The following is a 142,653-nucleotide window of genomic DNA, read 5'->3' on the forward strand; positions in this document are numbered from 1 at the left end:
CTGTTTATTCTATTCTCCTTTGGGTTTGAACTTCAAGGTCCACACTAGATACTTTCCAAGGCTGCTTCCTCTGTTGGTCAGATCAGACGCTACTTTGTTAGCTGTGGTTTCTACAGAAGCTGTTTCAGTTCCACAGCTCTGCGCTAATGGGTACAATGGAATATGACGCAATGATCACCAGTGATTCTCAGTCTCTCCTGAGACACCAGAAGATAAGTCACAGTCTGAAGAGTCTCACTCAACCTTCTCAACACAATCTAGCTGAGAGACACGAGGACAGTTGGAAGCACAATATTCAGTAGAGGAAAAACAAGATCTTGTTCTCTGACAGGTTTATTAGCTTTCATGTTAATGTATGTTTTTAAACCCTGCAACCCTTTGTCAACTTCTTTCCACATCAAGAGGCCATGAGGTACAATAATGGCCTCTTAAGAGTCATGCCACATAAAGATGGTGACTGATGCCCTGGCCTGCCTCCTGTAACAATGTGAGGCTGTTTTGGGTACATGCTGTAATAACAACAGGACTATCACAGGAACAATGAAGCAGAGAAGCAGAAGGTGCCTACACAGTTTTACCTAAATGTCTTCTTTGTTAGGATGGAGATGATGCGCCCATACTGGCAGGAGCAATTAGCACAGAGTAGTTCTGAAAAGGAGGAAGAATTCACAAAGCATCAGTTATGGGTGCAGGGAAGTAGCCATCTGCCAACGGGCACCAGAGTGTCACTGCACTGGAAGGGGAAAAGGAGTGGGCTGGATGACATCCAGGGGCCTCTCTGCCCACGTTCAAAGTCAGTAGCTGCTCTGCCTGCTGGCATCAGTGTCAACACATTTTGTGTGTGTCTCGCTCAGTCTCACACCCAAGAAAGTAAAAACAATTGACATAGGAATAAGGGGAATGGATAAAGAACGGTACACGCTTATTCTAAAGCAGGAGAGCCTACAGACTGTTGTCAAAGCTCATGTCTATCTCTGTCCTTGAGGCCTCCACACCATCTCCCTCTCCCTCCCCCAGAATCCAAGGGATGAGCACATTTCCCTTTATGAGACGAGGTGGAGCAGTACCTCTAGTTTTTGGCTGCTCATGGCCTCAGAGTTGCTGTTTGGAAAGGAAAAAGAGCAGCAGGGGCAGCAAAGAAAAGTACTAGGGCAGCACCTTTAGGTTAGAAATAGATTCCACAGTTAAAAACACAAGTATAATATGCATTAAACAGAGAAGGGCCTCAAGAGAATACAGTCACAATATGCAAGTGTGTCCCACTCATTTACAATATTAGATTCCAGGAGCTGCCAGAAATAAGTCATCTCATTAACATACCTACCCACAGTTCTGTTGTCTGGCTATTAGTAAACAAGGCCTACATTTGTTTCTCTAAAATTTAGAATCTTAAACTAAATCCTTTATTTCAAAAACAAACATAAAATAATTTCCCAGGCAGAGAAAAGGTTTGAGATGGAAGCGTTCTTGTTAGCAATCCCTTCCTGCATAAATGGGGTTGGAGACAGAGGAGAGAGGGAATGGCCAAGGGTATGGAAAGCTTTCACAATGCATGCCGAGTGTGAAGTGACACCCCCAGCAGATGGGGTTTATCATCTTTACTTAGTCACACAACATCAAGGACTGGTTAGTTCCAGGGAAGGGCACCATTTCATCACCTGGGTCAGTTCTCTTCCCCCGCATGCTCCACAATGCAGTAGAACCAAACAACACATTCATCTACAATAGAATGTTTAAATAACACCTGTCCAATAACTGCCCTTACTTCTCTGTGCTGTCGGGAAAAGAAACAAACAGAAAGCAATAAAACCCAAACCCTTTGCAAGCCAGCCAGTGCCTAGTCTCCTAGGGCATTTTTAGTGGAACTTCGGCTGGGCCTTGCCCTCCTCCCAATATCAGTGAGGAAAGTGGCAGCAGGACAGGTTTGGTCATCTGCACTGGAGTAGAAAGAGAAACCAAACACGATTCGGGCCACAGGTGGATTCTGGCACATTTCTAGATTGGATTGGTTAAAAATGTCATGTTGTGCACAGGATGCAGGCAAAGGAGTTTTTTTGAGGGACATAATGCCTATAGGCAGCGTGAACGGTCCGATCTACCCTTGGGGAGGAGCTCCCTGTGTAGGGACAGAGAAACTAGGGGGCCTCGAGGAAGGTGTTGGTTCGGAAGATGGAGGAGACAATCTTTCCTGTGGCATTGATGGTGCCTTCGCTGTCTGAGCTGGACTCGGAGTCGCTGCTCCCAGAGTAGGCACCCAGGCCTGGGAGGATGCCGATACAGACTGCAGCAGAGGGGCAGTGGATAGAGGGGCCACTCAGGGAGGTGTTTCCGAGAGACTTGCAGGATGAGGGCTCTGCAATAAAAGGGGAAAGACTGTCACTTCATCATGCTTTTCCAAAGTTGGGGACTGACTTACCATGTGCCAGGCACTGTACCAAGGGATTTTCCCACAGAGGAGCCTTAGAACAACGCTATGCAGCCAATACTATCATCACCCTCGTTTTAAAGATGGGGAAACTGAAGGAGGAAGGGAGGCTCCAGGAGGTGAAAGGACTTCTGAAAGTAAAGGGGCAGAGCTTAGACTTGAATCAAGGTCTTTTTAACCCCAGAGCCTGACTACACTCTCTTGTTCCCCATCAAATCCGAGTTGGAGAACAAGCTACTCTGGAATGTAGCCTAGAGTGCTTTGATTTCCCTGTGCTCACACAGCCGTGAGAATCTGAAAACAGATTAAGAGAGACACTGTGAGCAATATTAACAATTCCATTAAGTTCTCAGCATATTACACCATTCCTTATTTACTGACCAATAAGCCAGCCAGCACAGATACAACTTCAAGGCCAAACATCAGCTACAAAACAACATTCTTTTCTTTTTAAACATTTTAAAAAATCGGGTAGCCCCCTGGACTAGAATAGGCCCAGAAGGACTCACCAGAATAACGTTCTTTATTAAGAAGGGCCGCTTTTCCCAGATGGGAGAGAGGAGCAATTCAGAAACCAATTTAACACAACCTTTGCTTTCCAGTTGTGTTCTTTTACAAATGAGAAAACTGAAGCCTGTCAGGTAACATTTTAAGGCCATGCAGAATGTCACCTAGGAGCTGGGACTCTTTTTCTTACAGGAAACCCACAGTTACTCTGCCACCTCAATGACAAAGACCTCAATCTAGACAATGCAGGGCTTGGCTGGGCATGGTGGCTTATGCCTACAATCCTGGCACTTTGGGAGGCTGAGATAGGAGGACCACTTGAGGTCAGGAGTTTAAGACCAGCCTGGGCAACATAGTGAGGCCCTATCTCTACGAAAAAATGTTTTGAAAAATTAGACAGCGCCAAGTGCAGTGGCTCATGCCTGTAATCCCACACTTTGGGAGGCCAAGGTGGGTGGATCACTTGAGGTCAGGAGTTCAAGACCAGCCTGGCCAACATAGTGAAATCCCATCTCTACTAAAAGTACAAAAAATTAGCTGGGTGTGGTGACGCGTGCCTGTAATCCCAGTTACTAGGGAGACTGAGGGAGAAGAATAGCTTGAATCCAACAGGAGGCAGTGGTTACAGTGAGTTGAGATCGCGCTACTGCACTCCAGCCTGGGCAACAGAGCAAGACTCTGCCTCAAAAACAAAAAAAAAACTAGTCGGGTATAGTGGTGCGTGCCTGTGGTCCCAGCTACTTGTGAGGCTAATATGAGGATTGCTTGAGCCCAGGAGTTCAAGGTTACGGTGAGCTATGATGGCACCACTGTACTCCAGCCTGGGCAACAGAGCAAGACCCTGTCTCAAAAAACAAACAAACAAACAAAACAAAGAAAGAAAGAAGAAGGAGGAAGAAAGAAAATGCAGGACTTGAAGACTAAAGGAAAAGTTAAGAACTCTACTCCAGCCCTTCCATTCTTCCCTGAAATGTTTCCGGCCTTATTTAATCACTACAACTTGATGTATAGGCATTATCCCCATTTTACTGATGAGGAAAGTCAAATGACTTGGCAAGGTTGTAGGTTGCTTAGGGCAGAAAATGTGAAACTAAACGTGAATCAAAAGAGAATATACTAAAATGATAACCTGAGCTCACTGCAGAGTAAGGGTTGGAGTTCATATTTTGTGGCCGCAGGCTGACAAGCATACTACCTTCTAAGGTTTTGCCTTAGATGCACTAACACCTCATTTACCCAGACACCTCAAGTAAATGTGAAAAGAATACACAGTTCCAAGTATAGGAAACCAGGAGTAAGCAAACAATACCACTGAGCAGTTAGAAGAGATATCAAACGGCCCACACACAAAGTTCAGGAGATCAATGTATTTGCTTGTTTGTGTAAGAAGCTCTAAGAAGGGAAAAGGAAGCTGCCAAAGATAAGCAATGTTAAAACACGGAGATGGAGAAAAGTAAAATGAAAGCCGACAATGGCTACAGAGATAGAGCAAGGCTACAAAAACAAGGCCGGAGCAAATACTCGCACTATCATAAAAGCAAATTTCCTTAAGATACTAAGTTCTTCCAAATCTGTTAAAAAAACAACCAACAACCAAATAGAAAAGTGAACGGAAAACATGAACAACTCAAAGAAAAAGAAACAGATAAATTTTAAACATAACGGGATAAACAATATATTAGGAGGGAACGTGTTGGGAACAGCAAACTTCATATGCTGTTCAGGGAGTACAGAGAAATTTGGCAATGTTCTTCGAACTTAAATGATGTTCATAAGAGAACATTCATTGCAGCACTGTTTATAGTAGCAAAAGAGTACTGACAACCAAAATGTCCATTAATAGATGACTAGTTAAGTAATGGACTACTATTCAACCATGAAGAAGAATAAAGTAGCTGAACATAACGGCTCATGCCTGTAATCCCAGCACTTTTGGAGGCCAAGGCAGGAGGATCACTTGAGCCCAGGAGTTTGAGAACAGCCTGGACAACACAGGGAGACTCTGTCTCTACGAAAAATTCAAAAAGTTAGCCAGGTGTGGTGGTGCACACTTGTAGTCCCAGCTACTCAGGAGGCTGAGGTAGGTAGGAGGATCACTTGAACTGGGGAAGCTGAGGCTGCAGTGAGCCATGATCGCACCACAGAACTCCAAACTGGGTGACAGAGTGGGAACCTATCTAAAAAAAAAAAAAAAAAAGAAGAAGAAGAAGACGAAAGCATCTCTGTGTGTACTGTTATTGAATGATCCCCAAGATATTGTGCTAAATGAAAAAGGCAAGGAGCAGGACAGTGTGTGAAAGTTACAATCTGGGGCAAAGTGGCCATGCCCATGTAGATGCATGTCAGTGTCTGAGAACAATAAATAAAAAACTGGTAGCAGAGGCTGCTCAGGGGAAAGGAAATGAGTGGCTGGAAAATGGGGGAGACTTACTTTTTACTCCATATTCTTTTGTCCCTTTTGAATTTTTCCTTTTCTTTTCTTTTCTTTTTTTTTTTTTTTTTTTTTTTTTTAAGAACATAAGGCTCACTATGCTGCCCAGGTTAAACTCCTGGGCTCAAGTGATGTTCCCGCCTCAGCCTCCCAGAGTGCTGGGATTACAGGCATGAGCCACCTAGCCTGGCCTAAATGTTTTATTATGTGCATATATTACCAATTCAGACAATTTTTTAAAATGCAGCTGTGCTTGGGTAGACAATTTTTTAAAAAAGCAAATACAAAAATTCAAAGAACATCCTGAGCCCTTAAACTAGGGAGGAATAGTCTCATTTATCTCTGTAACCCCAAGAGCATCCCAGTATTAAAGCTAAGAAGGCTGTAGAAGATGAGAGGAGTTGCTTGTGTGTATTCTCCACTAACTGTAAGCCCCTTGAAGGCAAGCATTCTTTTATCACCATTCCACCCCCAGGACATATAGCACAGGGCCTGGCTCAGAGCAGGCTTGCATTCACAAGGGTCAGAAATCAGAATGCAGGAAAATGTGTCAGACAGTTTACAGTTTCATTGCAAATGGCTAATTTGGGGGGAAGGGGTATAAAAATGTGATGCTCTTTTAACATTTGGAACATAACATCAAACTATACCATTCATGACTTAAACATACATTGTAGTACTTATGTATACCAGATAGAATGATACTTTCAGCATTCTGTTAGAAAAATTTGGTTGTTTAAAAAAAACAAACTGGCCAGGCGTGGTGGCTCACGCCTGTAATCCCAACACTTTGGGAGGCTGGGGCAGGTGGACCACCTGAAGTCAGGGGTTCGAGACCAGCCTGGCCAACACGGGGAAACCTTGTCTCTACTAAAAATACAAAAATTAGCTGGGCATGGTGGCACACGCCTGTAATCCCAGCTACTTGGGTGGCTGAGGCAGAAGAATCGCTTGAGCCTGGGAGGTGAAGGTTGCTGTGAGCCAGGATCGCGCCACCACACTCCAGCCTGGGTGACAGAGCTAGACTGTCTCAAAATAAAAAAACAAACCAACAAACAAAAAAACCTTAAAAGGATATATAGATCAGTTACCTAGAAAACTAATTTATGTGAAATTGTTGAATGAAGTATTTCATTTTATCAAGTACAGACACCCCTGCTTAATGATGGGAATATGACCTGAGAAATGCATCATTAGACAATTTCATTGTTGTGAACATCATAGAATACTTATACAACCTAGATGGTATAGCCTACTACACATGTAGGCCACATGGTATATAGCCTATTGCTCCTAGGCTACAAACCTGTACAGCATGTTACTGTATGAATACTGTAGGCAGCTGTAATACAATGGTCAGTATTTGTTTATCTAAACATAGCTAAGCATAGAAAAAGGCACAGTAAAAATACGATATTATGATCTTATGGGACCACCATCGTATATGCACCCATCATTGACCAAAATGTCGTTATGTGGCACATGACCATATTTCAAGGGAAAATGGAATTTAAAGTTCTATTTTACATAGAAAAGAAGGATGAAAGTTAGAGTGCCTGTGGGGGTAGAGAACTGGCTTAACAGAAGAATGGAAGTTAGCTACAGAAATATAATCAAGGAATCTGGACCACTGTGGCATCAGAAGAGTTTAAGTGAAAAGACCAAATACCCCAATTATCTAGGAGGTTTCAAGAAAGAAAAGAGATTGCAAATCTGACAAATTTCATTCCAAAAGCAGTTAACTGTCCAAAGAGAACAAAATGGTGCCCTCTGATCTCACCCATTTGGTGAAGTTTCCTGCCAACTTCTGCATTTGCAGGACCACATTGTCTACTAAATTAACACAGAAAATTACTAATAGAGAATGTTCTTAGTATTCAGACAGATGCGTGACTTGGGAGTAGATGGGGCCAACTTGTGCATTCACTGGCTCTGCTCAGTGCTTAAGTTCAAAGTCTTCGCTGGGGGAAGCCTGAATTTCTATCAGAGTCATAGGGGCCCAAGGAGGAAATCCTCCCACTGCTAAGGACAGGGCTGAAGCAAGCTTCAGGGAGCGTTCTTCTTGTGGAGCCTTAATTCCTAGCAAAGGAGGACACTTCCTGCCTAGTTTCTGTTGCAAGAATGCAGGAGTAGGAAGAAGGGATTTAGAATGACAAAAAGATGGCTCTGAAACACAACTGTCTGCCTGAGATAGTTTAAAAAATCCACGCAAGTTTTCCTTTCCACTGATTCATTTGTTCCTACCAGGAAATAAGTACCATATAGACAGCGACTAGTTTACTTGTAGAAATACATTTAAGATTCCTATGCCAAGCGCATTTAACCCCAGCTACTCAGGAGGCTCATGTGGGAGGATCACCTGAGCCTGGGAGTTTGTGGTTGTAGTGTGCCATGACTGCACCTGTGAATAGTCACTGCACTACAGCCTAAGCAACAAAGTGAGATCCTATCTCTAAAAAAATATTAATTAAAAGAAAAACATTCTTATGAAGCTTTATGTGTGTATGTGTATACACATATACAGTATACATTTATCCTATTTAAGCAAGTTTCCTATTTATTAAAAAGATGTCAGTGAAAAATTCCAAAATTGCTGATGGGAGTATAAATTGGGATAACTTATTTGAAGGGCAATTTGGCAATATTTACCTAAATTACAAATGTATATCCTCTCTGACCTATCAAGTCTACTTCAAAGCATTTAACCTGATAGATCTGTGCATGTGAAAAATTATGCACGTGCAGGATTATTACTGAAACACCAGAATAGGGAAAGAATGGAAACAATCTAAGTGTTCATCAATTAAAACGTGGGATAAATGATATACCCATGCAATATACAATACTACACAGCCTTAAAAAGGAACGAGGAAGTGCTCTATGTCCAATTATGCAATGATTCCCAAGGTGCAATAACTGCTAAATTAAGCAATGAATAGAGTAGGTTAGATTAAAATACTACTAACAATGAAAGTATAAAAACAGTATATAATGTATTCTTGCCGAAAAAACCTACTTGATCAAGCTTCCAGATCAAATTACCATTTTACAGGAAACACAAGGTAGCAGGAAACAGCATGGGGACGCAATCAGTAAAATCTAGAGCCAGAGAAATGCTAAAGAACAAAGACCCAGTTTCTCCACAAATAAAATACAAAGAAAACAAAATATAAATTTAGAAAGGAAGAACTTACAGATTAAATTCAAATTAAAAGGTATATTAGCCTACTGCTAAGATTGCAATATTGCCAAACTAATCTACAGATTCCAACAATTCCTGTATCAAAATCTTAGCTGTCTTTTCTGCAGAAACTGACAAGCTGATCCCAAAATTCATATGGAAATTCGAGACTCCAAATAGCCAAAACAATCTTGAAAAAGAGAAGCCAAGTTGGAAGACTCACACTTCCCAATTTTAAAACTTACTCCAAAGCTACAGTGATCAAGACTGTGTGCTAATGGCATACAGATAGACATATATAGCTCAGTGGAAGAAGAGAGTCCAGAAATAAACCCACACATTTATGGTCAACTGATTTTTTAAAAATATAAACCACTGAGTCGTATCCTTTTAAAGGGTGAATTTTATGGTATGTGAATTATACCTCAATACTTTTTTTTAAAAAGCCATGGTAGCCAAATATAATGTCTGGTCCTTGCTAAGATCATAATTTTTTTTTTTTTTTTGAGATGGAGTCTCACTCTGTTGCCCAGGCTGGAGTGCAGTGGCGCGATCTCTGCTCACTGCAAGCTCCACCTCCCGGGTTCACGCCATTCTCCTGCCTCAGCCTCCCGAGTGGCCGGGACTACAGGCGTCCACCACCATGCCCAGCTAATTTTTTGTATTTTTAGTAGAGACAGGGTTTCACTGTGTTAGCCACGATGGTCTTGATCTCCTGACCTCGTGATCCACCCGCCTCAGCCTCCCAAAGTGCTGGGATTACAGGTGGGAGCCACCGCGCCCGGCCAAGATCATAATTTTTAAAAAGAAAAAACTTTTTTGAGACAATTGGAGAAAATACTAACTTAATATTCGATAATATTTGGTAATTACTGTGATTATTATTATTATTTTTTTTTGAGACAGAGTCTTGCTCTTGTTGCCCAGGCTGTAGAGCAATGGCACAATCTCGGCTCACCGCAACCTCTGCCTCCCGGATTCAAATAATTCTCCCGCCTCAGCCTCCTGAGGAGCTGGGATTACAGGCATAGCCAGCAGCCCGACTAATTTTGTATTTTCAGTAGAGACAGGGTTTCTCCATATTGGTCAGGCTGGTCGCAAACTCCCGACCTCAGGTGATCTGCCCGCCTCAGCCTCCCAAAGTGCTGGGATTATAGGCATGAGCCACCGCGCCTGGCCTGTGATTATTAATATAATGGTATTGTAATTGTTAAAACAAAGAAACAAAATAAGAACTTGTATTTGCTAGAGACACATATTAAGAATTATGAATGAAATGATATGTCTGGAATTGTCACAAAATATTACAGTTGAGAGATATAAATGAAATAAAATTGGCTATGTATTAAAACTGCTGACTGGGTGTGGTGGCTCACACCTGTAATCAATCCCAGCACTTTGGGAGGCCGAGGCAGGTGGGTCACTTGAGGCCAGGAGTTCGAGACCAGCCTGGCCAACATGGCGAAACCCCGTCTCTACTAAAAATACAAAAATTAGCTGGGCGTGGTGGCACATGCCTGTAGTCCTAGCTACCTGGGTGGTTGAGGCATGAAAATTGCTTAAACCAGGAAGGCAGTGGCTGCAGTGAGCCAAGATAACCCCACTACACTCTATCCTGGGTGACAGAGCAAGAACCTATCTAAAAAAAAAAAAAAAAAAAATTGTTGACGGTCTTTCCTGTAGGAGATACCTTACAAAGAAAAAAAAAAATCAGTGAAGCTTGGTAATGGAGGTTTATTATACTTATCCCAACTTCTGAATATTGCTTAAATTATCCATAATAAAGCATTTAAAAGATACATATTTACAATTGCTTGCACATGCATATAATAGCTCTTGATGGCTACATAAGAAATGTGGCTGGGCTTGATGGCTCACTCCTGTAATCTCAGCACTTTGGGAGGCCGGGGCAGGCAGATTACTTGAGGTCAGGAGTGCAAGACCAGCCTGGCCAACATGGTGAAATCCTGTCTCTACTAAAAATACAAAAATTAGCCAGGTGTGGTGACGCACACCTATAATCCCAAATACTCGGGAGGCTGAGGCAGGAGAATTACTTGAGCCCAGGAGGCAGAGGTTGCAGTGAGCTGAGACTGAGCCACTGCACTCCAGCCTGGGCGACAGAGTGAGACTCCATCTCAAAAAAAAAAAAAAAAAGTATAATTCTGTTTCCCTCTAAGGAGAACTAGATGGAAGAGGATATGGGTAAAAGGCAGACTCTTTTTTTTTTTTTTACCCCCCAGACTCTTCTTTTTAAAAGTAGGTTCTAGAGCAAAAGGGTAACAGCAACAGACCACCACCACTGGTGCTTAGTAGATGCATATTAAAAAGCATCATCTTTTTTTTGAGAGAAATTAATGTAAGCCCTGTTGATCGATGGAATTTAGTTCAGAGTCTCAATCCCCACATGGAGTTAGAATAAAACTGAAAACACACTCGAATTTCTCATCCCTAATCCAGCCCCAGTAACATTCACCTTCACTTACAAGTTCTTGCCTCTTAATACAGAGGCAGATTTCATCACATAAAGGTAAAAACCAAAGACGTATACTCCTGGAGACTGTATTAAGCTTCTAGGCTCAATCCAATCCAACAATGAGCAGGAGCCAGGTATTTACCTCCCATTGGTAGCAAACCAGGTAAAACCAAGAAACCTGACATTTGGGGGAAACAGAAAAACACCTTTTGTGAGCAGAGGTGGTATGACCAGGGCCTGGTAAGCACTCCTGGGAGAGTACTATTTTCATTGATCAGTTTCACTGGTTTCTAATATAATAACTTTTGCAGGTATAAAATCCTGCCTGGTATAAACTCTTGCCTGGTATAAAATCCTGCCTGGCATAAAAAAGTTGGGTAAATTAAGTGTAGGTAGGCTTGCTTGAAGACAGAAATGTATTCATTTGCAGAAGCAATGCATTACAGCCCTTTACTGTGGTTCATGTGTATTCTGAGTACAAGGAAGTAATCAAGGCTGGCACCCACCTTGATTCTTGTCATCTGGCTCAGGGTCCGGTTTCAGTCTTTTCACACTGTTGCCACTCTCTGAGCTGTAACAAAACACATGGTAACTTGAGCCATGTCCAATCTTGCGGATCAAAGCTTAGGGAATCAGCAGCTCCAATAACTATTTATATGGGTCTTAGGCAGTCTCAAGAGGCTGGGATGATAAAAATGAATGAAAAGTATTCATTTCAGATTCTTAATCTCTTTCCAATTGCATCATTAGTCATAAAGACAATTTAAACTCCTGACAAATCCAGGAAATAAAGCACTGTATCTTCAAGCATCACTTCAACTTCAGATTCTTGGCCGTCTTTATCACTCAAATTGGTTAGAACCACAGATGGATTTCAAGAATATTTAGACATGTTCATAAATGACAAACATTTAGTAATTACAGATTGAAGAAAACATCTTTAGTGACATGCTAGAGATTCTGAGAGTCACCCAGAAGATTTTCACTAAAAGAATGTATAAGGAATATATTTCAATGAAGAAAGAAATGATCACAGAAGGAAGGGGTCCCAGAAGGAAGGGGTGGTGAATAAATAAACTGGCAAACACAAACATAAATCTAAACAAATACTGTATCAAAAAATAACGTCTAGTTTGTGGTGTTCAACAGACCATACTGAAGTCACCTCTAAGACTGGGGACATTACTGTGTGTATTTTCTTGCAGGGAGTGCACAGCAGGTTCCATTTAAGAGTTATGTGGGAGGCCCGGGTGCGGTGGCTCACGCCTGTAATCCCAGCACTTTGGGAGGCCAAGGCGGACGGATCACCTGAGGTCAGGTGTTTGACACCAGCCTGGCCAACATGGTGAAACCCTGTCTCTACAAAAAATACAAAATTAGCCAGGCAAGGTGATGCATGCCTGTAATCCCAGCTACTTGGGAGGCTGAGGCAGGAGAATTGCTTGAACCCGGGAGGCACAGGTGTGCCAAGATCGTGCCATTGCACTCCAGCCTGGGCGACAAGAGTGAAACTCCAGCTCAAAAAAAAAAAAAAAAAAAAAGAAAAAGAAAAAAGAATCAGAGTATACAAAACCACAATGCAATTAAGTTGGAAATCAATGACAAAAGAGAAACATATTTTGCAGCCTCTAAGACACTGTTTTATATATATATATATATATATATATATATATATATCTCATCATAAGGTGTTAAAACGTGTGGCGAGGGGGAAGGCTTATCTTCCCCCTCACTGAAATAGTTACCTCAATATGGAGATTTAAAAAATACATTTCTAAATAATTCCTGAGTCAAAGAAGAAATCATAACGGATATTTTAAAATACTTAGAAGCAAATATAAAACTTACATACAATGAAAGTTAAGGAAAATTTATAGCTTCAGATGCTTATAACTAAAAAGGCTGCACATTCATGAACTAGGTATCTGACAGTTTTTTCTAACAATAAATAAAAGAATAAACTAGAAGAGAGTAAAGAATATTCCTCTGAAGAAGGTAAGAAATTGCTGCTTGTTTTGTTCTTATGCTTCATGACATATACATGCCAATGGCTTCCAGACCTTCACCAGGCAGCAGAATCACTCATGGAACTTTGAAAACTACGACTCCCAGACTTCACTTCAAACTTACTGAACCAGAATTAGTGCGAGGCCTGTGAATATAAATTATTAACAAACTCCCAGGTGATTCCAATAAACTCAGGGTCGGACAGATTAGGAACTCCTGCCCCAGGAGACTACCTTACTACACAAAGAAACATTAAATGATGTTGTTTCAAAACCCAAAAGGGGTTATATGCAGGTCACCAAATACGCTACTACAGAGCCTTTTCTAAAGGTGATCTAAGAACTAAGGGAGACAGTTATAACACCCATTCTGCGACCACCAAGAGCAGTCTCAAGGGATAACAAATTGATCACCTGGAGAGCCCTCCCTTGGCATATTCCAGTAAAACTGACCCAGGTCCAAATCCTGCGAGTCCCTAGTCTTGCAGGAAAGCTTATGTGAGAACTTGACAGGAATAATTCATGGTTTGGGTAGCGAGCCCTTCTCAGGATAACTCCTCCCCTCTGTTGCTATACCAGCATGACATTTTTACATGTAGGCAGTGTTCCTAAGAACATCTGCAGCAGATGGGTGGTGTGCCAAACCACAAGACTGCATCAATACACTCCCTTCAAAACATATGGCTGGTTGCCAATATATCATATTGATTTTCCTAATAGACTGCACTTAAACTTATCATTTCGCCCACAGTCTGTTGGGTCAAATCGAAATGACCAGATTCAATCACTCTGATGCCATTTCAGAATTTGGAAAGGGAGGAGCAAACATAGCAAAGAACTTATCATAGCCTTGAGACAGTGCTATCACTTCCACATCAATCCAAACCTAGCCACAGCCAGATCTGTAACCCTGCCAGGGCTGCCATGTTCTTTCAGGACAGGATGCCTTTGCAGCAGCTATTCCCTCTGCTTAGACTGTTCTCTCCCTTGTTGCTTGTCAAAGCCCTAGTTGTCCTACTTAATCAGCATCTTTCCAGTGGTTTCCCCCAACCTCCCCAACATGAAGATGCACACAACACCCTCCAAGCAGCATTGTATGCTCCTCCTCCTTGCTCTCAGTACACCCTACACAGATCCTTTCACAAGACTAACTACCTCATTTGTCTAGACAGAAGCCCAAATAATGAACTCTAGCTCTCTATTTCTCTATGATCTTGCACAAAGAAGGGTCTCAACCTCTCAAACTCTTGGTCTTCTCATCTACAAAACAGGGATTATAATTGTACTTCATAGGATTGTTGAAGAATACATGAGATTATGCAGAGGAAGCACTTAACACAATGCCTGGTGTGGCAGATCTCCACTGAAGAGTGGCTATTATTTATATTTGTTGAATAAATGATCAGAGAGACGAGGGTCAAAGCCTATAGAAGGCCCCAAATCTGGAAAGGGAGAGAGAGATAGGTGAGCACACCAAGGGAACTTCACCCGGACTCACGCGAGGCAAGCGTTGGCTCTGGCTTCCATTACAAGTGGTGTTTCAAAGTACGCGGTCAGAGCGAAATTTAAGCTGTGTGAGTGCTGACTGACCTCTTATGCTTCACAGCTCCTGCCAACAGCTTCGCCTGGGAGAACTTGTTCTTAGTTTCTATAGGCTTCACAGTCAGTTTCTTTTCCACTTCCTTCTTGTTCTCTTGAGAAATTCCAACCTTCTTGAGGTTATTGTGAGTTACCAGTTAAGGGTCAAACTAAGCAAAAGGGAAGACAACAAATATAACCCACTAGCCCTTCGGCTGTGCTATGTAATGTCTGGCCTACTTATTTAAATAAATGCCCCACCCTTCTTTATTCTGCCAGTCAAATCCAGCCAATTCAAAGATAAATGAAAGAGATCATGAAGGTAGACAGCATATAAAGCCCAAAATAATACAGATAAGCAAACTTTTCTTCTGATTCTCAATGAAAATCTGCGCATAGCCACAAAACCCACTATTACCAAGGACATGGCCAATATCATGCTTGATGAGGAAAACAAAGATCTTAAGGAATATAAAGAAAACAGAGAAAAAAATGTGGCTTCCCTGAAAACATGCTTCCCCCTTCAAGGGTTAAATCAAATTTTGCAGAATGTTGTTATGACTATCAGTAGCAATTAATCTTAGACATCACGAAGACTAACTCCTGCTCCACTGCTGCAAGGAAACATCAGAATCACCCCAAGGCTCATTAAACATGTCAAGTCCCTCCCTGCCCCAAACCTACTGAATGAGACCTCTAGAGGCCCGGGAGTTTGTTTTAAACACTCTCTGAAGGTGATTTTACACTTGATCTTAGCCAAAAGGCCAAGAAACGATCAAAGGTGATTTTAATGAGAAATCCTGTGCATATTATACAAGAACTGAAAAGCTATTTTTAAAAGCATGACCAGTTTCGCTTGTAACATCAGTTTTTTGTTCTTGATGCCAATCTCTGGCTCTCAACTTTTTACTCTTTTGAAGTGAAGAAAGGCCCCATATTTTTGTCGGGGAGGTCACTTTCACTTGTTCCCTCCACCAGCCCTCCCTCCTCTCCCTCCACTTCTCCCTCCGTTTTATGCCCTCTCTTGAAACGTCTTAGACAACAGATAAGTATTCTGACACGATGCAAGTCCTTATTTAAGATGCAGTAGTGCCTGGAACAATAGTGACATCTAGTGCCCAGGAAATCTAAGAAGCATGAATTATCAGCCCAAAGAGGTGGGTGGAAGTAGAGGATGTATGGTTAAGGTTATTTGTCTACGCGTCTTTGAACAATGCAGAAAACTGAGTTCCAGAAATCCTAAGATTCTAATTCTAATCACTCTCCAGGCAAGTAACTCTGTTCTTACGGGCACAAGTTACCTTAAATATTTGCAGTATGCAATGGAAATTAGATATAATGCTTAGTACTATTTTGAGTTTAATGAATTTAATGTTTTTAGGGTCATCATGGAAACAGATAATGTTAATACTCATTTTTATTTAAAAAAAATAGATTGGCCAGGCACAGTGGCTCACGCCTGTAATCCTAGCACTTTGGGAGGCCGAGATGGGCAGGTCAACTGAGGTCAGGAGTTCAAGACCAGCCTGACCAGCATGGAGAAACCCTGTCTCTACTAAAAAGACAAAAAATTAGCTGGGTGTGGTGGCACATTCCTGTAATCCCAGCTACTCGGGAGGCTGAGCCAGGAGAATCGCTTAAACTCGGGAGGCAGAGGTTGTGGTGAGCTGAGATCGCACCACTGCACTCCAGCCTGGGTAACAAGAGCGAAACTCTGTCTCAAAAAAAAAGATTTCATCTTTCTAGGAGAGAATGCCAAAAAAAATTTAGCATGTTGTGATTTTTTTATCTGCAACTCCATCATTAGGAGACAGAAGTTCTCAAAACTCTCAATATTAAATATTAAAAGATAAAACAAAAATGGAAAAAAAACACAACAAAAGCATGTATATATTTATACATTATTTATACCAGGACATAGACAAAACTCAACATTTAACTTTTTATTCTTTTGAAATGAAGAAAAGTCCTAACTTTTTAGGGGTAGGGGGTGTTAATAATCTTATTTTTGATCCGCAAAGTACAAGCAATTTTTCCTTCTTAAGCCCCTCTTCTCCCAAAATGCTTTAAAAACACAAACACACCTCAAAAATCTCAAGAAATTCATTAGATCAGCATTCTCTTAAAATTGCACCATTTTTTAACATACACAATACTGCTAAATACTGGTTTAACCTGAGACAAGAGTTCTGTTATTTACATGGTTTAAACCACAGCTTATTTGTATTCAGAAGTATCCTATTACACAACATATCATATAGTAATTAAGCAAAGCCAAGAAACAGTTCCTAACTTAGAGCTTCAATAAACAAATGTCTAATCCTTCAATTCCTATCTCAACATGTCTCTGGCTACTTGCATGCTTGGGATTAGTGTATTAGATGTCAGTGAGTTGGAAGGCCTGCTTTTCTTCAGTTTTTCTAGACAGAACTTTCCAAGTTTCCAGTTAAAGCCCTTATCCCTGGAGCCTCATTGTACAATGAGGCTGCAATGTTACCAGGACACAAAGGTTTCTTTTGTCTCACTGCTGCCCTGTTCATTCTTTCCTTTTAATTGAAAACCAAAGGGCATCTCACACTCAACAGCATTTCTCCCTAGGTGCTGCTTTGGGGGACACTATATGTCTTATCTGCTAGTTTACCAACATAAAACAAAATATCATTCAAGTGAGAAGTGTAATGAATGTATTTCCTTAGAGGAAAATGCTTGGTGTCTGAAACAACACAATATGGGTATCTGCCTATCTCTACAAATGAACACATATTATTTTGGGATCATCAGGGTCAGGGAAGGGGGAGTTCAGAATAATCAGCCTCAATCCTACAGTTGAGATTGAGGTATAACTTCCCATGAGCTTCTATCTCCATGTTGCACCTGAATGCCAGTAACAGAACTGGGACTGGAAGCCAGGTCTTTTCCTACCAGTTCTGATGTAAATCAATTCCCAGGGAATCTGTCCACGTCTTCTCCCACATAACCCTTTTTTTTTTTTTTTTTTTTTTTTTAAGATGAAGTCTTGCTCTGTCCCCAGCCTGAAGTACAGTGGCGTGACCTCGGCGCACTGCAATCTCCACCTTCCGGGTTCAAGCGATTCTCCTGCCTCAGCCTCCTGAGTAGTTGGAACTACAGGCACAAGCCACCATGCCCGGCTAATTTTTGTATTTTTAGCAGAGACAGGGTTTCACCATTTTGGCCAGGCTGGTCTCAAACTCCTGACCTCAAGCGATCCTCCTGCCTCGGCCTCCCAAAGTGCTGGAATCAAAGGCGTGAGCCACTGTGTCCAGGCCTCCCACGTAACTCTTAAAATGGAATGTGCTGCACATTCTCTGCAAGAAAATACCAACTAGTACATACACACAGTAATGTCGTCCATCTTAGAGGTGAAGCCTGTTGGATTACACCAGTGATGTTACTCAACATATAAGCTTGAAATATCCAAATAAGCTTCCTCACATGAAGACAAATGGTCCTATTAATATCTCCTATGAATCATTTATTAATGTATTCACATATTTACTGAGAATCTACTATATGCCAGGCACTGGGGAAATCAGAAGTGACCAAGTCAGATAGTCTTTTTTCTTATGGAGCTCATTTACTTTACATTCTAGCAGGAAAGAGATAAACAAACCAGTAGGCAAATAAATAAAGACAACTTTCAGATAGTGACAAATCTATAAAAAATGATATTACTGGCTGGGTGCGGTGGCTTGTGCCTGTAATCCCAGCACTTTGGGATGCTGGAGTGGGTGGATCACCTGAGGTAACGAGTTCGAGATCAGCCTGACCAATATGATGAAACCCCGTCTCTACCAAAAATACAAAAATTAGCTGGGCATGGTGGCATGCACCTCTAATCCCAGCTACTTGGGAGGCTGAGACAGGAGAATCGCTTGAACCCGGGAGGCGGAGGTTGCAGTGAGACAAGATCGCGCCACTGCACTCCAGCCTGGGCAACAAGAGAGAAACTCCATCTCAAAAAAAAAATTGATATTACCGACAGCAATTTTAGGTGGGGTGCTTAGGGAAGGTCTCTAAAAGGGAGAGCTGAGCGTTAGGGAAGGTCTCTAAAAGGGAGAGCTGAGCAGAGGGCTGAGCTGTGAAATACGTCTTGCAAAATCTGAGGGCAAAACATTTTGGGCTGAGGAAACAGCAAGTCTGAGGCCCTGAGACTGACTCAGAAAGCATGGTGAAAGAGAACATAAAGAAGGCCAGCAGGCTGCAGTACAGTCAACATGAGAAAGAGTGGCTTCAAGATGCAAGAAGGAGGCGGGTTGGCCTAAATAATGTAGAGCCTTCTACGGCCTGATACAGAGTAAGACTTTAGTCTAAATGTAAGGGGAAGCCACTAGAGTGTTTCAAATAGAAAAGTGACATGATGCCATGTATGGTTTTTAAAGTTCCCTTTCTTGTCTAAGGAATAGATTATTGAGGATGAGAGCAGAAACAAACCAATTAGATGGTCACAGGAGTCCAGAAGAAAGTCTACTACTACTACAGTAGCAGTAGATACCAACAATTCAAGAGATTTGGAGTACATTTTGGAAGCAGTTCTTGGCCCAGGCACCAGGAGGCACAGGACTACCAGTTACTGGGACTGGGAGGACCAGAAAAAGAGAGACTTTGGGGAAGGGCAGTGTGATGAGAGAGGGGGTGATGTGGCACAGTATTGAGAATTTTGATTCAGCCAAGTTTCATTTGGGATGTCTATTAAGACATTCAAGTGGATGACCAAAAGGCAACATTGATCCAGAGCAAAGTCATCTTTGCTGCTTTCTCAGCCCTTCTATCGGGACAGGGCATACTATACCAGCAGAGAACATCTTACTAAGAATATAGGAAATTTGCTAAACATGTTCTTTTAAAACTCAGAGGCCAGTTTCTCCACTGGATGAAGCTGACTGCACTGCCCACCTGTGTCAGAGTCTAACCCCAGTACTAGTAGGATTGATGCCTTGAGTTAACCTAAGAAGGATGTGGACTTTTGACTATAACACTCTTGCACACAACACAAACTCCACAAACCACTACCAGCTTTTCAGAATCACAGGAATATCAGTGTTCAAAGTGACTTGAGAGATCACCAGGTAGAAAACCCTCTTTCTGTTGATGAGGAGACAACATCCATAGATGCTGATGAGAAAATGGACACCTTACAGGTTTTCCTCCAAGTACAAAGGATATTCTATATTCCTTCAGTTCTTTCAGTTCTTCTTCTCTTCGTTGCTTTTCTATTAGTTCCTGCTGTCGAGAAACCTCATCAAGGAAGTTGGTCTCATCTTCGTCTAAGCCTCTTACCATGTTTTCTGAGGAAATAATTAAACAAGGAACACTTAGCAGGCTAAAGGGAAAAATAAGATTTTTCCTTTCCCCTTTTTTAATAAACAGCAGATTCTTCAGGGGATTAAAAAAAAAAAAAGAACTGGTAAATACCATGGTGTTTGAATAGATAACAGGGCATAAAAAAAACAAGGCATTTTTTCCCATTACTAAATATTACCATAGAATTAAAATGGGTGTTTTGAGCTCTAAACAAAAATATTCAATGTGGTCTAGAAGGCTGAAGACTGTCTCTTTTCCACCAAATAAGCATCTGGAGACTCGAAAATCAAGACAATTCCATGGTTAGTTAGGAAAAGTGCTGCATGAGGCAAAAGTGCATCAAAAACACCCCACAGAGCCCCTTGAACTCTCTGTTTTCTGAAGCTTACTGAATTTGAACTGTTCCTCATACTCCTGCTGCTTCCTGTCCTTCTGTTCCTGTAGCCTTTCATACAGAGATCGAGGGTCATAAACCTCCTCTGGACATTCTGAAAGGAAAAGGAGAGGGGAGAGAGGTGGAGGGGGAGGAGATATATACTTCAGATTGTTTTCATATTATTTTGGAATCACAAAAGGTTTTAAAGACAAAGTCAAGTCTCTGCGTGATCTGAGGGTGTGGATAACACAAAAATTGTACAAAGTCCAGTTTCCCTTTGGACCTCAGAGAGGGGCCACCAGTTCTCAAAGCCAACTATCAATGTCAATAGCGCCCATGGCCTGAGACAGTTAACTGATTGAGGGGCCAGCCCAAACCCTCCACACCAGCAGTGTTCTCAGTTGTTCAGACCATGGATCCACCTGTATAGATGGAGGAGAGGAGCAGAATCTCTTGGAAGGAAGTGTGGTAGGCAGAAAAGGAGCAGGATGTGAGATCCTGGCTCTGCTCCCAGCTGTGCAGGATCTTACATAGACTTGCCCCTGAGTCTCAGTTCCTCAACTCTAAAGTAAGGACAATTGGCCAGGCATGGTGGCTCATGCCTGTAATCCCAGCACTTTGGGAGGCCGAGGCGGGAGGATGGCTTGAGCTCAGGAGTTTGGAACCAGCCTGGCCAACATGATGAAACTCCATCTCTACCAAAAATACAAAAATTAGCCAGGTGTGGTGGCTGGTGCCTGTAATCCCAACTACTTGGAAGGCTAAGGCAGGAGAATCTCTTGAGCCTGGGAGGCAGAGGTTGCAGTGAGCCAAGATCGTGCCACTGCACTCCAGCCTGGGCAACAGAGCGAGACTCCATCTCAAAAAAATAAATAAATAAAACCAAGTGAGGACAATTAATACCTACTCTGCAGGGTTGCTGTGTGGATTAAAGACCATTATACTGAATGTCACAGTATACCTTCTGGATCTTCAGGTTTTCGAACTTTCTCCCATTCTTCTTGCCTCCTTTTGCGCCGTTCATCTAGTTCTGCCTCAGACACAAACCTCTTTTTGATAACAAGGTTACCATCATCCCCTCCATCCATAATGAAACAACCAATCTACAAAACAAAAACAAAAACAAGAAAATCATTTCAAGTGAGAACTGCAATTAAAATTCTAAAGAGAAACAAGGAGATTTAGCTCTATCTGACCCAGCAACAAACTAAAAATTATCTTCCAACTTTGAATTGAAAAAATTCTTGGCCGGGTGCGGTGGCTCATATCTGTAATCCTGGCACTTTGGGAGGCCAAGGCGCATGGATCATGAAGTCAGGAGTTCAAGACCAGCCTGACTGACATGGTGAAACCCCGTTTCTACTAAAAATACAAAAATTAGCCAGGCATGGTGGCACGCACCTGTAATCCCAGCTACTCAGGAGGCTGAGGCAGGAGAATCGCTTGAACCTGGGAGGCGGAGGTTGCAGTGAGCCGAGATCACACCGCTGCACCCCAGCTTGAGCGACAGGGCAAGACTCTGTCTCACAAAAAAAAAAAAAAATTATCAAATAGTTTAATTTATAGGCCATTGATGAAAGCACATGAATACATTTTTCCTGACATATCAGAGAATTTTTATTAACATCGATGTTATCTACACAGTTGGCAAGAGGACCTGGGATAATTCTTATTACCTGGTGTTCCACAGTAAATCTCATATTGCAGCTATTTCTCTGTCCCTCTAATCTAGATAAATTGGCCTCCTGAGCATCCCATCCTTTTCCCAGCTCTCATCCTCCTTTATTTCTGTAACATCTGACATTGTTCTTCTTGAAATTCCTGTTTCTGAGACATTACACTATCTTGATTCACCTGCTCTTCCCTCCAAGTAGATTAAGATGGAGAATCTCAGCTATTGAAGACTTAGTGATCAAGTCCAGTCTGTATAGCAGGGAAGGTGCACAAACCATGAATGGAAAAAGTGAAACTGGAAGAACAGATCCCCCAACTTCAGTTCCACGTACTTTCCTGAATACTAATCTGACTCTTCATTTATATCTCTTCTGACCTTCCTCCCTGTAAACCCCTTGTCTGTGCCATTTAAGATTTGAGCTTCAATCCTTCTCTTTTCTGACTCCCACAATCACCTCAACCATTTTATGCATATTTTGACACAGAAGATTACCGAATCTGTTATTTCTACCTGAGCTTTTCTTCAAAGAGGAGAGAAGGAAATAAAGATAGCAGAGTGTATATTACTTATTACTCCTTTTTTTTTTTTTTTTGAGATGAAGTCTCGTTCTGTCACCCAAGCTGGAGTCCAGTGGTGCAATCTCAGCCCACTGCAACCTCCACCTCCCAGGTTCAAGCAATTCTCCTGACTCCACCTCCTGAGTAGCTGGGACTACAGGCGCGTGCCAACACGCTCAGCTAATTTTTGAATTTTTAGTAGAGATGGGGTTTCACTATGCTGGCCAGGCTTGTCTCGAACTCCTGACCTCGTGATCCGCCCGCCTAGGCCTCCCAAAGTGCTGGGATTACAGGCGTGAGCCACTGCACCTGGCCATATTACTCCTTTCAAACTAAATCTCTGTTTTTCTTTATTGGTTTCTTTCCTTTTGAGTAACTGTGGAATTAACCCCTACCCAGACATGTTATTCACAGCACTATGTGCTAACAAGGAGGCACATATTCAATCCAATGTCCATTCCAAGATGACCAATAACAACAAAAACAGTAAGTTTCCACACTACCACAAAAATAAAGCAGCTAACAGTTAATGAGCTCTTACCATGTACTATATACCTTTTACGGATATTATCTAATTTACATGACCATTGACCCTATGAGAAATATTATCTGTTTACAGATAAAGTTGAGGTCCAGAGGAGTTAGATTATTTGTCTAAGGTGATACAGGTGGTGAATGGTAGAGCTGAGAACCAAATCCAGGCCTGATATCAAAAATTCATACTCTTACCAACTTTACCATACTCCTCCCCAGAAAACACTAAATCTTGGTTGAAAACAAAGACATGTCGACTTCAGCTTTCTTCCTACTTCAAATTCCAGTGCTGAGAATATTCATGCAACATTTTTATTTAGTAAAGCTAGAAATGGAAGCTGAAAAAACCCAAACGTTCAGAACAAGAGAATAGTCTCAGCCTGAATACTACTATTGCTGAGGTTTAGTTTAATGTAACAATAAGAGAGAATTGTGAAAATCACTAGAAAGAAATGAAATCAACTGACAGACGCTGTTGCTCCCACCTAAAGCCCACAACCTGGACACTTCTGATTTAGCAGCACTCAATGACTCCAGCCAGAGGCTCATTACTGAAGCAGAACTGTTCAGTCTCTGTGAAAATGCCAAAAATTCCTCAAGTTCTACAGAACAACCTCTTATGAAACCGGAGCCAACAATTTCTTAAATGTCTCTGGCAGAGAAAACGTGAACTTTCTAGGGCTCTAATGGTTGGGAGAGACATTCCGAACCCTCAATTTCCCCCTTTCTTATCCCCTATTAACCGTTAAGTCTCCTTTCTCAGCCTGTATTAATCATTCGGTTTCTTTCCATCACCCATTTTTCCTAGTAAATAATTCAGAGTGGGATAGTCCTTATAGCCCACCTAATATGATAATCCACTCGACATCTGAATTTACCATACATACCCACGAGAAGGTCATCCAACTCATATATTAAAACTTCAAGAGGGACCACTGCATTCCCTTCCTAGGCAGCCAACTCCCTCTCTAAGCAGATTTGACTGTTAGGATAGTTCTTCCTTAAACTGAACTGAAATCTGTTTTACTATAAATTCAACACATAGGTTCAATCCACTGGGACTATACAAAAAGAATCAAATCTTTTCTAACATGACCATACTTCTTCAGTTGTTTGAAGACAATTCCCATGTTCCTCCTAATTTGTTGCTTTTCTGAGCCAAACATTCCTAGTTACTTTAATTTTATAAGATGGAGAAAAATAATCATGTCTCAAGGAAATGAATTTATCAGATTAGATATGATTTAAACCTGGGAAATAAATACTAGGATACGGCAATGCCATTGGTGTCCCAGTAAATGCCTCTCGTCATTCTTGTTTTATATATATATATTATTTATATATATATATATTTATATATATATATATATATAAATAAAATTTTTTTTTTTAAGACAGTCTCGCTCTGCTGCCCAGGCCAGAGTGCAGTGGCATGACCTTGGCTCACTGCAGCCTCCGCTTCCCAGGTTCAAGCGATTCTCCTGCCTCAGCCTCCTGAGTAGCTGGGATTACAGGTGTATGCCACCATGCCCGGCTAATTTTTGTATTTTTAGTAAAGATGGGCTTTCATTATGTTGGCCAGGCTGGTCTCAAACTCCTGACCTCAGGTGATCCACCGGTCTTGGCCTCCCGAAGCGTTGGGATTACAGGTGTGAGCCACTGCACCCGGCCTATATTTTTAAAAGAGAAAATTTAAAAATCTTCCAATATGCCAAAAACAACAACAACAACAACAACAAAAACCCTAGAATTTTACATTTCCATCTAAATAAGAATTCAGAGAGCCTCCTGGGCTCAAGCAGTTCTCATGCCTCAGCCTCCCGAATAGCTGGAACTACAGCCATGCACCACTACACCTGGCTAATTTTTTTTTTTTTTTTTTTCGTGAAACGGGGTTTCACCATGTTGCCCAGGCTGGTCTCAAACTCCTGGACTCAAGCAATACAATCTGTCCACCTCAGCCTGCCAAAGTGCTGGGGTTATAGGCATGAGCCACTGTGCCCGGCCTACAATCTTTTATACACAGGGACAAAACCAGAAATCAGTTGGTTAATGAAAATGAGAAATAAAGCAAATGCATATTTAAAAAAAAAAATTTTAAGACAAGCGTTGCAGGGGCGAGAAAAATACAAGAAATGTTATTTCTCATCAGCTCTCAGTGGGTTGGTATCCTGAAAACACAGTCACACTGTCAAAACTAATGCACACTTACAAAAGTCTGCTCTTTAAAACTAATATCTTAATTCAGGCTGGGCATGGTGGCTCATGCCTATAATCCCAACACTTTGGGAGGCCAAGGCAGACCCCCCCATCTCTACAAAAAATTTAAAAAACTAGCCAGGCATGGTGGTGTGTGCCTGTAGTCCCAACTACTCACAGGCTGAGGTGGGAGGATCCTTTACTCCAGGAGGCTAAGGCTGCAGTGACCCATGATCGTACTACTGCGCTCTAGCCTGGGCAACAGAGTGAGACCCTGTCTCAATAAATAAATAAATTAATTAATTAATAATAAAACTAATATCATAATTCTGGCATTCCCTTGATCCCCAAATAAAGAAAATAAGCCAAGTTAGATGGCCACACATAGTAATAAATTTCTGTAAGTTTAAAAGGACTAGACTAAAACATAGACTGCTTTATGCATCTTTTTTCAAATTAGCATTTTCTTCTGTAGGTCCTCATTCTCTGCATGGCTTTGCTCAGGCTGTTCCCTCTGCCAGGAATGCCCTTGCTTTCTTTTCACCCCATGCAAACCGCTGCTCCAACCGCCCAGAATCAGACTAAAGACCATCTCCTTTATGAAGCTTTCCAAGACCTCCTAGAGTAGTTAATATGTATTTCCTTCCTTTGTGTTCCTGCTACGATCATTCATAACTCTACTACAGCCCTTATTCTTTGTGTTTTATCATCTGTGACTGTTCCAACAGCTCTTTGTCTCCACAGTGCTTATTATTATTAGCACAGTGTCTGGCATATATTAGGTATTCAAATACTTACTGAATAAACCAACCACGAGTAGCTGAAGAATCTGAGCAGGGAGGAATGAACTCACATGAATATTCCTAGGTACTGTGCAATGTAAGTTATAGAGATTGGTAGCCATCAAGCAAGTATTTGCTGAAGTGTCAGTATCATGGGAATTCTATTCAAACACCATACAATTTGTGCAGTAAGAAACAAAGGACTAAAAATTAAATCTCTTTACTATATTATATAATTGATGTCATCTTTCAAAAATAACTGCTACTTTAATTTCAACTGATTAAAAATGGTCACTTTCCTGCGAAAGCAGTACTTGATGGAGACAGCGTTTTTCTTTGAAGAGTCCAATGGCTGTTTATTCTGCAAGAAAGAGGTGATAAGTACCTGTAACTTACTGACCTGCTGGAAGTAGACAAAGAAGCTAGAAAATTAGATTGTGTTGACTTCTAATTCCTATTGTCTAGGTAAATTTTCACAAGTCTCTTCTTTTTCCCTTTTGTTTGCTAGGATAATTAAAAACAAATCAAAAGACAAACAGCCCAAGGATATCAGGGATATGGGCTCTAACTGTGAAGATCCCTGTAGGAATGCAGAGGACTTACATTAGGAATGCTTATTTTGTCCTTACTGTGTTCCACTTTAGAAAGAGTAAACAAATGCTGTCAGCTTTCCTTTACTCACGTTTTCCAAAGTGACTCAAGTTTAATTATCAAACTAAACATTACATTATTTTTTAAAGGATTTATTCAATTTCTTCAAATAGGCAATTCATGGAAAACTAAAACCATTTCAAAATTCACTTTGTCCCCCAAACTTAGAGTCCAAATTGGCACAAATAAAGAACGTGGTTTTCAAATCTGCCTGACAGTCAAGAAAACAAAGTTCTTATATTTCAAGCCAAAGTAACTGGTAACACTGAACTACTGGGTTTACATTGGAGACCGTGGTATTTCATTTCCAGGGTGGTGGGACAAAATGGGCTCAGTTCTTACATAGCACACTACACGTTTTAAAATACAAAACTTGCATTGTTGCTCCCCAAATAATTGCTATTCCTAACTTGAAAAATGACTCCATTTAGCTAGTGCCATGACACAAAGTAATGAGATCTGGTTTCCTATGGAATTGAATTATGTGATGGCAAACTACTTAAGTGTTTACATCACTGGCCGCCATATCCTTCTAATTCTAAAATTAGACAGATTGTACATGTTAAAACACACCAGAATCAGGTTTCTGTGTTCTGTTGTTTTAAGGCTTCACTTTGAGTAGCAAAAGCAATAGGTCAATCCATTTCCTTTTGTCAGTAAATATAGATTACTGCTTTCCAATATTTTTTACTCTGATGTTCAAGTCACATTGTACTTCAAAATGCAGGACAGCAACTAAGAGGAATTTGCCATTTGGCTAACTCAACTATATTCCAAATAAAGACTTATTTCTGGCCAGAAGGCACTTCTACCAAGATACAGTTATTTAGATTTTTAAAAATTTAGCTGACTTTTCCTATATCATAAAATTTCTTTAGAGAATGACAACTACTAACAGAGAGCCCGCTGTTAGTATTTATTACTAGGCAAAGTGAAGTCAATCTTCTAACACCGAAGTTTAATTAACATATTCCGGTAGCAAAGGAGACTAAAAGAATCTAAAAACTAAACCACAGAAAAAGCAATTTAATCCATATTTTAAATGTTTATCATAAGGAGCAATTTGCAATAACCTTTCAGGCATCTATGAAACACATACAATAAAAAATTTGGCTTTGCAATAATCTTTCAGTCATCTATGAAACACATACAATAAAAAATTCGGCTTTGCAATAATATTTCAGGCATCTATGAAACACATACAAATAAGAAATTCAGCCAGGTGCAGTGGCTCACACCTGTAATCCTAGCACTTTGGGAGGCTGAAGCAGGAGGATCGCTTGATGTCAGGAGTTCAAGACCAGCCTGGCCAACAGGGTGAAACCCCATTTCTACTAAAAATACAAAAATTAGCTGGGTGTGGTGACATGCGCCTGTAATCCCAGCTACCTGGGAGGCTGAGGCAGGAGAATCGCTTGAACCCAGGAGGTGAAGGTTGCAGTGAACTGAGATTTCATGCCGCTGCACTCCAGCCTGGGCAATAGAGCAAGACTCCGTCTCAGAAAAAGAAAAAAAAAAAAGAAAAGAAATTAAGGCCTGGTGCACTAGCTCACACCTGCAATCTGAGCACTTTGGAAGGCCAAGGCAGGATTGTTTGAGCTCAGGAGTTCAAGACCTGCCTGGGCAAGATGGTGAGACCCCATCTCTATTAAAAACAAACAAACAAACAAACAGACAAACAGGCTGGGCACAGTGGCTCATGCCTGCAGTCCCAAAGCTGTGGGAGGCCAAGCTGGGAGCATCACTTGAGGCCAGGAGTTTAAGACCAACCCGGGCAACACAGTGAGACTCTGTCTCTACAAAAATATTTTAAAATTAGCCAGGTGTGATGGTGCACTACTTAGGAGGCTGAAGTGGGAGGATGGCTTCAGCCAAGGAGTTCCAGGCTACAGTGAGCTATGAGGGCCATTGCACTCCAGCCTGGGCAACAGCACAAGACCTTGCCTGGCGAGGGGGGAAAAAAAAGAAGTTAAAAAAAAAGTATTGATTTATTTATCTTTCCATAGCACAAGAGCAGGGTCTCAAATGTGCATTTATCTTGAATTCACCTATACGCACTAGAAGAAAGATAACTAATTTAAATATCGGTTCCCTTAGCTGATCCTCATTCACATGCACCTCTCCAAATATAAATACTTTCCTCACTATGCATGAATGATTGTATTCATTGTATTTTTTACATATTGTGACTCCTAAATACAAACCAACAACTTCATCTGGGGCTCACAGGAAGAAAAACAGCAGTTTTTTCCAAAGCCGAAATAAAACTTGCCTGAGGATATAGAGAAAAAAAAAAAAAACCCAAACCAAACCAAAGCGTTTTTCCTATTCTCTCACTCAACAATCAACACAGTATAATTCTGTGAGGGATATGTCCCCATACACCAAGCAATCAACCAATTCTGCAGCAGACACCAACGAGCTGGGTGTCCTCTAATTCAGTTCAATTCTGACACTACCTACCTGGATGGAGACTGCATCAGATCCCATAGGTTGAGGGGTGAGTCTCACAAGACTAGCCTCCATTTTAGAGACCAACCACAAGAACCAGGTTGTTTTACCTGTGGTTCTGACCAACTGGCTATTAATCGGGGTTCCCATGACCCCCTCCTTAGGTTCTATTAATTTGCTAGACCAGTTCATAGAACTTAGAGGAACACTTTACTTACATATAATGGTTTATTATAAAAGCATATTACAAAGGATACAGATGAAGCAATGCATACGGCGAGGCATGTGGGAACGGCACAAAGCTTCCATGCACTCTCTGGGGCACCATCATCCAGGAACCTCTCATGTCCACCTATCCAGAAGCTCCCCAAACCCAGTCTTTTGGGTTTTTATGGAAGCTTCATTACTTAGACATGATTAATTAAACCAGTGACCACTGGTGGTCATCAGCTCATCTGCCTTCTCCTCTCCCCATAGGTTGGACATTGGGGAGGGGTTGAAGGTCCCAACCCTCTAATCCTGCCTGGGTCTTTCAAGTGACCAGCCCCCCTGCTAAAGTTACTTAGGGGCTGCCAGCCATCAGTCAGCTCCTTAGCATATAAAAAGACACTAATCATTTTGGAGATTTCAAGGATTAGAGGAGTTGTATGCCACAGGAGACAGGGATGAAGGCCAAATATGTATTTTACAATATCACACTGGCCATGTCAGAGTTCTGCAACACTGGTATTCCTACAACTAACATGCTGCCTCCCTGAGATTTCAAGGGTAGCTTTGCTTGTAAGCTATTTTGTCATCTAGGCTCGCTTCAGAACCTAACCCACACGTCAAGTCATACTCCATCCTCCCTCCCCCCACCCTATATAACTCCACTTCAAGACCAAATTAAAAACAAAATAAAACAAAAAAACGCAGTCCCAGTTACTCAGGAGGCTGAGACTGGAGGATTGCTTGAGCCTAGGAGTTCAAGGCCAGCCTGGGCAACATAACGAGATACCCATTTCCCTTTAAAAAAAAAAAAAAAAAAAAGAGCTTTGCATTACAATAACCAGACAAGGCCAACTAAGATTTTTTTTTTTTTTTTTTTTTGGCACAGTGGGGCTCATGCCTGTAACCCTAGTACTCTGGGAGACTGAGGCAGGTGGCTCACCTGAGGTCAGGAGTTCAAGACCAGCCTGACCAACATGGTGAAACCCCATCTCTACTAAAAATATGAAAATTAGCCAGGCGTAGTAGCACATGCCTGTAATCCCAGCTACTCGGGAGGCTGAGGAAGGAGAGTCGCTTGAACCCGGGAGGCGGAGGTTGTAGTGAGCCCAGATCGTGCCACTGCACTCCAGCCTGCGCGAAGTGAGCGAGACTCCATCTCAAAGAAAAAAATTTTTTGAAGCAAATATTTACAGAGAACCTATTATGTGCAAGATACAATGCTATGTACTAAACAGGCAACTGAGGAACTTACACTCATTCAGTAAGACATAAGGTTGGTACACAGCAATTTAAGGAAAAGTAAAACTAGGTTACAGGCCGTAAGAGGCACTAAGCAGTTCAGAAAGAAAGACTAGAATAAGCATTGGGGAAGCTTAATTTTCATAATGCCTGTGACGATGCACAGTGAAAAGTGGTGGAAATTTTAGGTATATGAAGAATAACCATCTTTAACTTAAGGATGCTGGAAATCATACAAATTTCACATTCCAAAAATCAGAATACAGGGGTATTTTCATTTCTTGAAATAGTGGGCTAGGTAATTGAAACCAATTCTCCACCTCTGCACTAAATATGCTGGAAATTTGTCAAAAATAATTTTTTTTCTTTTTTGAGATAGGGTCTCGCTCTGTCACACAGGCTGGAGTGCAGTGGCATGATCTCAGCTCATTGCAACCTCCACCTCCCAGGTTCAAGCGATTCTCCTACCTCTGCCTCCCGAATAGCTGGGATTGCAGGCCCCTGCCATCATGACTGGCTGATTTTTGTATTTTTAGTAGAGACAGGGTTTCACCATGTTGGCCAGGCTGGTCTCAAACTCCTGACCTCAAGTGATCTGCCCACCTCGGCCTACCAAAGTGCTGGGATTACAAGTGTGAGCCACCGCGCCCAGCCAAAAATATTAATTCTTAAATAGAAAAGCTAACAAGATAGTAAAGAATTTGGACACAATCTAGAAGGTGAAAACCAGAAATTAAGCCCAATATTCAAAATGGATTTCATCCTGAGGATTTCTCTGACCTAAAAGCTAAAGTTTCAGTGCCTTTATGAGATAACAGAAACAAGTTCAAGCCAGAAGCCCATCCAGAGAGTGGAGTCTGACAACTACCTCCCTCTCCATCTTAATCTGGTACCCAAAAGAACTACAGCTTCAAAGTAAAGGTGAACTGGGAAGTAAAACAGCAGGAATAATGGACAACAGAAACAGACTCCCCCAAAGGGAATTCAGACAGTGGAATTAAACCTAGAGATTATAAAAACAACTATACTTTCCATGTTTAAAGAAATAAAATTAAGCCTCAAAATAGTAAGAAATAAAAAACTGTAGAAGTGTCACAAACCAAACAGAACTTCAGAAACTAAAAAATGCAATATATGATTTAAGATTTCAGAGGCCGAGTTTAATAACAATGGAAATAACTTGAGAATAAATTATCCAGAATTACTATGAAAGAACAGAGTAAAAGACATAGAGCAGAGTGAAAAGGTTTAGTTAAATCGATAAAAAAAGAGAGACAATGGGAAGAAGCAATATATGCATATAAAATGGCTGAGAATTTTACAGAATTAATGAAAGACACTAATCCATAGATTCGAGAAGTCTAATAAATACCAAACAAATTGAACAAAAACAAACCCATAGTTCCATAGAGCATAGTGGAAATACAGAAAATCAAACACAAAACAATCTTTTTTTAAAACCTGTCGATACTTGATTTTAGACAAAACAATTTTAACATATTCTATAGTAAAGAGTGAAACATAATATTTAAGAATGAAGACAAAGTATGTTCAAAAGGTGACTAATAGTGAACACGTTGAAAATGCTTAATTTAGCTGCCATAAAGGCATAATTACACTATGACTGACCCTGTACTTATATTGCACTTATTACTTGATTTACCACATACGTGGTTTTCAATAGCTAAAGCAGCAGCTTGATTCTAACCAAGAATCACGATTCTTGGAAGATGAAAGTGAAGACTGATAATCAACTAAACGGTTTTGACACAATTATTCCTTTCTTATATTATGAAGCACTTCCCCACAGGGTAAGGACATGAAGACTTCAGTTCAGAAAGATAATCGGGCAGCCTCTACTTTCAGACCCTTACAAATTGTTCGCAGGTCATCTAACTAAAAGACTGTAAAAGCTGCTGTCGGCTCAATACTTTGTATCAAAAAGGAGTCTACCCACTGATTCCCTTCAAATATTTCAGAAGGGTGCCTTCCATTTTACGGTGTCCCTGTAGACACATGAATACACCAAATAACTGAAGAATCAACAAATCTTATCTCACAGGTGGTAGGCAAGAGGTCATCGGGAATTCCGATCACCAGGCTCGCATCTGGCTTCTTGGGTTCCACTCCTGAACTAACCAGTCGGACTACCCGAGCGTGCGGGAGTCTGAGAAACTGCATTTTAAAAGGGCCCCAGGAGATCTTGTTTTCCACTAACATTTAAGAACCACGACTACGAACAAACAGGTCTCCCCCTTTCCTGTGTGGACTGACAGTCACAATGACCACTAACTCTCAAGCATGACGCTTCAACTCTCTGTCTTTGTTCCTTAAGTTTTCTGCAAAACGGGCCAGCTGGCTTGTTTTCCGTAATAGAAAATTCGCTTGGCACAGCAACTGGTACATGGCACACAATAAATGTGCTTCCCATCCTGCACTGCCATTCTGGGATTCAACCATTTCCAACCAGACGTCGCACATCGGAGTGAGTAACCTGGACCTGTTCCAAGACCTCTGGAATGGAGCCTGCTACTCACTTGAAGCCTGGGTGGCTCTACCTAGCAGAAAATCGGGGAAACCCCATTAAACGCCCGGCAGTGTTGGGCCCGCCTGAAAGGGTCCTCCTCGCGACCCAGATGCCTTCCCGCGGGCACCCTCAGCTCCCCTCAGGCTGGGCCCATAAGCCCCAGGCTTCGGCTATTCGGGACAAGCAGCGGGTGCGCGGACTGAGAACAGGCCTGGCCCTAACCCTAACAGCAGCCGCAGCTCAACTCTTCCGTAAGGAAGCTGGAACCCAGGTGTCGCCGCCAGGCCAGGACCTAGGCCGCACTCACCTACCAGCGCTCGGGAGGCGAGACGACCTCACCTCGGCGGCGCCCACCCCAAACCGCCACCGCAGAGCCGCTCGCTCTTAAAAAAGAAAAAAAAAAATGAAAGGAAGAAAGAAAGAAACAGAGGAAGGAAGGAATGAAAGATGAAAAAATAAAGAAAATAGCCTTTGCTTTTGTATTCCTTTTGACCCTTCAGGGCTTCCTGTTCCTCACCGCCACAATAGAGTCCCGCCCCACTTCCGGCGACGTAACCCAATCCGCGGAGCTCTTCCTCCCCGGGAGCCCGATGGAAATCCGGTACCCTGAAAACGAGCCGGAGAGACTTGATTGGTCCATTCACGCCTCAGGATGAGGAATGGCCAGTTTACGCCTAGGGGGCGGGCCGGTCCCTCTTATCACGTGACACGATTTTTGAAAGGTGATTGGCTGTCAAGCAGAGGGCTTGCCACCGAGGAAGGGGCGTTTCCTAGGGGACTGAGGGAGGGCTGGGGCGGTACGAAGCGGGGGTGGGCTCTGCGCGTAATGGCAGCGCCGTGGCCTCGCGTCCATCTTTACCGTTCTTTCGGACCTGTCACAAAGGAGTCGCGCCGCCGCCGCCGCCCCCTCCCTCCGGTGGGCCCGGGAGCTAGAGAAAGTCAGTGCCGCAGCCCGACCGCGCTGCTCTGAGAAGCCCCCTGGGCACGCGGAACGGGAGGGAGTCTGAGGGTTGGGGACGTCTGTGAGGGAGGGGAACAGCCGCTCGAGCCTGGGGCGGGCGGACCGGACTGGGGCCGGGGTAGGCTCTGGAAAGGGCTCGGGAGAGAGGTGGCGTTGGTCAGAACGTGAGAAACAGCCGAGAGGTTTTCCACCGAGGCCCGCGCTTGAGGGATCTGAAGAGGTTCCTGGAAGAGGGTGTTCCCTCTTTCGGGGGTCCTCACCAGAAGAGGTTCTTGGGGGTCGCCCTTCTGAGGAGGCTGCGGCTAACAGGGCCCAGGTGAGAGGCAGCTATCTATCTCCTGGGGTGGCTTCTGGTACTGAGGGGGTCCTGACCTACTCAGGGGTGCCCGGGATAGAAAGGGTAGATGAGGGGACCCTTTGGGAGGGTTCTTTTTGTGGAGTTTGCGGTCCAGGTGGCACAGGTGGGAGGCATACCTCCCCGGGGAGATTTAGAAACGCCTTGGGATAGAAAGAGAATGGGGCTAGGAGGTAGGAGCCAGAACTAGCGGAATCTCCTACTACGGAAGCCGGAGCTGAAAATTGGGTAAGGACCTTGGGGAGAGGGGGTTTCTGGACGGTGATGGGAAGAAGACACCTCCATCCATAGGAAAGCCAGAGTGGGGAGTAGTGAAAGGGAAACGGGAATTATTCCCTCTCTCTGTAGATCGACCAGGTGTCCCAGACACAGGATCCAACTGCTTCCGGGCTTATTGCCCGAGTGGGGTGGGGAGAGTCTATCCCACCAACACCTCTTGCGTGAGTCCAAATTAGGCATTTGTCTCTGCCTGCTGCCTCACTTTCCCCGTCTTTGGGGAGGGAAACCGACTGAGACCGAGACGGTCGGCTGAGACTCCGAGGTCCTGTCTTGTATAGTTCTCTGAGTGAGGTTGTACCCCCCCGGGGTGTTGTACTTTGAACTTTGAAGGGTTAGAAGTGTCTGTTATTGACTGAGTAGAATCCCGCAGTTTTCCAGGCCCTTCACCTACCATCTGTTTGTGCTTAGTGGAGTGACTTAACCTCCTTAAGTCTCTTCTGTAAAATAACCAGCGCAGTATGTGAAAGTACAAACTACAAGCTGCATGAACGTAAGTTACTGTGATTCTACCACCAAACGGGTTGCTGTTGAGGAATAAAAGCGAAGGCACTTTCTAAACTGTAAAATAGCATTTAGAGGTAAGGGGTGAGATTAATACAGTCGTTGTCTGTCACCTGCGGAGTGCTGGGAGCCATATTGTACTGAAAGCTTCAAGGTTCACAGCTTCTTAGGTCATGTTAAGATCTAAACCCATGGTTTCAAACCCTGCTTAGATGGGGATGGTGGGATTTCCAGCTTTTGCTCTGAGTTTTCATTTACTTTGAACTTCTTATGGTGCTGGCAGGAGTTACCACTGTAATATCTTTTCCTTCAGGAATCTTTTTCCCCTGACAGCTGAAATTTTCCTCTAAGTAATTTGATCTCAACATTGTAAACCTCCTCCCCCTTTTGCATATATATATATATATATATGCATATATATATACATGCATGGCTTTTGGATGTCTACAGGCAGTGAATATCATACTTTCTCCCTCATACTTTCTCCCTCAGCTGTGATTTGTAAAGACTGCCTTTTTTCCTCCACGAATACTATGCGTTGTTGTGGTAGCCCTAGACTATAGATTATGAGGCACGTTGGAAGTTGCTTTTAAATTTCTCTTGCACAGTGGTTCTCTTTATTTTTCCCCTTATGTGGAGTTTGCATTTCCTGGGATGGTATCTTGCTTTGTAGATCCCTCTATGAGATTATAAGAGACTTGTGTCCCTGTATGACATTTTACTAGTGTTTGGTTCGTGGTACTTGTTAGAGATGGTTTTCCAAATATCGGGCAATTTATATGGGATTTTTTCCGAAGTAATTTAGCTGTGTTTTTTGGGTTTTTTTGTTTGTTTTTTGAGACGGAGTTTCGTTCTTGTTGCCCAGGCTGGAGTGCAGTGGCGCTATCTCGGCTCACTGTAACCTCCGCCTCCCCGGGTTCAAGCGATTCTCCTGCCTCAGTCTCCGGAGTAGCTGGGATTACAGGCATGTACCACCACGCCCAGCTAATTTTGTATTTTTAGTAGAGACGAGGTTTCTCCGTGTTGGTCAGGCTGGTGTCGAACTCCCGACGTCCGGTAATCCACCTGCCTCGGCCTCCCAAAGTGCTAGGATTACAGGCGTGAGTCTGCGTCCGCCTTTCGAAGTAATTTTTGTACTGCTCTGAATTTTCTGTTTTTGTGATACTATATTCTGTGGATCTTTTTAAAAACTGTAACTGGTGATCGTGAGTTATTTGATCTCACAGGATGCATGTTGCCCTAACCTACTATTTAATGTCTTTCTATGTTATGCTTTTTTCTGTACTCAGTGACTTTTTTTTTTTTTGAGACCGAGTTTGCCTCTTGTTCCCCAGGCTGGAGTGCAGTGGCGCGATCTCGGCTCACTGCAACCTCCGCCTCCCGGGTTCAAGCTATTCTTCTGCCTCAGCCTCCCAGGTAGCTGGGATTACAGGGAAGCACCACCATGCCTGGCTAATTTTTGTATTTTTAGTAGAGAGGGAGTTTCACCGTGTTGGTCAGGCTGGTCTTGAACTCCTGAGCTCAAAGTGATCTGCCCACCTTGGCCTCCCAAAGTGCTGGGATTACAGGTATAAGCTACTGTGCCTGGCCCTCAGTGATTATTTTTAAGTTATTGATTATAGGAGGTATCCTAGCATACTCTATGTGGGCTTCTGCTTTTGTCAGCAAAATAACTTTTCATTTAGCAAGTATCAAAGGGAAATAAAAACTTAGCATTTTGTATAATAGTGTGTTAATCTGTAGTGAATCAGGTAAAAACAACAAATCTGAGTTATGTTGCACTGTGGGGCCTGGAGGCTAAAAAAAAAAAAAAAGTATGTTTTGGCAAGAGTTTAACAAACAATTATTCTGTATTTCTTTTTTTCTGTTTTTTTCTTTTTCTTTTTTTTTTTTTTTTGAGACAGGGTCTCATGCTGTCTCTCAGGCTAGAGTGCAGTGGTGCAATCACGGCTCACAGAAGTCTCTACCTCCCAGGATCAGGTGATCCTCCCACCTCAGTTTCCCAAGTAGCTGGGACTACAGGTGTGAGCCACCACACCTGGCCAATTTTTGCACTTTTTTTTAGACAGGGTTACGCCATGTTGCCCAGGCTGGTCTCAAACTCCTGGGCACAAGCCATCCACCCACCTTGGCCTCCCAAGGTGCTAGGATTACAGGTGTGAGCCACCATGCCTGGCCTCGTGAGCTTAATTTAGTCTATTGAGAATTGTATATGCTTTCCTTAACAATGAAGTAATTTGTTCTAATGAAGTGGGAAATCCCTTTGCATCTTTTTAAATACAGCTTTCTTTCACACTCTATATAGTTTGGAGAAAATGTTAGGAATTCTTGAGGGTAGTAATCACTATTACACTACTTAAGATTGGAAGTTATGGCTGGGCATGGTGGCTCACACCTATAATCCCAACACTTTGGGCGGCCAAGGCGGGAGGATCACTTGAGCCCAGGAGTTCAAGACCAGCCTGGGCAACATGGCAAAACCCCATCTCTACAAAAAAATACAAAAATTAGCCCAGTGTGGTGGCACATGCAGATAGTCCCAGCTACTTGGGAGGCTGAGGTGGTAGGATCTCTTGAGCCTGGGAGGTTGAAGCTGCAGTGAGCCACTGTACTCCATCCTGGGTGACAGAGCAACACCCTGTCTCAAATAAATAAATAGGAAATGTTCTGTATTTTTTAGTAGGATACTTGTAAAGTGGGGTGTGATAGTCTCAGGATTGCAAAGTAAGTGGAAAGTCAATAGTCACCACAAATGGGAAACACAGTGGAACCAGCAATCTATTTCAAAAGAATTATTTGGGGATAATAAACTATGGATTTAGCTTCTCTTCAAGCTTTTGGCATTTTCAAGGCAGTTATCATTGAATTTGGGTAGCTTTTTCCCTGATATTCAAATTAGAAAATTGAAAAGCAGAATAATCACGAAGTAATAAATGCTGTAACTTGGGCCTTTTGGAGGGGACTTTTACAACTTTTAGAAGTGCAAAGGAGTGAATATTTCTCTTTGGTTCATCATTCAGTAAGTCACCTTTTGAAATCCTTTTCTTGCCAGCCTTTGTGAGTAGAGAAAACATACAAATGTGTCCATTCCAAAAGGGAGTGATTGCTGATTAAATATGTAAAAGCAGTAACTTTAGATAAATGTGTGGTTAAATCAGGAAAAGTTATCTTATAAATAGTGGTGGCCTCTTAGAGATCATTCCACTTTGTTTCTGAGCTTTTGAAAACTGAGAATACATTTGAAATACTAAGGAATTTATGTACTCCTTAAATGTATTAAGGAATGAACTCTGCACATAGCTTTCTTATTGCTTGAAATTATAGTTTCCAGGCGTAATTTCATGGGTCCTATGTACCTCAAATAGAAGGTTTGAAATACCTTACTCAGCAAGTATATTACCTCATAGTTTAATGTTCAGTGTTAGTGTTTTCTTACCCCTCTACCTCCTGAAGAATTGCTTTCGCTCCTGTGTTCCCTTAATGCAGTGATTCTCAAGATGTGGTTCCTGCCCAATCCCTCCACATGGGAAATATAGCTCTGGTTTTTTTTGTTTTTTTTTTTAAGTTCTTATTGCTTCATAATTGTTCATATTTAGGTATGCCAAGGGCTACTTATTAATAACCTACCAAGTGAATTACTAAGGATTACTAAAACATGGTATTCATAATCTAAAACTAGAACAATATTGGAGTTTACTGTGGTCTCTTAATACTTTTTTCGCCCAGGAAGTCTGTCCTGGGAAACCTGGCACCAGTACAAGCTTCTCACATGTCATATGCAGAATGGGGATTCCTGCAGTATTCAGGAAGTGTGCTTAGTTTGGAGTGCATCATCTGTATTGTCTCAAAATGATCACAGTTTTCATCATGATTCCTCTTTTTTTATTAGAATTTTTATTTAGCTTCATCTTTATCAATTTAATTTATAGGTTTTTTGTTTACTTTTCATTGGGCGGGGATATTTATACCAACAATATTTTGGCTTATAATGTAAGACATAAATGTGTTACAATGCAAAGATAGATTCTGTAGTCCCCTTTTGCTATTGCTGATTTGTATAGTCACCTAAAAACTTGCTCACACAGAGGTACTTCAGTGTTACCAAAGTTCCTTTTCTACTGGAAAACTGATGGAACAAGAGGCCTCCTTCTTGTAGATGCTTTATCTGTAGTCTTTGGGTGGGGAGCTAAGTTTGTCCCTAACCCCAGCTCCCTTTGGTCAGGAGCATGAGGGACCTTTTTCCATCTTTCCTCACTGCCTGCCATATAAGCATTGGATATATAGTTATTGAATGGTGTTGTCTCAGTTTTTCAAAATGGTAAATATTTTGGAGAGACTTTATGTTACAGATTTTAGAATAAATTCACCTAAGATATTTATTGAATATGTATTAGGGTCTAATAAGTATCCAAATGAGTATGCAGTATGAGTGTTTTAGACATCATTTAAAGTAGACATCATTAAGGAAATTTTGATATTCATGCTGCTTATATATTTTATTTGCTTTTCTTAAAAGCAAAGAGTTTTCTATAATAGAAAAAATCCTTTTCCTTCAGATTTGTGTATATTTGAATAACATATGATCTCCTATTATTTGGCCTCCTGGGGGGAAAACCACAAGTACTATGGAATATTACATTTGTTTTTCTTCCCTGTACTGCAACCATCATAAGCACTTAACTCAGTTCTTCCTTAGTATTTTTTGGGAGGCCAAGGCAAATTTTTCAATCCTTAAGATTTTGGCAGGGATTATTTACTTCCCGTTTTTTACTATCATTTGCTTCCGGAAATTCCTTACTCTATCCTAGGCCTAAATTTTATTTTTTAATAAATTCTTTGAATGCTGAAAGGATTTGTCTTTTCTCCTTTGTACCGTTTTAGGTCAGGACTATATTCTGTAATTCTTTCTGACCACAGATGCACTGCTACTAGGTTAAAAAAGCTCTCAACTTTTTAGAGGAAGGTTTTTCCAGAGACTCTTTTTTTTTTTTTTTTTTAAAGGTCTCACTCTGTCTCCTAGGCTGAAGTGCAGTGGTGCGATCATGGTTTACTGCAGCCTCGACCTCCCCAGCTCAGGCAATCCTCCCACCTCTCACTCCCACTGCCCTTCCCAGTAGCTGGACTATAGGGTCCAAGCCGCCACTCTGGCTAATTTGTGTATTTTTTGTAGAAACAGGATTTCGCCATGTTGCCCAGGCTGGTCTCAAATTCCTGGGCTCAAGCTGTCTGCCTGTCTTGGCCTCCCAGAGTGTTGGGATTACAGGTGTGAGCCACCATGCCCTGCTCAGATAGTCTTTCAACCAGAAAAAATATCTACTTTCAAAGGTGTGCTTTCTTAAAGATCCTCAGTGCATAAGGGAAATGTCAGAATCATCCAGTGCTTTTCCCAGACTTCTTGACAGTTACAATTCAGGGATTAATGGTACTCTGTGTGACTTAAACCTACGGATAGATAGCTTTGGACATCTGGGAGGCAAGTAAAAATGCCTCATCAAGACAACCTTTCTTTTTGGGGGAAAAGTAAAATTCCAACCAAATATTTCACAATCTACCCCCTTCTTACCTTCCCCAACAAAATACCAGAGGCTTTAGAGTCTAAAGACAGAAACACTCTTGTTGGAACATCTTTAGGTAGTTTCTGTTTCAGCTGGCAAGTGTAATCTTCATGCATTACCAAATCAGTATTGTTGACTTCAGAGTTTTCCCCATTTAAACACAATCTTCAGTAAGAAGATTGTGGTCTTTGGGGTGTTCTGCAGGATTTTTTTTTTTTTTTTTTTGAGACAGAGTCTTGCTCTGTCACCCAGGCTTGAGGGTAGTGGGATGATCTCGGCTCACTGCAACCTCCACCTTCTGGGTTCAAGTGATCTTCCCACCTCAGCCTCCCAAGTAGCTGGAATTACAGGCACACGCCACTGTGCCTGGCTAATTTTTGTATTTTTTAAAGCAAATATGTTTCTAGATAATGTTCTCTATCTTGATAGGGTTTGAGTCACAGGTGTATGCATTTGATAAAACTCAGCAGGTTACTCTGCTTAAGATTTGCACATTTCAGCCGGGTGCGGTGGCTCACGCCTGTAATTCCAGCACTTTGGGAGGCCAAGGCGGACAGATCATTTGAGGTCAGGAGTTTGAGACCAGCCTGGCCCACATGGTGAAACCCCATCTCTACTGAAAACACAAACATTAGCTGGGTGTGGTGGCATGTGCCAATAATCCCAGCTACTCAGGAGGCTGAGGCAGGAGAATTGCTTGAACCCGGGAGACGGAGGTTGTGGTAAACTGGGATCACACCAGTGCACTCCATCCTGGGCAACAGAATGAGACTCCGTTTAAAAAAAAAAAAAAGATTTGCACATTTCAGTGTATGTAAATTCGACTCCTAAAAACTTGAAGTTTATTGAAGTCTAATTAGTGATATGCATGCTGAATTATTTAAGAGAAAGTATACTGATGCCTATAGTTTACTTTGAAATATGTAAAAAAAAAACTGTATGGATTAATGATGGATATAGAGATGGGTAGTGATAAAGCAAGTTTAGTAAAATGTTAGTAGTAGAATCTAGGTGGTGGGTATATAGTTCACAGTTTACAGTGAACTCTAATTCAATTTTCTGTGTGTTTGGAAAATTTCATAATAAAATATTGGGAGTGGGGAGTAAATGTGATGATAGAAGCTATCTCTTTAACACACTTAGGGAAAAATCCAAAAACATTTTCTGAGAGAACATCATTAAAATTTTCAGGATGTTACACATTTTGCTATTCATGCTATTTGACTTAGCCTTTGTGGGGGAGGGTTGAAAAAAAAGTCACATCCTCTAACACTATTTTGGAATGATAAGGTGAAGATTATAACAATAATAATTTAGTGCCCAAAGTCTGGTTTTTCTTCTTTATGGTCACTCTTTTAATCAGCTTTTCCTTCCTAGGCAGTGTAATTCTGCAGTCCTATTTTCAAAGAAAAGAAAGTGTTCTTTCTCACTGATCTGTACTATGGCTGAATGCAAGCAAATATTTGAAGAGATGAATCATTGATTCCTGGACCATTTGTCAGAGAGGGTTAGACTAGTTGGCCAGATGTCTCCATGGTGAGCTGTTTATGATGGTAGAGGTCTGTGTTTTATAAAGACAGTGAGTACCAGAACCTTACTGCTTTAACACCAAACTTACCAAGACCCTAAGTTTGATTATTTTTCTGTCTCAGAGCAGCTTTAAAAAAATATAAAGTGTTAGGTGCTTCATTTGCCCCCAAGAAAAAAGAAAAAACATGTAAAATGTAAAAATCTAATAAATAATATAGAAATGGAGAGAATAGTCTTTAGTTTCTTTTTTAAAAAGGCAAGAAGCAAAATTAATAATACCACACTTCAGAGAAATAGATTTGCAAAGGAAATATTCGATCATAATTATGCTCTTGCAGCAAAATTGTTATCAAGAGTATAATATTAGGCTGGGCACGGTGGCTTATGCCTGTAATCTCAGCACTTTGGGAGGCTGAGGTGGGCAGATCATCTGAGATCAGGAGTTCAAGACCAGCCTGGTGAACATGGTGAAACCCCATCTCTACTAAATGTACAAAAATTAGCCGGGCGTGGTGGCAGGCACCTGTAATCCCAACTATTCGGGTGGCCGAGGCAGGAGAATCGCCTGAACCCGGGAGATGGAGGTTGCAGTGAGCCAAGATCACACCATTGCACTCCAGTCTGGGCAATGAGAGTGGAACTCCGTCTGAAAAAATAAAAATAAAAAAGTATAATGATATTAAAAGTATTGCCATTTAGGTGGTAAGAAGGGTCTTTCTACTAAGCACTGGCATCCAGTGATAAAAATTGTTAAATCAGTTGATGTTTGCCACAGATATGTATTTAAATTGTGTGACTAGCTTTTTTTTTTTTTGTCTCAAAGTTGACTTCACCAGCTAATGTTGTCTTTGAAGTTAAGGTAAAGAATATAGGTATTGGCCAGGCATGGTGGCTCACGCCTGTAATCCCAGCACTTTGGGAGGCTGAAGCGGGTGGATCATGAGGTCAGGAGTTCAAGACCAGCCTGGCCAACATATTGAAACCCCGTCTTTACTAAAAATACAAAAAATTAGCTGAGCGTGGTGGCACGCGCCTGTAGTCCTGGCTACTCGGGAGGCTGAGGCAGGCGAATCACTTGAACCCAGGAGATAGAGGTTGCAGTGAGCCGAGATCGCACCACTGGACTCCAGCCTGGCGACAGAGTGAGACTTCATCTCAAAAAAAAGAAAAAAAGTATATATATATATATAGGTATTACAGATGTGTCGCCTTTATATAATCTCATCTTACTCATTTTCTATTCCGTTCAGTCTCTTAACCCTTGATGATATTACCCTTAAGCAGCGTACCATTTAGGTTCATTTTGATGCTTCATAAGATGGACCTCATGGGAAATATATGGAGCCATTTTTTTCTTTGTTTTGATATGTACTGTACATGTCACTTACGGATGTAACCATTCTAATGGCTTTTTAGGCTGACCTCTCCAAAGGACTGTATTCAAAGATAGTCTTAGTTCATTTTACTGGACAAGGAAATTAATATTTTTGACCCAAGAAGAATTGCCCTTTAGTATTTCAGTTTGCCCCCTAGTTCAGTCAGTGTGTCCTTCCTGCTGTGCCAGGTTCTGTGGTAGGTTCTATACACAGTGATTTTCAAATGTGGCTGCCATCAGAGTCACTTGGGGAGCTTTTAAGAAAACACAAGCTTGGGCCGGCATCCCAGAAATTCTGATTCTGGTTATTTGTAGTGGGGCCAGGGATTTGCATTTTAATAAGTACTCTAAGTGATTCTAATGCCACCTATGGGATGATCAAGCTACAATCCCTCCCAAGATTCTCTGTCTAAAAATATAGGTAAGTATAGGTTACAGATAAGTAAAAATTACTTCAGTACGGGGTAGTTCTGTAAAAGATAAATTCATTAGTTTTCTTAGTGAGTTTAACTCAAGTTTTACTCCGGAATCCCTCTCCCCCAGGTTATTTATTTATTTCTGATTAGATATGTGCTCATTTTATAACATCTTGCATTTTTTTGATCCAGTTTAAGTGTTAGGCACTGTGCCATGCATATTACATGCATTATTTCATTTAATCCCCACAGTGGTACTGTGAGATAAGAACTGTTACTATGTCTGTTTTTTAACATGTGTCAAGAGTCAGGTTAATTAGGATGCGTATCAGTAAATATTGCAGGGCTGGGACTTTCACCTAGTCTGACAACAGAGTGTGTACTGTGCTATGGTGGCTTCTGGTATTGTGTGTAAAATCTGTAAGCTGAGTTTTATTGTCTTAAAGCAGTGGTCCTTGGAAAGTGGGCCACATAAAGCTTTTTTTGAATGGATAAAACAAAGTTGTCTAAAGTGTAATTGATTAGCTTTCACCCAGTCTTTTGCCTACAGTCCACCACTTCTCTGTAAAAAAAAAATACCATGAATGACAGCCATTTCCAGTTTAAAACCTATAGGTTTTCAGTGCCAAATAAATCTGAAAGATCATCTACTTTGTTCATTTATGTGCCCTGTCTGTGGCTGTAGCCCGCAAGAGTACTCTGTGTAGTCATCTCAGAAAGTATTTAGAGGTAACAGCTCTTGTTTTTTCCTTGTACGTTTCATAGGCTTGCCTTTATAAAATGCCTTACAGCTTCTTCCACCTAATTAACCTCTTCTTTACACTTGGTTTTCACAGCTGGTCCTTTTTATTTAAAAAAAAAAAAAAAAGTCTTTAGCTTTAAAGTATTTACAGTTTGTTTAAAAGCCTCATTTTCTTCTCTGACAAATTTTATAGTTGACATTTTCTGGGTCATTTAAGGAAAATTGCTCTTTTGGAAGAAACTGAGTCAAAACGCACTTTAGTTCAATTTGGAAAAAAAACTTAATTTTTGTCTTCTTACCTTCATATTTAGTCAGTTTTTGTTTTCTGTTTTTGTTTCTTCAAAGACAGGGTCTAGCTCTGTCACATAGGCTGGAATGCAAAGACACCATTATGGCTCACTGCAGCCTCAACTTCCCAGGCTCAAGTGATCTTCCCACCTCAACCTCCTGAGTATCTGGGACCACAGGTGTGCACTACCATGTCCAGCTAATTTTTAAATTTTTTCTGTAGAAATGGGGTCTTGCTACATTACCCAGGCTGGTCTCAGCCTCCTGGGCTCAAGCAATCTTCCCAACTCAGCCTCCCAAAGTGCTGGGATTACAGGCATGAGCCACCATGCCCAGCCTATCACATTTAGTCAGATTTAAAAAAAATCTGCATGTATTGGATATCTTCCAGTCACCTTAAAATTGTACTAAATGGGCCGGGCACGGTGGCTCACACCTGTAATCCCAGCACTTTGGGAGGCCGAGGCAGGCGGATCACGAGGTCAGGAGATCAAGACCATCCTGACTAACACAGTGAAACCCCATCTCTACTAAAAACACAAAAATTAGCTGGGCGTGGTGGTGGGTGCCTGTAGTCCCAGCTACTCGGGAGGCTGAGGCAGGAGAATGGCATGAACCTGGGAGGTGGAGCTTGCAGTGAGCTGAAATCATGCCACTGCACTCCAGCCTGGGCGACAGAGCGAGACTCCATCTCAAAAAAAAAAAAAAAATTGTACTAAATGGAAATCTGCATAGATTATTCTGTATTCAGTGTATAAAAACCTTAGGAAAAAATGATAAAGTTTAAGAATTTAAGATCCAACAAACCTCTTTTTAACTTCTTTTCTCACAGGCACCCCCAAGATGATTTCTTCTTCATTATTCCTAAATACTTTTATGTGTTGGCATTAAATTGTAACTTTATAGGATCCCCTATTCTTTTTGCTTTTTTTCCCCCTGAAATTACTGAGCAACAAGATCCCTGTTCTCTCCCCTTCAAGGCTTTGTTTTCTGGAACTTGACATTCTCAAATCATTGCCAGTTATTTTTAGTACGTGATTAGCCTCCCTTCCTCAGGTATGTTTTCCCCAATTTGGATTGAATCTACTGTTTGCATCTTGTTTCCCATCCCACCTTCATACAGATTGTGTGGAAAGGCTGTGGGGTATTAGAGAAGCCAGTGGAGTTCCCCTCTGCTGTGGCAATGTTGACACCACAGAGCATAGTCCTAGGACCCTTACCACTGTGAGGAAGGAGTTTGGAGTTAGCACTTCCCCAGGAGATGACACATTTCCCCAGAAGAGGTCCCATGTCTTTAATCCTGGACTACTCCCTTCTACCATCCCCAAAGTGTTAGTTGGGTTAGCCACAAGTTTTTATAGCATAGTGGTCGAGAAATTATGATAATCCAGAGTATGAATTTCTGTACAGCCTTTAAATGCATGAGGTAGTTATATATATACTGATATAGAAGGTTGTGGTATTAAAAAGAGCAAATCATAGAACAGTATTTATGGCTTCATTCTAGTTAGATTTAAAGAAAAAGTGGCTGGGCGCAGTGATTGATTCCTGTAATCCCAGCACTTTGGTAGGCCGAGGCGGGCGGATCACGAAGCCAAGAGTTTGAGACCAGCCTGACCAACATGGTGAAAATCTGTCTCTACTAAAAATACAAAATTAGCCAGGCATGGTGGCGCGCGCCTGTAATCCCAGCTACTCAGGAGGCTGAGGCAGGAGAATCACTTGAACCTGGGAGGCAGAGGTTGCAGTGAGCCGAGATCGTACCATTGCACTCCAGCCTGGGCGACAGAGTGAGACTCCATCTCAAAAAAAAAAAAAAAAAAGAAAAAGCTAGTTTGAAAGTATATAATAATAGATGTGGAGGCAAACATATGAAGCTTTTAAGAGGTTAGTTATCTCTGGGAAAGGCATGGGCTAGGTGGAGCAGAAGAGGAAGTTTCACATTCCATAGGCCTGTGCAGCATTTAGGTTTTAGAAATGAATGTGTATATTTTAAGGTTTCTAGATAAAGATTTTTTTTTTAATAAAATACGATTTCAAGTAAATACTCCAGTGGCACAATCATCTGACCTACTGGCCCAGAGCCAGACCTGTCCAAAAACCTTGAATCGTTTACCTCTCTTCACCTGAAATATTCTAACAGTGCCTTAGTGAAATTTCTGTGAGAGGACCCAGAGCATAGCTTCTTAAATGTTGCTTTTTCATCTTTCTCAGAAACCAGCATAATTTATAAGATCTGTAGAAATTCATTTCAGGGACCCTTTAAAGAGTTATTCCTATATCTGATTTCTGTTTCGTCTATTCTTTTAAGCATTGAAATCTCTTAGTTATCTACCCTCTAAAGCAAATCATACTCTGATCCCCACAGTAATGGCAATGTTGTTACTTCGACTCTGCTGGTTTAGAATGTGTTCTTTTAAAAAGCTATTTCCAGCTGATCCTTGCATTATACTCCTACCTATATACTTTAGTCACATCCTTTTCAGTACAACCTCCAAATTTTGAAGACAGCCCGAGTGGTTTGGGGGAACCAAGAACATCTGTGGTATCACTTGGCCCAGCCATTGCTGTCTTAATAGCGAAAACATCTGTTGCCTCTCATTTCCTTTATCCTTTTCTTTCTCCTGTCTTGTTCCATCCCATTCCATTCTTTTCTCTCCCTTCCCTTTGCCTCCTCCCTCTTTATATATATTTTATTACATATGATTATATATATAAATATATATATGTGAAGACTTTCTGTCTCCATTTTTCTCTTTTTCTTCTATGTTTCCCCTGTAGCAGTAATCAAACTGGGAAAATAAAAAGAATTTGCCATGAATCTGTCTAAAATAATGGAAATAGGCTGGGCACAGTGGCTCACACCTGTAATCCCAGCACTTTGGGAGGCCGAGGTGGGCAGATAGCCTGAGGTCAGGAGTTCGTGGCCAACATGGTGAAACCCTGTCTCTACTAAAAATATAAAAACTGGCTGGGTGTGGTGGCAGCACCTGTAGTCCCAGTTACTCGGGAGGCTGAGGTAGGAGAATTGCTTGAACCCAGGAGGTAGAGGTTGCAGTGAGCCAAGATCATACCACTGCACTCCAGCCTGGGTGATAGAGCAAGACTCCTCAAAAATAAGTAAATAAATAAACAAATAAAATAATGGAAGTAATATTTCTCTTCTAATTCCACTGAATTATAAATTTTGTTTATATTATTCCTGGTCAGTGCTCAAGGTATGAGGAATTAATTGTAACTAGCCAAATGTTGTGTAGAGACTACACACTAGCATAGTCTATTCCTTATGTGGCCTATTCTCCAGATGTCAGTCTTTTTACTTTTTGCTACCAGCCCATGTAGGTCTCCTATTTCTAAATCTTTATTTCCTTCCAGAATCTAACAGATTTTACCAGCTTCTTGAAGAGCTGGTTCTTTCATTAGGTTTTTAATGATAAACATACTTTGTGGGATGAGAATGGCCATCCATGAATTCCTGGAGGGCAGGAACTATTCCTTATTCATCTTTATTCTCCTAGTCCAGCGTGGTGCCTGGCACAAGGTGCTTAGTCAGTATTTTCAGGCAAAGATAAATTGGTGCATCTTATTCTGAACTTTGTAACAGACATGTGCTACAAACTGATCATTGTGAAAATACAACTTTTGTGATATCAGTTTTCCTTTCCCAAAACAAAGCCTTGCTTACATAACAGAAACACTTTGCAACAACTTGTATGAATTCTGTCAGTTCTTGAGTGAGCTTCCAATGGAGAACTCGATGCTTTTATTCTTCTTGATATCAAATGGTGCTATCATATTTGTATCGTAACTTTTTTTTTAACAACAAACGTCTGTAATTATTTTATTTAAAACTTGTTAAATTATCTTATGGGTTTAAAGAAAGGAGATAATTCGTTTTTTTAAAGATTTTTCTCTTTTTAACACCTACCTCTTACACAGAAAGACAACTCTTTTTTTGTGATAAAAGGGGCCCTTGGAAAAAAAATGCACACATCCTTCTAATGTATTTCTATATAGATAGGAAAAACTATACATGTGGTTTTAAAAAAATCAATGATAACTCCTCTGGTCTGTAAGAATATGGTTTGGCAATCAACTTTGTAACAGAATGATAAAAAGAAATTATTGATTGATTGCTAATTCTGTTATCCAAAGCTATCTCTTTGTATTGGAAACCTATAACAATAACCAAAGATAATTCTTCATTAGAATCCTAATATCTATAAAATCAGACTAGGAAAATTTGAGTAATTAAGTGGTCAAGAATCTTTTACTCATTTTCCTTTTTCTCATTTTCTTTTAGAACTGCCATTGGATGACCAGAATTCCCTGTAGTTGATAATGTTGGGAATAAGCTCTGCAACTTTCTTTGGCATTCAGTTGTTAAAAACAAATAGGATGCAAATTCCTCAACTCCAGATTATGAAAACAGTACTTGGAAAACTGAAAACTACCTAAATGATCGTCTTTGGTTGGGCCGTGTTCTTAGCGAGCAGAAGCCTTGGCCAGGGTCTGTTGTTGACTCTCGAAGAGCACATAGCCCACTTCCTAGGGACTGGAGGTGCCACTACTACCATGGGTAATTCCTGTATCTGCCGAGATGACAGTGGAACAGATGACAGTGTTGACACCCAGCAGCAACAGGCCGAGAACAGTGCAGTACCCACTGCTGACACAAGGAGCCAACCACGGGACCCTGTTCGGCCACCAAGGAGGGGCCGAGGACCACATGAGCCAAGGAGAAAGAAACAAAATGTGGATGGGCTAGTGTTGGACACACTGGCAGTAATACGGACTCTTGTAGATAAGTAAGTATCTGACTCACAGTCACCTCCAGTGGAATGAAAAGTGTTCTGCCAGGAACCATGACTTTAGGACTCCTTCAGTTCCTTTAGGACATACTCGCCAAGCCTTGTGCTCACAGGGCAAAGGAGAATATTTTAATTTTCCTTTAATGGCAGAGTAAATGATAAGATTTGATGTTTTTGCTTGCTGTCATCTACTCTGTCTGGAAATGTCTAAATGTTTCTGTAGCAGAAAACACTATAAAGCTATGATGTTTTTAGAGAATAGAGTAAATATGGAGTGAGTTTATGTTGCTAGCTACAATAGGAAATGGTTTCATGAAGGTTCACTGTTAATGGTACATGCCTGTCTATTCCACTGACCTCAGATTCAAGATAAGTTGTTTTACCAAGAACATGGCTACAGGCAACTTCTCTTGGCAACATAAGGACTAAGGTCAAGGAGAGTTTTCATTATCCTTTATTTGATCCTTTATCCCTTATTTGACTATCTTTAATCCATTTAGGAAGCTTGTCAGTTGATACTGCAAGGCACACCTGTACCTGTTTTGTCTTTTCCTCTGCTTTGTCTACCTCTAAATACAAAATCATAGATTGAATAACAGTGAAATTAAAGGGCATCCAAGTAGAAAAAAACATTTAACTTAAAGTTGTATACTTCAGTAGTTAAGAGCACAAAGCTTAGAACCATGATGGGCCTAGCTCAAGTTCTGGCCCAGTGCCTTACTAACTGTGTGACATTGGGTAAGTTACTTCTTGAAGCCTCAGATTTCTCATCTGTAAATGGGGGGATAATACTGTTCCCACAAGGATTATCATGAGATAATGTACATAAGGCATTCAGTATGGAGCTTTGTACTTAACAGTTGCTCAGTAGATGGTAGTATTTTTTAAAAAGTTACTTATGTGTTCTTTTTGCTTCAGGCCCTGCTAGTAAATTTAAGTATATAAACATTTGATAATCACATTTATAGAAACCCAGTTTCGTTCAGTTCCTCAAAAATTAAGCATAAAACAGAGTGTACCTGTGAATACAAACGAATTTTTAGAGCTGTATTAAACTTTTCCGTAAAATACTGGAGCATTTGTTAGTCTTCAGGAAGAATAATTTTTTGGCCAGACACAATGGATCATACCTGTAATCCCAACACTTTTGAGAGGCTGAGGTAGAAAGATAGCTGGAGGCCAGGAGTTCAAGACCAGCCTAGGCAACATAGGGAGACCCCATCTCTACAAAAAAAATTTAAAAATTATCCAGGTACAATGGTGCTTGCCTGTGATCCCAGCTACTCAGGATTCTAAGAACGGAGTACTGCTAGAGTCCAGGAGTTTCTAGCTGCAGTGAGCTATGATCGCACCACTGCACTCCAGCCTGGGCAATAGAACAAGACCCTGTCTCAAAAATTAATTAATTTAAAAAAATTTTTTTAATCCCTTGTACCAAATTGTAATAAAAGTTGTCCTTCCCAAATAAGGAAGTAAACCACAAGCAATGTTAATTTAAGCTCATTGGAAAAATGGGTGTGGAATAGACTTTGAGAGAGAGAGTTTTTTTGTTTTGTTTTGTTTTTAAAGAGACAGGGTCTCACTCTGTCACCCAGGCTGGCGTACAGTGGCGTGATCATGACTCACTGAAGCCTCAGCCTCCTGGACTCAAACCATCCTCCCACCTCAGCCTCCTAAGTAGCTTGGACTACAGGCGCGTGCTACTGCACCTGGCTAATTTTTTAAAAAGTTTTTGTAGAGCCAGGTCTTGTGATGTTGCCCAAGGCTGGTCTCAAATACCTGGACTCAAGCGCTTGTCCAGCTTCAGCCTCTTTAAGTGCTGGGATTGCAGATGTGAGCCCCCACGCTTGGCACCTTGCAATATTTTAAAAGAGAGTGACATAGTTCTACAAACCTCTTTGTTTTTAACTTCTCTCAACATTGAAATCTATGTTGCTATATATAAATCTACAACTGCTTCTGACTATTACAGAGTATTCCCTTGTATGCCTGAAAGTATTATATTTTGTTACATTTTCATCTGGTGATGGTCACTTAGGTTACTGCCAAATTTTTGTTCTTACAAACAGCACTACAGTGAACAGCGCAAATATGCATCGATTTTTGGACCTGTGTAAAAATTTATCTACAACTGCTGGGTATATGCATACTTAATTTTATTATTGCCAGATCATTCTTCAGAAATGTTTGCATCAGTCAGTTATATTGTTGAAACAGGCAGCACCTAATGAGTACCTGAAATGACCATACTAATTCCCATATCACAAGGTTATTCTCAGGATTAAATGACTTAAAATGATAGTTTTTGGGGCTTTTTTTTTTTCCACAGTAAAACAGAGATCCACAATGTGTAAACAAATAAGTGGTGAGTTCTTAAGCAGTTGGAATTGTTTAATGGAAAACATTTCATTATTGAAGTTCCCCTGAAGGACTTTTTAAAGATTTCTGGGATCACACCACTGAATTAAGGTGTATAATGCCACTTTGGAGCAATCTCTAGAATGTTAAGTAGTTCCTTAAGTTTGGTTTTGTTTCTTATAATACCATTTTATGAAGTATAAGCATGTAGTGGTATTTCCAGAAGAAAACTTCAAAATGAAGATGTGTATATAGGCCCTTGCTTCCATAAGTCCTCAACCGGGATTGTCATCTCTCTTCCTGGCATTTCTCTGAGGTAAGTATGAAGATGATGTTGACCTTCCTGGCTTGTCTCAGTTGGCACTGGGCCTCTGAGTGTAAAGCTGAGAGTAGGCTGTGATCTCCAGTTTTAGTCCTGTGCTTTTACCCCAGGACACATAGTAGTCCTTGTCTGTACCCACATGCCCATTTTGTCTGTGGGTCATTGTGGACAGTGACTGAAAATTAGCACATATGGTATACATTCATCCTTACAGGTCATAGCTCAGGTTGTCTCTTCTATCTCTTTCCTTACATTTGTGTTCATTTCTTCTGTCCCTTTTTACCTCCACACCTCAAGTTTGAATTCTTATTTGGAATTGTCATTTATTATTTCCTCAGGTTTAATGCCTTGAATTTTTTTTTTCCAGTGATCAGGAACCTCCCTATTCAATGATAACATTACACGAAATGGCAGAAACAGGTATTTTTCGTTTTGTTTTTATTACTTTATAATGAATATATAATAACGAATAAAAGCAGCCACCTTTTGTTTTTTGTTTTGTTTTGAGATAAAAGACTCCAAAAATACAGCATACATAACAATGAAAAAAGCCCTTACTGTATGGAAATTTCCCTGAGTAGGTATAATAGGCAATGCATATTATATCCTTTTTTTTTTTTGGCATTGATGGATCTTTCACCATACTGTTGTGGAATGGAGAGGAGACTATATATATATATATATATATATATTTATTTATTTATTTTTTTTTTTTTTTGAGACAGAGTCTCACTCTTTTGCCCAGGCTGGAGTGCAGTGGCACGATCACAGCTCAACTACAGCCTCAAACTACCCTGGCCCAGGTGATCACCCCACCTCAGCTTCTCAAGTAGCTAGCACCACAGGCGCATGCCACAATACCCAGCAATTTTTCTGTTTTTTGTAGAGACAGAATTTCACCATATTGCCCAGCCTGGTCTTGTACTCTTGGGCTCAAGGGATCCTCCTGCCTCAGCCTCCTAAAGTGCTGGGATTACAGGTGTGAGCCACAGCCCCTGGCCAAAGATATTTTTTGTTCCTTAGTTTCCTAAGTATCATTCTGAAAACAAAGCCAACGGGTAAGTATACTTCATTTTCTCAGTTAACTCCTATGTAGTAAATAAGATGCTTAAAACTATTTTAATGTGAGAGCACAAGACCATAGCTTAACCTTTTTCCAAATAAAGGTACCCATAAATCACCAGACTCCTGTAACTTAAGATGTTTTTACTCCACCACGATGACTAGCAATTGATGATTATGTCCATGCCAAATATTAGCTGCTAAAAATCTATAGACCAAAAGTCTTTCTTTTAATGTGAATTGATCTGGTGTGACATATTTTCACATTTTAAAAATAGTGACTCCATCATATAATCTTCTTGATTTGCTCTTAGATGAAGGATGGTTGGATGTTGTCCAGTCTTTAATTAGAGTTATTCCACTGGAAGATCCACTGGGACCAGCTGTTATAACATTGTTACTAGATGAATGTCCATTGCCCACTAAAGTAAGTTAATACTTATCTTTTATGAAACTATCATTTGTGCTTAAGCACAGGATAAATGACCACAAAGAACATTTGATGTAATGTGTTTCATCTTTATACATTTGGGGTCTGTTTTATTCAGTATTGATTTTATTATGTAAATTTATTTTGTATTATGAAGAATTATGTCCTCTTTTTTTTTCTTTTCCTCTTTTGAGACAAGAGTCTCGCTCTGTTGCCCAGGCTGGAGTGCAATGACATGATCTTGGCTCACTGCAACCTCCGCCTCCCGGGTGCAAGCGATTCACCTGCCTCAGCCTCCCAAGTAGCTGGGATTACAGGCACCCGCCACCACACCTGGCTGATTTTTGGATTTTTAGTAGAAACGGGATTTCACTATGTTGGCCAGGCTGGTCTTGAACTCCTGACCTCAGGTGATCCACCTGCCTTGGCCTCCTCCCAAAGTGCTGGGACTACAGGCATGAGCCACTGCACCCAGCCCTCTGTCTTTTTATTTATTTATTTTGAAACAGGGTCTTACTTTGTCACCCAGGCTGGAGTGCAGCAGAGCGATCACAGCTCACTGCAGCTGCAACCTCCCTAGGCTCAGGTGATCCTCCCACCTCAGCCTCCCATGTAGCTGGGACCATAGGTGCATGACCCCATGTCTGGCTAATTTTGTATTTTTTTTTAGAGATGGGGTTTCATCATGTTGCCCAGGTTGGTCTTGAAACTCCTGGGCTCAAGCAGTCAGCCCACCTCAGCCTCCCAAAGTGCTGGGATTGTAGGCGTGAGCCACTATGCCCCGCCACATTCTCTATCAAGGCTTTATTTAATTGCTTTTTTTTCTTCTTTCTTTCTTTCCTTCCCTCCCTCCCTCCCTCCCTCCCTCCCTCCCTTCCTTCCTTCCCTTTCCTTCTTGCCTCCCTTCCTCCCCCGGCCCCGTCTAGGCTGGAGTTCAGTAGCACAGTCATGGCTCACTGTATCCTCAACCTCTCAGGTTCAAGTGATCCTCTTGCCTCAGCTTCCCATGTTGCTGGACTACAGGCGTGCATCACCACACCTAGCTAAATTTTTTTTATTTTTTGTAGATAAAGGGTCTCACTATGTTGCCCAGGCTGATTTTGAACTCCTGGGCTCAAGGGATCCTCCCATCTTGGCTTCTCAAAGTGTTGGGATTATACATGTAAGCCACTGTGCCCAGCCTAGGTTAAAATTTTTAAAATGTTAAAAATAGAAGCATTTAAGGCCGGGCGCGGTGGTTCACACCTGTAATCTAGCACTTTGGGAGGCTGAGGTGAGTGGATCACCTGAGGTCAGGAGTTCGAGACCAGCCTGAACAGCATGGTGAAACCCCGTCTCTACTAAAATACCCCGTCTCTACTAAAAATCAGCCAGGAGTGGTGGCAGGCACCTGTAATCCCAGTACTCAGGAGGCTGAGGCACAAGAATTGTTTGAACCTGGGAGGTAGAGGTTGCAGTGAGCTGAGATCGTGCCACTGCACTCCAGCCTGGGCAACAAAGCGAAACTCTGTCTCAAAAAAACAAAAAAAAAAGAAGAAGAAGCATTTAGGTTGGGCGCAGTGGCTCACGCTTGTAATCTCAACACTTTGGGAGGCCAAAGCAGGCAGATTGTTTGAGTCCAGGAGTTCAAGACCAGCCTGGCAACATGGTGAAACCCTGTTTCTACAAAAAAATCCAAAAGTTAACAGGGTGTTGTGGTGCATGCCTATAGTCCCAGCTGCTCAGGAGGCTGAGGTGGGAGGATCACTTGTACTCAGGAGGTCGAGATTACAGTGAGACAAGATTGCGTTATTGCACTCCAGCCTGGTTAAAAAAAGAAGTATTTGTATCTGAGGTGGTGATCTTTATTCAGAAGCTAGAAGAGAATGTTGAGTTGCTGAGCTGATTTTCTTATCTTTCTCTAAGCAATTTCCTCATAACAAAAGTTTTAAGAATGTTTTTTATTAAGAGGAAAAACTGCGCTGGACGTACTGGCTCATGCCTGTGATCCCTGCACTTTGGGAGACCAAGGCAGGAGGATCAGTTAAGCTCAGGAGTTTGATACCAGCCTGAGCAACATAGTGAGACCTTGTCTCTGTTAAAAAAAAAAAAAAAAAAAAAAAAAAAAAAAAAGCCGGGCACGGTGGCTCATGCCTGTAATCCCAGCACTTTGGGAGGCCAAGGCAGACAGATCACTTGAGGTCAGGAGTTCAAGACCAGCCTGGCCAACATGGTGAAACCTCATCTCTACTAAAAATACAAAAATTAGCCAGCACGATGGCGTGCACCTGTAATCCCAGCTACTTAGGAGGCTGAGGCAGGAGAATCACTTGAACTCGGAAGGTGGAGGCTGCAGTGAGCTGAGATTGCACCACTGCACTCCAGCCTGGGCGACAGAGTGAGACTCTGTCTCAACAACAACAACAACAAAAAGTTAAAACTGAAAGCAGTTTTGAATCTTACTCAAATGTATTAATGATTAGTGTAACGTTGGTTATCCTTTACATAGAACAAAAGCATTGAACTTTCATTGCCTTAGTCCATGTGTTTTACAGAGTGCTTTTTTTTTCTTTTTTTCTTTTTTTGGATTCTGGCATCTTTCATTTTTAAGATGGAGTCTTGCTATGTTGCCCAGACTGGTCTCAAACTCCTGGGCTCAAGCATCCTCCCACCTTGGCCTCCCAAAGTGCTGGGATTACAGGCATGAGCCACTGTGCCCAGCCTCAATTCTGGCATTTTCATTCATCTGTTTAAGCCCAGTGCTGAAAAACATTGTGGACAGAAGGGGAAAGTCTTTAGCCTAGTCACCAATGAATTGACTTTTGCCTAGGCTTATAAGAGGTGCCTGTTTCAATTTGCCTTCAACTCTGTTGGGGCGGGGTGCAGTGGTTCATGCCTATAATCCCAAAACTTTTGGGGGCTGAAGCAGGAGGATCACTTAAGGCCAGGAGTTCAAGACCAGCCTGGGCAACATAATGAGATCCCCATCTCTACAGAAAATTAAAATTATCTGGGCACTGTGACATGTGCCTGTAGTCCCAGCTATGAGGTAGGCTGAAGCGGGAGGATCACTTGAGCCCAGGAGGTAAAGGCTACAGTGAGCCATGATCACTTCACTGCACACCAGCCTGGGAAACAGAGCAAGAGCAAAAAGAAAAGAAGAAAACTCTGCTGGGATTTGTTTTTGCTTAGTAAAACTTTTTTTTAAAGTAACTTTTTACTTCAACATCACTAGCCTTTAATGTTTTCATAACGGCATCTGAGTGGGTTTAATCTGTTTAGTGATTCAAGAATATGTAGCATATATTTGATACAACTTAAGCATTCTGAATGAAATGGAATCTAGTAAGTCATGTAAGGAGACTTTCAGGTTGATCAGATATTTCCCATCAATGATATCATTGGGGTACATTGTATAATTTTTATATGGTCATTCTGAGTTTATTTAACACCTGGTTATAGCTCCCCCCACCCCCCCTGAGACGGAGCCTTGCTCTATCGTCCAGGCTGGAGTGCAGCGGCACGATCTCGGCTCACTGCAACCTCCACCTCCCAGGTTCAAGTGATTCTCCTGCCTAAGCCTCCTGAGTAGCTGGGATTACAGGCGCACACCACCACACCCGGCTAATTTTTGTATTCTTAGTAGAGATGGGGTTTCACCATGTTGGCCAGGCTGGTGTCGAACTCTCGACCTCGTGATCCGCCCGCCTCGGCCTCCCAAAGTGCTGGTTATAGCTTTTGTCTCAAAAAAAAAATGAGCCTGGGAAAACAACCTGTGTCGTATATGGGTCAAACCCACTTGTATTTTTTGTTTTAGGATGCACTCCAGAAATTGACTGAAATTCTCAATTTAAATGGAGAAGTAGCTTGCCAGGACTCAAGCCATCCTGCCAAACACAGGAACACATCTGCAGTCCTAGGCTGCTTGGCCGAGAAACTAGCAGGTAACTTTGGGAGACTCCACAGTGGAAGATCTTAAGTTGTTTGACATTAAAGGGAAATTTGTACTGTATGTCTTTGATCAAACTGCTATACCAGAAAGAAATCTCTTAAAAATGATATTGAGAGACATAGACTAACTGGAAGAAAATTACTGAAAGGCTACAGAGGTGAATGCAATTTAATTTAGCTTTGTGGATTTTCAGGGGAAATTTTAAAAGAAAGAAGTTGTGCTTATTTGCTTTAAGAATAAGGAGCAAGGAAAAGAAAAAAGGGGAAAAAAGCTAAATTCAGCATAACAAAGATATGTATGTGTGTATACAATATATAATTTGCATATATACACACTTTATAAAATTTAGCTAGATTATGAAGACATACAAGGTAGAGGGAGAGGAAAAGGAACTTCTGGTTGGAGCAGTTCCTGAGAAGCAGATATTTAATTTGTTTATGAATGTTACCCATTTTAAGAAAGTTAACAGCAAAGTATAGGGGCATAGCTCAGCTACTTACATCACATATTGTGGAAGAAACAATGGATTAGAAATCAGAACATGTGGCTACCGGTTTGGACTCTCCCATGTGCTCGCCAAGTGCCCTGGAGTTAGTTGCTTCACTCTGTGGGCTCACTTGCTTAACTGTGAAATGGGGCTCGTACTATTTTCTACCTCAGAGCAGGAGGCTTGAATAAGATAATGTGTGTGAAAGAGTTCTACCAAAACAATTTGATTGTTGCCAGTGATTTAAACTAATCTGGCATTTTAATTATATCAAGTGTTTGTTGTATTTGTCTAGGTCCTGCAAGTATAGGTTTACTTAGCCCAGGAATACTGGAATATTTGCTACAGTGTCTGGTAAGTGAGACATCAAAACTATTTATTCTTAGTCATCTAGAAGTGGGCATCATCTAGAACTGTGCATTTTCTCAAATTGCTGGCATAGCCACTGGCACAGAGAATGGAATCAATTGTAAATTTTATTTGCAGGTGTTTCCCGAGTGCTTATTTATTCCCTCCTATGTTTAAAAAAGAGAGTGGGATTGGAATTTATCCCAACCAGCAAAAACAGCTGAGTTGGTCTGGTTTTAAATTTAGTCATAAGATAGCTGCTATGATTGGCTCTTTTGCATGTTCCTTGAGTTTGCCAAATGGTAATAGGGACCTCCACAGTAGAAACAAAATTACATGGCGTTCCAAGCCAGGAGGCCATCAAGTCAGATTCCCAGTATATATAAATCTCTACTCCTCCCTGCCCTCCCCCTCACTGCTACTCTTCTTAAAACTGTTGTCACTGGAGTATTTAATATATTGTCTGTGAAGCTTCTGGTTTGCTGAGGCTGTGCCCTCAGATCTCTCATAGTTCTGGCCTGTGGTCTTGAATGGTCTGTATTTTTAAAAGTTATTTTTGTAAGCCTAGTGAGCATTGGCCTTTTTCAAAACTCTGGTCTGAAAACTCTTATTTGTCAATACCCACTGATACGTGCTTAAAACACTTACCTTACTCTCAATGAGCACTCTGGGGATACAACATGGCAGTCCTTTGATTTCAAGAGGTTTATTGGTTAGTAGAGGAAACAAAACTACTCAGACAAGGTAATTAGCCTCCATTTTATCACAGGATGTGATCATGGGAGAAAGTACTTCATCAAGACTAAATGAGGGCTAGGCACGGTGGCTCATACCTATAAGCCCAGCATTTTGGGAGGCTGAGGTGGGCTGGTCACCTGAGGTCAGGAGTTCAAGACCAGCCTGGCCAACATGGCGAAACCTGGTCCCTACTAAAAATACAAAAATTAGCTGGGCATGGTGGCATGTGTGTGTAGTCCCAGCTACTCAGGAGGCTGAGGCAGGAATTCACTTGAACCCAGAAGGCAGAGATTACAGTTAGCTGAGATCTCCCCACTGCCCTCCAGCCTGGGTGACAGAGCGAGACTCCATCTCAAAAAAAAAAAAAAAAAAAAAAGGCCTAAATGAGAAGGTGAGGGAGGTGGGTGGTGGGGGTAATGAGAGCCGGGGTGTCATGAAAGTCAGACTTTCTGATGAAGGTGGACCCTCAGCTGGGTCATGCCATAAGATGAGGATTTCATTGTGCCCAGAGGAGGGAAAAAATTGGTTTCTTAGCGAAGGGAACATCACAGGCAGAAGCCCAGAGACAGAGAATTGTCTGATGAGAGAAGACAGTGTTCAGAGATAGGACACAGACTGAGTAGCCAGCTAGAAAGAGTTCAGGGCCCGAAAAGCCAGGCAGAGGGATTTAGATGGATATGAGAAGAAATAGAATGCTGAATAGGCTTTCCAGCAGCAGGGATGGTGGTTATGTGAGGTTTCCAAAACTTAGGGGGTACCAGGGAAGTGAGTGGGAATCATCTGATGTTCTGGAGCTCCTCTGGTGGCTCCCAATGTAGCAGTAGGGAAAGCACGGCTATGAGAAGGTGTCATGTTCAACAGATAGACCTTTCCTTAAAGGGGAACTCACGTGACATGAACTTCAATGTAACTAAAAGAGTTCACTTGTTGCTTTCTCCTGTCTACCATCAGTATTTGTAGAATTCCTTTCAGGGAACAGCTTAAAAACTGAGCCATTAATTGTTAATTATTTATAATTTTGCAACTTGTTAGTAATAAGTGGTTCTTTTTAGGATTCTAAGTAAAAGATCGTTTTTAGTTTATAATTCTAGGTTTCTGTTTGGCTTGCATAAATGAATGTGAGAATGAATATTTTATTTAACAAAGCCCTAATATAAGTTTTACTAAGTAAAATAACATAGTGTATTTAACAGGATACTTTTGAAATTTCCAAATCTATAAATTAACCTAGTGACTTTAAGAAAAAAATACAAGATTAAGAGAGACTGTCCAGTTCATTACTAACATTATTAGCCAAATGTATAATTGAGAGCTTGAATGAATGAAACTTTTCTGACCACTCAAAAAAACATCTAGCACATATTGGGCAAGGAAATGAAACTGATAACTTGCCACCTCTGCAGGGGAATGATTTTTTTTTTTTTTATCTTTTGTTGTTTTTCAGAAGTTACAGTCCCACCCCACAGTCATGCTTTTTGCACTTATCGCACTGGAAAAGTTTGCACAGACAAGTAGGTATAGTGACTTCTTGCACTAATGATCTGCTGTATTGGTTGTTAAAAATTTTATTTTTCTTAGTTACTGGATGAGCCTACACTTTGAACCCCATCAGATGGGCATACATTCTGTTTTCATCTGGATAGACACGTTAAAGCCAATGAAGTATTAACAGGGACAAAGGCAAGGATTTTCTCACCTAAGAATCAAAAGTTGGTAACCATGATTACTCACTTTTTATAGCCAAAAATTTAGTGATGCGATTGCTAGTTTCTAGAAAAAAATATGGTGGCTCTTGCCCATAATCCCAGCACTTTGGGAGGCTAAGGCTAGAGGATTGCTTCAGGCCAGGAATTCGAGACCAGGGTGGGCAGCATAGCAAGACTCAATCTCTACAAAAAATTTTAAAAAATCAGCCAGGCATAGTGGCATGCACCTATGTTCCTAGCTACTTGGGATGCTGAGGCGGGGGGATCACTTGAGCCCAGTAGTTCAAGGTTACAGTCAGCCATAGTTGTGTCACTGCACTCCAGCCTAGGCAACAGAGACCCTGTGACTAAAAAAAAGGAAAAGAAAATAGTCAAAGCTCTTTGGCTATGTTATCCCTAGAAATTTTAATTGAAGTCTAATCTAGTCTCCAATTCTTTAATTGCCTCTTCCCCTCCTTAACAATACTAATTTGCTGAGCAGATCATTCTACCCTTTCATTGTTAATTCAAGGATTATGTCTTTCCAAACAGGTGAAAATAAATTGACTATTTCTGAATCCAGTATTAGTGACCGGCTTGTCACATTGGAGTCCTGGGCTAATGATCCTGATTATCTGAAACGTCAAGTTGGTTTCTGTGCCCAGTGGAGCTTAGACAATCTCTGTAAGTGGGAGTTGTCCTTTATTAAAATGTCTGTTTCCATTTCCAGACTCATTTCTTTCATAGGCTCACTGGTCTTCCTTTTGCAATGGTAAGTATGAGTCCTTACAAGGACCTCTACTGGCAGGTTGGATATATTCTAGCAGAAAAGTATCTTAGAGACCCTTTAGACCAGAATTACATGGTGTGCTTCTATTCCAGCATTTTCCTGTTCAAAAACCTTTACTGGCACCCAGTTTCCTGCTGCATCAAAGCCCTTAATTATATGGCACTGTCTAACCAGCTCTTTCCAACACAAGTCATCTCACTGTCCTACAAACAGGTCCTGATGATTCCTGCCTCTGGACCTATTCCCCTCACTTGGAATTCCCTCTTTACTTCTCTCCCTTTCCCAACTTTGCTCTTCAAAACCCAAGTCATGTCTTACCTACACCATGAGAATTGTTCCTGATTTTTCTCTTTTCCTCCTCCAAGGGCTGCTGTTACAAAAACTACTATAGGTTGAGTTTCTCTTATAGGTAGAATTTATCTGAAATGCTTGGGACTGAAAGTATTTCAGATTTCACATTTTTTCAGATTTTGGAGTATTTGCAGATACCAGGTTAAGCATCCCTAATCAAAAAATCTGAAACCCTCCATTGAGCATTTCCTTTGAGCCTCATGTCTGCACTCAAAAAGTATTGGATTTTGGAGCATTTTGGATTTGCAGATTAAGAGTGATCAACCTGTATACTTCTGTACCCTCACTCCCCCATCCATGGTTAATACTATGCTAAAGCATAACTGGACATGTAAATCCACCCCCACTGTTACCCCAATATTGTGGGGAGGAGCTTCATGCACAGCCTGTGAAGTGCCAGTTAAAGAATAATTCTGAAAGAGTGCAATTTGGATTTTGTTCATACAAAATGATACTCTAGGGAATGGAAGCATAAATCTAGCAGTGCTGCCTTTTCTAGCATTTGTTTGATTGATCTTCAAATGGCAGTGCAGCAGCAAACCTCTGGCTATGTCTCCTCACCTATTCTGCCATTTACGAGCACCTCTACTCCTTGACTAGGGTAGCACTAACTTATTTGTTCGTTTATTTTTAATGTATGAAAAATCAGTGTGTTTTACCTTCCAGGGGGATTATTTTTAATGGATATGTAGTAATACATATTTTTGGAGCACATGAGATATTTTGATACAGTCATACAATGAGTAATTACCACATCAGAGTAAACAGGATATCTGTCCCCTCAAGCATTTATCATTTATTTGTGTTACAAACATTCCAATTATACTCTTTTGGTGTTTTAAAATTTCTTTGTTTTGCACTTTTAGTTATTTTTAAATGTACTATAAATTATTGTTGACTGTAGTCATCCTGTTATGCTGTCAAATACTAGGTGTTCTTCATTCTATCCAGCTATATTCCCATTAACCAACCCCATTTCTCCCCCACCCCCACTACCTTTCCCAGCCTCTGGTAACCATCCTTCTATTTTCTATCTTCATGAGTTCAGTTGTTTTTAGCTCCCACAAAAATTAGTGAGAACACGCAAAGTTTGTCTTTCTGTGCCTGACTTATTTCACTTAACATCATATCCTACAATTCCATCCATGTTATTGTAAATGACAAGATCTCATTCTTTTTCGTGGCTGAACAGTACTCCATTATGTATATGTGCCACATTTTCTTTATTCATTTGTCTCTCGTTGGACACTTAGGTTGATTCCAAATCTTGGCTATTGTGAATAGTGCTGCAATAAACATGAGATTGCAGATATTTCTTTGATATACTAATTTCCTTTCTTTTTGGTATATACCTAGCAGCAGAATTGCTGGATCATATGGTAGTTCTGTTTTTAGTTTTTTGAGGAACCTCCATACTGTTCTCCATAGTGGCCATACTAATTTGCATTCCTACCACCAGTATACAAGGGTTACCTTTTCTCCACATCCTCACCAGCATTCATTGTTGTCTGTTTTTTAGATAAATGCCATTTTTACTGGGGTGAGATGATAGCTCATTGTAGTTTTGATTTGGATTTCTCTGATGATCAATAATGTTGAGTACCTTTTCATATATCTGTTTGCCATTTGTATGTCTTCTTTTGAGAAATGTCTATTCGGATGTTTTGCCCACTTTTTAATCAGATTACTGGATGTTTTCCTATTGAGTTATATGACCTCCTTATATATTCTGGTTATTAATCCTTTGTCGAATGGATAGTTTGCAAATAGTTTCTCCCATTCTGTGGGATGTCTCTTTACTTCGTTGATCAGTTCCTTTGCTGTAAGAAACTTTTTAGCTTAATATGATCCCATTTGTCCATTTTTGCTTTGGTGCCTGTGCTTTTGGGGTATTCAAGAAATCTTTGCCCAGATCAGTGTCCTGGAGAGTTTCCCCAATGTTTTATTTTAGTAGCTTCATAGTTTGAGGTCTTAGATTTAAATCTTTAATCCATTTTTATTTGATTTTTGTAGACGATGAGAGATAGGGGTCTAGTTTTATTCTTTTGCTTATGGATATGTAGTTTTTCCAGCACCATTTATTGAAGACACTGTTCTTTCCCCCAATGTATGTTCTTGGCACCTTTGTTGAAAATGAGTTCACTGTAGATGTATGGATTTATTTCTGGATTCTCTGTTCTGTTCCATTGGTCCATGTGTCTGTTTTTATACCAGTACCATGCAATTTTGGTTCCTATAACTCCGTAGTATAATTTGAAGTCAGGTAATGTGATTCCTCCAGTTGTGTTTTTTTGCTGAGGGTCAGGTTTTTTGCTATTCTGGGTCTTTTGTAGTTCTGTATAAATTTTAGGATTTTTTTTACTATTTCTGTGAAGAATGTCATTGGTATTTTGATAGGGATTGCATGTAATCTGTAGATTGCTTTGAGTAGTATAGACATTTTAACAATATTGAGTCTTCCAATCCATGAACATGGTATATCTTTGTGTCCTCTTTGATTTCTTGCGTTAGTGTTTTATAGTTTTCATTGTAGAGATCTTTCACTTCTTTGATTAAGTTATTCTTAGGTATCTTATTTTATTTATAGCTTTTGTAAATACAATTACTTTCTTGATTTCTTCTTCAGATTGTTTGCTATTGGCATATAGAAACGCTATTGATTTTTGTATATTAATTTTATATCCTGCAACTTTAGTGAGTTTGCTTTTTAGTTCTAATAGTTTTTGGCGGATTTTTTTAGGTTTTCCTAAATGTAAGATCATATTATTCACAAACATGGATAATTTGACTTCTTCCTTTCCATTTTGGATGCCCTTCATTTCTTCCTCTTGTCTGAATGCTGTAGCTGGCACTAGCTTCTTCTTTTTGCCACAGCAGCCTGCCTTAGAAACATGAACACTCTTTCTTTTGCAGTTTTAAAAGAAGGTAGACAGCTGACCTATGAGAAAGTGAACTTGAGTAGCATTAGGGCCATGCTGAATAGCAATGATGTCAGCGAGTACCTGAAGATCTCACCTCATGGCTTAGAGGTAGGTAACGCTTCTACAGTTGGACCCTTTGTGGGATGAGAGGGTAATTATTTTAATCCTTGCATAGCCAGTTGTCTTAGGGCTGGTGCTTCCCTCTCTCCCTGTATTTTGGAAATGTTGCTGACTTCAGGGGGAAGTCTCGATGAAAGAGCTGCTTATGAACAGAAGGTACCATAAGGCACTAGATGTGTCAGGATTAAAGAACTGTTTGAAGAATGGCTGCAAACAATTCTTTGATTCTGTATGTTGCCAAATGCCTTAATATAGTTTGGTTTTGTACTTTTTGTCACTGAGGATGGACAGAGGAGGAAGCAGTAGTCCACCAGAAGCTTTAATAAGGAAAAATACACTCAACCTTCCCAGTAGTCAGTTATCTTTGGTGGTCTTCAGGCCCTCATGATTGATTGACACATTTTTTGGTTTTGCCAGGCTCGCTGTGATGCCTCCTCTTTTGAAAGTGTGCGTTGCACCTTTTGTGTGGATGCTGGGGTATGGTACTATGAAGTAACAGTGGTCACTTCTGGCGTCATGCAGATTGGCTGGGCCACTCGAGACAGCAAATTCCTCAATCATGTGAGTACCCTAGAGAACTGTGAAAATGGGGGCAGTGGCAGTTTGCTTTTTCCCCCTAGTTGGTGGGTGGAAAATACTTATTTTTCAAATAGATTTGCTCAATAATCTTTTCTTGGGCAGAGCCACATAGTACCAGGTCCCTAACAATGATCTACTAAACTGATAGAGAAATAGGGAAAACAAGTGAAATTGCCCCTCGGCCTTTTCTTTTTCTTGAATCTTAAGTTCACTCTAATTTTTCACCTAGAGGCTGGATGTGTCCTTTGTCTTTGTAGGCTCTGCTTCCACCCCAGCCACATATTTGGCTCATTTCTTATACAGGAAGTAGTGCTGATTATTACCTTGAGTTGAAGCTCTAAGCGCTTTGTAGGGATTCCTTTCCTGTCAAAAAATAGAGTGTTGGCTTGACTTCTTTCACTTGACTTTTACCTAGTAATTAGTTGGCACATTTTTCTCAATATTCAATTATTTATCTTTTGTTATAGAAAGCTGTAATATAAAAGGGAAACTTAAATCCTAGAGTAAGTAGCATTGAAGGTTTTGGAGTTCCTCCCTTTCCTACAGATGTATGATTTCTTGCCACTTTATACCCTTCTAACACCCAGGCCAATTGGCTTTCTTCTGATGATCAAATTATAAGCTGTTTGGAATTAATCCAGTTTTGATCAGGAATATTTTGTTTTCATATGGTTTCTACCATTTGAGGTGGGAAAAGCCCCATAGATTATTTTGTTAATCTAAATAATAGCCCCCCCTCGAATATGTAAGATCCTGGAATGGGTTTTAGAAGTGATCCAACAAAATCCAGCTAAACTTGCTGGCCATAAGCATGGTGAGGTTTTCTGGTTTTCTGCTTTGCTTTTAGAGACAGGTCTCACTGTGTTGCTCAGGCTGGCCTCAAACTCCTGGGCTCAAGCCATCCTCTTACCTCAGCCTCCTGAATAGCTGAGACTACAGTCACATCCCATGGTGACCTATTTATAAGCATAGTTTTTAAAGGCCTATTTCAGCAAGGCTGTATTTCACCCTGGAATTGTTGATGGTGTATTATTAAAACTCCTAGGCTGGAGAGAGACAAATTGAAGGAAAAGGGCCAGTGGAGAGGTCAAGTCTGTACTCCTGTCTGGGGTGGAGAACTAGACCCCAGTCTGCCAATCATCTGATTCCCACAATAGCTTTTACTGTTAAAATTTCCATTTCACAGATGAGAAAACTGAGACAGAGTAGGAAGAAACTCATACCAGAATTCAGTGGCCTTCCTATTCTACAACAGTTGTTTTCTTTGTATTCAAAAATGGGGAAAATCTCAGAATTAGCTAGTTTCCTCATTTGGAAGTGAAAAATTGTTCTAGAACTAGAAGTAGTAGGGGATTCTTCCAGGGAGGAAGCTTCGATATAAAATTTGTCTCTCCTGATTTGGCAGCAAACACACGACAGATCTAGGTCTGACACTGAATGTTACAAATGTGTTTTTTTAATGGCCAGTGAAGCTGGATCATTTCATCTGCTCGATGAAACTATAATTTTTGCCATGTAGTTGCAGACCTTTGGTTTGTCAAGTTAAAGACTTAAATACTGTTTTTTTATCCTCCAGATCACTTGACAGGCTGTTGGTTTCTTTAAAAACAAACATTCTTCCCTGATCCAAGCATTAGCTGATTCCCTATTAGAAATTGATAAAGTCTGATATGATGTCTTTTGCCAAATACAGGATTTTAATGATGTTGCCATGTTTAAAACTTTGCTTTAAATGTACATTGTTCTGGTGATTCTGAATCTTTTTGCCTATTCAGACAGGGTGTGATTCTATGGAGTAAGTCATTCCTAGGATACACCCAGTTTCAAAAGATTCTAAGTCTCTCCATAGTGCCTCTTACTTGAACTCTTGCTGCTTAGGTTTCCATTTTAAAAGGCTGGCCACTGGGCTCAATGTTAGGTCATTAAAATAAGCTTAAGGATAGTTCTGTTCAGGTAACCTCCAGAACAGTTTGTGTTGTTGTATTGTATATTTTTATGGAGGCTTAGGAGGAGCAACTCTCCAAGGGTGTACTCTGATTTATCTAAAACATCTTTTGCCTTTTGGCCAGGCGCAGTGGCTCACACCTGTAATCCCAGCACTTTGGGAGGCTGAGGTGGGTGGATCACTTAAGGTCAGGAGTTTGACTGGCCAACATGGTGAAACCCCGTCTCTACTGAAAATAAAAAATTAGCTGGGCTTGGTGGCGGGCGCCTGTAATCCCAGCTACTCGGGAGGCTGAGGCAGGAGAGTTGCTGGAACGTGGGAGGCAGAGGTTGCAGTGAGCCCAGATAGTGCCACTGCACTCTAGCCTGGGCGATAGAGTGAGACTCTGTCTCAAAAATAAATAAATAAATAATCTTTTGCTTTTTTGTGAGCGTCTGTCATGTGATAGGTCTTTCACATATTCATCTTTAATCTTTTTGAGAGTTTGGAAAGATATTATCCTGCCATTTAAAGATGAGGAAAATCAAGTTCAGAGAAATTTAGAAACTTCCCCAAAGCCATCTAGTCTCCAGCTGCTAGAGATTTCAGGTCAGGATAGTCCATGCTCCTTCCCCTATTGAAGCATCTGCCTTGGAGAAAATGACTCTGGCTATCTCAGACAGAAAAGGAATGACTTACAAGCCTTTCCGGGGCCTCCAGATTATGGAGAAGTTTTGGAACTAGACAGGTTCCAAGGCTGTCAGGGCCAAGAAACAGGAAGTACAATAGCTGGTGTTTTAGGGGAACGATCTGGCCAGCATGCAGCCACCATTGCTGCTGGAAATCAATCCTAACTATCCCTCTGTTTGGGGTCACTTGCACCATACTGAGTGTTTGATGGGAAGGTCCAGCTGGCCAAGCCTAGGTCATATCTTACCTTTCTACTTCCAAAGGAGGAGGCAGAACACTGTCTTCATACATTTCCCTTAATAGGAAACGGTTGGGATGCCCTATAGCAGGAAAAAGGACAGTGTCCACCACATGGGAAAGACACTCAAACTATTCCCTGAATGACAAGCTGTGGATAAACTTTCTTTTGTTTGGATTTGGTAATGTTTCCATTGCTAAAATATGCATGACCAAAAAACAGGTAGTTCAAAATAAATACCAAGCTAGACACTCTATTCTCTCATTTATCTGTCCTAGCCAATGGAAACCAAAATTAATCCTGCTGGGAACATTTTGAGCTGAGAGAAGGTGTAGGACATCTAGGTTGTTCTCTGAGATGTAAGCTTAAGAGATTTTTAAAGTGCATCTCTGCTAGGCAGAGGCATCTTCTCCTTAAATCTGTAGATGCTGCTCTGTAGTTAAAGTTATTAGAGTTCCTTCTTTGTGCTACAGTGCCACTCTGTTGTGGAACTTATCCAGTCATCAAAGACATTGCATGGTAAAGAATATGTAACGAGTCTGCTCTACCAACTCCTGGTGGCTAGCTTCTAGGAATTTCTTCCAAGTGTTCTGTCAAGGACTTCTCAGGACATTAGAAGGTGAAGATAGAAAAGAATTGCTTGACTTTTACTTATGCCCCAATGCCTACATTTTAGTGGTTTTTAAGTTTTTTACTTACTGACTTGTTCAGCCTTTGAAAGGGGTGGCAAGGCATTCTTTCTAGCAAGTGGTGAATTTCTTTTGTTTTGTTTTGTTTTGAGACAGAGTCTCGCTCTGTCACCCAGGCCAGGGTGCAGTGGCACGTGATCTCTGCTCACTGCAACCTCTGCCTCCCAGGCTCAGGCGATTCTTGTGCCTCAGCCACCAGAGTAACTGGGATTATAGGTGTGCGCCACCACACCTGGATAATTTTTGTAATTTTAGTAGAGACAGGGTTTTGCCGTATTGGCCAGGCTGGTCTCAAATGCCTGGCCTCAAGTGATCTGTACCCCAAAGTGTTGAAATTACAGGCATGAGCCACTGCTCCTGGCAGCCTTGGATGGTGAATTTCTAAGGAATTAGATGCAAGCTCATTTAACTCTTGAATAGTCTGAATAGTGAATATCAATAGCTGTTTCAGAAGAGTCACTTTGGAGAGCGTTCATCCAAATTCAGTATGTTGTAATCCAAAAATCCAGTACAAAATCATTGTTGCATTCACCAGAACTTTTTTTCCAATCTATCTCCTCACGGTATTGTTTGCCCCATAGAAGAAGCAGGCCATCAGGACCATTGATCTTACTTGGATTTGGCCATTTTCAATTTCTTTCTATAGTAAAACTTTTCACCATTGTTCCTTAAAGATAGCAGTTGTCTGATTTGCATGCTTCTTCTATTTTTTATAAGCACTCAAAATAATTTCTTAAGATCTCAGCCACCCTTTTATTTTAACAGTTCTGTGAAATAATTGAAAGGCAGTAAGTAATAAAAAGAAGAAACTGCCAGGCGCAGTGGCTCACGCCTGTAATCCCAGCACTTTGGGAGGCCAAGGCGGGCAGATCACCTGAGGTCTAGAGTATGAGACCAGCCTGACCAACATGGAGAAACCCCATCCCTACTAAAAATACAAAATTAGCTGGGCCTGGTGGCGCATGCCTATAATCCCAGCTACTCAGGAGGCTGAGGCAGGAGAATCGCTTGAACCCGGGAGGCAGAGGTTGTGGTGAGCCAAGATCGTGCCATTGCACTCCAGCCTAGGCAACAAGAGTGAAACTCCATCTCAAAGAAAAAAAAGAAGAAACTGCCAAGGACCTGTACAATCCTCAAATCAAGCTGATCTCAGAATAGCTTTTAGCTGAGTGTCCGCTATAACCTTTCTCTTATCTCCAGTTTTGAAATCTCTGAATATTTGGGTATTTTGAAGTCTGCCACATGCAAGAAAGGTATTTGCCTGATCTGATCTTGTTACTGGAAAGGGTCTGGATCCAGATCCCAAGAGAGGGTTTTTGGACCTCGCGCAAGAAAGAATTTGGGGCAAGTCCATAGAATAAAGCGAAAACAAGTTTATTAAAGAAACAGAAGAATGGCTACTCTATAGGCAGAGCAGTGGCGTGGGCTGCTCAACTGAGCATATTTAGTTATTTCTCGATTATATGCTAAACAGGGGTGGATTATTCATGAGTTTTCTGGGAAAGGGACAGGCAATTCCTGGAACCAAGGGTTCCTCTCCTTTTTAGACTATATAGGGTAACTTCCAAACTGCCATGACATTGTAAACTGTCATGGCACCCATTAGAGTGTCTTTTAGCATGCTAATGCATTATAATTAGCATATAATGAACAGTGAAGATGACCAGAGGTCACTTTTGTTGCCATCTTGGTTTTGGTGGGTTTTGGCCAGCTTCTGGCTGGCTTCTTTATTGCATCCTGTTTTATCAGCAGGGTCTTTGTGACCTGTATCTTGTGCTGACCTCCTATCTCATCTTGTGACTAAGAATGCCTAACCTCTTGGGAATGCAGCTGAGCAGCCCAGCAAGTCTAAGCCTCATTTTACCCTGCCCCTATTCAAGATGGAGTCTCTCTGGTTTGAATGCCTCTGACAATCTTGTGCTGATATGCAAGTGTACTGACTGATCTTGGAATCAGAAGAATTTAGGTTCAAACCTGGTTCTGTTTCTGGGGCAAGTAATATATGCTTGGGCAAGCTGGTTGACCTCTCTGAGCCTTTGTTTCCTCTTAAAATGGAGTCTGATGCCACTAGCCTCATGATAATGTTAGTGAGAATTAAATGAACTAACAAATGTGAAAGTGCCTGAACAAAAGAGGCACTGGGAAAATATTTGTTGAAGTCATTATCTATTCACTTGGAACCAGCCCTCTAAGTCATAACTTCAGTATTTTCAAAAAACCATGAGCTCTCTCTTCATCCAGAAAGCTTAGAATCCCAGCCATTAGGTCAGTGGTCGTAAAAGACACACTCTGTGTTCCCAGGTCAGAGCAGGCAGACTTGCTAATCTTCTGGGCCTTGTCTCTCTCCAGGAAGGCTACGGCATTGGGGATGATGAATACTCCTGTGCGTATGATGGCTGCCGGCAGCTGATTTGGTACAATGCCAGAAGTAAGCCTCACATACACCCATGCTGGAAAGAAGGTATTCATTCCCTCCATTATAAATTTATCAAGTGGGTTAAGACATCTGGTTATTATGAAGCATTTATTACATTAAGCCTTAAAATGTCTTAGAAGAAGATCAAATGTGAAAAGGGATATTAACTTTTGTGTCACTGCCAAGGATATAAATGGTATTCCTCTGATAAATTTACCTCTGGTGGAGTCCTTCCTGTAGCAAAAACATTTCAGAAAATAAATTTTTTACATTTGTCAGAAAATGATACTCAAGATTAGTATGAATTCTATTTTCCTCTTTGGATCTGTTTTGAATTAAAAGCAGCCATGGCAATATCAGGGACACTGGAATTGTAATGCCACTAAAATGAGGATTTTTCAGGGACGAGATGGCTACGAAACAGGTTCTATCCAGTGGCCATATGATAGAGGAAGTAGGGTCATATGATAGAGGATATAACCCAACTCTTTCTCCAAGCATCCGTCTTTCATTTTGCTACCCCAATCAGCATTATGGATATAAACTGAATTTTTAGGCATGCTAAGAAAGCAGAAATTTAGGCTGAGGCAGGTGGATTGCTTGAAGTCAGGAGTTCAAGACCAGCCTGGCCAACATGGTGAAACCTCATCTCTACTAAAATACAAAAATTAACCAGGTGTGGTGGCACCCACCTGTGGTCCCGGCTACTTGGGAGGCTGAGGCAGGAGAATCACTTGAACCCAGGAGGCAGAGGTTGCAATGAGCCGAGATTGCGCCACTGCACTCCAGCCTGAGCAACAGAGTGAGACTCCATCTCAAAAAAAAAAAAAAAAAAGGAAAGAAAGCAGGAATTTGCCCACCCCCATGTGGAAACAGCTCCACTTGATTAAATTGATGGTGTGGGAAAAAAAATCAGAAAAGCCAACAGGAACACTCATTTTAATGGCTCGCAGGTTCTTGAAGGAACGTAAAACTTCTTCATTTAACGGAGCATATGATAAAGGCACTGTTTTCAAAAACTAGCTTGTTTTTTAATAAGAATTTTTTAAAGGATTATTCGAGTAATATGTTTATTATAAAAATTTGAAAAATAGAAAAATGAATAAACTAAAAATCCCCTGTAATTTCTCCAGAGATTTTTTAAAAACACTTAAATTTTATATATTTTTGTTGTTGTTATACTTAATACCTTGAACAGCTTTCCAGGTTATTAAATAACATTACTTTTTATTGTTGTTTTTGAGACAGGGTCTCATCTATCAGTAGCCCAGGCTTGCGTGCAGTGGTGTGATCATAGCTCATACAGCCTTGACCTCCCAGGCACAATCCATCCTCCCACCTCAGCCTCTCCAGTAGCTGGGACTACAGGGACACACCACCACGCCCGGCTAATTTTTGTATTTTTTTGGTAGAGACAGGATTTTGCCATGTTGCCCAGGCTAATCTCAAACTTCTGGGCTCAAGTGATCCACCCAACTCTGGCCTCCCAAAGTGTTGGGATTACAGGCCTGAGCCCCCATGGCCCAGCTAATAACATTACTTTTAATGGCTTCTCAATATTCCATTATATAGTTGTACTATGATATACTAATTAATGCCTCATTGTTGGACACTGACATTTTTGCCTTTTAAAATTATCATTATAGACCATTCTGGATTTTCTCAAGACAAAACTCTTAGAAGTGAAACTTCTCTGGCAAGGAGGATATAGAATATCAAAGCTTTTGCTATATATTGCCAGATTTTCCTCCACCAGCATTGAGTGTCCATTTTTCTTGTCATTGCTGTGTAATTTCATTTGTTTATCTTTGACAAACAAATTTGTTTATCTCATCTTTCAAAACCAAAATTGGGCCAGACGTGGTGGCTCATACTTTTAATACCAGCACTTTTGGAGGTCAAAGTGTGAGGATCCTTTGAGAGGATCACTTGGGGCCAGGAGTTTGAGATTAGCCTGGGCAACATAATGAGACCCCCCCATCTCTACAAAGAAATTTTAAAAATTTGCCAGGGGTGGTGGCACGTGCCTGTAGTCCTAGTTACTCAGGAGGCTGAAGCAGGAGGACCACTTGAGCCCAGGAGTTTGAGGCTGCAGTGAGCTAGGATTGTACCACTGCACTCCAGCCAGGGTAATGGAGCAAGACCCTGTCTTAACAACAAAACCAAAAACTGAAACCTTAGAGTTTACTTTATCTGATAAGTGAAGATAAATGCTTTTTTTTTTTTTTTTTTTTTTGAGATGCAGTCTCACTCTCTCGCCCAGGCTGGAGTGCAGTGGCGCGATCTCAGCTCACTGCAACCTCCACATCCAGGGTTCAAGCGATTTTCCTGCCTCAGCCTCCCGAGTAGCTGGGATTACAGGCACCCACCATTAACACCCGGGTAATTTTTGTATTTTTAGTAGAGATGGGGTTTCACCATGTTGGCTGGGCTGGTCTCAAACTGACCTCAGATGATCTGCCCGCCTTGGCCTCCCAAAGTGCTGGGATTATAGGCATGAACCACCACGCCCTGCTTTTTTTTTTTTTTCTTTTTTTTTCTTTTTTTTTTTTTTGAGACAGATTTTTGCCCTGTCACCCAGGCTGGAGTGCAATGGCATGATGTCGTCTCACTGCAACCTCCGCCTCCCAGATTCAAGTGGTTCTCCTGCTTCAGCCTCCCGAGTAGCTGGGATTACAGGTGCCCACCACCACACCCAGCTAATTTTTGTATTTTTAGTAGAGACGGGGTTTCACCATGTTGGCCAGGCTGGTCTTCAAACTCCTGACCTCAGGTGATCCGCCCGCCTTGGCCTCCCAAAGTGCTGGGATTACAGGCGTGAGCCACCTTGCCCAGCCTGCCTTGCCTTTTTTTTTTAAAGAAAGGCATATTTTGGGGTAGTTATCTAGGGAGTTATAAATCTCACCAGAGAGGCAAGTAACCACATGATTTTTTGATCTTACCATATTTCATTGAGCCCAAAATGCATATTTTTCCCCACATTTTAACATCTTTGAAATTGGGATGCATCTTAAGATTGGCTTGTCATAATTTAATTGGCAGTATTTTTTTCTTATTGTTACATTAAAATATTGGTGTATAGGGGTCAGATCAGTTACAGAAGAAACAAAAATGAACATGTTGAATGCATAGCTAAAGATGCAGACTTAATACAGTGCCATTGAAACACTTGAGATGCTTAGCAAAGAATCCTGGTAGTACACATCATTATCCTAACAGTGTTTCTCTTTATCCTCTAGGAGATACAGTAGGATTTCTGTTAGACTTGAATGAAAAGCAAATGATCTTCTTTTTAAATGGCAACCAGCTGCCTCCTGAAAAGCAAGTCTTTTCATCTACTGTGTAAGTAGCTCTTCTCAGTCAAAAATTCGAGTAGATGCACGGAATGCCCTTTTCTCTAGGAAAAAAAAGTCTTTGTCCATTTATATATGCAATTGTGATGAGAAATTGATTAATTTCAAGTGATTGGGAACCCATTTGATCAGACCTAAAACTATCCCAAAGTTTGATACAGGAAGATAAGGCAGAATATTCTCTGGTCACAGACCTGTGTGGGTTATAAACACAATCTGTCACTCTTCCTTTCTGCCAGGGTAGGATTGACTCACCCTGCCTTTCTGAAAACTGTTCTATCTATTAACTCTGTTTTGATTTTTATTAATTCTATTGGCCTCTGTACTCATTTTATTTGTAGATCTGGATTTTTTGCTGCAGCTAGTTTCATGTCATATCAACAATGTGAGTTCAATTTTGGAGCAAAACCATTCAAATACCCACCATCTATGAAATTTAGCACTTTTAATGACTACGCCTTCCTAACAGCTGAAGAAAAAATCATTTTGCCAAGGTAAGGAATCTGCCCAGGCTATCTCCAGACTTTCACATGAATCTTATGAGAAATTAAACAATTTATAATCAACTTTAAAAGAATATAACAAATAAATTTTGAAAACCTGAGTAAAATGGATGACTTTTCAGGAAATACAAATTTCTAAGGCAGATCCCAGAAGAAATATACAAAAACTAATTATTGTATATATCTGTCCCCAGAAAGCACCAGACCCAGGTGGTTTCACAGGGGATCTCTACCAAATCTTTAGGTAACAGATAACCTTATTGTTATTTAAAATGTTACCAAACCCAGAAAGACGGAACACTTTCAAATTTTGTTTGTGAGATAAATAAGATTGGTATAAAAATCAGAAAAATATGACACACGTACACACAAACTGCAAACTAACTTCATGTGAATGTCAGTGTCAAAATCCTAAATATTAGGAAATCTACTGCACCTTTTAACAGACCTGGCTTTATTGAAACAGACTTTTTATGTAGTTTCAACTGTGTGGCAAAGATGACAACACTGTTCCACAACCATCAGTGAATACCATCTTGCATAAAATTTCACAGCCCTTATTTGACAAAAACTGTGATTGGCATTAATTTTTCAGATGAATGCCTGCTTTGCTTCCTTGTGAGATGAATGTAGTCTATTTCTTAGGCTGGGGAAAGACTCCAGCTGCTTCCTGGTAATTACGTCAAGTTGAAGCTTGTTTCACAATGTGAGCTAAAGTTTATCATTTTAAACAGAGCAGCTGCCTGATTAAAGGGTATTCCTGTTACTAATACCACATATCTTATATCAGTAAGAGAGTCTCTCTCAGCAGCCAAGGCCAGCATACTGGCCATGACATAGCTAATGTCGGACTGTTAGGCCCCTGAAGGTATCTGTAACATAATCCTAGCTCTTGTTTTGTCTCAAAAAGCAGATCTGCAAGCAGTGCTCTGGGCTGTGCTTCACCTTGGAATCACTGTCTCAGTGGTTCAATAGTTTCCAGATGAATTAGAAAATGGGACAATGATGGTAGCGTTGTCTGCAGATGGTAGCACTGGCAGCAGAGCCTCAGTAATAGCCCAAGAACATAAGGGTTGCATATGTTCCCGCTCAGGGTTCTGAGGTTAATTCCTAGAACTTTTCATTCAGGCTCATCCTTGGTGCCTCACAAGAGATTCTGAACTTTAAATTCCTCTTGTCCAAAGTCTGAGGGGACACCTCTCCCTTATCTATCATACCCCATTCTTTTTCATCTAGCCTGCCTTTTCCTTGGATGAAGCCCACAAATAAGTCTTCTCACATATACCCTAAAAGGGACAATTGATCCATCTAAATTCCCATGGGGACTGGACATAGTTAAAATGCTTCAGCATTTAGTTAACTGCTCCTGCAGAATTAAAACTTCCCAAACTCAGATGGCAATGGGCGTTAACTGTCAGAGTCTCATTTTATGGGCAGCTTATACATACTCTCTTGGTAACCATGTATATAAATTTTGTACCCAAAGTTCGTCTTTTCTTGAATAAGAACAGCTGAATTCCAAGCTAGGTCAATCCTATGCTGTCTCTAGACTGTTTTCTCTGATAGTAACAAGAAGATAGAGTTGTCAGGAGCCTGATTGAGTGGCCACCTTAGTGCCAACCTCCTTCTTGGACCTTGCTGCCCTTAACATTCCAGTTGTGCTTAATTGTAAATTGTGGCATTAAGTATGAACTTACTTAAGACCATTTTCTGTGCCATTAATATTTTCATCCTGTGTTCCAAAAATGTATATTCAGTGATACTTTATATTCATTGGAATATTACTCCTTTCTGGCATCAGGGTAGGAGATCATGGCCCTGTTACTACTAACTGGGATTTTATAAATTGTTCTGTGTTGTATATACTCTCTGTCTGTAATTCTTCCATTCATTCTTTTTTTCTTTAACCTTTTTATTATGGAAAATTTCAAATACATACAGAAGAAAAAAATAATAGTACAGTGAAGCACCACATACCCACTCTCAGCTACAAGTCATCCACTCACAGCCACTGCTTCTCCTACAGTCTTCTCTCATCTCTGTTTTTTTATTTTTATTTTTTATTTTTTGAGACAGGGTCTCACTCTGTTGCCCGGGAGTGTGGTGGCACAGTCTCAGGTCATTGCAACCTCCATCTCCCAGGCTCAAGCGATCCTCCCACCTCAGCCTCCTGAGTAGCTGGGACTACAGGCATGCCAACACACCCAGCTAATTTTTGTATTATTTGTAGAGACTGGGTTTCACCATGTTGCCCAGGCTGGTCTTGAACTCTTGGGTTCAAGCCATCTGCCTGCCTCCCAAAGTGCTGGGATTACAGGCGTGAGCCACTGTGCGTGGCCCCTCATCTGTTAATAACTCCTTTATCATCCCAGTTTCCCTGGCCATAACCGTAGAGTATCCTTGACACCTTACTTTCTGCTATTTCCACATTCAATCCCTCAGCAAATCCAGTAGGCTGTGCCTTCAGAATATATCCAAAATCCAACTACTCATCACCCTCACTGCTGCTACCATGGTCCAAGCCTCCACCATTTCCTACCTATATTATTTTTGTCTTGCCTTCTACCTTGTTCCTCCCCAGATCCCCTTCAGTCTATTCAACACAGCCTCCAGAATGATTTGTTACAACGTAAGTCAGATCACACACTTCTCTGCTCAAAAGACGCCAGTGCGTGGCTTCCTATTCACTGAAGGGAAAAGCCAAAACCTTTCCGGTGACCTCCCAGGCCCTGTACAATTTGTCCTCTCCCTTCCCTGTGTTACTTTTCTGACCTATTTCCTACCCTCTCCCATTTTCTCATGCTCCTTCAGCCACCCTGGCTTCCTTGCTGCTCCTGAAACACACCAGGCCTATGATAGCTTCAGGGCACTTGCTGTTCCTGCTACCCAAAATGGTTTCTCCAAACAACCACAAAACTCACTTCCTCACTCCCTTTACCTCAATATTACCTTAGTGAGACCTTTCCTGGCTGCCATATTTAAAATTGTTTTAATAACACCCCACCTCTGATGTGTACACTCCTTGTCCTTCCCATTTTCTCTTTTCTTCATAGTATTTATCAGCATTTAACACTGTATTTTACTTACCTTGTTTATTTCTGTCTTCCCCTACTGGAGCATAAGCTCTCCAAAGGCAGGGATACATTTTTAGTCCTCTGTTCACTGCTGAATCTCTAGGGCTTGGAACAGTGCCTGGCACACTGTAAGCCCGTAAGTGAACTGAATACATGCTTCATGCTTCCCTTGCCCATCTATTAGGGCTGTACCTTCAGCAGAACAGTTTTGCCTGTCTGCTTCCATTCCATGCTGAGTGAAAGTATAATGGAAGGGTTCTAACTTGAGGTGTTTGGACTTGCAGGGAGTCTAAAATGGACTGTTATAAACCCCTTGAAATTGTATAAAAAGTTGTATATGTGTGTTTTTCTTGAGAAAGGCTCTATGCTTGTGAGCAGACTCTTACATATGTGACTTAAAAGGTTGAAATTTGCTGGTAACATAAAAAGAGCACTGGACTTAGAACTAAAGGATTTGAATTTGATTCCTGACCGCATACCTTATATAAGTCATTTCCTTGAACTTTGTCTATAAAATGGGAATGGTTATACCTCCTTCATTCGCTACTTTAGAAAATGATTGTAGGATTGAAAGGAGATGGCATGTATGAAAACCTTACTGAACAAAGTTTAAGGAATATATCTCACAGGTGCAGAGCATTTTCAAAACATTTCATATGCATCACTGCTAACAGGCCCCCTGTTGACAAAATGTATTTCAAATTGCTTTTTCTACTCAGGCACAGGCGTCTTGCTCTGTTGAAGCAAGTCAGTATCCGAGAAAACTGCTGTTCCCTTTGTTGTGATGAGGTAGCAGACACACAATTGAAGCCATGTGGACACAGGTAAGAGGATTTGTTTGGTTGTTTCCTCTTTTGTACTTTATATTAGGCAAAGTTTCATACTGTTCTTGAATTGCTAGTTCCATGTCTGTTCGTCAAGTTTTATTGTATCTAAAGCAGGCTGAATGAGGAACTAGAGTTTAAGTAGAACCTGGCTGTCTTCCAGAAAGTACCTGAAATAGAAGCTGCTGCTTGATGTGGATGGCTTCTTGTTTTGTTTACTCAGTACTGTATTTTTCATACAATTTTGGCTTCACAAAATGTAACAGGTTTAATGCTATTTATGAGCTTCCTGGGCACTCTTTTAGTTTCAGAGCTTCCTCATTTACTTCTTATTTACAGTCAACCATTGAGAAGTTAGCAGCCTCCATGTCATCTTACTAAATTTCAGTTGTATGAGATGAACTCAGAGGGCAGCCTGGACCCTATAGAACAGAGTGAGCATCAGCAAGAGAAGCAAGTAAGATGGTCCCCAGGAAGGCTAGCCCAACTAAGTTTAGAAAGGAGAAGAGCAGTTGGGCAATGTGGCGTCCTGGCCAGTCAATGTGTGCCGATTGTTTATGAGCAACACTCAAGTTGATGTTACAAGCCAGCTACCTATAATTCATCATATCCCATACCCTGCCTTGGTCTTATTTTTGACATAGCTTTAGTCACGTGGCTCCACAGGGGTCCAGAGCCTGGAGTGATGGACCCAGTTTGTCATCCCCAGGAATGACTCAGCCTGGGCCCCTGACTCTGCCTCTCTACATTTGTTGTCTTTTGAAACGGGTTATCTAATTGGCTGTGCACTTAAAGGAAGTAGAGTGTGTCTCATTTCACCCTTAGCTATACCAGCCTCTCTTCTGAAAGAAAGGCACAGTGATTCCAGCTGTGATTAATCCTCCCTATTACTTCTACAGCCCAGAATTTCTCAGTTTGAGCATATTTAGAGGTTTTAGTTATCAGGGCCTCACAGACAGATGCAGAGTTTAAAGGTTGGATATCTTCATGCCCTTTTTGATCTTTGTTTCTGTAAGAATGTTAAGATCTCAAACAGCAGGATCTGGTCTTAATCATCTTTGAGCTCTCTGGCCCTGTGGTCTTGCACATAATACAAGGGGTCATTAATGAGTGCTGAAATATAAAACTTTAGAACTAGGTATCTTAATTATGATCATAGTCTCCATAGTAGATATATATCCAAAATAGAATTGGAAGAGGACATTAAAAGAATTATAAGAAAATTTAGCTAAACTTTGAGCAGCAACAACAATTTTAAAAGGGATATAGGGACAAAGAAAGGAAACCTGGATAAAATGAATTACAAGAGTCAATCCCCAAAGGTGACTGAAAATCTAAGCATTCCTGTTACCATAAAAGAAGTTGAAATGGTTATCAAAGCTACCTTTGCCTTCTCTTCCACAAGTACTAAGGCTAGTTTCACAGGTGAACTCTTTACAATTTTCAGGGAATAGGTAGCCCAATTCTATTTAAACTTGGCCAAATCATACAGAAAGTAGGAAAACCATAATGTTATTTTTAGTAATCATACTAAAAGCTGATAAAACTCATAAAAAGAAAAAACTATTTTTTTAATGAATATAAATCTAAAACTCCCAAATAAAATATTAGAAAGTAAGACCCAGCAACACGACTGGCAGGGGGAGTTATCTTAGGAATGTAAGGATGGTACAATATAGAAATCTTAGGCTGGGCACGGTGGCTCACACCTGTAATCCCAGCACTTTGGGAGGCCAAGGTGGGTGGATCACAAGGCCAGGAGTTTGAGACCAGCCTGGCCAAGATAGTGAAACCCCATCTCTACTAAAAATACAAAAAAAATTAGCCGGGCGTGGTGGTGAGCGCCTATAATCCCAGTTACTCCGGAAGCTGAGACAAAGAATTGCTTAAACCTGGGAGGTGGAGGTTGCAGTGAGCAGAGATCGTGCCACTGCACTCCAGCCCAGCCAAGGGCAGGTTTTTTTGAGATGGAGTCTCGCTCTGTTGTCCAGGCTGGAGTACAGTGGTGTGATCTCAACTCACTGCAGCCTCTGCCTCCCAGATTCATGCAATTCTCCTGCCTCAGCCTCCCGAGTAGCTTGGATGACAGGCGCATGCCACCAGGCCCAGGTAATTTTTGTATTTTTAGTAGAGACAGGGTTTCACCATGTTGGTCAGGCTGGTCTCGAACTCCTGACCTAAAGTAATCCACCTGCCTCGGCCTCCCAAAAGTGCTGGGATTACAGGTGTGAGTCACCATGCCCAGCCTACAATATAGAAATCTTTAATATAATTACTCAAATAGGCCAGAGGCAGGAGAAGGGGCAGTTATCACTTCAAGAATGCTGAGAAAGCATTTGTTAAAATTCAGTATCCATTCCTAATGGATGAAATATTACAAAACAGAAATGAATGAAGGGACGAAAACAATATAAAATAGGAATGAATGGATACTTCCGTAACAATATAAAAAACACATATATTTCAGCCAAATGCTAGTATCTCCTTATTTTTTCATTTTTATTTATTTATTTATTTTTATTTAATTTTTTTTTTTTGAGACGGAGTCTCGCTCTGTCGCCCAGGCTTGAGTGCAGCGGCGTGCTCTCAGCTCACTGCAACCTCCGCCTCCCGAGCTCAAGTGATTTCTCTTGCCTCAGCCTCCCAAGTAGCTGGAATTACCAGCACCTGCCACCATGCCCAGCTAATTTTTGTATTTTTAGTAGAGACGGGGTTTCACCAGCTAGCATCTTTTTAATGGTGACACATGAGAAGCATTTCAAGAGATGTTGGGAATAAGATAAGGATGCCTACTGTCACCACTATGACTTACAAAATACACAAAAATCAGTAGCTCTTCTAGCTATATGTATAAATAGCAGCCAATTAGAACATATAATTTTTTTACAATGGTTAAAAAAAAGGGCTATCTAAGAATACATAGCAAGAAATATGTAGAGCGTATATGAAAAAAACTTTTAAACTACCAAAGAGTATAACAGAAGACTTAAATAAATGAGTCTCTTCTTGGATAGGAGGACCTCTCAGTATTGTAAAGGTGACAGTTTTCTCTAAACTGTAAGTTTAATTTGGTCAACATAAAAAGAGCAACGTGATTTTTTTCTGGAACTTGACATGCTGATTTAAAATTTAAGGCAAGAAAATTCTGAAAGGGAGACGACAACCATACCACATCTTAGAATACATTAAAATAAATGTTAATAGTTTGGTCCCATTACTATATGACAAGAATGGCAGAATAATGGAATACAATAAAAGCCCAGAAATAGAACTAACTAAAAATGAAAATTTACCATATGACAAAGGCATTGTGTCAAAACTGTGGTGAAAGATGGACTGTTTGGTAAATGATTCTGGGATAAATGGCTAGCTTTCTGGGGAGAAATATTATATCCCTACCTATATGTACACATCTGTAAGTATATGCTGTGCACATATAGAGTGTCTGAAAGAATGCATATGAACTTTTTACTTGTTCCTCAGACTAAGACAATTGAGGATCAGAAATGTAAGATTTACTTTTTATTTACATATTCATTCTTTTAAACCATGTATAATTAGTAACCCTTTCAATGAACAAACTTGTTAACATTTTAGATTTAGTTGGCAGGCAGTTGGAGTTTGACCTTTTGAAGCATTAACTTGACTGACTTTTCTGTGTTTCTCCCCAGTGACCTGTGCATGGATTGTGCCTTGCAGCTGGAGACCTGCCCATTGTGTCGTAAAGAAATAGTATCTAGAATCAGACAGATTTCTCATATTTCATGACACATGTGAAGAGGCATCGTGGACTTTTTTCTACTCAATTCCAGCCAATGTTGAAAAGAAAAAGAAAAAAAAACTCTCTAATCGGTTGTACACACATTGAAACTTATAGCCATGGCCAGATTTTATGCTAAAAATGGTAGTTTGTCAAAGACAAAATTCTCTTAGAATCTAATCCAACTTGCCAGCCCTGAGAAAATCCCTTTTAAGGCCAAGGAAAGCTGAATGCTAGCAGCCAGGCCTGTGGTACTTCCATGAAAAACCATAGCAGACAATGCCCTCCCAAGTACTGAAATCACACTGGAATCCTCCATGTTGGGTTCATTTGATTGTTTAACACAGGATGTGTTGTGTCATTCTGAAGTTTTTATTTGGGGCAGAAGTCTTTATGGAGATGTAAATGACAGCGTTTCTGGGTTATGCATAACTTCTCACTGGTCAGAGACACGAGTGTGTCAAGCATGGATATTGCATTGCAAGACTTGAATCTATAAAAATTAGAATCACACAGTACTACAAGCAAAACAGAGAACCTGAAAGAAGGTGCACAGACTGTAAGAAAAAACCCAAGTTTGTGATATTTCAGTGATTCCAAAGAACATTCTAGGTTTTTTGTTTGTTTTTTTGTTTTTTGGGTTTTTTTTTTTTTTACTGCAGAAAATTGGTGGTATTTTCACATTCATAGTGTTTCTATCCAATTTCAGTACCCACATTTAATGAGGAAAAAATGTTTTACCAATGAAGGAAGAATTCTTAAATTAGCTGTAATGTTAGGTTGGAGAAAATTTGGTATTTAGGGTATTTTTAGGGTACCATCAAATCAGATTTCTGTTTTTTTGTTAAAAAAATTTTTTTAATCAGTATTGTTTTTACAAGTAATATACTTTGAAATTCTTGAACTAATAGTCTCAAAAATTCTAGAGGACAGTCTGAGAACACGTATTTCTATTGTTCTAAATAAATACATGTTTTTGAATAGTAAGTTCAATCATGAATTATTGACTATGTCTTCATCAAAAGTGTTAATCCCTCTCAGGGTCTCTGGTGAAGACCTTCAAGAGTTTGGTTTTTTCTCCCAGGAAATTGGAAGGTAGAATTGTAAATTCTTAGAACTTCTTTTATAATGGTGTACCTCAGCAGCTGCCTTTCAATTTATGCCAAGTCCTTACAGAGTTTATACTTGAATAGTAAATATGTCTTCTGAGTTTTACAGTGTCTTAAACTCAATGCACATTTTTTTTTCTTCTTTTTCCACCCCTTCTTGTTTGTAGTTCATTATACCTGTCCTATTACAGAACTGATTTCCTTCCTGGCTGTACATGTTGGGGTGCTGGATTTTTTTCCGTGTCTTTAGTCTTCCATAAATCCAAAAATATATATATATATATATAAATATATATGTAGATACATGTTCTCTTCTTTAGCTTGTGGTGAATACAGTAATTTGCATTGAAGAATAAAACATCTGTTGCCTTTTTTGACTAAGATTTCACAACTTTCATTGGTGTATACTGCTAAGGTTCCAAGACATTATACTCTCAGACTTTAAGGGCTACTTTTGGGAGTAGGAGAGAATCAAGTATTAGAATTAAGAATAAGGCCACTTACTCATCCAGCAGATTGTTATTGAGCACCTAATATGTGCTGGGCACTGTGCCTATGTGGCATACAAAATATCTGTTTGTAGAGCTTATGTCTAATAAGCTTGTCTAATTATTGTCTATTATTATGTCTAACAGTAATTTGGAAGTGGTCCAGCTGAGACTAAAGGTAGTCTGTACATTTAGTGGAGAGAGGGAAAAATAGATGGAATTAATAGATAATTTGCCAGGCAAAGGAATGCAGGAGCCTAACAGCTTTCTAAAAATCTACCCTTGAAGTTTGTTCCTAAGGTGGGGAGAAGACAATATATTTGTGTTTATTGTAACAGATTTTTAGTGGAAAAGAATAGGGTCCTAGAGAGAAAGAGGGGGACCTAATTTAGATGGTGGTGGGAGTGTCAGAAGAAACCTCACTGAGGAAGTAACATTAGTGAAACTTAGAGGAGGAAGTAGGACATAGCCTGGCAGAGACAGGACTAGCTTCTAGGACTGGGTAGCTAGGCGAACACAACATTTTAGGCAAAGGCACTAACTGAGGAAGAATGGGTCTCAGTGGGTTTGGGGATCTGATGGAAGGCCCCTGTAACTGGAAAAATAGGAAGCAAGTAAGTAGAACAGGTAATGCTACAGTGTTGGAGAGGCCAGGGAACTGCTCAGAAGGCTATGTGAAGGATTTTCTATTTTATACTAAGTGCAGTAGAAAGCAAAGGTGTTTAAGCATGGAAGTGCCTTGATAATTCTAACAGATGGCTCTGGCTTCTATTTGGAGAATGGAATGGAGGAGTAGGGTGGGCTGGGGGTAAAGGACAAGCAAAAAAATGGAAATAGACCGGTAAAGAAATGTGTGGTCCAGCTGAAACTAAAGGTAGTCTGTACATTTAGTGAAGAGAAGGAAAAATAGATGGAATTAATAATTTGCCAGGCAAAGGAATGCAGGAGCCTAACAGCTTTCTAAAAATCTACCCTGGAACTTTGTTCCTAAGGTGGTTTACTTTTCCTGTTCTTAACTTCTAGATCATAAAACAAAAGGGCTTCAATATTAAATTGATCAAATCATCCAGGATGGAAGCTAAGTTGTAAACTTGGAGCCACCTCAAAGGGAAAGACAGGAACTCCCTATCAAAGAAAAAACTAGGGGTTAGCAAGCTATGTGGAAGAGTAAAATCGTACATCCATATTCTGAACTGAATGTAAGCATTTAAGAGAAATTAAAAGCTAGACTTTTACTACTGATAAATTGTTACCAGGGAGAAAAACAAAAAATTATGGCATTTTGTCAGGTGATTCATTGAGGAAATCCAGCGTTTCAGCCAAAAAAAAAAGTTTTTTAATGAATTGGCCCCTTTTTAAAATGACATAGAGCAGAAGAAAGTCATGGTGCCATTTGCAGAGTGCCAGGAAACTGATTCAGTCACAAAACTGACACAATTTCACTAGCAGAAAATGACTTTTGCACAAGTTTCAACCGTCTTGAATGTGTATCCATGAAAACAAACCATCCACCTAAGATCAGCTCTTTCCAATACTGCCCATCATCTACCTTTTGCTATTTATTCACTCAGAAGAATTCCTAGTGCCAACCCCCAATCAAAGGATTTTAAAAATGAGTATTAATGGAAAAACATTTAGTATATTCAAGTCAATTTTTAATTTTTGCTACAAGTGGAAAAAGGCCATTCTGTATTCAGGAGAAAACGTTCTGATTTCCAAGAATATGGTTTAACAACCCAGGGATTAGGGGCTATATAGCATGATGGTTGAAATAGGCCCTTTGGAGTGGGACTGGACCCAGGTCCCACTAATGCTTGGTTTCCCAGTCTGTAAAATGGAGATACTACCCACCTCATACCGGTTTTTTGTTTTTATAGGGTCTCAAATATTTCAAAAGGAGACAATGTATTTATAAATGTTTAGCACACTATCTGATACATCCTTGAGTGAGTGGGTACTTTTTATCTTTATCCCCATTTGTTCCTAGAGTCAATAAGGGTAGTGAAGTGGATTAAAAGATGGCCACAAATTATTTGACATCCCTCCCGTCAAGAAATGAGGTTTATGTCTACTCTCCTTAAATTTGGGTGGCTCTGTGTCTGCTTGATCAGTGGAACACAGTGGAAGGGATATTGTGCCAGTTTCCAGTACCAGGCCTTTAAGTGACTGCCAGCTTACATTTCAGTGTCTCTTGAAACACTTGCTCTTGGACCCAGCACCATGGTGTGAGAAAACCCAAGAATCCCCTGAATCCTATACATGGAGAGGAACTGAAACCCCCCAAACCCCGGCCCCAGTTCTCCAGCCAGTGTCCACAACTGAGAGCCAAGAGCCACCACTAATTTGCCAGCCATGTGAGTAAACTTGGAGGAAGCTCCTCTAGTCCATTCCAGCTGCCCCAGCCGACACCAACTGGAATAGAGACTAGCTGGCCCTGCCCAAATTACAGATTAGTGAGCAAAATGGTTGTTTCAAGCCACTAAATTTTCAGGTGGTTTGTAACAGCAATAGATAACCAGAACAGATTAAATCAAGGTGTGTTCCTCCTCCACTCCATCAATGACTTAGGAAGGGTAGGCAAATTCATTTTGTCCAGAAATGTGTGGTATATAGAGAAAGTAGGTCATGAAGAAACTCTGAGTTTGCTGTGAGCTGTGTGACCAGGGCTTGACTAAACAACTCAGTCCAGTAATTCAGCAAACCTTTTAAAATGCCTATCTTCCACTTGGTGCTAAACAGAGTAACTCATAATTGATGCCACCTGACCGGGTGTGGTGGCTCACACCTGTAATCCCAACACTTTGGGAGGCCGAGGCGGGCAGACCACCAGAGGTCAGGAGTTCGAGACCACGCTGGCCAACATGGTGAAGCCCTGTCTCTACTAAAAATACAAAAATTAGCCGGGTGTGGTGGCACGCACATGTAATCCCAGCTACTTAGGAGGCTGAGGCAGGAGAATCCCTTAAATCCGGGAGGCAGAGGTTGCAGTGAGCCGAGATTGCGCCACTGCACTCCAGCCTGGGCGACAGAGCAAGACTCCGTCTCAAAAAATAAATAGGCCGGGCGCAGTGGCTCACACCTGTAATCCCAGCACTTTGGGAGGCCAAGGCGGGCGGATCACCTGAGGTCGGGAGTTCAAGACCAGCCTGACCAACATAGAGAAACCCCGTCTCTACTAAAACAAAAAAATTAGGCATGGTGGCGCATGACTGTAATCCCAGCTACGTGGGAGGCTGAGGCAGGAGAATCGCTTGAACCCGGTAGGCAGAGGTTGCGTTGAGCCGAGATCGCACCATTGCACTCTAGCCCAGGCAACAAGAGCAAAACTCCATCTCAATAAATAAATAAATAAATTAGTTAGTAATAATTGATGTCACCTTGGTCACAGCTGTCACACCCGACTGTGTCTTTGTAACCATCTTTGTTCCAGATCCCACGGATATCTATTTTACGTCCATTCAAAGATGTCTGCTAGGCCGGGCGTGGTGGCCCACACCTGTAATCCTAGCCCTTTTGGAGGCCAAGGTAGGTGGTTCACCTGAGGTCAGGAGTTCGAGACCAGCCTGGCCAACATGGTGAAACTCTGTCTCTACTAAAAATACAAAAATAGCCGGGCATGGTGGCGGGTACTTGCAATCCCAGCTACTCGGGAGGCCGAGGCACGAGAATCGCTTGAACCTGGGAGGCGGAGGTTGTAGCCAGCCGAGATCGTGCCACTGCACTCCAGCCTGGGCGACAGAGCAAGACTCCGTCTCAAAAAAATAAAAAATGTCTGCTAACCCATTCTGACTGGCCACCTGACCCTCAGTTCATACCTTAAACCCCTCTAGTTCCTCTAGTCATATACCACACTTTGGCCAAAAGGTATCATGCAACTAAAGAGACACAATGCTTAGTTGTCCAATCAAGAGAAATCAGCTCAAACGAATCCTTTTTCAAAGTTTGGCAGTTTTGAAGAGGCCTTTTCCTGAAAGGTATCTGATTCCTGATTGCGTGGCTCAAAATAGTTCTTCAATTCTCATCTTGTATAATTAGTCAAGAAACCAATTACTGCCAAGTAATCTTTATGATGCGAAGATTATAATGTAAATTACAAGACATCTACCTCTTGCGATAGGGCTTTCCTTCCACGAGGGGTAAGAACTGTCTTGAAATCAGACGTCAGCATCACCTGGTTCAAGGGATAAGGGACTGGCTCTCCAGCGACTTGGCAACTTACAAGCGCTCTTCAAACACGCCTTAAACTACTTATTTAATCTTCCACAGTCAGGGAGGCGCAATTTATTCTCGAGTTGCGAGTGAGAAAATTCAGGCTCGTGGCTTCGATTCCTTCATCCGTAAAATGAGGCGACGTGAGACCGAGTTGCCACACAACGCGTGCTCGCCGAGGCCCCGCATCCCTCCGCACTCCCTTCCGGGACTTCCTCTCCCTGTCTTGCCCGGCCCCGGCATCTGTAAGGCGCGCCTGTGACTGGCTGCCGGCCGGCCGCGAGGCGGTGGAAGGGGTTGCGGTGGCCATGGTGACGGGAGGCGGGGCGCCGCGCCCCTCCGGCAGTCACCGAGGCCTGGACCTGCGGCGTTGGCGGCGCGCGCAGAGGACCAGGCGGGGCGTAGAGGCTGGGCCGACGCGTGGCGGCAGCGGGTATCCAAGGCCGGACCTGGCGCGCAGGCGCTGACCCGACCTAGCAGTGAGCGGGCCGCGGCCTTGGCTGAGAGGCCTTAACCCCGCCGGCCGCCGCGCCCTGCATGCGAGTTGGGCCGCGGGCGGGGTTGGAGCCTACTCGGGGCGACGGCGATGGACGCCTTAGAAGAAGAGAGCTTTGCGCTGTCTTTGTGAGTAGCTCCGCCAGGGCGTAGGTGACTTGGGGCCGGGGGCAGCGGGCGTTCGCCCCGGGCCTGACCGTATAAAACAGGTGTCCTTAGGGGCCGGGCAGGATGCGGGCCGCCAAGGTGCCGTCCCAGCTCCAGGCCTTCGTTTTGTAGAGTACTAAGGCCGCAGGTTTCGGGCCCCGCAGGACAGGAGTGCGAGGCGGGTGTCACTGTTGATCAGCGCCTCCATCACAATCCCCAGCCGCCAACCCTCAGCTGTCAGCAAAGCCTGGAGGGGTTGAGCGCCCGAGGCCCCTCCACGCCTCCCTGGCCCCCGCCTCCCGGACTCCTGAACAATTGACCCGCCTGGCAGGTGTTTCGCCCGTGCCGTGTTCATGCTCACAAGCAGACAGGTATGGGGTGATAGCGAAGAGCCTGGAGAACGGGTTTTTATTAAAGTGGAGTCATGACATTGAACGTTCATGTCACAAACGTGCGGAGTGTGTTTTCTTCTGTTTGGACTTACTAGATCAGACAATCAGTCATTCTTAATTGTTGAAGATGGGTGATGGGAAGTTCGTTTTGCTACTCTTTTTTCTCTTGTGCATGTTTGAAAACGTCCATACTAAAAACATTTTTTTAATGCATTATTTGAAATAGCACCTAATCCAGGCATGTTTTTCAGCTCCTCCACCTCTGATGCAGAATTTGATGCTGTGGTTGGATATTTAGAGGACATTATCATGGGTAAGCTTTTAAGATACTGTTTTTAAGGACTTGCTTGCTTCTTCTTTAAGGACATTGAAATCAATTTGGAGAGTTAATTTTAAAAAAAGAAAACATCAAGTTGCCTGCAATTTTTAATGTAGCACAATGTAATACTTAAGTAAAGGCTTACTGCAGTTTGTTTTAGAAACAAACAGCCCAGTACTTCTGAAAACATCTAATAAGCATAGATTCAGAGGCCTGGAAGGGACTGACTCAGGCTAATGGGGCACCAGCAGTGTGGCGTTCTTCGCAAAACTATAGGAAATAATGATCTACTCTATTTGTTATGTAGGGTAAGAGCAATTTCATTTTTAGATAGTTTTGAGTTTTAACATTTTCATGCCATAAAACACATAAAACCAGGCCAGGTGCGGTGGCTAACGCCTGTAATCCCAGCACTTTGGGAGGCCGAGGCGGGCGGATCACGAGGTCAGGAGATCAAGACCATCCTGGCTAACACGATGAAACCCCGTCTCTACTAAAAATACAAAAAAATTAGCTGGGCATGGTGGTGGGCGCCTGTAGTCTCAGCTACTCAGGAGGCTGAGGCAGGAAAATGGCGTGAACCTGGGAGGTGGAGCTTGCAGTGAGCCGAGATCGTGCCACTGCACTCCAGCCTGGGCGACAGAGCGAGACTCCGTCTGGAAAAAATAAAAATGAAAATAAACACATAAAACCATAACCATAGGCACACATGGCCATAAAGAAAACAAGGTATTAAGCTTCAGGTGGTTCTGTATTTTCCTAGGTTTTGAGTTCCTACTTGTGGATGTATTTGGGCATCCATGAAACCTGCTAAGTAACAGACAAGCAGTAACAGTCCCCAGAGGTTTAAGACAAGTATGTAGGAGGGGAAAACTTACATTTGAGAAAATTCTGTTGACTTTAAGTTTTATGAGAATTGAGAAAAGAACACTGTTATTTGGTGTTATTGGCTGTATGGCTTAATCCATTTAGTATGAAAATTACTGACCAAGTTTTTATACCTTCAGGTATAAAGGTTCATGCCCTTAACTCCTGAATATAGATGTTTCATCATTAAGCTCGTTTCCCATGTGGACTTGGGGATTTCGGGGGAATACTGAAGAATCCATTCAGTTCTCTTGCCTATTATACCCTATATGCTATGGGAAAATGAGCCTTCTGTGAGCCTACAGAATTTATCCCAAGGTCTGGGTCCTTTCTGAAACTTTCCTTTTATTTTTAGAAATAATCTATTCAGTTGTTAAAATTCCTTATTCCGGGCTGGGTACGGTGGCTCACACCTGTAACCCCAACACTTTGGGAGGCCAGCGCAGGTGGATTGCTTGAGTCTAGGAGTTCGAGACCAGCCTAGGCACCATAGGGAGAACCCTGTCTCAATTTAAAAAAAAAAAAAAAAAGATTCCCCATTCCCTATCATTTATTAAGTGTTCACTATGAACTAATCTATTTACATGAATTCTCATCTAAATTCCACTTCCAATCCTATATGATAACTACCATAAACCATTCTTATTTTCCAGATAAATGAGAAGTTTATATGGGGTTTAGAGAAATTAAGTAACTTACCCAAGGTCACACAATTAGTAAGTAGCTGAGACGCGATTCGAACCCAGACGCGCTAGCCTCTTTCAGACCCCATAATCTTAATCACTACACTGTTTCCACAACTGCTGCTGAAGTTATATCAAAATAAGAGAGAACCAATTCATTCCTTTTCAGAAAAGTGATGTGAGGGAGTTCCCAAGCTACCCTGTGTGGGTATGGTTAAAATGGACTGAAGGATGGTGGTGATCATTGCACAACAATGTGAACATACTTAAAGCCACTGAGCTGTGTGCTTAAACATTAAAATGATAAAAAAAAATTGTATACCTCACCACAATTTAAAAAGAAAAGAAGGCTGGGTGCGGTGGCTCACACCTGTAATCCCAGCACTTTGGGAGGCCAAGGCAGGCAGATCACCTGAGGTCAAGAGTTCGAGATCAGCCTAGCCAACATGATGAAACCCTGTCTCTACTAAAAATACAAAATTAGCCCGGCGAGGTGGCACACACCTGTAATCCCAGCTACTCAGGAGGCTAAGGCAGTAGAATCTCTTGAACCCTGGAGGTGGAGGTTGCAGTGAACCGAGATCGCACCATTGCACTCCAGCCTGGGCGCCAAGAGAAACTCCAGCTCAAAAAAAAAGAAAAAAAGGTTGGGCTATTTCAACATCAGGGTCCCATTTAATACCCTCTTAAAACATCAGCTTTCCTTCCAGAGACTGACCATTGAGAAAGCAGTACTGCTGACATAGATCCTGCCTACTCATAAATCATAATGGTTGGTAATCTCCATTAAAAAGAATAAATTTTCCCCATTGTGGTTCAGATGACGAGTTCCAGTTATTACAGAGAAATTTCATGGACAAGTACTACCTGGAGTTTGAAGACACAGAAGAGAATAAACTCATCTACACACCTATTTTTAATGAATATGTAAGTAGATTTCTATGTCTCCTACCAGGAGGTCAGAGTTTTTTAAAAATTTAAATTTAGAATCAAAAGACATTGAAATTTGCTGCCTTTTAAAATATGCCACCAGTACACTGCCAGGAATCCTCATTAGAATCTGGTTTAAGTTCATTTTCCTCTGCACAGCCTTTGGGGCTATTTTCCAAAAGGCTTTCAGGCAAATATTTGATTACCTCATCAGCTTCTTATTTAAAAGAAGTTTGACCTGGGCTTGGTAGCACACCTGTAGTGCCAGCTATTTGGGAGGCTGAGGTGGAAGAATCACTTGAGCTCAGGAGTTTGAGACCATCCTGGGCAACACAGCGAGATCTCTGTCTCTAAAAAAATAATAATAATAAAGATAATAAATAAAAGACGTTTGGCTTATCATAATCCTGCTTTTAATCACAGTACATGAGTTCTTCATACCTTGCATTTGCATGCTTTTGACAAACCTTTCTGTTGTCACATACTCTTTCTTTCTTCTATATACTCCAGTCACATATGCATGACTATTAAGTAAAAGTGAAAACTGAGACCAAGATCACTAACTATTTGGTGGAAAAACCAAGACTGGAACCCAGGAACCTCAGCTCGTCACCCTTGGGTCTCTACACTTTACCCTGAGGCCTCTTAATAGCCCCCTGGGATTCTGTCATCTAAGAATCCATTTCGGCCTCCAAGGCTTTATTTTCTTAACACAGAAGCATGGCATAAACAAACCTGCCCAGAAGGAACCTGTGACTGCCTCCATGTCCATATGTTCTGTTTACACAGATGCCCTCTACCCAGGAGGCAAAGCCCCCACTTACTGCATCCTGCACTGGGTTGTGGGTGTGGGCACTGTGCTACTCACTGTCTCCACCTGTGTCAGAGCATCCACCCTGTTACAGCATCATTATCAGCTAATGCTTCTCTTCCACACCAGGCTGAGTACTTCTCCAGGACAGGAGCTGTGTTTTGGTCCTCTTTGGTATCCTTGGCACTCAGTGTAGATTGTGGCACACAGACGTCAGGAAATGTTTAGAAAGGGCTGGGCAGGCTTTCTGAAAAGAAGTCTCGTTTTCCCAAAGTATGATCTCACCAAAATCCTTTCCACTGTTGCAGATTTCTTTGGTAGAAAAATATATTGAAGAACAGCTGCTGCAGCGGATTCCTGGGTTCAACATGGCAGCTTTCACCACAACATTGCAGTGAGTTGAGCTTGACTGATTTTTGTGTTTTGTTTTGTTTTCTCACTTTCTTCCCTCCCTAGGCTGACCAAAAGACCCTCCTTGTTTTGTTTGTTTTCCTGTGCATGCCCTTGGTGGTTAGGTCCTGTGGAGGAAGCCCTCAAACCTTTTAATGAAATCTTGAAAAGACCAGGCATTGGCTCATGCTTGTGTTCTCAGTGCTTTGGGAGGCCAAGGGAGGAGGATCACTTGAACCCAGGAGTTCTAGACCAGCCTGGGCAACATAGTGAGGCCCCGACCCTACAAAAAATAAATTAGTCAGGTGTGGTGTTGCATACCTGTGGGCCTAGCTACTCCGGAAGCTGAGGCTGGAGAATCCCTTGAGCCCAGGAGTTCAAGGCTACAGTGAGCTATAATTGCCCCCCTGCATTCCTGCCTGCGTGACAGAGCAAGACCCAGTCTCTAAAAAAACAAAACAAAAATAATGCGGGGGGTGGGGCTGGGGTGGTGGAAAGAAAAACGAAAGCAGTCTTGAGGACTGTCTCATCATTCATTCACGAAACAGCCATCTGTTCCATTTGCAGGCACCATAAGGATGAAGTGGCTGGTGACATATTCGACATGCTGCTCACCTTCACAGATTTTCTGGCTTTTAAAGAAATGTTTTTGGACTACAGAGCAGTAAGTTACTACTCCTGTTTATTTAGCCACTTTGAGCTACTTAGAAAATTCCAGGGAGAAATACCGAACATGAACCTCCCGCGCTTCCCCCATCATTCTCCCTTCAAACTGGCCAATGAGGCATCAGAAGAGTGAGCTGCTATTCTATTGTGGCTGGGACCTTCTCATGTTTTCATGAAACAAGCCCCAGGTACCATCTTAGAGTTCCTAATCAGAAGGACAAAACCCAAAAAGCAGGTCTCAGGTCTCATTCTGCCTTGCCTTTCTTTTATTTATTTATTTTTTTTTTGAGACAGAGTTTTGCTCTTGTCACCCAGGCTGGAGTACAGTGGCACGATCTTGGCTCACTGGAACCTCTGCCTTCCAGGTTCAAGCGATACTCCTGCCTCAGTCTCCCGAGTAGCTGGTACTACAGGCACCTGCCACCACGCCCAACTGATTTTTGTATTTTTAGTAGAGATGGGGTTTCACCATGTTGGCCAGGCTGGTCTCAAACTCCTGAAGCATGGTCCGCCTCGGCCTCCCAAAGTGCTGGGATTACAGGCGTGAGCCACCGCACCTGGCCCTGCCTTGCTTTTCTTATAATGCAAGCTCTTTATAAGAAAAATAGGAGACTGGGCATGTTAACTCACACCTATAATCCCAGCACTTTGGGAGGCCAAGGCAGGCGGATGGCTTGAGCTCAGGAGTTTGAGACCAGCCAAGGCAACATGGCAAAACCCTGTCTCTATGAAAAATACAAAAATTATCTTGGTGTGCTGGTGTGCATCTGTAGTCTCAGTCAGCTACTTTGGGGGCTAGGTGGGAGGACCGCTTGAGCCCAGAAGGTTGAGACTGCTGTGAGCTGTGATTGCACCGCTACAGTCCAGCCTGGGTGAGAGAGTCAGACCCTGTGTCAAAAAAAAAAGAAAAGAAAAAGAAATGGGTGTGGTGGTGCATGCCTGTAGTCCCAGCTACTTGGATGGCTGAGGCAGGAGAATCACTTGAGCCTAGGAGTTTGGGGCTGTATTCACAGCAGTGGTGCCTGTGAGTAGCCACTGCACTCCAGCCTGGGCAACATAGCAAGACCCCTATCTCAAAAAAAAAAAAAAAAAAAAAGAAAGAAAAATGTTTTCCAGTGACGGGAGGTACCTTTTAAGAGTGCATTTTAAGAATGACCAGGGCCAGGCTGGACACAGTGGCTCATACTTACAATTCCAGCACTTTGGGAGGCCAAGGCAGGAGAATCACTCGAGCCCAGGAGTTCAAGACCAGCCTAAGTGACATACCAAGACCCTGTCTCTACAAAAATAAAAATAAAAAAGTTAGCCAGCTGTAGTGGTACACACCTGTAGTCCTAGCTACTCAGGAGGCTGAGGCAGGAGGACTACTTGAGCCCAGGAATTCCAGGCAGCAGTTAGCTATGATCAAGCCACTGTACTCCAGCCTGGGTGATAGAGCAAGACCCTACCTCTTTAAAAATAATATTTAAAAAAATTAAGACTAGGGCAAGCCAGTATTGAGCAGAAATGCAGAATAACCAATAACCTGTGTTCCCTTCCTATGTACTGTGGAGGTCCACGTTCCCAACTTCAGCTCTGCCTACCCCATATCAGAGGCAAGATTCCAAGCCAGGACTCTTTCTAGTCCTTCCTTTTGGTTGTTTTCTCATATAGGAAAAAGAAGGCCGAGGACTGGACTTAAGCAGTGGCTTAGTGGTGACTTCGTTGTGCAAATCATCTTCTCTGCCAGCTTCCCAGAACAATCTGCGGCACTAGGTCCTACCTCCAGCCAATGAATGGGATCATTCTGGATGTCACCAGCCCAGTAGGCTCAGCTCATGATGACAGAACACATCTTGGAAAGACTGACTCTGTTATGTAACTCTTCATTTATGTTAAGTATTGATAGGTCAAAACCAAAATGACCTAACCCTCCTGGACCTATTTATCCTGAAACAACACCTTGTATTCATTAACCATAGTACTCCTCCGCACCTCAAGTAGACACCTCTCTCAGGAGCTTCTGAGTCAGACGCCTCTGGAGCGAGCCCTATGTCAGGCACTCCACCTGGGGGGCCCTTCCCCAGCATACCTGCTGGTGTGTAAGTGTGGACTAACCTGCCGCCACCACCCTCTGTTCCAGCAGGTCCTGCATGAATCTTTGTGCACTTGCACCTCTTTTTCACATGGGCCACAGTTTCAGTACTTCAGCCTCAGTGGGGTTCCTGATGTTTATCTAGGGTGTTACTCAAGCCCAGTTTGAGATTTTGGAATCTCCTGTGGTCACATCTTGTCTCGGCTGTAGGAATCAACAGAAGGAGACGTCCTCTACATAAAAGCTCCATGTGAAAAGCTACTGTTAGTCTTAACATTTGCAGTCCTTGTGTCACTGTCTTCTGGTCCTGATGTAGTCCCACTGTTTCTAGAAGTCTCTTTTAAGCATTATTTTTGAAAAAAATATAGTTTTATAGATGAATACTCAGGCTAACCTAGTGGATGTGATCTTGGAACTTCCGTGATTATCCACTTAAAGATCAAAGTATTATATGCTGTGTGCTTTTTCGGTGTTAGTACTGTGAAGGCAAAAATGCTTTCTACATTGGCATTCATTCCTATTTTACTGGGCACCTATGAATGTATGCTGTGTGCTTGAAATAGACTAAAACATATTCCTATAGCATGTTAGTGTGTTTGCATGTTTGCTGAAAATCCTTTGTGTATAAACCAGTTTGTAAGGTTCTCTGGGTTAGGTAGGGACTCTGCAGTTTCTTCCTGTCAAAATCTCTTCTACCAAGATGGTGTTCCACTGTCCAGCCCAGCATGAGTAGCAGGTAGAGCACAGCTTTACTGGCTGTTTGTATGCTTTGATTTAGTGCAATGTGTGGTAGATTACTTATCAGAAAACATATATGTCATCTCTAGAACAAAGAAAAAGCATAGTAGTTCAATTCCCAGTGTGTCCCTTTGATTTTTTTTAATAGTAAAAATAAGAATCTGTACTGACTTTTCACTTGGCCATTCTGGTTTTAAAGGACAAGCTACAAGCTCTGTGTTTTTCTGTACTGATGTGTCACTTATTAAATACTTTTGTACCATGAGTAAAATTTTAGGTGTTTTGCAAGAACCACCATTCTCAATGAGTCGTACTCTTTCTTTAATGTAGGCATTTTTTTTTTCAAAATGCCACCTCTCCTGGGCTTGCTTTCCCTTGCTTTGTCTATAAATGGGACTGTCCACCACAGCCCAGGCATGCTGGGGGCACTTGCTAAGACCTGTGGACCAGCCTGCCTGCTTGAGAAAAGGCCAGTGGACAAGTCCAGAGATTAAATGATGAAAAAACAATGATAAAGGCAAATTGGTTTTTCACCCTTTTTTTTTCTTTTTTTGGGGGGATGGAGTTTTGCTTTTGTTGCCCAGGCTGGAGTGCAACGGCACAATCTTGGCACACTGCAACCTCCACCTCCCGAGTTCCAGTGATTCTGCTGCCTCAGCCTCCCAAGCAGCCAGGATTATAGGTGTCTACCACCACGCCCAGCTAATTTTTGTATTTTTAGTAGAGACAGGGTTTCACCATGTTGGTCAGGCTGGTCTTGAACTCCTGACCTCAGGTGATCACCCGCCTCCCAAAGTGCTGGGATCACAGGTGTGAGCCACCATGCCTGGCTGGTTTTTCACCCTTTCTGCTCAGAAAAAAGGAGGCAAGTCTGTTGTCACTTAATATTATAAGTAGATGTTCTCATTTCTTTTAAAATAAACTAGCAGCCTGTCTGTCCATCCACAGACACTTAGACTGTGATGTCAGGTGCCACCTTTGATGGGGCTCCCACCTGCCCTGGGGTGAGGAAGCCCCAGTCCTCTTGCTTAGGACTCCTCCCCAATGGGAAGCAATAGTCACGCAAATTGCTGAGCCTTAGCATTGACTGCCTTTAATGTCCCCCCCGAAACAGGCTTTTTGATTCATGTTGGAAACATAAGAGGGGTGAGCTCTCTAACTTGCCTGGGATGTTGTTTTACATTTAAGTGCAATGCCTTTCCTTAAAACCAAACTCTTATAACTTACTCCTGGAAGGACTAATTTATTATTCAAACTCTGAGACTTTAGAGTAAAAAGTGATGCTATTAATATTTATACCAGGGCCAAGTGTGGTGGTTCATGCCTATAATCTCAACACTTTGGGAGGCTGAGGTGGGAGGATCACTTGAAGCTGGGAGTTTAAGACCAGCCTGGGCAATATAGCGAGACCCAGTGTCTACAAAAAATTTAAAAATCAGCCGGGCACAGTGGCTCATGCCTGTAATCCCAGCACTTTGGGAGGCCGAGACAGGCGGATCACGAGGTCAGGAGATCGAGACCATCCTGGCTAACACGGTGAAACCCCATCTCTACTAAAAATACAAAAAATTAGCCAGGCATGGTGGCACGCACCTGTAGTCCCAGCTACTCGGGAGGCTGAGGCAGCGAGAATCGCTTGAATCTGGGAGGCAGAGGTTGCAGTGAGCCAAGACCACGCCACTACACTCCAGCCTGGGTGACAAAGTGAGACTCCGTCTCAGAAAAAAAAAAAAAAAAAATTAGCTGGGCATGGTGGCCTGCACTTGTAGTCTAAGCTACTGAGGAAGCTGAGGTGGGAGGATTGCTTGAGCCTGGGCAGTCAAGGCTGCAGTGAGCTGTAGTTGTGGCACCGTACTCCAACCTGGGCAACAGAGCAAGACGCTGTCTCTTAAAAAAAATTGGCCAGGTGTGGTGGCTCACACCTGTAATCCCAGCACTTTGGGAGGCTAAGGCAGGCGGATCACGAGGTCAGGAGATCAAGACCATCCTGGCTAACATGGTGAAACCCCATCTCTACTAAAAATACAAAAAATCAGCTGGGTGTCGTGGCGCTCACCTGTAGTCTCAGCTACTCAGGAGGCTGAGGCAGGAGAATTGCTTGAACCCAGAAGGCGGAGGTTGCAGTGAGCCAAGATTGTGCCATTGCACTCCAGCCTGGGCACTAGAGCAAGACTCCATCTCCACACACAAAAAAAATAATAATAAAATAAATAAAAAGGGTACAGAGGGTACCTAGGAATGCTTTTACCTTATTGTTCAGAGATCGTTGCTCTGTGGTGTTGGAAAAATAAGCTCAGGAGTACTCGGCTGCTTTCCTCTGCTGTCTCTACCAGCTCTGAGCAGGCAGCATGGCCAGCCACCTTGATTATATGACCTCCAAACTTCACAGACTTTCAAGGTAGATGATATTGTTGAAATCTTTGATTCAGTAAGCTCATCTAACCTGCCCAAAGCAAGGGTGACTAAGTTATTGTCAAACTGAGTCACTTGTGAGAATAAAAGGCTGTGCTATTCTACTTATGCCAGCACAAACAGCATAAACCAGGACTGTTCCAGACCCAGCAAGCAGGAAGTATAGGCAGCCTTCCTCCGGTCAAAGAGTTGGCAGGTGGTGCTGAACGACTCCAGAACGTGAACTGCCCTACAGCAGGCATCTTCTTCGGTCAAGCTGAGGTCTCCTGGAGGTTACAAGCACCTGCAAAAGTGATTTGCCAACATCTTGTCCAAATAATTTCTCATCTTTATTTTTATTAAAAAATAATAAAACAGTCACCACCAACCACGTGACAACTCGCCAGGCAAGGCCTTGCTTCCCTCCCTCCTTCGCGTCCCGTGTGCCTAGTCAGCAAGGTCAAGGAGGCAGTCGGCACTGATGTTAGCTTCGCCCAAAGGGAGTATTACAGAGAGAGGCTTGGGAAAGGGAAGGAAACCTGGACAGGCTTTTCAGCATTGAGAAATCACTTAAAACTGATTTGCTTTCAGTAACTGGTATGTCTGAAATGCAGGGAGGGAAGACCAAGCTGTCAACAATCAACCCACTTTTTACAGGTTGGCTCCAGGGAGAGGTTGGTCGAAACGGTGTTTAAAGGAAGGAGAGTGGTTTCAAGAGCTTGCTCAGCTCTCCTGGAACAAAGACTAAGGTGCTACATGTTGCTTGTTAGGCTTATACTACGGCGGGTCTGGGGCTGCAGGTCTGGAGTCCTTGTTAGTGCATTTAGTGCTGGTGAGAAGGGTGGGCCCCAGTCTTGGACGCTGAAGTCCTCTGAAGACAAGGCAGAGACACAGCCTCCGATCCCCCGTCACCTTCCACTGAATAAGGGGGATGGAGAGGAGGTCTCAGCGGTTGGCCTCCTGCAAGCCGAGATGCCTGCCAGCCTGGGCCTGCTTCCTTAGCGCTGTGAGAGCTTGTGTCTGACGGGCAGAGAGGAGCAAATGCAGTCCCTGTCGGGCTGACTCCGCGCAGGGCTCCCTAGCTTTGGGCTTGCAGGGCGACCCTGCTCTGTGACCCAGCGGCGGCTTCAGCCCCAGAGGGGGCCATGGCACAGGTGGTTTAGGCATAGCCGCCAGCCATCTGACTGGTGGCCGCATTGCTGCCTACTCCTCGCCAGGCCTGGTAGCTGAAGAAGGCACTCACTCCATAGGCGATCATCACCAAACACGCAAAGAACTGAAAGAGAGGTGAGAAGGGCTTAAGGACCGAGAGGGTGACAGTGACACAAGCTCCAACCAGATCTCAGGCCAGGCAGGAGGGGTTGTGGCAGCCGCACCATCTCACACTTAGCCAGATGCGTTTCACAGCTGTTTATCATGGGGCTGATGAGCACCAGGGTCCTGGGATGCCAACATTACCTTCTAAGCACGGGAAACAGCTAAGAACCGCAGGTGGGGCCTGTCAGATTGTGATAAGGGCAATGAAGGAGAAGATAAGAGTGACGCAGGGGACACCTACCAAGGATTTAGTTCTAAAAAGACAACATTCAAAGGCCACCCTAGGAATTTCCTATAACCAGTTCACGCCTCTATACTAACACCTGCAGCCACATTCAGAAGCTCCCCATCTCTGTCCCCATCACTGAATTTGCTGATTTCAAAACTGCCCTCATCAGGAAGAGTAAGGAACCAAATGCGTGCTGATCGAGGCCCTGCCCTCCCCTGGGCTTGGCTGTGGCTCCAGGCCTGGCGTCCAACCTCTCTGAGCGGGAACCTCCTGTCTGTCAAAAGGGACTGGTAGTCCCTTCCTCTCCCTCACTGTGGGTGTCGCGGGATCCTGGGAGGAGATGGTGTGCAGGGCCTGGTGGTGTGAAGGGTGACAGGCGTGGAGGGGACTGCAGCCACTTTACTGGCCACCTGACGTGGGCTCGGAGTTTGGGTTTCATGGGAGAGCCTACGAATCACCCAGAATGGTTTAAGCCAAAAGGTTTTTGCACGTGCACTTGTCAGTGGGAGACCATGTTTTTCACATTCTCCAAGGGGGCACATGACCCTAAGTCAGTGTGGCACAGCTGATTTACAACAAGGTTCAATAGTTAACCCAGGCCGGGCGTGGTAGCTTACACCTGTAATCCCAGCACTTTAACAGGCCGAGGCGAGTGGATCACCTGAGGTCAGGAGTTCAAAAGACCAGCCTGGCCAACATGGTGAAACTCCATCTCTACTAAAAATACAAAAATTAGCCAGGCATGAGACTCCATCTCCAAAAAAAAAATACAAAATACAAAAAAATTAGCTGGTGTGGCAGCATACACCTGTAGTCCCAGCTATTTGGGAGGCTGAGTCAGGAGAATCACTTAAACCCAAGAGGCGGAGGTTGCAGTGAGCCGAGATCACGTCACCGCACTCCAGCCTGGGCAACAGAGCAAGACTCCATCTCAAAAAAAAAAAAAAAAAAATAGTTACCCAAAACTTCCATTGCCCACCACACACCACTCCCCACTGTTAATTATGGAAGCCTGGAGGCAGCCCGGCTCCCAAGACCCACTGAGTGTTCAGGTGACAACTCCTCAGGAGGTGGCAGGTGCCTGGCCTCAGACCAAGTGAGCAGCCTGAGTCCTGGGGCCAAGACCCTGCAGACCACCAAGGGAGCTTGGGAAGCAGACTCACCGAGGCAGCCGCACGCTGGTTATACGGCCGGGTGCCCCTCAGGGATGTCAGGTCAACTGCCGCAGAGCAGGCGATGAAGGCGGTGATGTAGAGAACGGTGGCACTGATGTTAAAGATCATTAACTGCGGGACATGGGGGTAGGGAGTGGGGAGAGAAAAGGCTTAAAACACAAAGAGAGGCTGGACACGGTGGTTCACACCTGTAATCCCAGCACTTTGGGGGGCTGAAGTGGAAGGATCACTTGAGCCCAGGAGTTAGAGACCAGCCTGGGGAACATAGGTAGGCCCCATCTCTACAAAAATAAAAAAGTTAGCCAGGCATGGTGGCGCATGCCTGTGATCTCAGCTACTTGGGAGGCTGAGATGGGAGGATCACCTGGTGCCGGGAGGTTGAGGCTGCAGTGAGTCATGATCACACCACTGCACTCCAGCCTGGGTGACACAGTGAGATCCTGTCTCAAAAAAAAAAAAAAAAAGACACACAAGACCAACGGTTGGGGCCTCTTGGTTCCCACTGGCACACTCCTTGAGTAGCCATTGGATGGGGATGCAAACACCTGGGTCTTTCCTACCAACAGGGCCTCAAGAGGCCACAGTTTCCAGGGGGTCAGCCCATGAGGCCCTGATCCCCAGGAGGCCTGCTGAGCAGGGAGCATGAACACACCTGAGGCCGGGGGAGGGGAATGACAGGAGGGCCTCAGTGATGGGGCAGGGGCAGTGCCAGACCCATTCCTCACAGAAAGAGGCCAATCCATGACCCATCTCTTTGTACCAGCTAAAGAAACACAGGCCACTCCTCCAAGTGTGGCCCAGGGCCAAGCCCAGGCCATCCCTGGTACCACTGCAAGGTTTGGCTCTGTGGCCAGTCCTGGGCTGGGCCTCACATCCCTCTCTGCCTTCAGGGGGAAGAATCTTTGTCTCCCTTTTGGCCACATCCTAAGCTCAAGGCTCTAAGCAAATGCCAGGGTCAGGACCAGGAGGACCAGATATTTCAAGCTGGATACAGAACCAGACTGGCAGGAAGGGGCACTCTGCTGACAACCAGGCCCCAGTCCCTCATCCCAAACGCTTGGGCCCCAGGAGCCCATTCACAGTCTTCAAATGCATGGTCCTCAAACATTCATTCAGTTTGTCCAATATACTTTTAAAAAATTACCAACATTATAAAATTAGATTTCATGAAAACCTGAAGACTTCATGTAAAAATTTCATATTAAAAAAATCGTGGCCGGGTGCAGTGTGGCTCATGCCTGTAATCCCAGCACTTTGGGAGGCCGAGGCAGGCAGATTAGTTGAGGTCAGGAGTTAGAGACCAGCCTGGCCAACATGGTGAAACCTCGTCTCCAATAAAAATACAAAAATTAGCCAAGAGTGGTGGTGCCCATCTGTAATCCCAGCTACACAGGAGGCTGAGGTGGAAGAATCACTCGAACCCGGGAGGCAGGGGTTGCAATGAGCTAAGATCGCGCCACTGCACTCCAGCCTGGGCGACAGAGCGGGACTTTGTCTAAAAAAAAAACTTAGGATATCAAAAGATTTTGCTCCAAAGGGGCTGCATTCCCACTAGGAACAGATGAAGTGAGTATAGAGGCAGCTTGCGATGGGCAGATGGATGCTGGCTTCTTCAGGGTCCCTCCTGACCCAATTCACTCACATATCGTGCCTGGATCCTGTAGGGGTCTGTAGCCCCCATGCCAGAAAATCTCAAGTTGGCCATGCTAATCCAGCCTTCTCTAGATGCAGTTAAGCCCTCTCTGCCCCATTCGTTGAGGGTCCAGAAGCACAAGAAGCAATGCCCTGCCACTGTGGCAGAAGGGAGCCTCCTTCCATTAACAGCCACGGCTGGAGCCCCAAATCTGCACCTAAGAGACACACAGGCTTTTATCTCCGGAGATTTCTCTCTTAGAGGCCCCTGGGACATGAGGGAGGGGGTGGACCCTGAGCCCGGAAGTCAAGGCGCCGCCTCCTCGCCCCAAAATCTTCCCTGCAAGCCCAGCGACCCCTGCAAACGCTGCCTGTTTCTGCCAGGGATGTCGAGATCTAACAAACCCATTTTGTCTTGAGGATGACTCACGTTTCCTCGGTTTAAAAAGTCATTGAATTCCAAACAATGCCGCCTAGTCCCAGCCTTGCTTGTCTTACAATCATGTGCCTTTCTCGTCTCTCTTCTCACTGAAAGCCTCAGACCCCAGCTGCAGGGGTTTTCCGGGTCAGAGGAAAAAAAAAAAACCCCAGCAGCTTTCTGTGTGTCTGGCCGGGGTACTTCCCATGTCCGCTCTCAGCCTTGTGTCCTGGGGAGACTGTCCTGGGGCAAACCTGGGGAGCCCAGCCTCTCCCAGGCCTCAGGGCCTCACCTGCAGGCAGCCGGGTGCCCGAGCTTGTCCTGCACACTTGAGGCCCTGGTCTGGGCAACTTCTGACAGCTTGCCCCAGCCTCCAGCCACAGGGCTGCCTACCTGGGCCAAGCTACAATCTCACAAACTCACACAACACAGGCACAAATTCTGACCACCCCCAGAGGGAATTTTTTTTTTTTTTTTTTTTTTTTGAGGCGGAGTCTTGCTCTGTCACCCAGGCTGGAGTACAATGGTGTGATCTCGGCTCACTGCAATCTCCGCCTCCTGGGTTCAAGCAATTCTCCTGTCTCAGCCTCCCGAGTAGCTGGGACTAGAGGTGCGTGCCACCACACCTGGCTAATTGTTATATTTTTTGTAGAGACAGGGTTTCACCATATTGCTCAGGCTGGTCTCAAACTCTTGACCTCAGGTGATCCACTCGCCTCAGCCTCCCAAAGTGCTGGGATTACAGGCGTGAGCCACCACACCCGGCCTGGAAAAATATTTTTCAGATTCCAAATGGCCTCTTATAAATCCACTCAACAGCTCCTCACTTCTACGCCCCTCCTGGGACAAAGGCAAGCCTGTGTCCTTCCTGGCTCATGGTTCCCCAAAAAACCGTGCACCTAGGCATGGTGGCTCACTCCTGTACTCCCAGAACTTTGGGAGGCCAAAGTGAGAGACCTGCTTGAGTCCAGGAGTTCAAGATCAGCCCGGGCAATAAAGTGAGACCCCTCCTCTACAAAAAAAAATAAAATAAAAATTAGCAGGGCATGGTGGTACGTGCCTGTAGTCCTAGCTACTGGGGAGGCTGAGATGGGAGGATCACATGAGCCCAGGGGTTCAAGGCTGCAGTGAGCCATTACTGAGCCACTGCACTCCAGCCTGCACATAGTGAGACACTGTCTTGAAGGAAAAATAGAAAAACTGGACCTCTGAACCATCAATCCTCACCTCCACCCCTGGCTCTGCAGACCAGCTTAGGTCAGTGAGGATGTCAGGCCACCCCCCCACACCCTGCCACTACTTTTAGGGAAAGTCACAGTGGTCCTGTCATAGCCACTTCCAGTACCCCCACCCAGACTCACCACCAGTGGCCAGGGAACCATGTACAACTTCATGTGCAGCTGAAACAGGTAAAGGATGAAGAGGACGATTGTCACCAGCCAGAGGAAGACAGCGACGAACATCACCCAGCCATAGGCCGGGTACAGGTGGTACGGGGTGTCCGCAATCAGCGCCCACACCAGCAGCCCCAGCACCTAGGAGGGTCAGACAGGGCAGGGTCGGCCAGAGATGCGGTTTCATTTCTTATCTAGCTAAGAAATATTGGCCAGGCACAGTGGCTCATGCCTGTAATGTCAGCACTTTGGGAGCCCAAAGTGTAATAATCGCTGGAGGTCAGGAGTTCAAGACCAGCCTGGGCAACAGAGCAAGTCCCCATCTCTACAGAAAAATTAAGGCCGGGCGCAGTGGCTCACGCGTGTAATCCCAGCACTTTGGGAGGCTGAGGTAGGCAGATTACCCGAGGTCAGGAGTTCGAGACCAGCCTGGCCAACATGGTGAAACCCCGTCTCCACTAAAAATACAAAAATTAGCCAGGCATGGTGGCATGTGCCTGTAATCCCAGCTACTTGGGAGGCTGAGGCAGGAGAATTGCTTGAGCCTGGGAGGCAGAGGTTGCAGTGAGCTGAGATCACGCCACTGCACTCCAGCCTGGGCGACAAAAGTGAAAATCCATCTCAAAATAATAATAATAATAGTTAGCCAGGTATGGTGGTGTGCACCTGTGGTCCCAGCTACTCATGAGGCTGAAGCAGGAGGATCACATGGGCCCAGGAGTTAGAAGCTGCAGTGAGCTATAATCATGCCACTGCACGCCAACCTCAGAGACAGAGTGAAATTGTCTCAAAAAATAGAAAAAATTTTAAAAAGGAATGCTGACTTGGCTCGTGTGATACACCACTGTACTGGGGCCCTGACCTGCATTCTCACTCCTCTTCCAGGTCTCAGCTGAGATGTCAGGTGCTCCAGGACACCCCCACGCCTCCAGCCGGCGTCCCAGAGCCCTCGTCAGTGCTCACAGGGCCCCCCCAGGTACCCACCATCCAGGGCCATAATCGTTCCCTTCCCCAGACTGCGAGCTCCACGAGGGCACGGCCGTAGCTGTCTCACAGCTATGTCCCCACACCCAGCACAGGACCTAGGCCCTGCCAGGGGCTCAGTAAAAGCTGCTGAAAGGAAGATCAAGTCGCCACAATCCCAGAGGCGGGAAGACAACAGCCCTGTGTCCTCCCTCCCAGCTGGGCCCAGCAGAGAACGTCACAAGGGCCTCTGGGTGACCTCCTGTCCGACACCCCATGTCTCTGGCTCTCCCAGATGCCCTTCTATACAGGTGTTGCCATCTCACAGGTGAAACTGGGCCTCCGGGAAGCCAAGGGGCCTACCTGTCACGCCGTTCCCACATGGCAGGATGGGCCCAACCATCCCAGCAGAGCATGGGTAGTGGCTAACAGCATGAACTCTGGAGCCCAGCTGTCTGGCTTCGATCCCGGCTCTCCTTACCGGCTGTGTGGCCTTGGGCAAGTGTATAACCACCCTTGCTTATCAAATGAGTACAATGACCATTCCTACCTTGTAGAGCTACTGTGAGGACCCACAAGTTCATGCACATAAATGATTGCAACAGAAGTGTTTTTTTATTATTCCACAAGTCCGAACTGGACTGCACAGGCCCCAGCCCTCACAGCCACAGAGAATTCTCTGTGGCAGGTTTGTCAACTCACTATGCAGACTGTCTGAGGGTGCGGGCCAGCAAAGGGCCAGCTGAGGCAGGGCCCAGGGAGCTCGTGGAGGCCCCCAGAGGCACCTCGGATGTGGCCATCCTGGGCCTCCCCAGCCCCTCCTACCCCCCCAACCCTTGCTGGTGGAGATGCTCTGGACAGTGCCTTCTCCACGAGGGCACTCTCTGGAATCCCTGGCCACGGAGAGGACACAAGGCTCTAGCTTTGGAGAAAGGCTCCATTGCCAATCAAGACACACAGAGGTGTCCTCTTTTTCCCCTGGTCAGTGCCCAGGTACATGGCACCAAGGCTGCGTAGTGACCTTGCCACCAGCCCAAGGACAAGTCAGTGGGATCAGAGAAGCGGCTCCGGAGCAGGACCTGCCTCTGGCTGCTAGGGTTTGGAGACAGAAAGTCCTGGCTGCTCCCAGCAGCTGAGGGGCTGCCGCCAGCCCCTAGAGCACCTGAGGGCCTGGGCCCAGAGCACAGACAGAGCTGGGGTGCCCACCAGGCACCCCATCCAAAAGCACCCTCGTCAAGGACCAGAAGGGAAGCTCCTGTGTGGATCCCTACAGAAGCCAGGGACAAGACTCGGGGGCCTGTAGCTGAGCTGGCCCAGGGAGCCCTCAGCCCTCACAACCCTCCTTCCTCTGCCTCCTCCCCATCCCCCAGGGATCTGGCTGAGGAAGGGTGTGGCCCAGTGGGGAAGTGGCAGGTGGGGCCTCGAGCTTGGAAGTCAAAAGCTGTGTGGCTGTGTGACGCTGACCGAGTACCTTCCCTGCTCTCCGAGGAAGATTCTGGGTTTTGTTCACTGCTGTATCTTCAGTGCCCAACAGTACTCGACACATAATATACGCTAAATACACAATGTGCTTAGGAACTAACAATCCTATTTCTTCATCCATGACAGAGATCAGAACCCTGCCCTGCACAGGCGCTGTGTATTAAAAGAGGAAGCAGTGGGGCTGGGCGTGGTGGCTCATGCCTGTAATCCCAGCATTTGGGGAGGCCAAGGTGGCAGGACTGCCTGAGCCCAGGCGTTCAAGACCCCATCCTGGGCAATATACAGGGAGTCCATCTCTGCCAAATAATTTAAAAATTAGCCGAGTGTGGTGATGGTGCACCTGTGGTCCCAGCTACTTGGGAGGCTGAGGGGGGAGGATCACTTGAACCTGGGAGGTTAAGGCTACAGTGAGCCATGACTGTGCCACTGTACTCCAGCCTGAGCAACACCAAGACCCTGTCTCAAAATAAACTAAAATAAATAAAATTAAAATTAAGTAAAATTAAAATTAAATTAACAAAATAAAATAAGAAGAAGCAGGTGTCCATCTGTGAACTGCCCCTGGCCTTGCCTCCCCCCAACCCAAGTAAGGGGCTCAGCCCAAAGTGGGAGGCCCAGGGAAGGTGTCCCTCTCTCCAGGGCTCAGCACCTGCTCCTCCCCACACTGGGGTGAAGCTCCAGGGACCCACCCCACACACACACACAGCACCCTGCCAGCCTCTGCTGCCTGCCAGCACTATCCTTTCGCCGCCACAAGCAGGCCAGGTGAGGGCAGGCAGGTGAGGAAGCCAGGGTGGAGCCGCAGGGCCTTGCCCGCTGTCACACACCAAGCTGGGGGCAGAGCCCTTACGAGTGTGGACCCAGGGCAAGATGTCTCAGAACAACACCCTGCCAGAAACAGACACACCTGGAGAGGCCACGAACCCCCAGAGCCGGGGGGAGGCCAGTGTTCTGAAGGAGAACAAACACTTCAGGCAGCACGCCTCCGTCCCTTCTCCAGGTGAGAACTGGGTGTGTCCAAGATAAACAATTATTTTTTCATTTAAAGCCAATTCCTCATGGGCCTCTGCTGCCACTGCGTTGCCAGCTTCCAACTAACTAAAGGAAAGTCAGAAAATGCAATGAACCAAAAATCAAGAAAAGACCAATTCAGGTTTCCACTATCATATGCCTATCAATCACCTGTCCCATGACTCACAGCCTAGGTCACAATAACCACTCAATGCCCTCCCGCTCTGTGCCAGACACGTCTCATTGATTCCTCCATCACCAGACCCTCCTCAAATGTTCTATTTGTTATTCTCATCTTCCAAAGGTAATCTCAGGAGGCGATGTGCCTGAGGTCACTGTGGGTAAAGGACAGGGCAGGAAGCCGGGCGCAGTGGCTCACACCTGTAATCCCAGCACTTTGGGAGGCTGAGGCAGGTGGATCACTTGAGCTCAGGAGTTCAAGACCAGCCTGGACAACATGGGAAAACCCCATCTCTACCAAAAATATAACATTTAGCTGGGCATAGTGGCATGTGCCTGTGGTCCTAGATACTTGGGAGGCTGAGGTGGAGGATCAATGGAGCCTGGGAAGTCAAGGCTGCAGTGAGTCATGAACGCACCACTGCACTCCAGCCTAGGTGACAGAGACCCTGTCTCAAAAAATAAATAAAAATTTTAAAAGGATAGGGAAGGACAGGAACCCAGATCTGTGCTTCCTTGGAACCTGCGCTACTATGAGTTATTTAGTGAAGTGTAAAAAATGAGGACACTTCAGCTGGCTCCAAGAGCCAGGCTGGGCTGGGCACCCAGGCTCCCCCCACCGCCCCCACCACCTCCCCCCTGTCCCTGCCCCGCCCTGTGCTGTGCTCCAGCCCCACCCCTGGTTTCCAGATCAGCAAACGCAGCGTCCAGATGAAGCCAGTGGATAAGCACTGGGAATTTCTGGTGTTCTTTCTGGCTGTGCTGCCTGGCTCTGTGCCTGGGGAGCTGCCTCGATTTCTGCCCTAGAACAAGGAAGGTTCGTTCCTGCATTTGAACCAGACAGACTGGTTTCTCCTGGTCTCTGAGCCCCCAGCCCAGTCCCCCAAGAGAGACCCTGCTCGGAACGGGCACCCAACACAGGCCTCGCTGTGGGCATCTCTCTGGGTTCATACATTTAACAAATGTCTATGGAGAAGGGGCCAAGAAAGATCTCACTGGCAAGGTGATGATAAGCAAAGACCCAGGGAGGTGAGGGAGGGGCAGGGAGGGTGCCACGTGGGTATCTCGGAACAGAACTCTATGCCTTCACCCCCGGGCCCTGTAGGTCTCTCTTGCTTACGTGTTCGTCTGTCCCCGTGTTTCTCTGGAGGTGTCTACATGAACATCTAACTGTCTCTCTCCTACACACACAGGCAAACCACATCCTCCCCTCCTTCCCAGCTCTCTGAGGTCCCTGCCATGCCTCCCCAGACAGGTCCTGCAGATAACCAAAGGGAACTGTCTGGAAATCTCAAGGGCACAGGGCCTTTTTTTTTGCTTTTCTGAAAACCTGAATAATTTGGATTAGGAACTTTTTTTTACATATGAAGACTACAGTGTCAAAAATGACTTTTGCATCTTCAAAGAATTTCCAAACAATTGGGTCATGAAGAGATGTTTTCGTTAAAACCACCTGCAGCATCAGAGAGAAGATTCGTCACAAATGCCCGACCAAGAGGCACTCCTTGCTCCAGCGAAACCCTGTTATTACAGTTTCCCCAGAAGCTGCCAACACTGACAGCCAGACAGGCCAGGTTCCTGCAGGGTGCGTGCACTTCACTGACTCTGAGGGAAGTTTTTCCTCATCTCTTGTTGTGGTTTGCAATGTGTTCCCCAAAATATGTTCAAGTTCTAACCCCTAGTACCTGGGAATGTGGCCTTATTTGAAAACAGGGTCTGGCCAGGCGCAGTGGCTCATACCTGTAATCCCAGCACTTTGGGAGCCTGAGGTGCGTGATCAGTTAAGGACAGGAGTTTAAGACCAGCTTGGCCAATATGGAGAAACCCGTCTCCAGTAAAAATACCAAAATTAGCCGGGCATGGTGGCGGGTGTCTGTAGTCCCAGCTACTCAGGAAGCTGAGGCAGGAGAATCACTTTGAACCCAGAAGGCAGAGGTTGCAGTGAACTGAGATCGCACCACTGCACTCCAGCCTGGGGGACAGAGTGGGACTCTGTCTCAGAAACAAAACAAAACAAAACAAGGCCTGGCACGGTAGATCACACCTGTAATCCCAGCACTTTGGGAGGCTGAGGCAGGTGGATCACCTAAGGTCAGGAGTTCAAGACCAGCCTGGCCAACGTGGTGAAACCCCACCTCTACTAAAAATACAAAAAATTAGCCAGGCATGGTGGCACACGCCTATAATCCCAGCTACTTGGGAGAGGCAGGAGAATCGCTTGAACCCAGGAGACAGAGGTTGCAGTGAGCCGAGATTGCACCACTGCACTCCAGCCTGGGCAACAAGAGCGAAACTCCGTCTCAAAATAAATAAATAAATAAAATAAAATAGTGTTTGCAGACATGCTCGAGTTAAGGGGGGTTATACTGGATTGGGGGCATCTCTAATCCAATGACCAGTGTCCTTGTAAGAGAAATGTGGACACAGAGACCACAAGGGGAGACCACCGTGTGAAGACAGAGGCAGAGACGAGAGTGATGCATTTGTAAGCCAAGGCACACCAAGGCTTGCTGGTCACCACCAGAAGTCAGGAGGGGGACATGGGACAGACTGTCCCTCAGAGCTCCAGAAGAAAGCAACCCTGCCAACACCTTGATTTCAGTAACTGAGACAATATATTTCTGCCACCCAGTTTGTGGAACTTTGTTACGGCAGCCCCAGGAAATGAATAGGTTTTTCTCAGCTGCTCTCTGAATCTGTGGATGGGTGTCATGACCTTGTTCACCTTAGTGACACTGGCATTGGTTCTGTTGGAGGGGTGGCCTATCGACTCCTTGAATTCATGCTCTGGCCCTGCCAACCTAACTAGCTGTGTGACCTCAGGCAAGTGGCTTAGCCTCTCTGTGCCCTTGTCTTCATCTTCCTTCATCTTTGAAATGTATCTACCCCCTAGGGTGGTTTTGTTTTGTTTTGTTTTTGAGACAGGGTCTCACTTTGTCACCCAGGCTGGAGTGCAATGGCGCTATTGCAGCTCACTGCAGCCTCGAACTCCTGGGCTCAAGTGATCCTCCCACCTCAGCCTCCCAAGTAGCTGGGACTACAGACATGCACCACCACTCCTAGCTATTTTTAATTTTTGTAGAGGTGGGGTCTCTCCATGTTGCCCAGGCTAGTCTAGAACTCCTAGGCTTAACTGATCCTCCTGCTGGGCCCTAGGGTAGTTTTGAGCAAGGTACTTAGACCAGCAACCAGCATAGGCTTAATATTCAACATGGCCAGGTGTCATGATCACCCTGAGGGGTTAAGAACATGGGTTTTCAAGTCAGGCCCTGGGCCTACTTTCCTGCATTCGCCACGGTGTGTGCGGCTCCTCAGGAGGGTGAGGCCTCACTGAGAGAATGACAGTATCCACATTCAAGCACCAGGCACAGCCCAGGCACAGATAAGGACCCACGTCAGTGCCAGCCCCACCCACCTGACAGATAAGGCGGTGGTGCTCCCACAGGAGGCCCCAGAAATCCAGCCCAGCCCTCAGATCTCCCTTGGAGCTGCACTCCCTCAGCTCCTCATAGGCTGAGGGGCCTTGGGCAGACCCCTTCACCCCCTGGCACAATGGAAGCAGGGAAGTTTGGCTTGCTGTTCTCTGAGATTCCCCGCAGCCGAGGTCAACACTCCTGAACATGGGCCTCCTCCAGGGGCCCCAAAGGGAGGGGTTCGACCAACCCTATGGACTCTGAGCTGTCATGCAAAGACAGTCACCCCAACTCTTTTCACCCTCCTCACTTCCGGGGCAGCGTCAGACCTTTGTGGGCTCACTGTGTGGCCTTGGGGGAGTTACCTAACCTTTCTGGTCTGTTTCCTCATCTGGCAAGTGAGGAAATTGGGGTACAGGGACCCTAGGGGGACACCTGGACACCTCACAGGTGTGTCATGGAGATGAAACCATGTGAAAGAAAACATTAAAAGCCATAGCAGTCGTGAGCAGTCGTGAAGGCTGTGAGACAGTCCGGGGCTGGGGGAGGGAAATCCCAGAGAGGGAAGCCATGAGGCAGGAAGGCAGCCAGGGCCTAGAGGACACCAGGGCTCAAGCTCAGCAGCTGCCAGGGCTGGCAGGTCACAGGAATGACTACAGTGGGCTGGGGAGTCTCTGGAGTGGCTGCTGGGAATGCAGGCCTGGGGTGACCAAAGTTTCTAATTTTTCAAGAGACACCAGAAGTCTGGATTTTATATGGAAATCAGTTATTTATTTATTTATCTGATGGAGTCTCGCTTTGCTGCCCAGGCTGGAGTGCAGTGGCGCAATCTCGGCTCACTGCAACCTCTGCCTCCTGGGTTCAAGTCATTCTCCTGCCTCAGACTCCCAAACAGCTGGGATTACAGGTGCGTGCCACCACCATGCCCGGCTAATTTTTGTATTTTTGGTACAGACAGGGTTTCACCATGTTGGCCAGGCTGGTCTCAAACTCCTGACCTCAGATGATCCACCTGCCTTGGCCTCCCAAAGTGCTGGGATTACAGGCGTGAGCCACTGCACCTGGCGAAAATCAGCTTTTTAAACATGGGTGACTGAACCAAAGGTTTTAGAAACAATGTGACGGCCAAAGGGGCCAAGGCAGCAAATCCTTTCATGGCCCCCGAGTCCAAACACAGTCCCCGAGTCTATCCACAACCCCCTTTTCCAGCCCCCGAGTCCTTTACTGGCCCCTGAGTCATTCCCCAGCCCCCGAGTCCATCCCCAGCCCCCGAGTCCCTCCCTAGCCCCCGAGTCCTTCCCCAGCCCCCGAGTCCTTCCCCAGCCCCCGAGTTCCTCCCCAGCCCCTGAGTTCCTCCCCAGCCCCCGAGTCCATCCCCACCCCCAAGTCCTTCCACAGCCCCCGAGTCCTTCCCCTGCCCCCAAGTCCAGCCATGGCCCCCGAGTGCTTCCCAGGCCCCCAAGTCCTTCCCCAGCTCCAGCCTCTCTATTCCCACCGCTCCATCCAGGAAAACCACGCCCAGCATGGCAAAGCAAACCCTTCCTGGGGTCCCCCTCACTGGGGACACATCTGGGCAAGCCAAGGACACTCAGAACTCAGCCTGGCCAGGCTCGGTCCCCACCCCCGCTCTGGCCCTTCTCCCTACAGTGAAAGGGACTTTATGGGGACAAAAAGCCACCCATTGTATCACACGAGACAAAGGGGCAGGGGACAGAGGCTCCGGGCGCCTAAGCTGGCCACGACACAGCCACACACCACCCCCTGCCTGTGTGAGAGGCAGGGCACCTTTGAATTCCCGTGCCATGCATTCCAGCAGTCGAGGATCCTGGAGTCATCCCCGCTCTCTAGGAAGGCGACAGCAGACTCAGAACCCAGCCCCAGATCCACTAGACCTGGGCAGTACTGAATAGCCCTAAGCTCTCTTTTGTCGTCGGAAAAATGGGCATGTAAGTCACCAAACGGAGTCATTCAGTCATTAAACAAACTGTGCCAGGCGCTGTTCTATGCCCTGGGAACACAGTGGGGAGCTTGGCAGCGAGGGTCGCCACCCCAGGCCACAGCCACCCCACCCCTACCTCCCGCGTGGGCCCTGCTTCCTGGGGCTACGGCAGGAGGACGATACTGGAGGTGGGGGCTCAGACCTGGTCCTCCTCCAAGGCGTTCATTGTATCGCTTGTTATTCCTGAGTCCTGGGTCTCAGAGCAGAGAGCGTTTCAATGCCAAAGGCAGAAGAGGTTGCAGCACACCTACTCCAGTGGCTGAGCTGCCCTGGACCCCCAGCAAGGTCCTGCAGCCCCCATGTGTACTTGCAGCCAAGGAGCCACTACCACCTCATCCTTGCTGTGAGGTCCCCCCTTAGGGCTTTAGAAAAGTCTTCCCAGCCGGGCACGGTGGCTCACACCTGTAATTCCAGCACTTTGGGAGGTCGAGGCAGGTGGATCACCTGAGGTCAGGCGTTCTAGACCAGCCTGGCCAACATGGTGAAACCCCGCCTCTAATAAAAATACAAAAAGTTAGCTGGGCGTGGTGGTGGGCACCTGTAATCCCAGCTACTCGGGAGGCTGAGGCAAGAGAATTGCTTGAACCTGGAAGGCAGAGGTTGCAGTGAGCCAAGATCGCACCACTGTACTCCAGCCTGGGCAACAAGAGCAAAACTCTGTCTCAAAAATAAAAAAAGAAAAAAAAAGAAAAGTCTTCCCAACTTGAACTCAAACTACCCTCTACTTAATCCCACCCAGTTCCCATTCTGCCCTCTGGTCAGATCAAGCAGGTCCTCCCTCCACAGGCAGCCCCCAGGTGTGTAAAGGCGGGTGGGGGCCTCTTGAGTGACACTCCAAGGCCCTCTCTGGCTCTCAGAGCAGGTGGCAGCACTCGCAGGTGGGATCTCAGAAACTCAGAGCTCCCTGCCTGCTGGTCCCCTCCTCTGCTTCCTCCCTCCTTCCCAGGGTCTCCTAGGCCTACCCCACAAAGCCAACCCAAGCCTCCTCAGCACCCAGGCCCCTCCAGCCACACAGAGCTTTCCCAGGAAGGCCTTACCCTCCTTGTAAAGTCTCAGGTGGAGCCCTGCATTCATTCCCTCCAACTCCCGCCCCCGCAACTACCCTGCCAGGCCCCCGCCAGGGCTTTATCCCCAGGGCCTTCCTCCTTCTGGGCCCAACCCTCTCAAGGGAAACACTTGACCCATTCCACTGATGAGGAAAACTGAGGCTCTTGGAAGATCTGGACCTGAACCAAGGTCATGCCTGGTAAGGGTTGGGACCTGGATAGTTCTGTGGCCCAGGTTCTCCTTCCCCTGTCACCCAGGATGTGGGAACATTCTCCTGGAGACTACTTTATTTGAAGGGAGCATCACTGCTCTTGAAGCCAGAGCTGAGAGGGGACAGTGGCAGAACTCGAACCCAGGGCAGCTGGGATAACAAGAAGCTTGTAGTCTCAGCACCCCAAGGCCACCTCATCCTTCCATCGGCCCCTCCAGAGAAAGAACCAGCTGCTGTTGGGAGTATATAGAGCTTCATCAGCCCCACGCACCCTGGCCTCGGCCTGCTGGAGGAATGGGGGGTGCTAAAGTGAGGGTCTTCCTCTCTCCCTGGACTTCCTGCAACACTGGTTCTATGCCCAGTGCTGGCACTGATGTTCTGGGTGACCTTGAACAAGCCTTGTCTGTCTCAACTTCAAGGAGGGGCCCATTGGCAGAGCACAGTGGCTCATACCTGCAATCCCAGCACTTTGGGAGGCCAAGGTAGGAGGAACGCTTGAACCCAGGAATTTGAGACCAGCCTGGGCAACATAAGCAAGATCCCCATCTCTACAAAAAAACAAAAACAAAATTAGCCAATTAGCCAGGCATGGTGGCGCATGCCTGTGGTCCCAGCTACTTGGGAGGCTGAGGCGGGAGGATCATGTGAGCCCAGGAGGTCGAGGCTGCAGTGAGCCATGATCACACTACTGCACTCCACCCTGTCTCAAAAAAAGTTGGGGGTGGGGGAGCCAGGCACGGTGGCTCACACCTATAATCCCAGCACTTTGGGAGGCTGGGCAGGTGGATCATGAGGTCAGGAGATCGAGACCATCCTGGCTAACAGTGAAACCCTGTCTGTACTAAAAAAATACAAAAAATTAGCCGGGCATGGTGGCGGGCGCCTGTAATCCCAGCTACTCGGGAGGCTGAGGCAGGAGAATGGTGTGAACTCAGGAGGCGGAGCTTGCAGTGAGCCGAGATCGTGCCACTACACTCCAGCCTGGGTGACAGAGTGAGACTCCATCTCAAAAAAAAAAAAAGTTGGGGGGACAGTGCTCGCATCCTGCCACCCTCACACAGAGTGGCAGATGTGAAAAAGCTCATCTGGTGTCTGACCCCAGCCCCAAATAAAAGCTAGAACATTCCAGAACAGGCCTGTGTCTGTTCCCTAGCAGCTCAGGATTTGGGCCCTGCCTGACCTTTGACCTGTCTCCCTGCCTGCAACTCCCTGTGAGACCCTGGGGTACCACCCTGGCCTCTCCCCACTGGACAAACAGGAGAGACCAGCCCAGCCCGACAGCAAAGGGCCTGGGCCTGGCTTTTGCCACAATCAGGGCTCAGCCCACTGGGCTGCCAAGAAAGACAGCACCCCCACCACCCAGGTTCCCAATCACCATGGAGACCTGGGCAAACAGCAGCCATGGGGATCCAGATAATCTCTGAATGGGAAATCAGGGCCCTGCTCCTCACCGAATTCTGCCACAAACAACTCACTGGCTAATAAGGAGTGACCAATGCCTGTCCCTGCCAGGTCAACAGCAACGGCAACAGCCTGGGAGACTTTATCCCAGTAACCTGTTCTCCTTCCACTCATAGATGGTTGGGAAAATCACCCAAGGTCCCTCAGCCGTAACACTGAACTCAAGGCTATTGCTCCCTGCTGTGTGATCCTGGAGAAAGTGCCTTTCTCTCTCTTGGCCTGAGGACATTCAAGTGCCACCTTCATAGCTTTTGCCATATCCACGAACGTGTACTATTTTTTATGTTTTTGGCAATAGGGTCTCACTCTGTTGCCCAGGCTGGACTGTAGTGGCGTGATGACAGCTCACTGCAGCCTTGAACTCCTGGGCTCAAGCAATCCTCCCACTTCACCCTCCCAAGAGCTGGGACCGGCACGCACAACCATGCCTGGCTAATTTTTAAATTTGTGTAGAGACAAGGTCTAGCTCTGTTGCCCAGGCTAGTCTCGAACTCCTGGGCTCAACTGATCCTCCCGCTTCAGCTTCCCAAAGTGCTGGCATTACAGGTGTGAGCCACCACACCTGGCCCTATTTTTTTCTTCACTCAATATTTTCATTTATTTCAAAGTTTTAAATGTGATTTTTATCTTTGAACGATGTAATATATATGACATGATAGGTATCCAAATAGCATATTCAGCATCATGTCTTCCATTTGATACTCAACTTCTGGAGGCAACCAAGAGTGCGTTTTGTTTTTGTTTTTGTTTTGAGACAGAATCTTGCTCTGTCACCCAGGCTGGAGTGCAGTGGCACAATCTTGGCTCACTGCAACCTCTGCCTCTGGGGTTCAAGCGATTCTCATGCCTCAGCCTCCCGAGTAGTTGGGACTACATGTACGCACCACCATGCCAGGCTATTTTTTGTCTTTTTAGTAGAGATGAGGTCTCACCATGTTGGCCAGGCTGGTCTCGAGCTCCTGACCTCAGGTGATCTGCCTACCTCGGCCTCCCAAAATGCTGGAATTACAGGTGTGAGCCACTGTGCCCGGCTCAAGAGTAGTTTATTTTTCATTTTTTTGAGATGGAGTCTTGCTCTGTCACCCAGGCTGGAGTGCAGTGATGCAATCTTGTCTCACTGCAAGCTCCATCTCCCAGGTTCACACCATTCTCCTGCCTCAGCCTCCCGAGTAGCTGGGACTACAGGCACCCACAATCATGCCCGGCTAATTTTTTGTATTTTTAGTAGAGACGGGGTTTCACCGTGTTAGCCAGGATGGTCTCAATCTCCTGACCTTGTGATCCACTTGCCTTGGCCTCCCAAAATGCTGGGTTTCAGGCGTGAGCCACCACGCCCGGCCAAGAGTGGTTTCTTATGTGTGTCTCCAGGGACTTCACACCGCCCCCCCTCCCCCCCCACACACATATGCATTTCAGATAAGTGTGTCTTGTATCTGTGTACTTCTTCCACACAAATGATAGCATGCTACAATTTTGCACCTTGCTTTTTTCACTTAAATATGTAGCCTGGAGATTGTCCATCGTTATACACAGAGCTGTTGCATTGTCTTCTTTGAGGGGTGGGGGGATATCTTTTTACTCACTGCATCATGCACCATTGTACAGATGTATCATAATTTATCTAAACTAGTCCCCATTGACGAACTTGTATATATCACATATATAAGCTAATTTTAAAAAGGAAACTTAAATCACTAGGAAGTGGGAAACCTGTATTATCTATCACAATAGAAGCTAACAATGTAATTAAATACAACAAATATGTAACAATGTTAATACATTTCAGATAGATACAACTGGAGTGAAAAAGACTGAACTATGATTCAATTTCCAGAACCCAGAAAGAAAAAAGGAAGAGGAATGAAATAAAGAAATTCAGCAACAAAAAAACTAAAACAAAATTTTGCAAGGCAAAAAAAAAACCATGAGAGGGGGAAAAAAACCCAGCAAAACAAACAAATTAGGAAAGAAATATTTGCAAATAATCCAGAACTCCTAGCAGTTATTAAGGCAAAGACCAACCACACTCAGTAGAATGAGCAAAGAATACAAACAGACAAGGAAATACAAATGGCTCTTAAACATCTTTTAGATCCTGGCACCGAGGCTCGCATTTATAATTTCAGCACTTTGGGAGGCCGAGGCAGGAGTACTGCTTGAGCCCAGGAGTTCGAGACCAGCCTGGGTAATATAGTGAGACCATGTCTCTACCAAAAATTAGCTGGGCATGGTGAGAAGCACCTGTAGTCCCAGCTACTCGGCAGGCTGAGGAGGTAGGATGGCTTGAGCCCAGGAGGCGGAGGTTACAGTGATTCCTGATCGTGCCACTCTACTCCAGCCTGGGTGACAGAGTGAGATCCTGTCTCAAAAACAAACAACCCAAACACATTTTTTTAAAGGTCAACCTCACTGAAAAGAGAATGAAAATAGGCTAGGTTTGGTGGTTCACGCCTGTAATCCCAGCACTTTGGAAGGCTGAGGCAGGCAGATCACCTGAGGTCAGGAGTTCGAGGCCAGTCTGGCCAACATGGCGAAACCCTGTCTCTACTAAAAATATAAAAATTAGCCGGGCATCGTGGCTCATGCCTGTAATCCCAGCACTTTGGAAGACTGCGGCAGGCAGATCACCTGAGGTCAGGAGTTCAAGACCAGCTTGGCCAACATGGCAAAACCCTGTCTCTACTAAAAATACAAAAATTAGCCGGGCTTGGTGGTGGGCGCCTGTAATCCCAGCTACTCGGGAGTCTGAGGCCAGAGAATTGCTTGAACCCGGGAGGCAGAGGTTGCAGTGAGTCAAGATCATGCCACTACACTCCAGGCTGGGTGACAGAGTGAGACTCTGTCTCAAAAAAAAGAGAGAGAGAAATGAAAATAATACTACATTGACCTATCATTTTGGTCTATTAGATTGGGCACATCCAGAAGTGTGTTAAATCACCATGTTGGGAGGCCGTGGGAACCTTCCAGGAGGCATGCTGTTGCGGGCAGGAAGGGTGTGACCTCTCGGGAAGGCATTTGGAAATCTACATCACAATCCCAAACGCATGTACCCTCCCACCCAGTAGTCCCACTTCTGGAAACATGTCGTACAGATGCACTTGGTGGCATTTCTTGCAGCAGGGTGCGCAACAGCAAAAGAATAGAAAAGCCGAAGTGTCTGTCAACAAAGGGACTGACCACACAGTCACACCACAGCTGCATGATGGAATACTACAGAAGCCATAAAGAAAGAAGCAATTGCACTCCACACACTGAGACAAAAGGACCCCTAAGATTCATTTTTTAAGTGTAAAAGAAAAAGTGCAGAAGGATGTGGCTAGACTATATATCTTGGGGAGACTATATAAACTGGGGAGAGATAGGAATCTAGAGCCACATTTGCATAGATCTCCTTAAAGTCTTAAAATGGGATATAGAAAACTGAGAGTGGGCATGAGGAGTCAACTTTAACCAAAAGGAAACAGAGATTTTTCACTGTATTCCTTCCCTGTCTATTTTACTCTTGAGCATTGTAAATACATTACCTATTAAAGAAATTAGGGGCCGGGTGCGGTGGCTCACGCCTGTAATCCCAGCACTCTGGAAGGCCGAGGCAGGCGGATCACCTGAGGTCAGGAGTTTGAGACCAGCCTGGCCAACATGGTGAAACCCTGTCTCCACTAAAAATACAAAAATTAGTCAGGCCATGGTGGTGTGTGCCTGTAATCCCAGCTACTTAAGAGGCTGAGGCAGGAGAATCACTTGAACTCAGGAGGCAGAGGTTGCAGTGAGCCGAGATCACGTCACTGCACTCCAGCCTGGGTGACAGAGCAAGACTCTGCCTCAAACAAACAAAATAAAAATAAAGAAAAAGAAATCAGGTAAATAAAGGTATGAAAAAAATGGACACAGCTTGCTGTGCACCGATACAGAATATCCCTAGGTGTATTGGTGTGGGGAAAAGCATGGCTTGGCACATGCACAGACAGCACCTATCTGTGGTTAGAAATATGCATCCACTCACCCTGGAATGAGATACAAGGCATGTGGTTGCCTGGGGTGAGGGCAGCTGTGGGGAGTGGTCAGTCAGGGATGAGAGAGATTACATTTTCATGATTACCCTTTCTACCATTTGAGTGCTTTGTATTATGTCTCTGTAATTTTTTTTCAAAGAATAAAACAATTCCATCAGTAGAGAAACAGCTAAATGAGCAGAGGCTGCCGGGACACTACAGGTTACTCCACAACAGTTTACAAGGAAGGAAGACAAGTCTCAGAACATGAAGAGTGGCCAGGCACGGTGGCTCATGCCTGTAATCCCAGCACTTCGGGAGGCTGAGACAGGCGGATCACCTGAGGTCAAGAGTTCAAGACCAGCCTGGCCAACATGGTGAAGCCCCGTCTCTACTAAAAATACAAAAATGAGTTGGGTATAGTGGCAGGCACCTGTAGTCCCAGCTACTCGGGAGGCTGAGGCAGGAGAATGGCGTGAACCCGGGAGGCGGAGGTTACAGTGAGCCGAGATTACGTCACTGAACTCCAGCCTGGATGACAAGAGCACATGAAGAGCTCTCAGATGCACCAAGTATGAGAAAAGCGACTTGCTGAACAAAGGATACAGAATAAAACTATCAATGTTTTCAAAAGTGCACAGGAAAAAAGACCACAAACACCCCAAATAGTTGTCCCCTTAGGGACAGAGGTGGGTAATCCAACTACAGCTTTAGTGTAATCTGTACAGGTTTTTTTATTTTGTGAGGAGAATGTATTCATATATTCATAATGTAATTACAAATTAATTCCCAAACACTCAATACTCCCCCCATTGCAGTAAGTGGGGAGTGTAGGGGGAACTAACAATACAAGGCATTTATTGCTCTGTGCAGTGGAGCTGGGTTAGATGAACATACTGGGCATGCGGGGCCTGGAATGCTGCACTAAAAAGACTGAACCACCCACAAATCTCAGTGCTAAGGGAAGCCCCAGGAGTCTCAGACATTGCAATCCCAGTGTGACCAAGCCCTGCTCACACCTCACTCGGACTCCAACAATCTCATCTAGGTAGCCCCTTCCTGGAGACCAGAGTTGGCTTTCAGTCCCTGCCCTGCCCTTCATCTGCAGAGGAGCTGGTCTGCCTCCTGGGGCTGCAGACAGAGCCGGTATCACCATAAGGAAGAACTTTCCAACACTCCCAAGTGCCCAAGGATGGAGCAGGCAGCCTTAAGAAGAACTGAGCTCCCTGTCTCTGGAAGCATGCAAGTTCATGTTGGAGATGCTGCAAAGGGACCTCTTATGCTTGCATAAGAACCCTCGGATCCTATAACCCTGTGAATCCAAAGGGTCCTTCATTCCCACATATAGTACTAGGCTAGCTCTTTGCAGGCATGATCTAGATCCTGCCATCACCATCTGACAGACAAGGAAGTGAGGCTCAGGGAAATTTGGGAATTCCCCCAGGATCATGCAGCCAGAAAGGGACGGAGCCAGGATTTGAACCCAAGGCTCTCAGTGTCCAGGCCTATGTTCCCATCAGCACTCTCCATGCCACCCCATGGATCATGGAGATCTAGGGGGAAGGCTTCTCTTCTTCTTCCTTTTTTTTTTTTTTTTTTTTTCTTGTTAAGAGTAGAGGACTGGGTGCGGTGGCTCACACCTGTAATCTCAGCACTTTGGGAGGCCAAGGCAGGTGGATTGCTGGAGCCCAGGAGTTTGAGACCAGTCTGGGAAACATGATGAAATCCCATCTTTACAAAAAATATAAAAACTTAGGCAGGCATTGTGGCATGTACCTGTCGTCCCAGATACTCAGGAGGCCTGAGCCTGGGAGGTTGAGGTTGCAGTGAGCTGTGATCACACTACTACACTCCAGCCTGGGTGACAGAGCAAGACCTTGTCTCGAGGGAAAAAAAAAAAAAGTAGGGGTCTTACTCTGTCATCCAGGCTAGAGTGCAGTGACGTGATCATGGCTTACTGCAGCCTCAAACTCCGAGGCTCAAGCAATCTTCCTGCCTCAGCCTCCCAAGTAGCTGGAACTACAGGCATGTGCCACCCTGCCACCTGCCCAGCTAGGTGAGGCTTTTGATCTGTTTTTCACCTGCAAAGTGGGAATTGTGTGGCCACCCCCAATCCCAGGAGGTGGGGCAAAATGGAAGGACAGAAGGTACCAAACCAAATGGCCTTACCGCCACAGGGCATTCACACAGCTTCCACATCCTGGGTCTCAAGAACACCTACTGACTGACAGGTCTCTGTACAAGCTCTGGTCTGTCCTGATCCTCCTTCTCCCTTCCTATGCCAGGAAGCCCTCCCTGATGGCCTTGGCCCCTGATGAGTCTCCCTTCCTGAAGTCCCCCTTTTCCCCCTCCAAAGCACTCTAGAACTTCCCACCCCCAAAATAAATCAGATGAGGAAGCATAGCTAGAGCCAGGTTTTGGATTTCCAGATCAAAGTGCAAAGCCAAGCTTGCCACTCTATCCTGTGTGACCTTGGACAAGTTCCTCACCCTCTCTGAGCCTATTTACTTATCAATAAATCCAGATAAAATCATCCTTCTCCCCACAGCTTGGGGAGGCTTGAAAAAACGAGAGATGGGCACCTAACAGCACTACTTTATACTTATTGTAAAAAGGCTTTGGGAGCTCCCCATAAGCAAATAACCACGCCTTCTGCATTCTTCCACCTGAGTTACACAAAAATCTGTACCACTGACATCTTTTTTTTAAAAAAAACCACAAGAGTTGTCTGTAGATCAAACTTGCCTGCCTTGTGACATGAATCCATTGGTCACAGAAAAAAAACAACAACAACAACAAAGACCTGCCTCCTTTTTTAGACGCTATCTGCATAGATTCTTCATGTTTCCCTTTTTGCCTAGGCTGCTAGGAAGTTCAACAAATAATCAACAGCCTTAAACTTGCTGCAAGTCAATTCTCCCCTCCACACCACCAGCTTTTAAAGATACATTGCTTTAACTCTTCTGTCTTATGTGGTTTAATATCATATTCCATCTGGTGTTCTTTCTGAATCTACAAGGAATAAGGATAGTGATAAATCAATGAACACCACCAGACATCTGTGAAGAATACTGAGACTGGTTCTTCAGGACACATTCTGATACCGAATGAAAAGTGTATCTCCTTCTCCAGGAGCTGGGAGCCTTTCTACCCACCTCCCCTTCCTCCCACCACACCAGGAACATTCATCAAATCCTGGGAAACAGAAGGGTTTGATGGGGAATTAGCTTCCATCTTCTCATTTATTTCCTGCTCCATGCAGCCTTCTCTGATCCCTCTGGGAGAAGCACATCCTCTGGGCACCTCTCTCACTGACCAAAAGCTCCTGGAAAGCGGGCTCTGGGCCCAGGGTCCCCATCACTCCCTCCATAATGACAGATCCTGGGAAGGTAGCAGCAAAGCCACACATGGTCATTAAGACCATAGGCCAGAAAAGTCAGAAAAATCACTCCTGTGGAGGAGGGCTGTGAGATCTTGGGCAAAGAACTGGCCTCTGAGCCTCAGTTTTCTCACCTGTAAAATGGGGCCGACTAAGAAGATCTAAAGGCCTTGGCAAAGGGCCTGAGCCTAGTGCTGGCCTGATAGATGGGAGCTACCTTGGCTTCCCAGCAGATGGTGGTGCCTGTTGGATTAACCCCCACATATCCCATCTCAGACCCAGTGGAACTGCCTGTTGCCAGAGAAACAGCTCAGGATGCAGCTTCTCCAACAAGCAGATTTTTTTTTCTTTCTTTTTTTTTTTTGAGATGGAGTCTCTCTCTGTCTCCCAGGCTGGAGTGCCGTGGCGCCATCTCAGCTCACTGCAAGCTCCGCCTCCTGGGTTCAGCCATTCTCCCGCCTCAGCCTCCCGAGTAGCTGGGACTGCAGGCGCCCACCACCATGCCCGGCTAATTTTGTTGTATTTTTAGTAGAGACAGGGTTTCACTGTGTTAGCCGGGATGGTCTCCGTCTCCTGACCTCGTGATCCGCCCGCCTCGGCCTCCCAAAGTGCTGGGATTACAGGCGTGAGTCACCACACCCAGCCCCAACAAGCAGATTTCTAAGGCACTAAAATGTGCCTTAGAACACATTTTAGAGTTCATTTTCAGAACTCTGATGGGAGACCCTCATCCTCCCAAAGGCACTGCAGGTAGGGGTCAAAAGAAGCCCACTTCCCTCACACCCAGTCCCTGAGAGTCAAGAGACCCAAGTGACCCAAGTGCCAAGCTCTATTACAGGACTCCTGGCGAGTCCTTCTACCTAGACCTCAATGTCTACGTCTGTGTAATGGGACCCAGATGCTCAGGGCTGGATTGCTGAGCCCTCAGGGGATGCCCCCCCTCACCCCCAATCAGGAACACAAGCCTTCTCTAGAGGAAGCTACCAAGACCCTTGCGGCCCACAGGAGCAACATCCTCCTCTTACTCCAATGCCTTCCATTCCCCCTATTGCCCCTATTGCTAGTCTCTTTCTTTTTTCTTTTCTTTTTTTTTTGTTTGTTTGTTTGTTTGTTTGAGACAAAGTCTCATTCTGTCACCCAGGCTGGAGTACGGTGGTGCGATCAAAGTCACTGTAGCCTCGAACTCCCAGGCACAAGGGGTCCTCCTACCTCAGCCTCCCAAGTAGCTGAGACCACAGGCACATACCACCATGAGTGGCTATTTTTTTTTCCTTTTTTTGTAAAGACAGGGTCTCAACATGTTGCCCAGGCTGGTCTTGAACTTCTGGCCACAAGCAATCCTCCTGTCCATCAGGGGCCAGCCTCAGGATCCACCTCACCAGGGATGCTGAGGGATCCCTCACAGGGATCTTGCCGGTCATCATCCTCCACCCAGCAAGATCCCTCTTCTGTTCCAAAACCTCTTAAGGCCACCAACAGAACCTAGACCCTGTAGCTCGCAGAAGTTACACAAGACCCTTGGCTTCTGTCCACACCAGAAACAAGTGCTTCAACTCCAGCACCACCAACCTGTTGGCTACTCCCTGCAAATTAATTCAACTTTCTCATCACCACATCTTGGCTCACACTGTTTCCTGCCCTTGGAACACCCTTTCCCTGCCTCTGCCTTAGATTTCAGTGAAGTCTCTGCTCAAAAACCACCTCCTCCAACAAGCCTACCTGGTCGTGGAATTGCTCTCCTCCTCTGCCCTTTTGCACCACTTCTCACACCCACCTGGCTCTCCCCTGGGCAGCCAGGCAGCTGCTCATGGCTGTGCCCCTCACAACCAGCCCAGAGACGAGCATTCCAGCAGTGGCGGGGTCAGTGGCTCTCCCCATCTGCAGAATTAAATGATTCCAGGAACTAGACCTCTTCCCTCAGAAGACAGAATCTTCTCCCCTTCTCCCCCACCCCCCCCAAAAGAGAAACAAACAAAAAACTCTGGGAGAAGTGTTAAACATGAATTTCTGGCTGTACTTCCTGAGATTCAAATTCCAATTGCACATTTTTTTCCGGGGGTGGAGTCCAATAATCTAAATTTTAAACAAACCCGCCAGGAGATTCAGAGGCTGGGGAGGGGGCCCACAGAGATCTGAGAAATCCTGAAATGAGATAGCACCGACCCAGGTGGAGGTGGGCCCGCACCCGGAGAGGTCAGGGGAGGGAGACTGGACCTCAGCCCAGGGTCTGGCACCAAAGCAACCACCCTGCCCTCCAGCTTGGGCCTCGCAGCAGCGCTAGCACTCAGCAGTAGGAGACAGTGGGAAACGTCCACTCGCTGGATTGCTAAGAAATACAGGTCCTGGCCCAACTCCAATTCCACCTGAGTCCTCTGAAAATGTATCAGGCCCTCACCCACCCAGGGCACCCACCCAGCTTCCAGATCCTCACGAAAGGGTGGCAGAGGAAGAAGCTAACATCCGGGCCTGTGGCTGGTGTGGGAGTGGAGGATGTTCCCATGGGTCCGCCTCAGGTGGGGTCTGTACAGGGGTCTGGGACAGAGTAGGAGTCTTGCCCCTGGCTACCCACAGACCCCTCCCTCCAGCGATATCTCGGCCCCGTGGGGCTGGCTAAACTGGCTGAAACCTGGCGGGTCACCCAGAGAAAGCTAGAAGAGCCCGGCTCCCGGGCGCCCACAGGGTAGTGCCTGAGTGTGCGTGTTGGGGAGTCGGATGTGCCCTCTAGATTAGATGAGGAATGTTCATGGGTGCGGCCACGCGGAGCCGCTGGGAGCGGGGCAGAAGGTGGTCAGAGAGTGGACTTTGCCTCAGACTGGGTTCCCTAGAGGGCTGGGGGCACTGTCCGGGCAGAAAGAGGGGTGAAAAAGAGAGAGGAGGGAAGGGAGGGCTGGCAAGGGTTGGTGGGTTGTGCGCAGTGACTGTGGCTCCGGTGGGGGCTTCTCTGTGGCCGCTGGTAACCACCTTGGAGGGGGCACGATGGGGCACGGGCAGTAGGCACTCTGTACACGGTGCAGGGTGCTCACGCTCGCAGCGACGGCCACGGGGTAGTGTCGTGGTGACAGGGATGCAGGGCGATCTTGGGGGCGTCCGTGCGGGAAGCGCCCTAGGGGTACGCGCAGCGCGTCGGTGAGAGTGTGAGCCCGGGTGGGGAGCGCAAGGTTCGCGAAGAATGAACGCAGCGCCGGAGTCCCTCACCCATCCTGGCCGGACCGGCAGCCCCCGGCCAACCCCGTGGGCCCGCGCGTGCTCTCACCAGCTGCAGCAGCATGAGCGCCCCAAGGCGGGAGCGCACGAAGCCCAGGTCCGGGCGCAGCGCCGACACCGAGGCTCCGGCGCCCTGAGCAGGACTGCTGGTCCGCGTGCTCACTTTCGACGGGAACTCGGCCATGGCGGCTCCGCTCGCCTCCCGAGGTCGCTACGGCCGCCGTCGCCGCCCCTCCAGCGGTGGGTGCCGGCTCCCGCGCCGCTTTTCCCCCGAGGCTCCCGATCCCGGTGTGGCTCCGGGCGCTGCAGGAGGCGTCGGGGCTGGGAGACCGGGGCGCCAGGTGCGGCCGAGATCCCGGCTCCGCCCCCGCCGCCGGGGCCGCCCCCTTAACCCTTTGCTCGCCGCCGCCGCTCCAGCCGCGACCGGTTCGTGGGCAGCCGCGTCCACTCCCCGGACCAGTAAACAACCCCGGGTCCGTGAATCGGCTCCGCCAGCACCAGCCTAGACCGCGTCGCCGGCCTCCCCCGGGGCAAGCCGCCCACTGGGAATTTCCCGGCACTTGTCCAGGCCGTGGTAGCTTCCGCGCCTAGGGATAAACTTGTGGTGGCTCGCGGGGACCACCGCTCTCCCAGGCGCTTTCTGCGTGCTGTGCACCCTCGGCCTAGGCCCTGCACAGCGACTCTAGAAGAGTCCCGGGAGGGGGGCTGGATGCGGTGGCTCCTGCCTTTGATCCCAGCACTTTGGGAGGCTAAGGTGAAAGGATAACTTCAGGCCAAGAGTTAGAGACCAGCCTGGGTAACACAGTGAGACCCCCCCCCCACCCCGTCTGTATTTTATAGAAAAGAAAGTACAGTCCCGGGAGACCCAGCGCGGGGAAGGGGAGGGTCTGGGTAAGCGGTGGGTAAGCGGTAGAAGGGGGAGGTCCTTTTCTGCCTATTAATGCGGTTTTCACTTCTGAACAGATTTTGTATAATTAGATGATCGTGGAGCCTCAGTTTCCTCCCCTGTCATATAGATATGAAGGAAACCTGCCTCACAGAGCATTGTAGGGAATAAATGAAATATTCCCCAGAAAGCACCTGACTACGTGAGGGAGGAGGGGTCACTCAGAAGATGGGAGGTCATATAGAGGTTACAGTTTCATTGCCACACATGCACCCTAAAATCCTTACACACATACACACACACACACACACACACCCCTTGAGCCTAGAGGTTTGCTCAGATAGGTCATTCATGCATTCATCAACCAATGTTTGCTGAACACCTACTACATGCCAGGCCCTGTGGATACAGCAGGAAACGAACTAGACAAGGCCTTCTTGGCTCCCACATTTTCCCCAAATACTCACACTTCAAGGAGAGCCACTTGAAAAACTGTTTTTAACGGACATGTAATATTAGGTTGGTGCAAAAGTTATTACGGTTTTTGCATTTAAAAGTATAGCAAAAACCGCAATTACTTTTGCAGCAACCTATAATTGTACCTAAATATGGGGTACCATGTGATGTTTTGGTACCTGTGTACATTGTGTAAAAAAATCAAATCAAGGTACTTAGCATATCCATCACCTCATACATTTATGGCTTCTTTGGGGTGAGAACATTCAAAATCCCCACTTCTAGCTACTGTATTTTGAAATATACAATATTAGGGCCAGGCGCGGTGGCTCACACCTATAATCCCAGCACTTTGGGAGGCCAAGGCAGGCAGATCACCAGAGGTCATGAGTTCAAGACCAGCCTGGTCAACATGGCAAAACCCTGTCTCTACAAAAATACAAAAAAATTAGCCAGGCATGATGGTGGGTGCCTGTAGTCCCAGCTACTCGGGAGGCTGAGACAGGAGAATCACTTGAACCCAGGGAGGCAGAGGTTGCAGTGAGCTGAAATCGTGCCACTGCACTCCAGCCTGGGTGACAGAGCCAGACTCCATCTAAAAACAAAAACAAAAAAAGAAAAGAAATGTACAATATTGGTATTTTTTTCTTTTTACTTTCATTTATTTTGAGGCGAGGTCTCACTCTGTCACCCAGGCTGGAGGGCAGTGGCATGATCATAGCTTACTGCAGCCTCCAACCCCTAGGCTCAAGTGATCTTCTCACCTCAGCCTCCCTAGTAGCTAGGACTACAGGTACACGCCACCATGCCCAACTAATTTTGTTTTTGTTTTTTTTGAGATGGAGTCTCGCTGGAATTACAGGCTCGAGCCACCATGCCCGGCTAATTTTTTGTATCTGTAGTAGAGACAGGGTTTCACCATGTTGGCCAGGCTGGTCTTGAACTCCTGACCTTGTGATCCGCCCACCTTGGCCTCCCAAAGTGCTGGGATTACAGGCATCAGCCACCGGGCCCAGCCCTGACTAATTTTTTAAAAATTTTTTGTAGAGATGGGGTCTCTCCATGTTGCCCAGACTGGTTTCGCACTCCTGGCCTCAAGCGATCCACCCGCCTTGGCCTTCCAAAGTGCTGGAATTACAGGTGTGAGCCACCATGCCCAGCCCTAACTATAACTTTGTACCTGTTAACCAACCTCTCTGTATCCTCCCACTACACCCCAGCCTCCTGTAACCACTATTCTACTCTACTATGAGATCAATCTATTTATTTATTTATTTGAGATGGCGTTTTGCTCTTGTTGCCCAGTCTGGAGTGCAATGGCGTGACCTCGGCTTACTGCAACCTCCGCCTCCCAGGTTCAAGCAATTCTCTTGCCTCAGCCTCCTGAGTAGCTGGGATTACAGGCGCCCACCAGCACGCTCAGCTAATTTTTTGTAATTTTAGTAGAGACAAGGTTGCACCATGTTGGCCAGGCTGGTATCAAACTCCTGAAATCAGGTGATCTGCCCGTCTCGGCATCCCAAAGTGTTGGGATTACAGGCGTGAGCCACTGCACCTGGCCGAGATCAACTTCTTTATTTCATTCCACATATGAGAGAGACCATGTGGTGTTTGTCTTTCTATGCCTGGCTTGTTTCACTCACATGATGTCCTCCAGGTTCATCTGTGTTGCCACAAATGATAGGATTTCAGTTGTTGGATCCCACTGTCTGGTGGGGATCAGAAGTAATAAACCAGGGAGGAATAATACTTTCAGATAGTGACAAACACTGTGACTAAAGTAAAATGGGGGAATGTGACACAGAGTCACCCACAGGTGATTTCTGGGTTAAGGTGGTCTAGGAAGACCTGTGGGAAGAGGTGACATTTATGCAGAGACCCAAATCATGAGTAGGGGCTAGCCTTGGGAAATCTGGGGGAAGAATTTAATAAGTGCAGGAGCCCTGAGGCTGGACCAGTTTTGAGAACAGAAAAAGGTCCTTGGTGGGGCTGGGGCCAAGTGGGCAAGGGTGAGATTGGCAACACGGGCCAGGGCCGGATCACACAGGCTATTTAGATGACTGTATTAGTGCCCTGTGGCTGTTCTAACTTGGTGACTTAAAACAACAGAAATTTGGCCAGGCACGGTGGCTCACGCCTGTAATCCCAGCACTTTGGGAGGCTGAGGCAGGCAGATCACCTGAGGTCAGGAGTTCGAGATCAGCCTGGCCAACATGGCAAAACCCTGTTTCTACTAAAAATACAAAAAATTAGCTGGGTGTGGTAGTACACGTCTGTAATCCCAGCTACTCGGGAGGCTGAGGCAGGAGAATCACTTGAACCTGGGAGGCGGAGGTTGCAGTGAGCTGAGATTGAGCCATTGCATTCCAGCTTGGGCAACAAGAGCAAAACTCTGTCTCAAAAAAAAAAAAAGAAAGAAAAAGAAAAGAAAAACCAGAAATTTACTCTCCCGTAGTCCTGGAGGCCAGAAGTCTGAAATCAGTTTCACTGAGCCAAAATCTTCCAAAATTTGGGAAGAGCCAAAATCAGGTGTCCTAAGGGTCATGCTCCCTTTGCAGGATCTAGAGGAGAATCTTATCCTTGTTCTTCCAACCCTGGTGGGGCCTGCTGGCATTCCTCAACTTATGACTGCATCAACCCTGTCTCTGCCTCCTACGTCACATGGCCTCCTCCTCTTCTGTATGTATCACATCTTTCTCTGCCTCTCTTATAAGGACACTTGTGATCGTGTTAGGGCCACCCAGATACTCCAGGATAGTCTTCCTCAAATAAAGAATCTTAATTTGAGGCTGGGCGTGGGGGCTCATGCCTGTAAACCTAGCACTTTGGGAGGCCAAGGCAGGAGGATGGGTTTGGCTCAGGAGTTTGAGACCAGCCTGGGCAACATAGCAAAGACCCCGTCTCTAAAAAAAAAAAAAAAAAAAAAAAAAATTGGCCGGGCATGGCGGTGCACACCTGTGGTCCCAGCTACTCAGGAGGCTGAGGTGGGAGGATTGCTTAAGCCCCAGGAAGTTGAGGCTACAGTGAACCATGTTTTTGCCTCTGCACTCCAGCCTGGGTGACAGAGCAAGACCCTGTTTCAAAAGGAAAAAAAAAGAAAAAGAATCTTAATTTAGTCACTTAATCTGTAAAGACCTTTTTACTTTATAAGGTAAAATGGACAGGTTCCAAGAATTAGGATCTGTTTTGTTTGTTTGTTTGAGACAGGGTCTCACTCTGTTGCCCAGGCTGGAGTGCAGTGGTGCCATCCTGGCTCACTACAACCTCCGCCTCCAGGGTTCAAGCAATCCTCCTGCCTCAGCCTCCTGTGTAGCTGGGACCACAGGTCCTTGAGCCACCATGACTCACCAATTTTTTGTAAAGACTGGGTTTTGCCATGATGCCCAGGCTGGTCTCGAACTTGAGCTCAAGCAATCCTCCTGCCTTGACCTCCCAAAGTGCATGAGCCACTGATATATCTTTTAGTGGCCATTATACAGCCTACCACAATGATGGAGAAGGGCTAACATTTTATTTTAAGGCCTGGAGTGTTGTTTTTTTTTTTTTTTTGAGATAGAGTCTCGCTTTGTGGTCCATGCTGGAGTGCAGTGGTGTGATCTCAGCTCACTGCAAGCTCTGCCTGCCAGGTTCACGCCATTCTCCTGCCTCAGCCTCAAAGAGTAGCTGGGACTACCGGCACCCGCCACCACGCCTGGCTAATTTTTTGTATTTTTAGTAGAGATGGAGTTTCACCGTGTTAGCCAGGATGGTCTCAATCTCCTGACCGCGTGATCTGCCTGCTTTGGCCTCCCAAAGTGCTGGGATTACAGGCGTGAGCCACCGCGCCCAGCCAAGGCCTGGAGTGTTTTAAGCAGGCAAGAGACAAGCTCTGATGAACACTTTAAAAATATCACTGGTTGATGCTGACTTAACCCTTTACTCAACGGGATGTTCAACCCCCTCCCCTCAATGCACCTGGGACCCTTCCCCTGTCCCAGCACCCCACTTGTAGTAGGTACTCTGGAAATGAGGAGTCTTCCTGGTAGCTGCAAAATTGTTACTCAGAGACCAGCCTCTCCGCAGACCAGTCCAAGTGCAGAACAAAGCTCGGGTGAGCCCTTAATTTTATTATGACACAGAAAACAAAAAGATGATTGTTTCTGAGGCAGATTCTAAAACAGTAGGGTGTTTTTGTTTTGGTTTTGGTTTGGATTTTGTGGGTTTTTTTTTTTTTTTTTTTGTAAGTCCCACTTTCATTCCTTTCAAATGGCAGCAAGCAAGACTGAAAAGACTGAATCACTCCACTGTTTTTCACTTTGACATTTTCTCCCAAACCAACTTCACTCGCCTCCCAGTCAGAAAAAGTGGGAAGGAACCTGTCCCCAGACTGGAACCAGCTACCCACCCACAGTCTCCGCTGGCGCCACAGGGTCCTGAATTCTTAGGATGGGGTTCGGGGACAGACAGCCTGTCTACTGCCAGGACTGGCCTCCCCTTCCTGGGCTCTGAGCAGCCCATCTCCACACGGGATACCTGCAGTACATGTCTTGCCTCAGTTATCTTCAGTTCTACAAAAGTTCCCTGCTCTGACCATATCCCCACTGTGTACTGGGCCTGCCCAGCTGTGGTCCCAGCTACTCAGCTACTCAGCAGTGGGGGTTCAGGCACGAAGCAGATGTTTAGTGTGTGCCTCGGGAGTGCCAGGCCCTGGGAACAGAGCTGTGAGCTGTGATGAGGGCCCCCACCTTCAAGGAGTCTAGTGGGGGAGACAAACAATCTAGATGTACAAACCCACCAAGAAATAGCAACTCACCAATAGTGATGATGTCACCACAGAAAAAGAGCAGGGTGCCAGGGGAGAGAGTAATTCTGAGGATTGGGGCTTGTCATTTAGATAACTGGGTCAAGGAAGGTCTAAACATTTTAGCAGAGACCTGGAGGATGAACAAGAATCAGACAGGAGAAGAACATTGCAGGCAGGGAAAACTGCCTTCTGTGCAAAGACCCTGAGTCAGGGAAGACTTTGAGATCTTTGAGGAAGGACAGAGGGTTAAGAGTTGGGAGGACAGGGAGAGATGAGGTTCAAGAGGCAGCCAAGGGTCAGATCACCTGGGTCTTAAACCACTGAAGGATTTACACTATTAGATTTACAATTGTTGTTGTAGCTGGGTGCGGTGACTCACACCTGTAATCCCAGCACTTTGGGAGGCCGAGGCGGGCGGATCACCTGATTTCAGGAGTTTGAGACCAGCCTGGCCAACATGGTGAAACCCTGTCTCTACTAATACAAAAAAATTAGCCAGGTGTGGTGGCGCATGCCTGTAATCCCAGCTACTTGGGAGGCTGAGGCAGGAGAATCACTTGAACCCGGGAGAGGGAAGTTGCAGTGAGCCGAGACTGTACCATTGCACTCCAGCCTGGGCAACAAGAACAAAACTCTGTCTCAAAAAAAAAAAAAAAAAAAAACAACAATTGTTGTTGAGACAGGGTCTCACTCTGATGCCCAGGCTGGAGTGCAATCGTATGATCATGTCTCACTGCAGTCTTGAACTCCTGGGCTCGAGTGATCCTCCCAGTTTAACTTCCCCAGTAGCTAGGACTATAGGCGTGTACCACCACGCCCAGCTAATTATTTTATTTTATTTTTATTTTTAACTTATTTTTACTATTTGTTTTTGAGATGGACACTCACTCTGTTGCCCAGGCTGGAGTGCAATGGCACGATCTCAGCTCACTGCAACCTCCGCCTCCTGGGTTCCAGTGATTCTCCTGCCTCAGCCTCCAGAGTAGCTGGGACTACAGGCGCCCGCCACCATGCCCAGCTAAGTTTTTTGTATTTTTAGTAGAGACGGGGTTTCACTGTGTTAGCCAGGATGGTCTTGATCTCCTGACCTCGTGATCTGCCCACTTTGGCGCCTGGCCTAATTTTTTTTTTTGGAGATGGAGTCTCCCTCTGTCGCCCGGGCTGAAGTGCAGTGGTATGATCTCAGCTCACTGCAACCTCCACCTCCCGGGTTCACGCCATTCTTCTGCCTCAGCCTCCCGAGTAGCTGGGACTACAGGCACCTGCCACCACGCCTGGCTAATTTTTTTTTTGTATTTTTATTAGAGATGGGGTTTCACCATATTAGACAGGATGGTCTTGATCTCCTGACCTCATGATCTGCCCGCCTCAGCCTCCCAAAGTGCTGTGATTACAGGCGTGAGCCACCGGGCCTGGCCTAATTTTATTTTTTGTAGAGACAGGGTCTCGCTGTATTGCCCAGGATGGTCTCGAACTCCTGGCCTCAGGGAATCATCCTGCATCGGCCTCCCAAAGAGCTGAGAGCACAGGCTTGAGCCATCACACCCTGCCTTTTACAATTTTAAGAAATTCACAGAAAGGTTCCCATGGGGGTTCATCTAACAGCTTCCAGAAGCCAACTTTAACGAGTTGCTGATTGCAGTCAACAAATATTGATTGAGTACTTTTCCATCTGGCCCTATGCTTGGTGCTGTGGGAATGGTTCCTTTTTTTTTTTAATGCATTTTATTGTGTATATATAAGATATACAATATGTTGTAAGATACATGTAGAGTAAAATGGTTACTGTAGTGAAACAAACTAACATATCCATCATTTCACATGGGTACCCATTTTCCTCCCTGTGGCAAGAGCAGCTATAATCTGCTCATTTAGCAAAGATCCTGAATATAATACACTGTTATTAACTCTAACCCTCATGCTGTACATTAGGTCTTTCCACTTCTTCATCCCACATGTTTGCCACTCTGTACCCTTTGACCTACATCTCCCCATTTCCTAGTTAGTGTTGAGGGCTTTTTTTTTTTTTTTTTTTGAGACGGAGTCTCTCTCTGTCACCCAGGCTGGAGTGCAGTGGCACGATCGCAGCTCACTGCAAGCTCCGCCTCCCGGGTTCACGCCATTCTCCTGCCTGGGACTACAGGTGCCCGCCACCATGCCCGGCTAATTTTTTGTATTTTTAGTAGAGACGGGATTTCACCGTGTTAGCCAGGATGGTCTCAATCTCCTAACCTCGTGATCCGCCTGCCTCGGCTTTCCAAAGTGCTGGGATTACAGGCGTGAACCACCTACCCAGCAAGATCTAGCTTTTGGGCTCAGCATCTGGGTCTTGACCTCTAAACCCTTGGAATGTCATATCTGATAGTCATTGTTTAGAGTGGAGCTGGCCACACCTGATAGTCTAACAATGTGGTTTAGCCTGGGGTCTGGCTGCAGCAGGTCACCAATCAGTGTGGCTTAGGGTGGAAGCTTTGGGACACAAGATATGGACCCACATAGCTGGACCTTAGGAGGAGCTGGAGTCTGAGATTTGCCACCCGGGCAGTCAACACTGCCTGCATGATGGGACCTCAATAAAGACTCTAGACACCAAGACAGTGAGTTTACTAGGGTGGCAATAGTCTGTGCGTATTGTCACACATTGATACTGCAGGGAAAGTAACGCTGTCCCTGATTCCACAGGGAGAGGATAATGGAAGTTCCAGGTTTGGAACTTTCCTGACCCCTACCCTATACACCATTTCCCTTGGCTGGTTTTAATCTGTATCCTTCAGCTGTAATAAACTGCAGCTGTGGTTATACAGCTTTCAGCGAGTTCTGTGAGTCCTGGCTGATTATGGAACCTAAGGATGGTTTGGGGAAACCCCTGAACTCTGTCATTGTGTGAGCAGTGTCACTCAGCCACCTTGTTTATGCTTTTCTTTCTTTTTTTTTTTTCTGAGACGGAGTCTGTCCTCTAGGTTCGAGTGCAGTGGTGCGATCTCAGCTCACTGCAACCTCCACTCCTCAGGTTCAAGCGATTCTCCTGCCTTGGCTTCCCTAGTAGCTGGGACTCCAGGCCTGCGCCACCCACACTCAGCTAATTTTTGTATTTTTAGTAGAGACAGGGTCTCCCTATGTTGCCCAGATTGGTCTTGAACTCCAGGGCTCAGTGATTTGCTCGCCTCGGCCTCCCAAAGTGCTGGGATTATAGGTGTGATCCACCAAGCTCAGCCCAGCCAATATGTTTTACTTTATAAGACATTGTGAAACTGGCTGGGTGTGAATGCTTCATGCCTATAATCCTAATCCCAACACTCTGGGAGGCGGAGGCCAATGATGGTGAGGGCATCATTTGAGGCTAGAAGTTCAACACAGCCTGGGCAACAGAGTGAGAGAGACCCTGTCTCTATTTTTTAAAAAACAAAATAAAATTATATGTACATATAATAATTCAAGGGATTCTCCTGCCTCAGCTTCCCAAGTATCTGGGACTACAGGTGTGTGCCACCACACCTGGCTAATTTTTGTATTTTTAGTAAAGATTGGGTTTTACTCTGTTGGCCAGCTGGTCTCAAACTCCTGACCTCAGGTGATCCACCCACTTTGGCCTCCCAAAGTGCTAGGATTAGAGGCATGAGCCACCTTGCCCAGCCAAATAATAATTTTAAAAAGATATTGCGGCCAGGCACAGTGGCTCACGCCTGTAATCCCAGCACTTTGGGAGGCCGAGGCGGGCAGATCACAAGGTCAGGAGATCGAGACCATCCTGGCTAACACGGTGAAACCTCATCTCTACTAAACATATAAAAAATTAGTGGGGCCTGGTGGCGGGCGCCTGTAGTCCCAGCTACTCGGGAGGCTGAGGCAGGAGAATGGTGTGAACCCGGGAGGCAGAGCTTGCAGTGAGCCGAGATCAGGCCACTGCACTCCAGCCTGGGCACAGAGCGAGACACCGTCTCAAAAAAAAAAAGATATTGCAAAACCATTTTCCAGTGGCTCGGCGTGGTGGCTCACACCTGTAATCCCAGCACTTTGGGAGGCCGAGGCGGGCAGATCACGAGGCCAGGAGATCGAGACCATCCTTGCTAACACGGTGAAACCCCATCTCTACTAAAAATACAAAAAAAAAAAAAAAAAAAAAAGCCGGGTGTGGTGGCGGGCGCCTGTAGTTCAGCTACTTGGGAGGCTAAGGCAGGAGAATGGCGTGAACCCGGGAGGCGGAGCTTGCAGTGAGCCAAGGTCGCCCCACTGCACTCCAACTTGGGTAACAGAGCAAGACTCCATCTCAAAAAAAAAAAAAAAAAAAAAGGAATCAATGTTTGGCCAGGCGCGGTGGCTCACGCCTATAATACTAGCACTTTGGTAGGCGGGGGCAGGTGGATCACTTGAGGTCAGGAGTTTGAGACCAGCCTGGCCAACATGGCAAAACCCCATTTCTACTAAAAATACAAAAGTTAGCTGGGCGTGGTGGTGGGCGCCTATAATCTCAGCTACTCAGGAGACTAAGGCAGGAGGGTCACTTGAAACTGGGAGGCGGAAGTTGCAGTGAGCTGGGATTGCACCACTGCACTCCAGCCTGGGCAACAGAAGGAGACCCTGTCTCAAAAAAAAACAACAAAAAAAAACATTTTCCAAAGTGGCCTCACCGTTTACATTCCCATTGGCAATATATGAGAGACTTCTAGCAGTAGCGTCTCATCCTTGCTAATACTTAGTATTGCCAGTTTTTAAAAAAAGTCATTCTAATAGGTGTGCAGTAGTGTCTCATTGTGGCTTTACTGTTTATTTCCATAATAACTAACGATGGTTGGGCATCTTTTCATGTGGTTATTAGCCATTCATATATCTTCTTTGCTGAAGTGTCTCTTTAAAGCTTTTGCCCATTTTAAAATTGGGTTGTCTCCTTATAATTGAGATATAACTGCATGCAAGTGCTTTATCAGATATATCTGATTTTAAAAAATCTTGCGAATATTTTCTCCCAGTCTGTGGCTTGTCTTTTATTTTTTAACAGTGTTTTTGGCTGGACTGTGGCTCACACCTGTAATCCCAGCACTTTGGGAGGCCCAGGTGGGCTGATCACTTGAGCCCAGGAGGCTGAGATCAGTGTGGCCAACATGGTGAAACCCTGTCTCTACCAAAAAAATACAAAAATTAGCCAGTCATGGTGGTGTTCCTGTAATCTGAGCTACTTGGGAGGCCAAAGTGGGAGGATCACTTGAGCCCAGGAGGCGAAGGTTGCAGTGAGCCGAGATCACGCCACTGCACTCCAACCTGCATGACAAAGCCAGGCTAATTTTGAAGAGCAAAATTTTTATTATTTTTTTTTATTTTAAGGATAGGGTCTCCTTCTGTCATCCAGGCTGGAGTCCAGTGGCATGACCATAGCTCACTTCAACCTCAAACTCCTGGGCTCAAATGATCCTCTTACCTCAGCTTCCCAAGTAACTGGGACCCCAGGTGTGAGCCACCTTGCCTGGCTATTTTTTTTTCATTTTTTTTTTAGAGTCAGGTCTCTCTATGTTGCCCAGGCTACATTTGTGTCACAACTAATGAGCCAATATTGCTACATTGTTATTAAATTCTTATTCAGAGTTCTTCAGTTTTCCCCCAATGTGCTTTTTCTGTTTCCAGGATACCATCCAGGATACCACAGTACATTTAGTCATCCTGTGTCTATAGACTCCACTTGGCTGTGACAGTTTCTCAGACTTTCCTTGTTTTGGATGACCTTGAACATTTTGAGGAGTACTGGTCAGGGTTTTTTTTCTTTGTTTTGTTTTGTTTTGCACCCAGGTTGGAGTGCAGAGGCGTGATCTCACGTCACTGCAACCTCTGCCTCTTGGGTTCAAGTCATTCTCCTGCCTCAGCCTCCCAAGTAGCTGGGATTACAGGCACGCACCACCATGCCTGGCTAATTTTTGTATTTTTAGTAGGGACAGGGTTTCACAATGTTGGCCAGGCTGGTCTCAAACTCTTGACTTCAGGTGATCCACCCGCCTCAGCCTCCCAAAGTGCTGGGATTACAGGTGTGAGCCACCACACCGGGCCCTGGTCAGGGGTTTTGCAGGATGTTCCTCAATTGAGATTTGTCCGATATTATTTTGTCATGATTAGACTTCGAGTAATGTATTTTTGGAAGGAAGACTACAGAGCTAAATTGCCACTCAAGGATACCTACTATCAATAGAACCTATCACTGTTGATGTTGACCTTGATCACCTAGTAAGATTGTATTTATGTATTTATTTTTTATTTTTTGAGATGAAGTCTCACTCTGTTGCCCAGGCTGGAGTTCAGTGGCACAATCTTTGCTCACTGCAACCTGTGCCTCCTGGGTTCAAGCAATTCTTCTGCCTCAGCCTCCCGAGTAGCTGGGATTACAGGCACGTGCCACCATGCCTGGCTAATTTTTGTATTTTTAGTTGAGATGGGGTTTCACCGTGTTAGCCAGACTGGTCTCAAACTCCTGACCTCAAGTGATCCACCCGCCTCAGCCTCCCAAAGTGCTGGGATTACAGTTGTGAGCCACCGCGCCCGGCCCATTTCTGGTTTCTACTTAGCTTTTTTCACTTAACTTTTTGTCTTGAGATTTTTCCATGGTATGAACCCTTTTTTTTTAAATTTATTTTTTATTTTTGTAAACTAGGATTGTGTTATTTATTTCTTTCATCACACAGTGAATATGGACCAAGCCCTATTATGTGCCAGGCCCTAGCCCCAGGGGTCTGGCTAATCACCAAGCCACAGATTGGGGGTGTTAGGGAGAGCCATTAATCAAAGGATTACCCAGATAATATGTTCATTACAGATGTGCTTGGATGGAGACCCAGGGAGCTGGGAGAGACTGTGCCAGACAACTCGATTTGTAGGGGTGAGCAGGGAAGGCTTCCCGGTGGTAAAAAGATCTGGAGTGTGAGGGTGGCCCTCTTGGTGTTGAACAGAGAGACAAGGCCCTGGCCAGAGCTGCCTCCAGAGAAGCAGAGAGGGGCACAGGAGGGAGAAGTTCTGATCCCTCACTTCCTGGGGCCCCTGAGATCCTGCAGCCTGCCTGCCCACCCTGCCCTCTGTCTCATGAGCCAACAAATCTCTCTTTTTTGCCAAAACGAGGGCAAGCTGGGTTTCTGTCTTTTACACCCAAAGAAACTGATGAATGGCGTTACAGTCCCCCAGCGTTTTTGGCACCAGGGACTGGGACTGGTTCTGTGGAAGACTATTTTTCCAGAGGAGGTAGGGGTGGGTTAGGAGGGTGGTTTTGGGATGATTCAAGCACATTATGTTCATAGTGCACTTTATTTCTATTATTATAACATTGTAATAGATAATGAAATAATTATACAACTCACCATAATGTAGAATCAGTGGGATACCTGAGTTTGTTTTCCTGCAACTGGACGGTCCTATCTGGAGGTGATGGGAGATCATCAGGCATTAGAGTCTCATAAAGAGTATGCACCCTAGTCTCTTGCACTCGCAGTTCACAATAGGGTTCAGGCTGCTATGAGGATCTAATGCTGCCCCTGATCTGACAGGAGGTGGAGCTCAGGCGATAATGCAAGCGATGGGGAGTGGCTGTAAATACAGATGCAGCTTCCTTAGCTTGCCTGTAGCTTACGTCCTGCTACGCCGCCGGTTCCTAACAGGTCACAGACCGCTATAGGGGTTAGGGACCCCTGCCCCAACTCCTCCCTTCCTTCCTGTATGGCTCAGAGAGATGAAGTGATCTACCCAAGAGCACACCGCAGGAATTCAAACGCAGTACTTCTTCTCAACCTGTTCAAGGTTTAGCAGGGACCT

The 142,653-nt window shown here is 44.5% G+C and overlaps 4 protein-coding genes across 17 annotated transcripts; 2 read left to right on the forward strand and 2 right to left on the reverse strand.

Annotated features, from left to right (window-relative positions):
- Positions 1–317: 317 nt before the first annotated feature.
- On the reverse strand, positions 318–33,716 carry PSME3IP1 (proteasome activator subunit 3 interacting protein 1). Of its 11 annotated transcripts, XM_054454984.2 has the most exons (9): positions 26,066–26,410; positions 24,671–24,738; positions 21,704–21,821; positions 21,264–21,405; positions 20,316–20,414; positions 19,788–19,910; positions 14,617–14,749; positions 11,527–11,591; positions 318–2,353 (listed from the first exon to the last, which is right to left on the reverse strand). In XM_054454984.2, the coding sequence occupies exons 4-9, from the start codon at positions 21,388–21,390 to the stop codon at positions 2,136–2,138; spliced, it is 765 nt and encodes a 254-aa protein (XP_054310959.1). In that variant the 5' UTR covers positions 21,391–21,405; positions 21,704–21,821; positions 24,671–24,738; positions 26,066–26,410; the 3' UTR covers positions 318–2,135. The 11 variants fall into 11 exon arrangements, with proteins under 11 accessions (XP_054310959.1, XP_063510374.1, XP_054310965.1 ...); XM_063654304.1 differs by lacking the exons at positions 24,671–24,738; positions 26,066–26,410 and adding an exon at positions 33,645–33,716; XM_054454990.2 differs by lacking the exons at positions 24,671–24,738; positions 26,066–26,410 and adding an exon at positions 33,439–33,658.
- A 153-nt stretch (positions 33,717–33,869) lies between these two features.
- On the forward strand, positions 33,870–85,019 carry RSPRY1 (ring finger and SPRY domain containing 1). Of its 3 annotated transcripts, none has more exons than XM_054454973.2 (15): positions 33,870–34,671; positions 49,433–49,937; positions 52,988–53,040; positions 53,997–54,109; positions 57,909–58,035; positions 58,826–58,884; positions 61,061–61,127; positions 61,854–61,985; positions 65,356–65,471; positions 65,901–66,044; positions 71,953–72,064; positions 75,259–75,361; positions 75,714–75,866; positions 79,669–79,773; positions 83,445–85,019. In XM_054454973.2, the coding sequence occupies exons 2-15, from the start codon at positions 49,588–49,590 to the stop codon at positions 83,539–83,541; spliced, it is 1,731 nt and encodes a 576-aa protein (XP_054310948.1). In that variant the 5' UTR covers positions 33,870–34,671; positions 49,433–49,587; the 3' UTR covers positions 83,542–85,019. The 3 variants fall into 3 exon arrangements, with proteins under 3 accessions (XP_054310948.1, XP_054310946.1, XP_054310952.1); XM_054454971.2 differs by having other exon boundaries at positions 33,879–34,404; XM_054454977.2 differs by having other exon boundaries at positions 33,900–34,065.
- A 1,738-nt stretch (positions 85,020–86,757) lies between these two features.
- ARL2BP (ADP ribosylation factor like GTPase 2 binding protein) lies at positions 86,758–98,142 on the forward strand. 2 transcript variants are annotated; one of them, XR_010124290.1, is made up of 6 exons: positions 86,758–89,963; positions 90,625–90,686; positions 93,063–93,169; positions 94,292–94,377; positions 94,941–95,404; positions 96,012–98,142. XR_010124290.1 is itself a non-coding variant. In XM_054454994.2 (6 exons), the coding sequence occupies exons 1-6, from the start codon at positions 89,926–89,928 to the stop codon at positions 96,792–96,794; spliced, it is 492 nt and encodes a 163-aa protein (XP_054310969.1). In that variant the 5' UTR covers positions 86,758–89,925; the 3' UTR covers positions 96,795–98,142. The 2 variants fall into 2 exon arrangements, 1 of the variants encoding a protein (XP_054310969.1); XM_054454994.2 differs by having other exon boundaries at positions 94,941–95,037; positions 96,693–98,142.
- Positions 98,143–100,570: 2,428 nt separating this feature from the next.
- PLLP (plasmolipin) lies at positions 100,571–129,083 on the reverse strand. Its single transcript, XM_054454993.2, has 4 exons — positions 128,799–129,083; positions 106,375–106,548; positions 102,952–103,074; positions 100,571–101,518 (listed from the first exon to the last, which is right to left on the reverse strand). The coding sequence occupies exons 1-4, from the start codon at positions 128,931–128,933 to the stop codon at positions 101,402–101,404; spliced, it is 549 nt and encodes a 182-aa protein (XP_054310968.1). The 5' UTR covers positions 128,934–129,083; the 3' UTR covers positions 100,571–101,401.
- Between the last annotated feature and the right edge of the window lie 13,570 nt (positions 129,084–142,653).

This window comes from Pongo pygmaeus, chromosome 18 (genome assembly GCF_028885625.2).
Source record: "Pongo pygmaeus isolate AG05252 chromosome 18, NHGRI_mPonPyg2-v2.0_pri, whole genome shotgun sequence".
Lineage (NCBI taxonomy): Eukaryota > Metazoa > Chordata > Mammalia > Primates > Hominidae > Pongo > Pongo pygmaeus.

Excerpts from the sequence above, each read along its gene's own strand:
- PSME3IP1 (XM_054454982.2), bottom strand. The coding sequence starts at position 29,343 with ATGAACTGGTCTAGCAAATTAATAGAACCTAAGGAGGGGGTCATGGGA. Across the intron at positions 21,406-29,163 it reads CTGATGCAGTCTCCATCCAG|ATTGGTTGTTTCATTATGGA; the intron begins GTAGGTAGTGTC and ends TTTGTTTTGTAG. Across the intron at positions 20,415-21,263 it reads AAAACCTGAAGATCCAGAAG|AATGTCCAGAGGAGGTTTAT; the intron begins GTATACTGTGAC and ends TTTTCCTTTCAG.
- RSPRY1 (XM_054454973.2), top strand. The coding sequence starts at position 49,588 with ATGATCGTCTTTGGTTGGGCCGTGTTCTTAGCGAGCAGAAGCCTTGGC. Across the intron at positions 58,036-58,825 it reads CTTGGCCGAGAAACTAGCAG|GTCCTGCAAGTATAGGTTTA; the intron begins GTAACTTTGGGA and ends GTATTTGTCTAG. Across the intron at positions 66,045-71,952 it reads ACAGCAAATTCCTCAATCAT|GAAGGCTACGGCATTGGGGA; the intron begins GTGAGTACCCTA and ends GTCTCTCTCCAG.
- ARL2BP (XM_054454994.2), top strand. The coding sequence starts at position 89,926 with ATGGACGCCTTAGAAGAAGAGAGCTTTGCGCTGTCTTT. Across the intron at positions 89,964-90,624 it reads GAGAGCTTTGCGCTGTCTTT|CTCCTCCACCTCTGATGCAG; the intron begins GTGAGTAGCTCC and ends CATGTTTTTCAG. Across the intron at positions 95,038-96,692 it reads TGTTTTTGGACTACAGAGCA|GAAAAAGAAGGCCGAGGACT; the intron begins GTAAGTTACTAC and ends TTTCTCATATAG.
- PLLP (XM_054454993.2), bottom strand. The coding sequence starts at position 128,933 with ATGGCCGAGTTCCCGTCGAAAGTGAGCACGCGGACCAGCAGTCCTGCT. Across the intron at positions 106,549-128,798 it reads CGCTCATGCTGCTGCAGCTG|GTGCTGGGGCTGCTGGTGTG; the intron begins GTGAGAGCACGC and ends TGACCCTCCTAG. Across the intron at positions 101,519-102,951 it reads ACCAGCGTGCGGCTGCCTCG|TTCTTTGCGTGTTTGGTGAT; the intron begins GTGAGTCTGCTT and ends CCTCTCTTTCAG.